Source organism: Schistocerca cancellata, chromosome 5 (assembly GCF_023864275.1).
Source record: "Schistocerca cancellata isolate TAMUIC-IGC-003103 chromosome 5, iqSchCanc2.1, whole genome shotgun sequence".
In the NCBI taxonomy this organism is placed as follows: Eukaryota; Metazoa; Arthropoda; class Insecta; order Orthoptera; family Acrididae; genus Schistocerca; species Schistocerca cancellata.
Genome location: NC_064630.1, coordinates 381,495,616 through 381,639,794, shown reverse-complemented (window position 1 = coordinate 381,639,794; position 144,179 = coordinate 381,495,616). Strand labels below are relative to the sequence as shown.

At 43.9% G+C, this 144,179-nt stretch overlaps 1 protein-coding gene and 1 pseudogene across 1 annotated transcript; both read left to right on the top strand.

Moving 5' to 3' along the window:
• The first annotated feature begins 47,772 nt into the window (after window positions 1-47,772).
• Window positions 47,773-47,890, top strand: LOC126189733 (5S ribosomal RNA; annotated as a pseudogene).
• Window positions 47,891-63,074: 15,184 nt separating this feature from the next.
• LOC126188553 (uncharacterized) lies at window positions 63,075-122,556 on the top strand. The gene is made up of 5 exons (XM_049930153.1): window positions 63,075-63,255; window positions 63,356-63,735; window positions 63,824-63,979; window positions 84,076-84,243; window positions 122,329-122,556. Exons 1-5 carry the CDS (start codon window positions 63,075-63,077, stop codon window positions 122,554-122,556), a joined length of 1,113 nt encoding a protein of 370 aa, XP_049786110.1.
• The last annotated feature ends 21,623 nt before the right edge of the window (window positions 122,557-144,179 follow it).

Here is a 144,179-nt window from a genome sequence, read left to right as displayed (position 1 = left end):
AGGGATCCAACAAACAGTGCAAGAGGCAGATACAACCACAACGACCTCCAAGTGCCCAAGGAACGGGCAGGGCATGCCAGTGGACTAGGGAGCGATGGCGTGCATTGTGGAGTGTGATAGACAAAAACTGAAGTTATCAAACGGTAGTAGACATAGATTTGGTAGTAGGTGCAGTTTTTAATTCTTAGTAGAAATAGTTTTTTCTTTTTTAAATTATTATTATTAGTAGAAATAGTTATAGTGATGGGAGGTAGTATTGTGCAGGATAAAATTAAGTGTTAAGGCGTAATTTCTGTTAGAATCAATACACCCTGTGTCATTACTGATAACAGGCTACAATGGAATCGAATAAATATATAACAAATAAATGATAAATAAATGTCCGCATAGACAGATCTCGCTGCACAAGAACCTTTTTTTCATAGTCAAGGAACGTTACACAAGATTTGGTGCATTGGACATTCGCAACTGAGAGGCATGATAATTAGTTTAGAGAGATCCGCTTGTAATGGTACTCAAATTACGTAACCAATACGGCACCTCACCTCAACCTCTCGATACCAACAATATTCTACTGTGTTTCTGTAAAATAGTTAACATATTTCTGTGACAACATTCAGATTTGATTTCATTAATGTAGAGGTACTTCGATACATCGATATGTATGTATTGAAATGATATTATTGTTATGTGTATTCTTTTTGTCACTATGATCTTTGACGCACGTGTAACTCTGATTTTTGGGCGCGTAAGCGGTTATTAGAGAGTCAAGCTTTGGTCGTCATGTTAAAAAGACGTAAATTGTAGTCAGTTTATGAAATGTGAACTTTAACAGTGAGGAAGATATTTTCAAGTATGTTTCATATTGTGAAGTGATGCTTTGGAACGAGTTACGTGATACTGCAGGAAAAGTAATAAAAAAGAAGTGTAACTTAAATTCGGAGTGCTGAATACTTTTTTTACATCACCATTGTCCTAACTGGCAAAAGTTTAATCTTCAAGAATGGTTTATTAAACACATCTATAAAACTTTTGAATATCGCAGAATAACACCTAGACCTATTTGCATCCGAGCTTGGAATCATTACTACCTAGATTTTCGACGATTGATCCATGAGTTCACAACGAGACCATCGTGGGAAACACGAAAAGATGAGTGCCTAGTTTATCCATTATTTCAAGAAATGACTTTATTAACTGTGCTCTAATGACACCTGCCACATAATATAACTTTGTTGTTGCCCGAAAATGCAATATTTAGCAGCGTGAGCAACACTAAAATCATAATTAATTTTTGACCTTTGTTGTGGTAGGGTTGTTAGACGCTCCAGCTGTACTAATTATTTATGCAAACCACGATCGGTTGGGGGTTTTTAAAATACCACCTTCAAGTGTATGAAATTATTATATTTGGTAATACATAACATGCGGTCGGCCTAGTCAGTGCAAGAGCTCCAATCACTGCATGTTGGCGGAAAATGTCCTTCGCCGGGCAGCCGTACAATAGTGGTTGACGTTCCTACTGTGCGGCTGCCTGGCAGTGACTGGAGCTCTTGTACTGACTGACCCGACCGCATGTTGTGTGATACCAAATAGAATAATTTCATACACCTGAAGATGGGATTTTCAAACCCCGAAACCGATCGTGGTTTGAATAAATATTTAGTGCAACTGAAGCGGATCTCTCTAAATTAAGGTATATACTTTCCTAACAGAATCTTTCGTCGGTTTTTGGTAGAACAACCTTATAAAATTAAAATCACCAGTTTGCTTTTGTTTCACAGCATTACTATTATTGTGTTACCCGGTTTTCAGCTTACAAGGCCATCTTCAGACATTTACTGAGTATTGTCAGCAAAGAGGTTACAATGTTTGCAAACAACATTGGAAGAGAGGTAACACGTCTAGACTGAAGCAGAAACATACAGTAAGTAATAACTTTGACAGTCTGGTGGTAAGCAATGAAAAAGTAAAAAAAATTGAACAGTAAAAAAATAAAAATGGAGTAGACAGGATAAACTTTAACACAAAATAGGAACAGCATGTTTACATAACAGTTTCCATTAATAAACAAAACTAATAAAATAAAATTAGTACTTGACAAGGCTACATCAGAAGGTATAAAACATGGAGAGTGATACACAAACCAATTAAAAGAAGACACAATTATCAATGTAGCTACAGAATACATGAGGAACTTTAAGCAATATCGGTAAGAAATAAGTAAATGTAGGAAAATGGAAGAGTTTCTAACACCTCAGATGTTAAGTCCCATAGTACTTAGAGCCATTTGGACCATTTGAACTAATAGGTCCCAGTTTCATGGGAACAGAATCGTGGCACCATTTTCATGAAACAAGGTTATGATTAACTAAAGTGTGTTGCAACCCGACGACAATATTGAAAACAAAACTAGCTTAACGAATGTGTAAGTAGGCTGTTTATGTTTTCTTATTGGCAACGTTACGTAGCGCTCTGTATGAAAATCATTGGCTGTGCTGTGTGCAGTCTGTGGCTAGTTTGCATTGTTGTCTGCCATTGTAGTGTTGGGCAGCTGGATGTGAACAGCGCGTAGCGTTGCGCAGTGGAGGTGAGCCGCCAGCAGTGGTGGATGTGGGGAGAGAAATGGCGGAGTTTTGAAATTTGTAAAAATGGATGTCATGAACTGCTGTATATATTATGACTTTTGATGACTATTAAGGTAAATACATTGTTTGTTCTCTATTAAAATCTTTCATTTGCTAACTACTAGTAGTTAGTGCCTTCCGTAGTTTGAATCTTTTATTTAGCTGGCAGTAGTGGCGCTCGCTGTATTGCAGTAGTTCGAGCAATGAAGATTTTTGTAAGTGACTTGTGAAAGGTATAGTTTAATGTTAGTCAGGGCCATTCTTTTGTAGAGATTTTTGAAAGTCAGATTGCGTTGCGCTAAAAATATTGTGTGTCAGTTTAAGCACACTCATGTATAAATTTTTCTAAGGGGACGTTTCATATGTCGACCCTTAGCCGAGGATACCTCACTGGAATCTTCTGATTTTTTCTTGTAGTTTGTGTAATTACTGTAGATTTTGTTTATTGCTATTGCGTAATTGTAGAGAGAATCTCCTTTGTAGTTGCAGTCTTTCATTGTTGTACAGTAAAACAGTTGTGGCATGCATGTAGATTTGCACCAAGTATTTCGCAGCTGCGCTTGCAATTAACTAGATATTATTTTCAGTGCTATGTTAATGTGTTCCCCTATTTTTGCTCTTCAAATTGTGTTTTTCTGTGTTGTCGTGTGAAATATTGTGACAATAATGGCGTGTGAAAAACGTAACACTAGGCTCCAAAGTAAACTGAGAAATGACAGTGAAGACGAAAGCAGTGTGTTAACGCCACCATGTAATGAATTAACTAATATTCAAAGTAGTAATTTGGTAACTGTGCATAGGGAAATGGAGCGGGCGTCAAATAATGGTGTAGACAGTGAAACAGGTAGTAAACAGGGAAGCATTATCGATCGATCGGTCGGCAACAGCTCGCCTCAGGAATCGGGAATGACAGAACACAATATTGCAAATACTGTAGACTCAGGTTTTGGGTTCTCACCGTTTTCTCAAATGAGTCAAGACACATTTTCCGCTTGTCAAAATGTGAATGTTGCCGGTGCAAATTCATTGCCGAAAAGCACTGAGGAACATGTTTCAGACACCAGTGCACTGTTATTACAATTAATGCAACAAATGGGACAAAAGCTTCAAAAGTTAGACACAATGGAACAAAATCAGAGATTTACAAGGACTGCAGTGGGTCTGCATCTCTGGTGGCCCACCAATACCGTAACCTCTACCAGGACTACAGTGGGTCTACTCTGTGATGACCTACCTACCAATATTCTTCAAAACGTCGAATGACTCTGCTGTGGGTTTGCGCTGTTGTGGCCCATTACCTGTCAGCATGTCAAGAGTCAGCACTGTTTTTCCGTTGGAAGGACAACACTACTTCTTCAAGACTGCATGGAAATCCACTAATTCCGTGTGCATTGTCTTTCACTGCTCAGACTTTGAGAAAAGAAACGGCAGTTTCACTGTGATGAATGATTAGGGCTGTCTTTATGGACTGTGAGAAAATTTTAGCTTTTGACCAACATTGTATCAGTAAGTGTGTGCATTTGATATCTTTGTTATTGTAACTATGATAAATTTTTTCAAATCTGTATTGGCCACTGCCCAAAACAATTTGTAAAATTTTTTGTGGGGAGCATGGGGGCTATGTAAGTAGGCTGTTTATGTTTTCTTATTGGCAACGTTACGTAGCGCTCTGTGTGAAAATCACTGGCTGTGCTGTGTGCAGTCTGTGGCTAGTTTGCATTGTTGTCTGCCATTGTAGTGTTGGGCAGCTGGATGTGAACAGCGCGTAGCGTTGCGCAGTTGGAGGTGAGCCGCCAGCAGTGGTGGAAGTGGGGAGAGAAATGGCAGAGTTTTGAAATTTGTAAAAATGGATGTCATGAACTGCTGTATATATTATGACTTTTGATGACTATTAAGGTAAATACATTGTTTGTTCTCTATTAAAATCTTTCATTTGCTAACTACTAGTAGTTAGTGCCTTCCGTAGTTTGAATCTGTTATTTAGCTGGCAGTAGTGGCGCTCGCTGTATTGCAGTAGTTCGAGCAATGAAGATTTTTGTAAGTGACTTGTGAAAGGTATAGTTTAATGTTAGTCAGGGCCATTCTTTTGTAGAGATTTTTGAAAGTCAGATTGCGTTGCGCTAAAAATATTGTGCGTCAGTATAAGCACAGTCATGTATAAATTTTTCTAAGGGGACGTTTCAAATGAACTGATGATGCCCTATTCTTAGTTCGTGAGTAAGGTTAACATATTTTCTTCTAATTCATCGTTTGGTGTAAGCTATTCTAGCTGACACCACTTCGGAGGCTTGTGTGTCGCGCAATGTTTTGTTAGTGTACTGGTGACGAGATCGAACAGTGGAATGAAACCCTATACAATTACAGAGTCTACTCTCTCGAACTGCACCACGAAGGTAGCTGGGCTTAACGTCTCTAGAGCACGGACGTATCACCATCAACACTGCCCGCATCTCGTGGTCGTGCGGTAGCGTTCTCGCTTCCCACGCCCGGGTTCCCGGGTTCGATTCCCGGCGGGGTTAGGGATTTTCTCTGCCTCGTGATGGCTGGGTGTTGTGTGCTGTCCTTAGGTTAGTTAGGTTTAAGTAGTTCTAAGTTCTAGGGGACTTATGACCACAGCAGTTGAGTCCCATAGTGCTCAGAGCCATTTGAACCATCAACACTGTAACATTTCATTTGTTGAGGGAGTACGAATGCCTCCGTAATCGTAGCTAGGTTGCTCTTTGCTTGTGGTAATATATAAATTTTCCAGTTGTGGACATTAAACAAGTTTCTACTACACCTTCTGCAGATTGCTCAGCCAGGAAGATTTATGTTCAGGACCAAGATTTTTTCGCTGGATTGTAAGACAGACCCCTGACGGCTAGTGAAACTGTATGGTTTTGAGTATCAGATACTCCTAAAGATAAATCTTATCACTTGATAAGCACACCGAGCAAAAGCTGGTCAGTCCCAGTAAACATGGCGCTAACACACTGTAACGCTTTCAGGTATGCCACAACCAGCTGAAACCACTCACTGACAATTAGACCCTGTCGAGCTAACAAACTAAGGGAAGTTGACTGCTACGTCGAAATGCAACAGGATGTCTGTGTGTTTGTCAAACCACGAACATATGTGTGCAATCCTGTGGACAGTGTTGTTGTTATCTTAGAGAAGAGAATGCCCACAACATATTCATCATGAAGACGTAGAACAAAGGACAGCACTTAGTCACGTTCACGGTTACCAGAATTACATGGCCAAAGTCATGCTACGGAAAGACACTCCTAAAAAAACAAAATCACCTACGACTCTTTTTTTTTAAATTACCACTACCAGTCACGAACTTTGTCAACTATTGTATTACTTATTTATTTAGCGACATGTTTCGAGGGAATACCTCATCTTCAGGCTAAATGGCATTACAAAAACTGGTTCAAATGGCTCTGAGCACTATGGGACTTAACATCTGTGGTCATCAGTCCCCTAGAACTTAGAAATACTTAAACCTAACTAACCTAAGGACATCACAGACATCCATGCCGAGGCAGGATTCGAACCTGCGACCGTATCGGTCACGCGGTTCCAGACTGAAGCGCCTAGAAGCGCACGGCCACACCGGCCGGCCAATGGCATTACAAAAACAACTTTACAATAAGGTCATACTGATGTTACATAGTATTTTCGTAAATGCTGTGGTATGTAACATGAGTATGACTTTATTGTAAAGTTGTTTTTGTAATGCCATTTAGCCTGAAGATGAGGTATTCCCTCGAAACATGTCGCTAAGTAAATAAGTAATACAATAGTCGACAAAGTTTGTGACTGGTAGCGGTAATTTAAAAAAACCTTTACATATTTCTTGAGACAGTCGCGGTCGAAAAATAGTCAGAATGACTTCAAATTCACCTACGGCTTGAACTGCACCCTTGACACACCGCAGGTTGAAAACGTCACTGGGCCATCGCTACAATATACGCCTTGCATCATTTGAGATGAGGCAACATTGCGACTCTCCGGTCAACACTACACCCCTCCAGTCAGCCACTGTCATTTTCTGTGTTGTCTGGCTCACCTGAAAATGTGCAGCTTCATGTACAGCTGTGAGCAATGGCCTTCCCCGAGATACCTGACTCCTAATGTCCACTGCATGCAAAAAATGTTCAAATGTGTGTGAAATCTTACGGGACTTAACTGCTAATGTCATCATTCCTTAAGCTTACACACTACTTAATCTAAATTATCCTAGGGACAAGCACACACACCAATGCCCGAGGGAGGACTCGAACCTCCGCCGGGACCAGCCGCACAGCCCATGACTGCAGCGCCTTAGACCGCTCGCACTGCATGCAGTTCCGTTCACAATGTTCCTTCGGAAACTTGTGGGTGTGGACCTGTTATTACTGGTAGCAGCCATTTCTGTTGCACTTGAAACAGATTGTCATCGACAAGGGATGGCGCTCGTCTTCGGTCAATGTCACTTAGGATCTTTTTACGACCACTTTTCGTACGCCATGTTACATGCCTACAAATGGTACGCCAGTCCTTGTAGACACACTGGACTGCCCACGTCGATACACCGACAAACTGGGCAACTCTACTCACGGTGCGGTTATTGGCATGTCCAAACACGACGTTTTCTTGTCGACCCATCTCACCGCGCTAGTTACAGGCGAGCGACTGGCTCATCCGCACCACTTCTCTGCTGTGACTTACGGCAGCGGTGAAAGGTCCCTTGACTGGCTGGTAATAGGGACACAGTATGGAACGAAAAGTGTCGATATTTTACTCACGAGTATCATCAAAAGAAACCTAATATACTAAACAAGGAATCGATAGGAAAGTATCGATGCCTTGTGGAATCGATTCTCATCTTTTATAAAAACATTAGAGTAGATGCTCTCTGTCGGCTCTAATCTTTCAATCCCTATTTTTAAAATCCTGCTGTAACAGAGACAAATAGTAGATTTTCACAAGTATTAAATAGGACACTAAAAGCGATAAGTCAGGCTATGGTTTTACTGTCTTAATCAATCACAAGTGGCCGTGGTAACAGGTAGATTACTAAACTCCGGTCATGAAGGTCCCAGGTTCAGTTGCGGGTAGGGGCGGAGATTTCCCTCGTTCCAGTCCTTCCAGGACGGCGCCACTTCTGCCTGTCGGTTAGGATAGTAGAAACTACTATCAGATACGTACCGGTGTTCTTTCCCGGGACTGAAAGGCGGCTGCGATGGTAGGCATGCCACGTTCCCCCTGCTAGCTCCACCGAGAAGAAAATCTGCACTCTACCTACGTTCATGCAAGTAGAACTGAGTCGTATGGCTAAAATTTTGGATAAATGATAAAAATGCAATGAATCATTAGCAGAAACATAAGTTATGAGACCTGCTTTAAAGAACTGATACGAGTTTTTTTAAATCGTTATTTTATCCCACTTGCCTGATATGGACAGAGGGTGGGCTATAATTGGTACAGTATCCAGTTCTTCAGCAAAAAGTTTTTGCAGTATAAATAAAAGTATTACGGACAAATTTTAAAATCAAGAAAAGGATGGTTGTATGATACTATTTACACAAAATACAATGCTGGATTTCTTTTCTTTGTTATTTTAAATTAAAAGAAAAAAGACTAACAGATAACAGTGAAAAGGAAAAAAATAGATAATTTAAACGTATTAGATGGGACGGCGACGGTCATTAAAGTGGCTCACTTCACTTTCACCAAACAGCTGAAAGACCTGCACTGAGGAAAAAGGGTTTTGGGGAAAGGAAGAAACGTTGCATATTCTGTAGGGGGGGGGGGACAGTAATGATGTAGGGTGTTGGATATCTGTGCAAATGAAGGTAGGCTTTAGGACGGATAGTGGGAAGATGAAAAGGAAGGAGAGCTTGGCGAACAGAGCCGTTCTATCAACATGAGAAAGAATGCGAATAGATGCAGAGGGAAGAGAGAGGTGGGAGTCAAGGAGTGGAGTGGGATAGGTGGGGAAGAGCTGTAGCTAGTAGGATGGATAAATATCGGGGCGCATTTGACTGTATTAGAGAGGGGATCAGTTGAAGTTGCATTCGGACAGGTATAGAGTGTGTGTAGGTATAGGGACGGAGGGATGTGTTGATAAAGGTGTAGCAGCATACCAGGATTGGTGATCAGAGGGGACACAATGGGATGTTTTTAATCTAGTCTGCGGACAGCGTAAGATATGCAGAAGTGTTCACTTAGGGTGAGGGGTGGCCGTTTGATGTGATGATAGATGACCCACCGGGGGCCAAGTGGGAGGTAAACAGCTGCAGAAAGCAAGGAAGGCGGAGTGCGGATTTAGTAAGAAAGATAGAACTTAGAGGAGTTGCTATCCAATTATTATTTGCGTAGGAGACGATTGGCCGGATCAAGAGTCTGTTGATGTTGGAGTTTGACCAGTTAGCGGTTTTAGTAGTACTAGTGGTTTTAGTCTATTATGGCTTCACCGATAGGAGTAAAAGTATCACTTGGTAATTATCGAGTGAGAAAGACTCGGTTTCGAGGTGAAAGTACTCGAGACTTTTCCCGTGTCACTAGCTGCTACCAGTTCTAAGCCGTGCACAGCACTCGACATCAAGAAGTGTGTTCTCCTAAAAAGGTGATTAATAAACAGCCGGTAAAACTGCAACATCTCCAAGGACTGGATTCAGTGGCAACAGGGTGTAATATGTGCGTAGTAAGGGATTGTAGTGCTAGTGATTAATTTGTCACAGTCATTGGCTATCAGATTACGCCCTGGAGATATGTCTACGTGCTCTCTGTATTGACTCTGCAGGCAATGCAGTGCTGAGTTTGGAGATGAACAGTGTGTGTGTGTGTGTGTGTGTGTGTGTGTGTGTGTGTGTGCGCACGCAGAGTTCACTTTAAGGTTCAGCCAGACCCCGTCGACAAGTACGTACTCCTGTCGAACAACTGCAGTCATTTGAGCGTAGTCTCACTATGAGACTGTGGGAAACTGGATGGATAAATCGACGCATTACTGCACTTGGTGGTGGTGATGACGATGATGTTTGGTTTGTGGGGCGCTCAAAACTGCGCGGTCATCAGTATCCGTGCAAAGTCCCAATTTTTTCACAGCCCCATTTTTTCCACAGTCCACTCTAGATGATGAGGATGATGGTGATGATCAAATGATGAGGACAACACAAACACCCAGTCCTCAGGCAGAAAAAAAACCCCAACCAAGCCGGAAATCGAACCCGGGACCCCATGATCCAGAGGTAGCACCGCTAACCACTAGACCACGAGCTGCTACTGCCCTTGGTACACACAGTGTACACACAGTGTATCTGCGCTGTGTCGCTGCTTTCAGCAGTGGTCTGTGGAACGTTTCCACACCTGTAGACATGTTCTGGACGCCCAAGTAGTTCAGACGCACATCCAAATCGACGCATTGTGAGAGCAGCAGTGGGCTACCGAACATCACTCAAGGAAGAAATCAGGGCACATGTTGACCTGATTTGTCAGGAAGGACCATGAAGAACAGACATGCTTGTGGCCAGGCCATTACTGACATCCACGACACCACCAAGCACGTTTACTCTGATATGGTGAAAGAGTCGACTTGAGAGTGAAATGGCAGTCCGTTGTCTTCTGTGATGAGAGTAGGTTGTGTGTGTATGCGAGTGATGGACGTACACGTGTATGGTGTAGACCTGGTGAGTGGCCTGTTCCAGAATGTATTCACCCACGACAGAAAGGATGCACTCCTGGCTTTGTAGTGTGAGGCCCATGAGTTACATTGGGGTTTCTGCGGGGTAAAGTAACCAGCACCCGCTGCACTGCTCTGGTTGTTATCCCCGTGCTGCTGCCATTTCTTCGAAAGATGATGATGTTTGGTTTGTGGGGCGCTCAACTGTGGGGTCATCAGCGCCCGTACAAAGCCCCAATTATTACACAGTACAATTTTTCTACACATTCCAATCCAGCCATTGCCACGAATGATGATGATGATGAGGTGATCAGGACAGCAGAAACACCCAGTCCCCAGGTGGAGAAAATTCCCAACCCGGCCGGGAATAGAATCCGGGACCCCGTGATCCAGGTGCAGCAACGCTAGCCAGTAGACCACGAGCTTCGGATTTCTTCGAGAGAAAGTGATATGATTTTTCAGCAGGACAATGCACCTTCGCATACGATTGCTGCGACGCAACGCTCTCTTCGTGTACTACAATAACTGTGGTGGCCATCGAGATCGACAGATCTCTCGACAACTGAGATCGTATGGGATGTGGTCAAGTTGAAACTTACTCGTTGTCCAGAGCCTTTAAGAACTATTTCCGAACTGCACTACAAGATGCAAGATGTCTGGGACAATATATCACAGGATGCCATTCGTCTCATTTACGACTGCTTGCACATGAGGATATATGACTGCGTTGCCGCCAGAGGGGGGCACACTCCGTATTGGTGCGACTGTTACGGCAACATTCAGTGCACAGGTGCGCAACCAGCCACCTGCGAGCACATCCAGCCAGCGACTGCTTTCAATCTGGCCTCCGGAAGAAACTCTCAGAGTTTGTCGACTTTAACTGCCTCTCTCATTGTCGTATTTTGTTTTTGTATTCCTTCCAGTATTAACATCAGTAAATAATTCTTATTCGTTTTTGACTTTCTAGAACTTACTATTGAAATAAAAGGTAATTTATAACTAGTTAGCTGAAACCATTTGCTTTTATGATGCCATTTTAAGATGCCGAACACCCCGTATTCAGATGTTTATACTTATTTAACAATAGTAAGCATTGTTTCTTTACTGACGGTGTTGCAGAATTTCACGACGGAAGTTTTTAAGACCGCTGTTGTAAAGCTTCATAAGTAAAGAACAATGTTCATGAAGAGTAAATAAATGCAAACGTCTGAAGACGGGGTGAACATAAAACGAATCTTCTCTCAAAATCGCGTATTTTGAGGCATAATTTGTTTTCGTGGTGTGTCGGGTAGGGGTGCCATAACATCGGTGCGTTACCCCATATACCCACGTTATAGTTTTGATTTCATGCGCTAGGAGCGCTGCAGTCGCGTCACGTGACGAGGCGGTCCGCGAGCTTAAGTAAAGGCCGTCGAAACACGGGACAAGTTGGCTAACGTTCACGTGCACCCCGACGGGATATGCATCGTTACGAGACACAGCGCCATCAGCACACGGGACGATCCGCTTAAAGTGATTTTCTGCTCTCAGCACTCTCCAGCGGCAGTTGTCGGCTTTATTTAGATTGCAAACAATACAGTTTCCTGGCTGATGAAAACTGTCTGCCGGACCGAGAGTCGAACTCGGCGGAGCACTTGCCCGTGATAGCCAAAGGTCCTGAGTTCTAGTCTTGGTCCGGAACACAGTTTTAATCTGCCAGGAAGTTTCATATGAGCGGACTCTCCGCTGCAGAGTGAAAATTTTCCCCCAGGCTGTGGCTAAGCCATGTCTCTGCAATATCCTTTCTTCCAGAAGCGCTAGTTCTGCAAGTTTTGCAGGAGAGATTCTGTGAAGTTTGTAAGGTGGGAGACGACATACAGAGCTGCGAGGACGGGTCGTGAGTCGTCCATGGGTTGCTCAGTCTTTAGAGCGAAAGGCAAAGGTACCGAATTCGAGTCTCGGTCTAGCACACAGTGTTAATCTGCCAGGTAGTTTCATACTAGCACACTCCGCTGTAGAGGGAAAATTTCGTTCTGAATGCAACTTAATCTCTAAAATGGCGGTGTGTAAAATTTCTATGTCAGCTCTAATAAAACGTACATTTCGTCCCTTGCCCATACGCTGGTCGTGTTGTTCTCTCTGTGGTGTACGTAAATAAAAACTTCAACATCAGTCACATGCAATAAGAGAAAAAGGAAAGATGTGTGTCCGGATCGGTAAGAACACCAGCTTATAAAAGTTGGCGAAATCGAACTAACTCACCCCTGATGGAGAACGTACTTACATTTACATAACATTTGTATTACAAAAAATATTTCTGTTCTTTTACTAAGGAAGTTCCACAATCTTTTACAAAACGCGGAGATGAAAGAAAAGATGTAGCAATACCCGAGCCATCTGATGACTTAATATCTGTTCTGTAACGTGGCACCTCTTCCCACTATGGTATACTGTAGCTTCGTTATGTGAGATTCTGTATTTTATGTCATAGTCTTCTATAGGTTTTAATCGCCGAAATGTTATTAATTTACATTTAATTATAACAGATTCTAACAAGAACGACAGGTGCTTCATGATTCTTCAATATACAGTTGTCTTAAAGTGGCTTAGTTTCACAACACGCGAGCTATAACGCGATAATGACTGAATACGAAAATCATTTAACTCCAAAACTGACATTTCTCGTCGTTTCATTACAACAAATCGTACTAATGACGATGCGCTCTCGACACATTCAATGCACTGGTGCTTATAAACAGCATATATTCACGGGACGTAAAATATAACACAAAACCCACCTAATATGGGCTTCTACTGAATATGACAAATACAATGTGGGGGTCTTGCTTCCTGCAGGCCTCAAGCTTTTCGCTCGTGACGTAGGGAGCATTCTTGCTTTCTGTTGGTTCTACTTCACAAGGCACGTTGCCGGAATATCGCAGAACTTACTTTGTGTTTCACGTGACGACATGGCTCCTCATGGAGTGATAACCGGAAGTGACGTCACAATACTCGCAGAGCGCCACGTCAACTCGTCCCATGTGCCGACGGCCTAAGTATGTGTATAAGTCTCACGCGTCACCAAAGGTTGCCCACGCATGCTTTACCATGACTTGTGTTACATTTCAATGTCAATAAACTCCACCAACAGCAGTATACTTTAAGATATTTTATTTTTTTCTGAAAGCAACCATTTTCGGCAACTCATTTTGCCATCTTCAGGCCCCATACGCTTTTATCCAAATAAACGAACTCATCGTATAGCACCATAAAACTCTGGATATCGTGAATTCCAGAAGTTCGTTTGTTTGGATGAAAGCGTATGGAGCCTGAAGGCGGCAAAATAAATAGCCGAAACTAGTTGCTTTCTGAGTAAAATAAAATATCTTAAGGTATACGGCTGTTGGTGAAGTTTAGTGGCACTGAGAAATACTTACCAGCTGATGTCCCCTGGCCATGATGGACCAACAGAGGTTATGTTACATTTGGTCTGACTTCGATATAATGTACTCCTACTCTCTTGTCAATAAAATGTCCTTGTCCATTAACGTGTTAATTTTTTTTACGCAGCGTATTTCGTCAGGTTAGCTCACCTGGAGGCCGCTGCAGATGCTATGCAGTCACCGCGCGCTATCCGCCTGCCCGCTGGGCAGTGAAAGCCCTCGGTCGGCCGTTCCTCGGCTGTAGCGCTGCCCCCACCCCAGCCGTGTCGCCCCGTAAATTGCGGCGCGGTGTCCGCACTTGTCCTCGCTTCAGTATCGATAACGTGCCGCGTTAATTTTTAATGCATCATTTCCTTTCGCCATTCAAATTTCATAAATACATATATGCGATTTGAGTGGTATGTATATAAATTAGTTTTTTTGTGTTATTTTTCGTCTCTCTACTTTTTTTTATTGTTGTTGCAGGAAGGCGTAGCAGGGAGCACCGGCGCCCTGCTGCCGCCGTGTGTGAATTCGTGAAATTTTTATTCTCGATATAAAGCGCGCAATCGATAGGCGTGCATTTAATATTGAAGGTAACAGAAATAATCACACCATTACAGTGCGGCCGGCGGTCGGTCTCTTTCAAATGCCGGTGTGTCCGCCGGTCGCCGGCCCGCGCACCATATCGCCCCCCCCCCTCACCCCCTCTTTCCGTCCGTCCACCACCACACCGCACAACGCCATTCCGCAACAGCGCCGGACCTCGACCCGGCCGCATTTTTATACAAACAGGAATATGCAGTTTTTCACGTGCAAGTCGTGCCAGAGGGCCGGGCTTCGGGCTTTGAATAATGGATGCGCGCGCGCTCGCGTGACGTAAACAAATAACGCGGCGGCGGGAAGGCGCGCCGCCCGCCGGGGTTGTGGCTGTGGCCGAGGGCTCGTTACGTTACGTTGCGGCCGCCGCCGCTGGACCGGAAGCTATCGCTGAGGCGCGAGTGGCGGCTGCAACACCCAGCGGCGGCTGCTGAAGCGATCATCAGCCGTCGCTAGAAACATCGCCCACTGTCCTCACACCATGGTGAGCCCACGGCAGACGTAGATGGAATGCAAAATGAAAACGACTGTACATACCCTAGACCGTAGATGATATACAGGCTGTCCGAAAAGTCTTTCCCTGATTACATAAATTGATAATAACTCAGGCTAGAAGTAAGATACAAATATGAAACTGGTGTTGTGACGTCCGTTGGGATTTCTTTACGACACATACAAAGGTAATTATATATATATATTATCAGCATGATTCCTTCGCTCAGGGATATTGTCTTCTCTTATCACTTTTACTTACGTGCATAAGTAAATATGAAACGGGTTCTTGAAGGGCATCAGTTATTCATGTACCAACTTGATGACTAAAATGCCGTTAACTGAATTGAATGTAATTTTGTTAATTTCTATTTATTGATTGCAAAGCAAGGCTTGAGAGAATTTCGATTGTTGCCGTGGAGCGGCCAAGATAAAACTTACTGAACTCATGGAATCTGTATAATTTAAAAACATGAACTTTAACGTAAATTAATTATCTGTTGCAATTTTAAAAGGTTCGTACAACGAAAAATCTCTCGCATTTACATTTACTGTTAACACTTTGACAAATCAATTAATAGTTCGGCGCGTAATGGCCGTCCAGAGCCTGCATCGGAAGATGAGCTTCTCTCAGCGCAAATTACTGAAAAATGCTTATTAAAAATAATTAGCCACTGCGAGCATTTGAGGTGACAACTATTACAAAGAAATTCATTTTTTAATAATAATAACACGTTTATTTAAGCAAAATGCGAATAACCTACATAAAATATGTGTAGCCACTCAATGGCTGCCTTCCGTATAGCGAAACAAAACAGTGTGTGTACTACAAAATACGTCCTTCCTCCTCGGCCGTACAATCGCGTCTCCTTCGATCCTTTTTTATTTTCATAGACATTAAATAAAGATACTATCGCTGCATATCAGTTGTTTCAAAACATTAACTATATCTTTTACACTAATTATATTCATAAAATACGTAAACTACGATTTACAACCGCTAAAAATGTCAATATTTATGTGACGTACCGTCACACAGATGATATACAGGCTGTCCGAAAAGTCTTTCCCTGATTACATAAATTGATAACTCCGGCTAGAAGTAAGATACAAATATGAAACTGGTGCCTAATTGTTTGCAAACTATCAAAGTTTTTTTCACACATCAGTAAACTTCCACATGAGCACCCTTGGTAGCACGTAGCACATCTAGGCGATATTCAATTTCCGTCCACACATTAGCCAACATCACCGGAGGGATCGATTCAACGACTATGGTTATCCGTTGCCGCACATGTTCGGTAGACCTCGTCCTTGACATAACCCCATAAAAAGAAGTCTAATGGGGTTATGTCAGGAGAGCGCGGAGGCCAAACCGTTGGCCCATCACGACCAATCCATCGCCCAGGAAAGGTCATATCGAGATAGGCACGGACGTCCAAACCCCAATGAGGCGGTGCACCGTCTTGCTGAAACAAGACATAGGGGTGATACTGAAGCAGCTGAGGAACAGCATACAGTTGCAACATGTCCAGATACACTGCAGATGTGACGGTAGCCTCAGCGAAGAAGAATGGCCCGATAATTCGATCGTGCAATAGCGCGCACCAAACATTCATCTTTGGACTGCCTCTGGTGCACTCCATGAATTCGCCAGGGGTTGTGAACATTATGGCGATTGACTACTCCACTGACAAAAAAGGTCGCTTCGACTGAGATAACCATCATCGTCCTCAATACGTGATAGCATTTCGACCGCAATGTCATATCGACGTGTACTGTCATTGGGCAACAAGGCGTGAACGATTTGCACTTTGTATGCACGAAACAATAAACGTTTGTGTAAAATGTCATGGAGAGAGCTTTTTGCCATCTGTAATTCACGTGAGGCCCTAAGCACCGATTTCTTCGGACTTCGCAGAAAAGACTGCCTTACAGTTTCCAGCTTGTCTGCTGAGGTTCTTGATCGACCAGACCTCGGAAGCTCAGCAACCGATCCTGTGTTCTTGAACTTCTCATACCAGGCTTTAATGCTCTTGACATCAGGTGGATTCCTTCCAAATGTTGTCTAGAAATGTCTATGCACTGTGGTTGGTGATCGTGTCTCATGGTACCACAGGACACATTGTACCTTTTCCTGATTGTTTAACATGGCTTCTTGGACACTGCACCTCATCCACTACTTACGTACTGCGAACCTAAAACAGAAAAAAAACTTTGATAGTTGTAAACAATTCGACACAAGTTTCATATTTGTATCTTACTTCTAGCCTGAGTTATCAATTTATGTAATCAGGGAAAGTCTTTTCGGCGACCCTGTATGAAGTGGTGCTGCTATGTCCTTCACTTTTCATATTTAAAATGGAAGTGGATTAGTTCTGATGTTTTGGCGTTAATCCTGTTCTTCACATTACACACGATCGGGAAAAATTAGTACACTGTTTTATAGGTTTCCTGTTCAATCAAAATTTATTGCTGCAGCAGTGCATATGGAGTACATGAAATGATTACATACACAGATCAATAGCACCAGCGTCCGCCCCCGATAGCTGAACGGTCAGCGTGACGGATTGTCAGTCCTCTGGGCCCGGGTTCGATTCCCGGCTGGGTCGGGAAATTTTCTCCGCCCAGGGACTGAGTGTTGTGCTATCCTCATCGTCGCCGAAGTGGCATCAAATTGAAAGACCGGCACCCGGCGAACGGTCTGCCCAACGGGGGGCCCTAGCCATACGATTAAATAAAAAAAAATAGCACCAGCGGTTCTGAGGCACGACGTGTCGACCAATACTGAAACGTCCATATTACTAATTGGTATACTCTCCACAGATGGCAATGCAAGTGCTGACTCTGGCACCCAGTCGATCGTACAAATGGCGAATATTGTCCTACGATAAGTTTTTCCATAACTTCTTGACTTGTTCACATGGTTCTGTAAGGGTTGTTGGTTGACGAGTTGCTCGAGTGACTTCTCGTCCATCATGTCCCACACTTGCTCGATTGGTGCCAAGTTCGCTAATTGCGCTGGTCACGAAAGTCACTACACGTCTTCCAGAGCACGTTGAGTTCCAAGGGCAGTGTGGGGGGGAGCATTATCCTTTTGGAACAACACATCACCTTTCTGTTGCAAGAACGGCAAAGAACGGGTGTTATAACATTTTGCAACTACCGAGCGCTAGTTAGCGTCATCTCCAGAAACGCCAAAGGTGAACTAAAGTAGTTGTTTATTGCACTCCCGACCACAAGGCTTGGGGTGAGGCCAGTGTGTGTCTACGAGACAGCGCTCACCAGGACTAAGTCGTACGCGCAGACGACCATCGCTTGTGTGCAGGCAGAATCTGCTTTCATCGGTGAAGATCACGGCGCGCCATTCATCTTCCAAGCGATCCTCTGATGGCACCAGTCGAGCTGTGCACGTCGATGCTGTGGCTTGGGTAATAGAAATTCTGGTCGTATGTAAAGTACACAAGCGGCAAGACGCAGTCAATACCTTCGCTGCGCAGTGCCGATGGTACTGTTACCGACGACTGTGCCGCTAAAGCGGAGTTATTGAATGCAGTTTTCCGAAATTCCTTCACCAGGGAAGATGAATGGAATATTCCAGAATTTGAAACACGAACAGCTGCTAGCATGAGTTTCTTAGAAGTAGATACCTTAGGGGTTGCGAAGCAACTCAAATCTCTTGATACGGGCAAGTCTTCAGGTCCAGATTGTATACCGATTAGGTTCCTTTCAGATTACGCTGATACAATAGCTCCCTACTTAGCAATCATATACAACCGCTCGCTCACCGATAGATCTGTACCTACAGATTGGAAAATTGCGCAGGTCGCACCAGTGTTTAAGAAGGGTAGTAGGAGTAATCCATCGAACTACAGACCTATATCATTGACGTCGGTTTGCAGTAGGGTTTTGGAGCATATACTGTATTCAAACAATATGAATCACCTCGAAGGGAACGATCTATTGATACGTAATCAGCAAGGTTTCAGAAAACATCGTTCTTGTGCAACGCAGCTAGCTCTTTATTCGCACGAAGTAATGGCCGCTATCGACAGGGGATCTCAGGTTGATTCCGTATTTCTGGATTTCCGGAAAGCTTTTGACACCGTTCCTCACAAGCGACTTTTAATCAAGCTGCGGGCCTATGGGGTATCGTCTCAGTTGTGCGACTGAATTCGTGATTTCTTGTCAGGAAGGTCGCAGTTCGTCGTAATAGACGGCAAATCATCGAGTAAAACTGAAGTGATATCAGGTGTTCCCCAGGGAAGCGTCCTGGGACCTCTGCTGTTCCTGATCTATATAAATGACCTGGGTGACAATCTGAGCAGTTCTCTTAGGTTGTTCGCAGATGATGCTGTAATTTACCGTCTATTAAGGTCATCCGAAGACCAGTATCAGTTGCAAAGCGATTTAGAAAAGATTGCTATATGGTGTGGCAGGTGGCAGTTGACGCTAAATAACGAAAAGTGTGAGGTGATCCACATGAGTTCCAAAAGAAATCCGTTGGAATTCGATTAATCGATAAATAGTACAATTCTCAAGGCTGTCAATTCAACTAAGTACCTGGGTGTTGAAATTACGAACAACTTCAGTTGGAAAGACCACATAGATAATATTGTGGGGAAGGCGAGCCAAAGGTTGCGTTTCATTGGCAGGACACTTAGAAGATGCAACAAGTCCACTAAAGAGACAGCTTACATCACACTCGTTCGTCCTCTGTTAGAATATTGCTGCGTGGTGTGGGATCCTTACCAGGTGGGATTGACGGAGGACATCGAAAGTGTGCAAAAAAGGGCAGCTCGTTTTGTATTATCACGTAATAGGGGAGAGAGTGTGGCAGATATGATACGCGAGTTGGGATGGAAGTCATTAGAGCAAAGACGTTTCTCGTCGCGGCGAGATCTATTTATGAAATTTCAGTCACCAAGTTTCTCCTACATAGGTAGGAATGATCATCAAAATAAAATAAGAGAAATCAGAGTTCGAACAGAAAGGATTAGGTGTTCGTTTTTCCCGCGCGCTGTTCGGGAGTGGAATGGTAGAGAGATAGTATGATTGTGGTTCGACGAACCCTCTGCCAAGCACTTAAATGTGAATTGCAGTGTAGTCATGTAGATGTAGATGCAGAAGACGGGCTAGAGGTGTGCGTGCCAGTAGTCCCACTGCTAATAACCGGTTCGCAGCAGTTCGTGTTGAAACATCTGGGCTCATAAGCTCCCTTATTGTGCTGTGGTAGCTGTACGATCTACCACTGCTGCCCTTACAATACAATGATCCTGGTGGGAATCTGTGCTGCGTGGACATCCAGAACCTCGTCGACGAGTGTGAGAATGTTCACATGATCACTGATACCAGAGTAGTCACATAACTGAAGCATCACGTCTAACTTGTGTGGAAATTCTCCAAAAGAACCACCCCGCCACTCGGAAGGCCACAATTTGAATCCTTTGAAATCGCTCAGTTGGCTGTAGAAAGTACGAGTGAGGCTCCGTGGCATGGTTGCCTGCTTGTTTCACACGTTTGTATCACACTGTGCTTTCCAGCTGTGAGCATTCCCTATTAAAGAGTAGACACAGATGGTGCTATTGTAGCTATGCCACTACGCTAGCCGGCCGCTGTGGCCGAGCGGTTCTAGGCCCTGCAGTCTGGAACCGCGGGACAGTTACGGTCACAGGTTCGAATCCAGCCTCCGGCATGGATGTGTGTGATGTCCTTAGGTTAGTTAGGTTTAAGTAGTTCTAAGTTTTAGGGGACTGATGACCTCAGATGTTAAGTCCCATAGAGCTCAGAGTCATTTGAACCACTGCACTATCTGCTGGCGGACGACTTCGAAACCATTATCGGTGTACGTACTATTCCCCAAGTGTCATCTGCCGTAATCGGATCAAAATCGACGTCGTCTTTCCAGGTGTACTAATTTTTCCCCGCCAGTGTATGTGATAGTAATTGCGTAGGAGTAACATTGGTTTGTATTTTTCTGTGCAGATTTGAAGTGAAAATGGCGCAAGGATAAAGAGAATTCACAGTGAGGAATAGTAGTGCTGTGGTTAAGTATCCTTTTATTGAGGAAAAATGGCCACACAAATGTATGACGATATGTCTGGTACACTGGGTGGAAACTAGCCTTCTTACTCCACTAATTAGAATTTGGCTGCTGCATTTGAAACAGGGTATTTCAGAACTGAAGATGAAGAGCTTCCTGGATGGCCAGCTCAAATAGCAGTTCCGGATCATTCAGTGATCATGGATGATTGGAGGATATCTGCTAAAAAGATAGCAGAGACCTTAGGCATATCCTGAGAATGTATGGGTCATGTCATTTACGAGATTTTGGACACGAGAAAGCTCTCAGCCGAATGAGTTTCCAAATGTCGCAATGCAGACAGCGTGAACTAGTGATTACTTCACAGTTCATTTTGGTCCAATTTCACGGGGATCTTATGTCAGTTTTGGATCATCTCATGACCATGGTTGAAACACGGAAATACATTTACAAACGAGAGACCCAAGAACAGTTCAAAGAATGGAAACACAATAGTTCTCCACGTCAAAAGACGTTCGAAACACAATGATTAGCAGACACTCTGCTCGCGTCGGTCTTTGGGGATGAAGATTAAATCCTATCTATTGACTACTCACAACATGGTACAACTATACGGAAAGTACTATGTTGAATTTCTCAACAAACTGAAGCAACAACTGGTCTAAAAAGTGGGGGAAAAGAAATCTTATTTCTGGAAGACAACGCCCCTCCACGAAAGGCGGCCATCACGAAGGGAAATGGGCAGATCTTCGCTTTGAAATCCTCAAACATTACCCTGTTCGCCTGACTTTGCACTCTCAGACTGTTATCTGTTCCCAAACCTCAAGAATCCTGTCAAGTAAAGACGACTTCTAGACACTGCGGAAGCCAGAAAAAGCTATGGATGAGTGGTTTGCACCACAATCTATTTTGTTTGGATGGGTTAAAGACGCTGGAACAGGGATGCCATAAATGTGTTGACCTCAAGAGGGAATATGATGAGTAAATAATTTTTTTTTCAGATCCAAAACAGCATTTTTCTTTATAAAGCCAGGGACTTAGTACAGCCTCGTACGCGTATTTTCAAAAGTACGATCGTGTGTGTTATCAAGTGAAATTTGTGACTGGACCGAGGATTTTTTTTGGCAGGGAGGACGCAACATGTTGTCTTGGATGGAGAGTCGTCGACAGATGTAGAATTAACTTCGGCTGTGCTCCAAGGAAGCGTGTTGCGACCCCTCCAGTACGTTTTGTGTATTAATGATCTTGCGGACACTGTTAATAGGAACCTCAGACCTTCAGCAGATGATCGAATTATCTGTAGTGAGTTACTGTCTGAAAGAAGCTGTACAATTATTCAGTTATATCTTGAAAAGCTTTCAAAGTGGTGCAAAGGTTGGCAACTTGCTTTAAACGTTCAGAAAAAAACGAAATTTGTAGTATTCTGTGAGTATGATATCAATGAGTCACAGATGGAATAGGTCAGCTCATACAACACATACTTTCTAGGGGTATGAAATGGAACCATCACATAAGCCCAGGTTTATTGTTAAAATACTAGGGAAACGCAATCAATTTACAGAGGAGATTTATAGAGGAGATTACTTACAAAGCACTCTCTCATCCTAGAGTTTAGAAAACTGGTACATGTTAACTTTTAGACATAGCTCTTGAGCATAAAATAACACAAATGACAACAGCTATATACGGATATAAAGGTCTTTTATGTATTTTATCACATCATTCGTCGCCGTCAAGAAAACTTCGAAGGGACCTTCGAAGGTACGTACGGGACATGGTGATACAACATGAGCTACTATGTCGTTCCGCACTACAGTCACATTATAGTGATGAAGATTTGACCCACTCGTAGAGAGTGTCTGCACATATTCCATGGCCCGTTTGGATGCGGTTCAGGGTAGACCAAATTGCCCGAGGCTGGTCGAATCCAGAAAGTTTCTTCTAGTTGCAAGGCAGTTTCAGACACTATGGAATACAGTTTCGTCGCAAGCAGCGTTTCTATTGTCGATGGTATTGAATTCAAAGTTTACGTCAGAGACCTGACTGTGATGAGAGTGGGATATCTTGCTCTTAGCCTTTTTCGCTCCGCATGGAATACATCGTTAAATATTGGAAGATCGGTGTCATCAGCAATCGTCTGGTATTCACGCAGTAACGCACTCTTCGGTCTGATATCAGGAGGTGGAATGTGACTCAAGATAGGTAATAAGTACGTGGGACTAGATCGTATTGTTACATTCATTGGCACTCCGTAGGTCACATGTGTTCTCTGGGTGGTGCCAAGAGTATTCACTTCAAGGCATATATCTGAGCCAAGAAGCAGAGGCAGCTACGTAGAAATCCTAACTTCTGATCTAGACATCGTAAGCTGATATTTCCATAAATGGAGGTTACAACCAAATGCAAATAAAACAGAAGTTTCATGCTTTAATCTGTCTAGTAGACTGGCACACAGAACCCTCTACGCCTATTTTGAGAGAGTCAAACTAACATATATCCAAAACACCTTGCGATCACTTTACATGGGATACTTTCTTTTAAGGAGCACTTGATGCGAATATTTGCTAAGCTGAAAAGCAAAAACAACATTCTCAATAAACTTTGTGGCACTCGTTGGAGATCGCCAGCAGACTCTCTTCGGATAGCTCATATGCTTCAAATGGCTCTGAGCACTATGGGACTTAACATCTGAGGTCATCAGTCCCCTACAACTTAGAACTACTTAAACCTAACTAACCTAAAGACATCAAACACATCCATGCCCGAGGCAGGATTCTTACCTGCGACCGTAGCGGTCGCGCGGTTCCAGACTGAAGCGCCTAGAACCGCTCGGTCACACCGGCCTGCTCTTCGGATAACAGCACTCGGATTGGAATGCTCAGCATCAGATACTGTGCGCATGTATGACTTAATAGTCCACACGTAAAAAAGAGATGCTTCCTGGAATATTTGCTCAAGGGTGTGGGAACCATACCAAACAGGGCTACCAGTGGTACTGAACGTATATAGAGAAGGGCAGAACAAATGGTCACAGGTTTATTTGACATGTGGGAGAGTGTCAGAGCGCTGCTCAAGAAACTGAACTAACATACTCTTGAAGGAAGCAGTAAACTACGCTACTGGCCATTAAAATTACTACACCAAGAAGAAATGCAGATGATAAACCAATATTCATTGGACAATTATATTATACTAGAACTGATTTGTGATTACATTTTCACGCAATTTGGGTGCATCGATCCTGAGAAATCAGTACCCAGAACAACCACTTCTAGCCGTAATAACGGCCTTGATACGCCTGGACATTGAGTCAAACAGAGCTTGGATGGCGTGTACAGGTACAGCCGCCCATGCAGCTTCAACACGATACCACAGTTAATCAAGAGTAGTGACTGGCGTATTGTGACGAACCAGTTGCTCGGCCACCATTGACCAGACGTTTTCAATTGGTGAGAGATCTGGAGAATGTGCTGGTCAGGGCAGCAGTCGAACATTTTCTGTATCCAGAAAGGCCCATACAGGATCTGCAACATGCGGTCGTGCATTATCCTGCTGAAATGTAGGGTTTCGCAGGGATCGAATGAAGGGTAGAGCCACAACACATCTGAAATGTAAAGTCCACTGCTCAAAGTGCCGTCAATGCGAACAAGAGGTGACCGAGACGTGTAACCAATGGCACCCCATACCATCACGCCTGGTGATACGCCAGTATGGCGATGACGAAAGTGCGTTCACCGCGATGTCGCCAAACACGGATGCGACCATCATGATGCTGTAAACAGAACCTGGATTCATCCGAAAAAATGACGTTTTGCCATTCGTGCACCCAGGTTCGTCGTTGACTACAGCATCGCAGGCGCTCCTGTCTGTGATGCAGCGTCAAGGGTAACCGCAGCCATGGTCTCCGAGCTGATAGTCCATGCTGCTGCAAACGTCGTCGAACTGTTCGTGCAGATGGTTGTTGTCTTGCAAACGTCCCCATCTGTTGACTCAGGGATCGAGACGTGGCTGCACTATCCGTTACAGCCATGCGGATAAGATGCGTGTCATCTCGACTGCTAGTGATACGAGGCCGTTGGGATCCAGCACGGCGTTCCGTATTACGCTCCTGAACCCACTGATTCCATATTCTGCTAACAGTCATTGGATCTCGACCAACCCGAGCAGCAATGTCGCGATACGATAAACCGTAATCGCGATAGTCTATAATCCGACCTTTATTAATGTCGGAAGGACTCATTACACGAGGCATCACAACAACGTTTCACCAGGCAACGCCGGTAAACTGCTGTTTGTGTATGAGGAATCGGTTGGAAACTTTCCTCATGTCAGCACGTTGTAGGTGTCGCCACCGGCCCCAACCTTGTGTGAATGCTCTGAAAAGCTAATCATTTGCATATCACAGCATCTTCTTGCTGTCGGTTAAATTTGGCGTCTGTAGCACGTCATCTTCGTGGTGTAGCAATTTTAATGGCCAGTAGTGTATCACGAGAAAGCCTACTTACAATAAATGGCTTTAAATGATTACTCTGTACTAAAACGTCCAATGTATGGCTCCCGTAGGGATCGTGAACACAAGAATACATAAACTTAGCGCGCTCAGAGGCATTTAAACAGTCATTCTGTGTTGTATGCAGGGCTGCCCTCTGCATAGTTCGTGCAGCACATTTGCGCCTATGTTTAGCGAGCCAGGAATAGTTCATGCCTCACGCACGTGGTTGTTAATAAAGAGAAGAGTGATTTGTACTGTACACAGTCGAGTGCTAACAGCTGCCACAGTACACAGTCGAGCGCCAACAGCTGCCATAGCGTCAGGGGGCGCCAGATTCGCCACTACGTGGATTGAGAGTCACAGCACGCAGCGTGCTGATCGGAAGACACTGTTTTACGTCCGCGCGGTCTCGTACATACACGGTAGCGCGCCGTCTCCTTCCGCAGGCAGCTATACAGGGCCGGAGAGGGCCGGACAGGTCCCGGACTCTGACGGATGAAGAGTCGCTTCAAGTCTCCGCAACAGACCTGACCACTGCCGCTCCCGATTCCTGGCGAGTTGTGTCTTCCTGCCGTGCTCGACACTGAATAGAGGCCTAATGACTGGAACATGAGGAGGAGGAGGAGGATATTAGTGTTTAACGTCCCGTCGACAACGAGGTCATTAGAGGCGAAGCGCAAGCTCGGGTGAGGGAAGGATGGGGAAGGAAATCGGCCGAGCCCTTTCAAAGGAACCATCCCGGCATTTGCCTGAAGCGATTTAGGGAAATCACGGAAAACCTAAATCAGGATGGCCGGAGACGGGATTGAACCGTCGTCCTCCCGAATGCGAGTCCAGTGTGCTAACGACTGCGCCACCTCGCTCGGTGACTGGAACATGAGATGTGCCCTCTGCCATGTACTTCACAGTGAGTTGCAGGTAGTAGACGTAGATGCAAATGAACACCGCACACGACGTCATTATACCAAAACCAAGGTCACGATCAGCAGTTTAGTAGTAACATACATTTGCAAGCGACTGCTCGAAAAGTGTTCAGTTTACACTGAAGAACCAAAGAACCTGGTACACATGCGTAATATCTTGTAGGACCCCCTCGAGCACGCTCAGCTCGAACACTACGACTGGAGGAGGATTTGCTGGCTACGTTCGAGGAGGACCCAGCCACAATCACTCGACCGAGCGAAGTGGCGCAGTGGTTAGCACACTGGACTCGCATTCGGGAGGACGACGGTTCAATCCGGCATCCGGCCATCCTGATTTCCCTAAATCGTGATTTCCCTAAATCGCTCCAGGCAAATGCCGGGATGGTTTCTTTGAAAGGGTACGGCCGACTTCCTTCCCCATCCTTCCCTAAACCGATGAGACCGATGACCTCGCTGTTTGGTCTCTTCCGCCAAACAATCCCACAATCACTCGGCAGGTGGCGCAGCCGCTGCACACGGGTAAAAGTGCCGTGTGACGTGTAATCCATGAACAGCAGCTCCATCCGTGCCATCTGCAGAAAGTCCAGGACTACCCACGACGGGCACAGTTCGTGCAATGGTATTTACAACAATGCATACTCCAGCCACAATTCCCGAGCTTGGTGCCATTCACCGGTGAATGAACGTTTACAAGAGACGGCATATTAAACTTGCACAACATGCGTGTTTGGGCGAACGAAAATCAGCATCTGCAGCTGATTCAGAATCACCAACATAGGGTCAGTATTAAAATCTGGGCCGGGGTAATTGGTGACCATATCAGGCCATGTCTAGAGTCAAACAGACTGACAGCACCAATCTATCTCACATTTATTAGCTGTTGGATGGACGTGTGGCCGCAACATGACGGAGTACCAGCACACTTCGATCTCAATGAGCGAAATCACCTCAACGTTGTACATCCCAATCGATGGATTGGTAGGGGTGGATCATATCCATGGCCAGGGCAATCGCCAGATCTGAAAACTCGCGACTACCTTCCGTGGGGCGGCATGAAGAGTATGGTGTATGGCACACCTGTAACGTCAACTGAAGACCTTATTGCTCGAGCTTTTGTATGTCTATCCATTTAGCAGGACGCCTGTGGGCCAACGGCCGTTTACTATAGTGATAAAAAATAAAAACACCTACAGCCGTCCTTAAGATTTTATTTTATATTGTCGCTACCAGTTTCGATGCTTCATTGCGTCATCTTCAGGCTGTTTTGATGCGGTACAGGTTGACACGATTGCTTATTGCTCGAGTATACGGAGCGACTGAAATACATCAAAGAGAACCAAATGTATTGACTCATATGCGTGAGGCTCAACACCACCAATGAAGGTTCTGCATTGATGAAGGAGGTGCCCAGTTCGAAACCCGTTTTTAATGTACACATCGCGATGTACTACTCATTTTGGGTTTATTGACGTAATTTGGAACGTACACAAATCTCAGACTTCGACGCACTGCAGCAATCAAGCGGTGCGTTTCCGGATATGGAGCCTTTGAAAACCAACCAGCGCGCCTCCATGCAGAACATACTGGTGTTTCTTTGGGACACTTTGTATATAATTAATGACCTAGAGGCTGGCGTTGGAAGTTCCGGGAGGCTCTCCATGGATTATAGTGTTGTATATTAAAAAAAATCAGAGGTTAGAAAATTGTTGCGATATACAAGAAGACCTGCAGAGGATAGACTCTTGGCAGTTGACATTTAAAGTGAAACCTTCTGTGCGTCTAGAGAACATCTCTGTTCAAGTATTAGAAACTTTTCTAGAGCTTCCGTAGCGTGCGGATACCATCCTGGTATTAACCTAGTCGGACGTGGGGAAACGATCTAAAAAAACACATTCAGGTTGCCTGGCTCGCTAGCCCTTGTCGATAGTACGCGAGGCAGATTCGACAAGGGAAATATTCGCCTTCTCGTATCCTGGAGGCGGCGTTTCAGCTATCTCGGGACTCTAATGAATGCTACGTCAGTGATTATCAAGGTATTAACAAGTAAATAAAATGGTTTCCAAGCAATGCACTGAGGTGACAAAAGCCACAGGATACCTCCCAACATCGTGTTAGACCTTCTTTTGCCCGGCGTAGTGCAGTTCGACATGGTATGGGCTCAACAAGTCGTTGGAAGACCCTGCACAAATGTTGAGCCATACTGCCACTACAGCCGTATACAAATGCGAAAATGTTCGATGGGATTAGAATCATTCGAAGAGCGTGGCCAAATCATTCGCTCGAATTGTCCAGAATTGTCTGCGCTTACGACGTAGATGTGCTGAGCGCTGTCTCGTAGCGCGCATTCGTCCAAGACGCACCGGCCTCACCCCATGTCTAACTCTGGAACCCTGTTGGTTTTTATGGAAGGGATGATAACCTGCGCTCAGCATCTCTTGAATGTTGTTAGACCCGCTCTTTTGCCATTCTTGCAAAAGGAAGGTGATGTGTTGATCCAACAAGATAATGCTCGCCCACGCACTACCCGTGGATCTCAACGTGCTCTGGGAGAGGTGCAGCAACTTCCCTGGCCAGCACGATCCCCAGACTTGTCTCCAGTGGAGCAGGTGTGGCATTGTGGGACGAGAAGTGACTCGTGTGATTCGTCAACGGACAACCCTTACACAACCACGTGAACGAGACGAGCAGGTGTACATAACGTATCCTAGGACAATATCCGCCGTCTGTATGATCGACTGAATGCCAGATTCAGCGCCTGCTTCGTCGCCTGTGGAGGCTACACCATCTATTGATATGGGTGTTTCAGCAATGGGCCAATACCCGGTACCTCAGAACAGCTTCTGCTATTGATCTGTAAATGTAATCATTTCATGTATTCAAAAATGGTTCAAATGGCTCCGAGCACTATGGGACTTAACAGCTAAGGTCATCAGTCCCCTAGAACTTAGAACTACTTAAACCTAACTAACCTCACACAAATCCATGCCAGAGGCAGGATTCGAACCTGCGATCGTAGCGGTCGCGCGGTTCCAGACTGAAACGCCATGGACCGCTGGGCCACACCGGCCGGCTCATGTATTCCATATCCACTATTGCAACAACAACTCTTGAGTGACTTGGAAACCTCTTAAACGGTGCACTATTTTTTTTTGCCTACAATATATTTACCACGTTGACATTTAAGGTTTCTCATACCTAATGAATGGTCAGGGTTCCAGCAACCCAAAACTGACTGTCTTGGTGTCTTCTTCTTGTTTATTCTGCAATTTTTTTGCAATAAACGCGCTTCGTTTTGTAAAAACAATGTTGTAAATTTATTTAAATGATAATACTTGCAGCCATCATATGTAACAGTCAAAAGTTCATTTTGCTGGCCGATTGGCGCGCTGCTACCGCAGAGGGTAACGGAGACGAGAATGGGCATCGCGGCTGTATGTAGGGGCTCTCATCACATTCCTGCTCATCACATTGTAACATATATAATCGCGACATTCCTGCTCATGGTTGTTATGCATCGCAACAGCAATACGCTAAGCTGGCAGTAAGATTAACTCTTCAGTACGCCCGCTGATGAAAGCGAATAGTATCGATTATGTAGATTTGGAACACGGTTTTTACAAAACACAGTGCTTGTAGCACAATAAATTGCAGCAATGACAAAAAGGACATACCATATCTGTCAGTCTTTAGATTTCCTGTGAGTAGAGTACCTTACACGATTGCTTAGTTATGATCCTCTTGTTACTTACAGGCATTTAGTAAAGATTGCTTTTTCTTTTCAGCTGCACCAAATGGCAAGCCAGTTAAATTACTGTGCCTTACGAACACGGTCACAGGTGTCGCTGAAGAGAGAATTAACAAAGAACCGTGATAATAAAATGTCAGAAGCAAAAAATCTTAACACTCAGAAGGACCAATTCCACAAATGTTGCTGAATCAGAACCGTAAAACTTCAACATCATAAAAAAGAGAATCTTCGACACAGACATCTTTCGAAGATGAAGTAATGGGGTGAAATCAAATTATTCACATGTTGGAAAATGCGAGTGACGTGTAAATGTACAAAATATTACGGGATGAGGAAACTACCTATCATAGTACTAGTAGGCAGCCACAGAAATATGATAGAAACCAAGAGAAGAAAGTCAACCTGTACTGGATGGAGGTACTTAAAAGAAAAACGCTCTTGTTTTACTGTTAAGCCAGATAAGAATGCCAATGAAAGGAAAATGTGTGACAAAATGAGAAAACGAAAGTGAGTTCGAAAAAATTTCTTCGCGAATACATAGTAGCTTATATCATTTCATTCACAAGTTTTAATTCTGTCTATATTTTCTAGTATTAATGTCTCTTAATATTTTACTAATTCTTCGAACGCTAGAATATAATAACTATTTCGTAAATTACGTAAAAAAGGATTAAAATCAAACATTATTCTTATGGTGCTGTTACGACTGAGATGTCCAACTTCATCGCCACTTGGGGAGCTAGTGTCGTTTCAACTGTCAGTCGCCAACCGCTTTCATAGCAGAAAATTGCCTTCTTCTTTAACACCCAGTTAAATGTTAAACAAGAAGAATTTGTGTTTGCACAAGGCAGAATCGCATTACGACAATAACATATTAGGAAGCAAACACGGACAAAAACTGAGCTTCAACCAAAGGATGAGTATCTATTGGGCGTGTATTAGTGTGTCGTTTTAGACAGTGGGCGTATTCTAGCACTGTACTGTGAGTTCGAATTCTGTTTTTCAAGCTACGAGTAGTAGAGGGGGTTGTTGGTCACGGGCGAGGAACTGGAGCAGCTTGAGGGGGGTGGAGAGGGGAGGGGATGAGGCAGCTGGCTGACTAACAAGGCTGCGGCGTGAATGGGAGAGGGTGGGAGGGGGGGGGGAGCCGGAGGCCCACCCTGCCTCGGCCACCGAGCACCCCCGGGGCCGCGCCGACCCGCCCCATAAATAAGTAAGCACATGACCAAAGTCGATTTACTGGCGCCAGTAAAAAAAAACCGATGGTATAAATGAGGCGGCCTCGCTGCCCTCTGCTGCGCCCTCGGCTGGGGCGGAGACTTGTGAAGGTCGTCAGCTCGCGGCCACGCTGTTGCCCCCACCTGTCCGGCCGCGCTCGGAGTCCTGTACCGTGGCAGTCTGACGGAAGCTAACCGACCGCCGCACTACGGAGGTACCCACAAGCCGCCGCGCAGGGAACGGCGGAGGGTACTTCGCACAGTTTTTAGTTGATCCATTTTCAATTGATAATATACAGAGAGTCATAATACACTGATGGAAAAAATCACAACACCAAAAAATAATTAAATAATGAAATTTCGGGAATATATTTGTCTAGGTAACATATTTAAGTGATTAAAATGTAAGCGCGAGATATGCCATTGAAAATGTGAAATGTTGGTACATTAATAACCGGTGTAGCCGCCAGAATGTTCAATGCAAACATGTAGATGCGCTTGCAGTGTGTCATATTGGTGGGCCGCGCGAGCCCGCATCTCGTGGTCGTGCGGTAGCGTTCTCGCTTCCCACGCCCGGGTTCCCGAGTTCGATTCCCGGCGGGGTCAGGGATTTTCTCTGCCTCGTGATGGCTGGGTGTTGTGTGCTGTCCTTAGGTTAGTTAGGTTTAAGTAGTTCTGAGTTCTAGGGGACTTATGACCACAGCAGTTGAGTCCCATAGTGCTCAGAGCCATTTGAACCATTTTTTTTGGGCCGCGCGAGATTAGCCGAGCGTTCTAAGGCGCTGCAGTCATGGACTGTGCGGCTGGTCCCGGCGGAGGTTCGAGTCCTCCCTCCGGCATGGGTGTGTGTGTTTGTCCTTGGGATAATTTAGGTTAAGTAGTGTGTAAGCTTAGGGACTGATGACCTTAGCAGTTGAGTCCCATAAGATTTCACACACAATTGAACATTTTGGTACTAGTGGTCATTTCGTAGGATGGAGTTCTATGCCAGCTGCACTGGATCGGTCAATGCAGGGAGGTTAATGCTGTTTGTGGATGACGCTGGAGTCGTCCTCCGATGATGTCCAATATGTGCTCGACTGGAGACAGCTCTGGTGGTCGAGCGGGCCAAAGCAACATGTCGACGCTCTATAGAGCATGCTAGGTTACAACAGAAGGATGTGGGCCAGCGTTATCCTGTTGGAGAACATCCCTGGAATGCTGCACAGCAGGTCGAATCGCCAAATTGACGTATAAATTTGCAGTGAGAGTGCGTGGAACAACCACGAGAGTGCTTCAGCTGTCATACGAAATCGCATCCCACATCATAACGGCAGGTGTACATCCACTGTGTCCAGTACAGAGACAGGTTGGTTTCAGGCCGTCAACTATCCTCCTTTTAAAAAACACACAGCCATCACTGACACGGAGGCAGAACCAGCTTTCATCAGAAAACACAATAGAGCTCCACCCTGTCCTCCAATGAGCTCTCGTTTGACACCTTGGAGTCGAATGGCGGTGCTTTGGGGTCAGTGGAATGCACGCTACAGGGCATCTAGCTCGGAGGTGTCCTTAATGTAGCCGATTTGTAACAGTTCGTCGAATCACTTTTTGGCAACTGCTGCTCAAACTGCTGCGCCAGAGATATAATCCGAAAACGATGGTCTTCCCTCTCGGTAATGCCATGTGGCCGTCTGGAGCCCTATCTTCTTGCTACCATACACTCTAGTGACTAATGCCATATAAAGTGGCTACATTCCACCAAGTCTTTCTTCAATATCGCGGAAAGAACTTCCTGCTTCTCGTAGTCCGATTACACGACCTCGTTCAAATTCAGTAGGGTGTTGATAACGGCGTCTTTGTCGCCTCAAAGGCATTCTCGACTAACGTCACCCCACCACGTCCAATTGAAAGGTAACTAACGCTCACGACCGTTACAGCGCGTACTTAAAGCAAACCCGACTTCCATCCTATTATGCGACTGGCGCGAAACTTGAATAGACGTCATCTTTCTCATACAGGAACACGCTTAACCACTGTGTTTGAGTTCCACGCCGCGCTGGATTAGCTGAGCGCTTTAAGGCGCTACAGTCATGGACTGTGAGGCTGGTCCCGGCGGAGGTTCGATTCCTCCCTCGGGCATGGGTCTGTGTGTTTGTCCTTAGGATAATTTAGGTTAAGTAATGTGTAAGCTTAGGGACTGATGACCTTAGCAGTTAAGTCCCATAAGATTTCACACTCATTTGAACTTTTTTTTTTAGTTCCACAACTATTTTTGGTGTTGAGATTTTTTTCTGTCAGTGTATATAGAAGTGATAATACACAGTGATACATAATGTATACTGATAACATATAGAGGGCCTGTACAAAGGAGATGAACTCCAAGGGAATACTATAGAAACGGAATAGGACGTGGATGAAGATGTGATGGGAGATACGATACTGCGAGAATAATTTGACAAAGCACTGGAAGACATAAGTCGAAACAAGGCCCCGGAAGTAGACGACATTCCGTCAGAACTACTGATAGCCTTGGGAAAGCTAGTCATGACAAAACTCTTCCATCGGATGTGCACGATATATGAAACGGCGAAATACTCCCAGACTTTAAGAATAGTGTAATAATTCCAGTTTCAAAGAAAGCAGTTGCTGCCAGGTGTGAATATTACCGAATTATCAGTTTAATAAGTCATGGTTGCAAAATACTAACACGAATTCTTTAGAGAAGAATGAAAAAGCTGACAAATACAGAAATCGGGGGGGGGGGGGGGGGGGGGGAGTTTTGTTTGGATTCCGGAGAAACGTACGAACACGTGAGACAATACTGACCCTACGACTTGTCTTAGAAGATAGGTTTAGAAAAGACAAAGCTAAGTTTATAGTAATTGTAAAATTAGAGAAACCTATTGATAGTGTTGAGTAGTGCACTTTCTTTGAAATTATGAAGGTATCAGTCGTAAAATACAGGGAGCGAAATGCTGTTTACAGCTTGTTCAGAAACCAGTCAGCAGTTATAAGAATCGAGGGGCATGGAAGGGAAGCAATGAGGTCGCGAAAAGAGTGAGACAGGATTGTATTCTATGCTCGATGTTATTCAATCTGTACATTGAGCAAGCACTACAGAAAACAAAGAAAAATTTGGAGTTGGAATCAAAGTTAACGGAAAAGATACATAAACTTTGAGGTTTGTCGATGACAAATTAATTCTTTCTGAAACAGCAAAGGACTTAGAAACGCAATTGAACGGAATGGAAAGTGTCTTGAAAGGAGACTGTAAAATGAACATCAATAAAAGCAAAATAAGGATAGTGGAATGTAGTCAAATTAAATAATGTGATGGTGGGGGAATCAGATTAAAAAACGAGACAGTTACAGTAATAGATGAGTTTTGCTGTTTGGGCAACAAAATAACTGATGACGGCCGAAGTAGAGAGGATATAGAACGAAGACCGGCAATGGCAAGGAAAGCGTGTCTGAAGGTAAGAAATTTGTTAACATCGAATATTTATTTAAGTGTTAGTAAGTATTTTCGGAAAGTATTTGTATGAAATTGAGCGATGTATGGAAGTGAAACATGGGCGATAAACAGTGTAGACAAGAATATAATAGAAGCTTTTGAAATACGGTGCTACAAAAGAATGCTAAAGGTTAGATGGGTACATCTCGCAAGTAACGAGGAAGTCCTGAATAGAGTTGGGGAGAGAATAAATTGGTGCACAACCTAACGAAAACAAGAGCTCGGTTGATAGGACACATTCTAAGTCATCAAGGAATCACGAAATTAGTATTGGACGAAAGTGTGGAGGGTAAAAATCGTAGAGGGAGACCAAGAGATGTATACAGTAAGCAGATTCGGAAGGATTTAAGTTCTAGTAGTTATTCGGAGAGGAAGAAGCTTGCAAGGATAGAGTAGCATAAAGAGCTGCATCAAACCAATCTTCGGAATGAAGAACACAACAAACAACAAGGGTATGTCACTACGATAGATGCACGTCCGCAAAGCTTGTGGCAAGAAAACTGTCTTGTATATTCTCCATTATTTTTGGCGATCTGTGAATGAAGCAGGAAATACTGCAAAAAGCTTAAGGCATTATCTATATTTCTGGGCAGTAGTACTTAAGGTGTGTTGTTAAGGAGGAGGCGAACTCGATGTGAGGAAACTGAAACATGAACACGTGTTTGGTTCCCATTAATCCTCCACAACAAATAAACGCTTTCAACAATTTATTGACATTCTGAATCGTGTTATTTAAGAATCGACTGCTTACCAAACAACGCTACTGGTTATAATAATAATAATTAATAACAATAATAAATAAATAACTCCTGAACAAGGTGGTAGATACTTTCGACAAACAACGGGGAGAATATCAGGGTGGTTTTCGAAAGGGAAGATCCTGAGCAGAACAAATTTTTAACCTGAAGTCAACAATTTGCCATAGAATGTTAACCATCAAACCAATAATACTGTCATTTATTGATTTCAAGAAAAATTGATTGTATAGACAGAGAAACAATAGATAAGGTCATTAGAGAATTAGGTGTTAAATCAAAATTAGCAAATATTATTCGTGAAACACTAACAGGTACAAAATCTATAGTCAAATTTATGGGAGAAGTATCTCAGCCATTTGAAATGAAAACTGGCGTTAGACAAGGTGATGGCTTATCACCTTTATTGTTTAATTGTGTTCTAGAAAAAAATTCTAAGGATCTGGAATTCGGAGCTAAAACTATCACAAAATTGAACCAATAACTCTGGGAAGGGAAACAAACGGAATTAAGGTAAACTGCTTAGCTTTTGCGGATGATTTTGCAATACTTTCAGAAAACCAGACAGAAGAAGTTATTCAAATGAACCTTCTGGAAAAAATAGGAAACAGAACTGGTCTCAAAATTTCATCTGAAAAACAAAATTCATGACAAATATAAAAAATGTGCCAAAATTCATAGGCTCACAAATAGTTAAAACAGAGCAAGTAAATAAATTTAAATATATTGGAGAAACTATACAACAGAATGGACTACAAAAACGTGCAACAGACGTAAGAATTAACAAAATGGAAATAGCATATGGTTTAACCAAAAATATTTACAGCAAGAAATGCATATCTAGAAAAACAAAACTAAAACACCACACCACAGTGGTACGACCAGAATGTTTATATGGATCTGAATGCTTAACAATGAACTATAAGATGGACAAACTAGAGATACTGGAAAGAAGGATTATTACAAAATAATGCGTGCAATAAGAACTGCAGATGGTTGGAAAATAATAAGTAATGAGGAGATCTACAAAAATATAGAGAAAATATCTGAAGTAATGACCAAACGAAGATTAACCTTTTTCGGACACTTCTGCTGAATGGATAGAAATAGACTAACAAAACAAATACTCTTATATTTTTGGAAGAAGAAATCGACAATAGAATGGATTACAAAAGTAAGGAAAGATCTAGAAAGAAACAACATCAAAGAATCGGAAATAACAGAAAGAAGCCGTTTTAAAAAAAATCCAGTTTGGAAGGCTTTCAAAGTAGAAGCAATAAAAAATCGGGAACAACATGGACAGAAGAAAGGAAGAGACTTTATGGGGGGAAAATGAGGGAATACTGGAAAAATAGGAAACAACAACAAATGAAGAAGAGGAACTGCAGTTATTAACGTGGTCCTAATTGGTCAATACGATTGTAAAAAAATAATAATAATGATACCAATAATAAAAAACAATAATAATAATAATTCCGTGTGGCTAAAGGGCGTTGTGCAAGTCTTCGCCGACTTGCGTGTCGCTGACCTACCCAAGATATCAATGGGGAATGGGACCTACAGTTTAACGTGGAATGCGAACCACGTGTCGTTCCTGGCAATCTTCACATCAATGAGAGGCGAAGGCTGCGTTAAAGATAGACTCATACAGATTCCGTGGTTCAACCGCGATTCCATCTTGCGATCTTTCGGTTTCGTAGACCATACTGCAACACCAGGCCCGACACGATTAAAACTGTAGCACCATGTAGGCAACGTACGATAAATCTCTAACTGGCATGTAATTTACTATAACTGATCAGCATTTCAGTGAAATCACGCAAAATAAACAGGAGTAACGGGCTACAAGGAAAGATTACGCAGCAGATTTCTAATTGAGAAATGGCGTTTGAATGTTGTTTGTTTTTGAGGAAAATGTGTTACGCCAAGTGTAAGAGAAACCTTCCATCAGAAAGTGTGAGAATTCGACAACGGTACGATCGTGGCCTATTAAGGCGGTTTACCTTTCCGCGATGGCATATGTGGCCAAAATGGCGATTACTGAGATGGCCGGCTGGAGTGGCCGAGCAGTTCTAGGCGCTACAGTCTGGAACCGCGCGACCGCTACGGTCGCAGGTTCGAATCCTGCCTCGGGCATGGATGTGTGTGATGTCCTTAGGTTATTTAGGTTTAAGTAGTTCTAAGTTCTACGGGACTGATGACCTCAGATGTTAAGCCCCATAGTGCTCAGAGCCATTTGAACCATTTTTTTTATTGAGATGTCGCAGAATAGAAAACTAACTAAAACTGATCAATAGGTGAAAGGCATCCGTACCATACAAGATATCTGTGAAATTCTACAGTGATTTTACAAAAGAATTGCTCCTAGCACAGGTCACTGGAACAATTAAGGGTACCAAGCAATTGAAAAAAAAACCACAGATCGTTCCTGTTATAAAGCGGGATCGTGGGACCGATGCACACAGTTGAGTTACAGAATATTTTCTGTGCTCACGGATTATGACTTTTCTGGGGAAGGGAAACTTTCTATGTAAATACCAACATGGATTATGTAAACAGAAATCTTGTAGAACGCAGCTCACTCTTTTCTTCCATTAAGTCCACAGCGCTGTAGACGAAGGCGCCCAAGTCGATACTGTTTTCCTGACTTCCGGAAGGCATTCGACACTGTCTGACACTGTCGCTTAGAGAGCGAAATACGAGCTTAGCGAGTATCGTACATAATATTTGACTGTACTCATGACTGTCTAAGACATAACACTCGATACCTTGTTCTTAACATGACCCAATCGACATGTGTGAAGTTACTTTCTGGAGTACTACAAGGGAGTTTACATAGGTCATTACACGCGCAAATTCAAGCACTTGCACCCCCAAAAAATGAGGTAATGCACTGACGTCTGTGGGTCCGTGAGTTACCATTTGTTTAAAAGCTCATTACCAGTTAAATGTGACTTTTATGGAAGTGATAAATTTAAGCTAGGTGAGCAGAAGCTACGTTTGCTCGGTTTAAGGGAACAAAAAGAAAAACACACCTGGCGATACCGCCACTGGCAGGCTGCTTGAATTTGCGCGCGCGACTGCCTGATTGGCTAACTTCAGTGCTACACAATTCAGAAACGCGATAACGTAGCGAATTTTTTCTTACGAGTAATCCACGGTCTATCCTGCAAACACATTTAAATCTCTTCAGACTGTTTCTGACCACCCTGTATACATACACTAGCGACCTGCCCCGGCTTCACACGCATAGCACTGAGTATCTACGGTTGGACGACCTGCCTGGCGTAGCAGTAAGTTTGTTCAAGGGACACCGCATAGAGCAGGGCCGGCCATACGCTGCACAGTGTGCAGACGTGCGGAAGTGCTGCACATGTGCGCACGTGTGCGACAGCGAGCGACAGCGACATCTGTTATTAGACATGCGTCCTAAATGAACGGCGGCGGCTCCACTTCACTTCCCTGTTTATGTGGTACAAGCAAGAGCGTAACATACCCAGTCTCGTTTACCCCTTGTAACCGTAACCTTAACAGAGAAGTACTGAGAAATGGCAGGTACTGTGAAAAAGCAAAGGACGGGAGATCTAAGTTCTCAGTCGTTTAAGAATGACTGGGAACTGCAATTCTTTTTTGTAGCCGTTGGTGAAAACTCAGTGTTTGCTGTGCCGCCAAATAATAGGCGGCCAGCGTAAGTGTTCAATTGAAAGACGAGTGTAGTGTACTCCACAGTGAAGAACGGCAAGCAAAATTAAATGTCCTTAAGAAAATGGATGAGACACATCAACTCGATTATCATTTCTCATGACGAGTGATAAACGTGTTTGGATTTATTCCTTTTATAATTAAAAATTATTGTTTACTAACTGTGCATTATTGCCTCATTATGCTCCATGTTACATTATTATCAGGAAAGTTGGTCATTAAACCGATTGTTCCAATGTATACTTACATTTAGGGTTTTTTTTATGTGTGAAGGGCTAAGCTCAGCTGAAGTCGATAAAACATAACATTCATCTAATTGTCGGTTATTATGCAGATTTCAGACGTAACTGATGAAAGATATAGCAATAATGGTATTGAAATAACAGGTGATCATCGAGAGGTCTGCGGTTATGATTCTGTTCAGAGGTCAGTGAGACAGAAATTATGTGGGTGTAACTGAGGGCACCGAGAATTAGCTATAGGAAACATTGCATTAGTTTAATGTTATTCGAAATCATGAATAAGGTTCGTTGGAAGTCGCTAAGTGCTCTCTTTCTTGAATACTAGATCAAAAACATTACGCGTATTTACGTGCCGTCAGTCAAGCTGCCGTAATAAAAACCCATGGTGGTTAACTGTATTACTTGTCTTACTGGGTTAAACTGTTACCATAAAAGTAGACGTCTCAATGAGTAGACTGTGACAGTATTTTAAATCTTTAATACGCGAAATACCTTCCCATGGTTGGCCGGCCGCGGTGGTCTAGCGGTTCTGGCGCTGCAGTTCGGAACCGCGGGACTGCTACGGTCGCAGGTTCGAATCCTGCCTCGGGCATGGGTGTGTGTGATGTCCTTAGGTTAGTTAGGTTTAAGTAGTTCTAAGTTCTAGGGGACTTATGACCTAAGATGTTGAGTCCCATAGTGCTCAGAGCCTTCCCATGGTTGGCTTGAAAGCTGTGGAAAGAGCACTAGAATGCGCCGGTACAGAGTATCCCAGCAAGTGGATAAAGCGACATCTGTGCGTGGAAACATGCACTACATGAACGCTGACGGCTGCGGCGAGCACACTATGACCCGGAAGTTGCGCGCGTGCCGACCCTGGCATAGAGCTATGATTAGAAGTCAGAGAACACGCCACTTGCAGGCGTACTGCAGCGCCCAAAGGAGCGAACTGATTGCCCCACCGCAATCCACTAACAATGCGAGCCTTGCACCAAGGGCGTTACGGCCCCCCATTTATCAACGAGGCGACTGCGCGGCGAATATCAACTTCCGTACAGTAGTTGCTGAGGGTGGTACTCACATGTAGACAGAAAAAAACGCCGGGGGATTGTAATTCATTAAAGTTCAGACGATTTGCACCAAATATTTATAAATTATATACACGAACCTTCCTCGTGAATCAATGTATCTGTTAGCGAAAATCTTTCCAAAATCTTCACAGTAGTTCCTGCGATTAGCCTTCGTATATAGGTAGAAAAAGACGGCGGGGAAGTTTCATTTATAACATGCACACAAGGAGAATGTACAGATTCTTTCGTGTGGCTCAATTTCTTGTGTGAGTGTTTCATTTGAAGGTCACTTCGGCGAATTGCGTCTCCATAGCTTGGTATCCAACCGGGAAAAGCAATCTTCAGTTTAACGCAGAATCCGAAACACGTTTCGTTTGTGGCGAATCCCCATATTATATGAATACGTGGTGTCTGTTCTTTCGGACAGACACTACGCGGAATCCACTGCTCCGATACATGTTATGTAATTAAAGAGGTAGGGGGTGAGAGGAAAGGAAAGGGAAGGGAAGGAACTAATGATATCAGATGCATTGCCGCTTTTTGTGGAATCAGCAATGACGAATTAAAATGTGTGCCGCACCGGGACTCGAACCCGAGATCTGCTGCTTACTAGGCAGTTGTGCTAACCACTGCACCACCTGCATAAGGCGTTTACCTCAAAAGCGCGGACTATCTTGGGACGCCTCCCGGCCAACGTGCATTGCTACCTAAAGCTAACTCACTTTGTCCGAAAGAACAGACACCACGCATTCATACAACCAATTCGCCTCAATGGGCAATGAATCCACCGCCTTCAGTGCGGATACACATTTACGTCCGACCTGCTGCGGGAATCTCAAAGTAGGGAGCATGAAGGACATGGACAGATACTACGGGTAGGTGGCGCTAGATGGGAGTGTAGGATCAGCCTGGTACGAGCATATGGGATTGGTTCCCAAGTATGTGAGTGGCTCGAAGGCTTCTAATAGAACCCAGTACGTTCTCCTCGATGCTGAGTGTTCATCGGAGGTGAGGCTATTATCTGGAGTGCCCCAGGGAAGTGTGGTAGGTCCGCTGTTGTTTTCTATCTACATAAATGATCTTTTGGATAGGGTGGATAGCAATGTGCGGTTGTTTCCTCACGATGATGTGGTGTACGGAAAGGTGTCGTCGTTGAGTGACTGTAGGAGGATACAAGATGACTTGGACAGGATTTGTGATTGGTGTAAAGAATGGCAGCTAACTCTGAATATAGATAAATGTTAATTAATGCAAATGAATAGGAAAAAGAATCCCGTAATGTTTGAATACTCCATTATTAGTGTAGCGCTTGACACAGTCACGTCGATTAAATATTTGGGCGCAACATTGCAGAGCGATATGAAGTGGGACAAGCATGTAATGGCAGTTGTGGGGAAGGCCGATAGTCGTCTTCGGTTCATTGGTAGAATTTTGGGAAGATATGGTTCATTTGTAAAGGAGATCGCTTATAAAACACTAATACCTACTCTTGAGTACTGCTCGAGCGTTTGGGATCCCTATCAGGTCGGATTGAGGGAGGACATAGAAGCAATTCAGAGGTGGGCTGCTAGATTTGTTACTGGTAGGTTTGATCATCAAGCGGGTGTTACGGAAATGCTTCAGGAACTCGGGTGGGAGTCTCTGGAGGAAAGGAGGCGTTCTTTTCGTGAATCACTACTAAGGAAATTTAGAGAACCAGTATTTGAGATTGACTGCAGTACAATTTTACTGCCGCCAACTTATATTTCGCGGAAAGACCACAAAGATAAGATAAGAGAGATTAGGGCTCGTACAGAGGCATACAGGCAGTCATTTTTCCCTCGATCTTTTTGGGAGTGGAACAGGGAGAGAAGATGATAGTTGTGGTACGAGGTACCCTCTGCCACGCACCGTATGGTGGATTGCGGAGTATGTATGTAGCTGTAGATGTAGTCCGCGCGTTTGCGATAATCAGTGTGTGCAGGTGATGCATAGTAAACAGGAGATCCCAGGTTCGAGTCCCGGTCTAGCACACATATTTCACTCGTCGTCGCTGATACCACAAAAAGGCCCGATGCAGCTGATATCAATAGTCCCTTCCCTTTCCTTTCTCCCGCCCTCCAGCCTCCATTTACATAATACGAATCTCCATATCATCGAGAGATTACTCATTTGTTAAAAAAAAAGAAAGATAAAAATGTTTGCGGTTCAGCTGTGATTCCAGCGTACAACCTTTCCAATAGCTGACACCCACTTTACCACTAAGCCATCAAGCCCAACTTCAGACTTTTTTCTTGAAAATGACATCTACAGTTTAACATGGAACCTAAGACGCCTTCCGCTTCTGGCGAATGCCCACATCATTGAAAGGTGAATGCTAGGTCAAAATACAGTGAAAAATTCGTGTTTCGACCGTGATTCGGTCCCGCGACCACCTAGTTTTCAGGCATACGCTTTAGCTGTAGACCACCAGGCACAGGCACAGCTAGGATTCTGGTCAAGCCTCGCTGTTGTTTGTACAGCTAGATTACTATGTCATCTCGTTTTCACAGCGGCGGTGGACTTGAACTCATCATAGTTCAGCCAGTTTCCACGAAATGTCGATAGAAACTGCACAGAACATAATTAGACGATAATATATTCCACAGCAGTGGTTCTCAACCTTTCTTATACCATTAGCCCTGATTGCAGTTAGACATTATCTGGTACCCCCGCCCTCCCCCTTTCCCCAAATTATCACCAACTTTAGCACCCAACTAGACTGTAGAATGAAAGACTTTTTGGAACACTTTTATTTTTTAAAAAAATGGCTCTGAGCACTATGGGACTTAACTTCTAAGGTCATCAGTCCCCTAGAACTTAGAGAACCAGAACTCGGTATTTTGTCAATGGATTTTGGCTTCGTACCCACGAGTGCGAGAATATCTACACAATCTTTTAACATCTGTTCTTGCATAATACTTGCATAACCCTCTCAAAAAATGGCTCTGAGCACTATGCGACTTAACTTCTGAGATCATCAGTCGCCAAGAACTTAGAACTAATTAAACCTAACTAACCTAAGGACATCACACACATCCATGCCCGAGGCAGGATTCGAACCCGCGACCGTAGCGGTCGCGCGGTTCCAGACTGTAGCGCCTAGAACCGCTCGGCCACACCGGCCGGCTTATTGTTAAAATGATGAAAGATGAACGATATTTAATTTTGTGTGTGTGTGTGTGTGTGTGTGTGTGTGTGTGTGTTAGAACGAATGACGAAGGAATTCGTGGTGCAGCACAAGTGCTACCACGACTCCTTACATAAGAAAGCTAACTATCCGCAGCGAGGATAGGCACTTGTTACAGAACATATTTCCCATGTACTACTCCTCTCCATTGCGGCATTTGCTTGACCTGCGCGTTGTAACCCCATTTAAAATCAAACAAGTTAAAATTGTGCACTATACTTACTGTTCGTAAATCAATTGATTGCTGTACTCCTTACTTCTAAACTGGCAGAAAGCGAAACGCTTCAGGCTGTTAATGCTTTGTGTTTGACCACAGCAACTGGTAATAATAATAATAAAACTGTGAGAACTGTCCATCGGTCTGGGTCAGGTGATTAAGAGAAGAAGAGGGGAGAGGGGGAGAGGGGGAGAGGGGGAGAGGGGAGAGGGGAGAGGGGAGAGGGGAGAGGGGAGAGGGAAGAGGGGAGAGGGGAGAGAGAGAGAGAGAGAGAGAGAGAGAGAGCGGCACGTTTCGTGATGTGATCCCCTTAGACGGAGCGAGATCGTTACAGAGACGCTCAGGAAACTCCAATGGCAGTCACTGCAAGAGAGGCGTTGTTTGTCACTGAGAAGGTTACCTGTCGGAATTCAGAGAGCTTACGTCCGAAGAAGGATATAGCAACACATTACTTCCTTCCACATATATCTCGCGAAACGACCACGACGAAAACAAATTATAAAAACTGGAGTTTGTCGACAGTCGCTTTTCCCAAGCACCATTTGCGAATCGAATCAGAAAGGGGCAAAATTATAGAGGTACCAGAGGTGCCCTCCACCACCCACCGTAAGGTGGCTTGCGGGGTATAGGTGTAGTAGATAGTGCTGCTCGAAGTGGCAGGGATCCCACGACTGTTGTGTGAACATAGCCTCGATGGGTTCGATGTGTTCAAGAGGACGATACTCAGCGCCTTGCAGAATATCTACTGCTCCACATGACTAGCGCCCGAGAGGATCGTGCAGGACCGCATAGCCACGTGACGCATCTTATGTCAGCAAATGGGATTGTTTGCAGCAAGACAGCTGTACATACGGGCACCCTGACGGCGACATCTGGAGCATCTCGGGCTGTCAGTATGGTGACGGTTATTGCGGGCCGGCCGCGGTGGCCGTGCGGTTCTGGCGCTGTAGTCCGGAACCGCGGGACTGCTACGGTCGCATGTTCGAATCCTGCCTCGGGCATGGGTGTGTGTGAGGTCCTTAGGTTAGTTAGGTTTAAGTAGTTCTAAGTTCTAGGGGACTTATGACCTAAGATGTTGAGTCCCATAGTGCTCAGAGCCATTTGAACCATTTTTGGTTATTGCGGCTTCCCGTGACGCGGCAGTAGAGGGAGTGACGTCGGTACGCGAGACACGAGTGCTTTTGAATAAAACTGAAACACGTCCACTATCAACAACAGGCAACACGGGGGGGGGGGGGGGGGGGACAATGGGCCCGTTCAAATAAACGTTTCGTAGTTACATTCATCGATAACAGATTTGGATGCGAGTGCTCAGTGTGTGATAGACTGAGGTTTAAATTTTAGAATAACTTCCAGTCTAACAAACAAATGGACATAATTTAATAAAATCAATGAATTGTAAAGTTATTTTAATTCATAGCACCCCGACAGACACTGTCACACCCAAAACCTGTGCAGTCGTGTAGACGACGTAGCCTACGAAGGTAACTTGTACGACGGGTTGAAACAATGTTCCTGAGGTAGCTCTCTACCATTTGCGGAGTGTTCAGGATAAAGGTTCCTGAAATAACATTGCAAAGTATTTTGTCATTTACATAAAACAAATATAACACGCGAAAAGCAGCAACCCGCTACCGCTCTGAAGAAAGCTGCTTCCATTTCTGAAATTAATATTTTTGTAAACGTTTAAACCACACTTTTTCATTCTGCGCGCTTTAAACGCTCTGCTATGTACCACAGCGACTCATTCCGAAAACTGTTATCTGTTATATCCCACATTTTCATATCGCAGCTTCATGATGAACACATTATCATTTCAGTAGTCGTCATACGTTTGATGATGATTAAAAATTAACAATAAGTTCTAAGATTGTGCTGCATTAAATGTTCATTGAACGCTTTACGTTTGGTAAAACACTAGATGTGAAACGGACATCTAGAATTTAAATTTAAATCTGTATCTTCCCCCAAACATTAGTTAAAAGGGTATAACTGATGATGAACCTCATTCCTCGTAAGATTTGTCATGTTGAATTTACCGATTGCTTGTCTCGAATCTCTTTCGTATTTGCTTTATAAAATTACAGACAGGTACACTGAAAGTTAGATTTGGATCTACTTTCACTTTTTAGAAGTAAAATTGTCTTAGTGTTGTTGGCTTTTTCATGTATCTGCCAAACGTACCATTGTCTTTAGTGCGATATTTTATCGACAGAAATAGTACATCTTAGATTAACTGGAGATAAAATTCACCTTGTGCGGGACAGTTTCTTTATTTTTCGTTTATCGAAACTTGTTTCAGCAATTTATGTGTTGTATTATCAGTTACTTCGTGCTAGGAGTTTTGTATGTACAATACAATATACAGGCTGTTATGGTTGCTGATGCCAGTCTTGACTTTCATTGTTTTTCGGCGCGTTAAAATAGTTTCTTCATTATCGTTGTTTTTAACCGATAAGCACACATAGTGTTTGTCATGAAACAATTCCTACCACCAGTGTACTAGTTGTTGTAGCATGTTGTTTTGTAATAAATAAAACGCTTGTGTAGCGATTAAAAATGGTGGTAGTGAAGAAAATGAGTGTTTTAATAAGTCCAGTAATAACGCGATTACAGTATATGAAAAATAACGGGTAGTGTAATGAATGGCACAAGTAAAAACACCAGCACAAAGTAACTGACCGCGATTGTGAAACAGATAATGAACGAAAACCCACGGAAAACAGTTCAGGAACATTGTTAGGTAAGTCAAAAATACACAAACTGTCTTTTGCATGAGACATATATTTTTTCCGATTTACCTATGGAATTACGGCAAGTAAGAAAAGCTACAACATTCTTATCCTAGCTATGTTCGTGTTAAATGTTCAACAGTTTTCTTAAGATTGTTGTTGTAAGAATTCTGTTGGTCCACCGTGAGACTTTATTGCAATTGACTCCTATATAAGGCACCCTGAACAGCGGCTGCAGGCGGTGTGGAAGGAGAAGTTAGACGAGTAAACGGCAATAATTATTGTATGCAAATCAGCTAAGCACACCGAAAAAAAGTTAGTCTCCTTCAGGAGACATCACGGTTCGGTAGGAGAGCGTCCAAAAGTTTGTTCAGGTAGGTCTACGTCGTACATAGCTGAAGCTACTCACTGATGATACCAGTCCGTACTATTACCAAACTGCGCCGGGGTTGTTGATTGGTACGTTTCATCCTCTGTTCAAATTAGTTCCAGGCATTTTCTATGGGATTAGATCGAGTGATTTAACTTGCTAGGCCATGAGTGACAGGTTGTCCGAGACTACATCAAAGCAGGAACTAAGACGTACAGCCCTTTAAACACGGTTGTCATCATCTTTCTTAGTTAGTGACATGTTAGATAGATACATCTCTTTGCTGAAGTGATGTGGAACGAATAAGTTTACAGGATACGTATACATGATTAGTTTCAGTGGATGCTCACTTGCTGGTCATTTACAGCTATTAAATAACACACTGTCCCAATTTAACATTTATTAACGCATTATTTTTCAGGAGAAGATCCAAAATTTCCCGCTGTGGAACTACCTTTCTGATATTTTCCCCTCTCAATCCGTAAAATATTCTCTCCTGCCAACAGTGTTTGAATTATTCAGCAAAATTTTTTCGTTCTGTTTCTTAAGTGATTCAAATCACTTGTTTGTCCAGCCATCAATTTCATAAAACTTAAGTTTTTCTAAGGTTGCAACACGATCTACACAATCAAACGCATTGGAAAGATTGTAAAAAAAAAACCAACTACTGGTATTTTCTATTTAAGGCATGTTATATTTGGTGAGTGAATGTATATACAACATTGTCAGTCAATCAATCCTCCTGGAATCCAAACTGTGAAGTGCTAAGTAAATTATGTTATCTTAAATGTGAGATGCTAAAGAGAGGGAGCCAACGGCCTTGCCGCAGTGGTAACACCGGTTCCCGTCAGATCACCGAAGTTAAGCGCTGTCGGGCTGGGCTAGCAATTGGATGGGTGACCAGCCGGTCTGCCGAGCGCTGTTGGCAAGCGGCGTGCGCTCAGCCCTTGTGAGGCAAACTGAGGAGCTGCTTGATCGAGAAGTAGCGGCTGCGGTCTCGGAAACTGACATACGGCCGGGAGAGCGGTGTGCTGACCCAGTGCCCCTCCATATCCGCATCCAGTGAAGCCTGTGTGTGGCCTGATGGCACAGCGGCCGGTCGATACCGTTGAGCCTTCCCAAGCCTTTTCCGACGAAGTTATAAAAGAGGGAAACTTGGCCACCGACTTGTTGAAATAAACATCTTGGTTCTTGTTCATGGTAGCCTGAATGAATAGGCTCACGTCATGGTACGAAAAACTCTTCCAGAACAGCATAGGCCTGCCTCTACTCAGAACTACGCCCTCTATACACTGTAGATTAAACGCCTCACTGGGCCGTTCGTACACTCGACGCCTTGAAAACATACATTTCTCCAGTCGGCTACTGTCCAGTTTTTGGATTGTTTGGTCCGTTTAAGACGTAGAGCTTTATGTGCCACTCTGAGATAAGGCCTTTTGTGGTGTACCACAGTCCACTGTCCATTGCAGCCAGTTCTGTTCGCAATAGTCGCTCGGAAATTGGCGAAGATTCACCTGCATTCACTGGTAGTAGCCATTCCTGTTGGGTTAGAAACAAACTGTCATCAACACAACTTGACAGTCATCTCCAGTTCCCTTTAGTTATGATCTCTTTACGATCACTGTTCTTACGTTCTCTTTCGTCCTAGCGGGTGACACACCACTCCTTGTAGGCAAGATGGACTGCCAGCGTTGATACACCTGCAATGGGGCGAATTCATTCACGGTATGGTTACTGGCACGTCCAAGCGCGATTGTTCATTTCTGCTAGTTTGTGATGTCTCAAAAAAAAAAAAAAAAAAAAAAAGGCTCTGAGCACTATGGGACTTAACATTTCAGGTCATCAGTCCCCTGCAACTTAGAACTACTTAAACCTAACTAACCTAAGGACATCGCGTAGAACCGCTCGGCCACCCCGGCCGGCCGCAATAGGAGGACCACATCCTAACCACGAAAAACTACCCTATACCGCAACTCCATTTCCTCTATACTAAACCGTTGGCACTACACTTGATGGCAGGTAACAGTTTCTAGGCATTCGCCAAACCGAAACTCTTACATCGGAATGCCACAGAGAATAGCGTGATTCATCACTCCTAATCGCTCTTTTGCAGTCATCCATTATCGAGTGGCGTAGCCTCCTACACCACCTCAAGCGTCACTTGCCATGGCATACAGAAACGTGGGGTTTATGAGGAGCTGCTCGACCATCGTACCCCATACGAGAAGTCATTATATTACCTGGACTGCTGGTAGCACTTTGGGATTCAGGATTGATTCCTTTCGCTTATTTCATGCGACTTTTCACAACCATCCTCCGCAATGTTCGGCGATCCCTGTTCGTTAGTACATGAGGTCTACCTGGTCTCAGTTTAGTTGTGGTTGTTTTTCGCGTTTCCAATCCACAGTGACATCACCAACACCCGATTTGGGTAGAAAGCTTTGAATGTCCCTGATATATTTGTTACTCAGGTGACATGTAATGACTAACCCACGTTCTGAGTTACTGAGGTTTCCTGAAAGAAACGTTCTGCTGTTACTGCTTCTGGACTGACAACACGATCTTTTTCTTTTTTTTTTTAAAAAAAAAAAGGTGGAGCCCCTCTCCGCCTACACCGGCATGATGGCCAAGACAAAAGGTCTACTGCCATCTCTGCATAAGGGTTAGTGTTCACTAAAAGTGAAGTGTCGCCGGCCAGAGTGGTCGAGCGCTTCTAGACGCTACAGTCTGGAACCGCGCGACCGCTACGGTCGCAGGTTCGAATCCTGCCTCGGGTATGGATGTGTGTGATGTGCTTAGGTTAGTTAGGTTTAAGTAGTTCTAAGTTCTATGGGACTGATGACGTCAGAAGTTAAGTCCCATAGCGCTCAGAGCAATTTGAACCATTTTTTGAGTGAGGTGTCGCAGGATGTGGGTACTGCGATGTTTGCGTTCGTCTGGCTAAGGTTAGCCATTTATACGCGCTCATCTGGAGATAGTTTAGGTCGAAAGTCGAACGAAGGGTAGCAGTTTTAAGGGCAGAGGAAAAAAAAGTGCCAAGGCAAGCGCCAAGGGAGAAAAACCTCTGCGATAGTTGGGTCGGGTACTAAGAGCAGTAGCGGATGTCTTGCTGACTGCGATAGGTCACGCAAGGGTAGGTTATGTTAGAAGCGGGTATCAACACGATACTCCCCACCTCATTTTATACTGGCGAGACCGCCTCATGTGACATGTAGTGGTCGATTGCGCTTTACGTAGGAATGTCTAGATACTTCTGATCAAGTAATGTTTGTAACAGACGTTCTGAATTTTGCTCACTTGTGACACGACGCCTGCCCGCACAAGTGAAGGTGAGCCTGAAGTCGCAACACGCTTGCGTGACATCTGGAGCTGAGGAATGAGGTCGGACGGCGCGGCCGGTCGGTTAAACATTGAGGCGGCGGTGATTCAGGCGGCCCCGAGACGGCCCTAAGTCAGGGCGGAGCGAGGCGAGCACATGTGTGTCGGCGAGGCAGTCTATTAGAAGCTGATTTAGCGGCGCAGATGGGCGGGCGCGCAGCTGGCGGTGCGGGCACGGCCGCTGAAAAGAGCATCAGCTCCTGCCAGCCCCGGTACAGCGATAGGGATAGGGACAGGGACAGGGATAGGGCCGAGGCGACCCCCCCAGAGACGGCGCCAGGCTTGTAATCGCATTGCCGGCCCGCGCGCGCTCCCCTATCAAAACACGGGCTGCGCGGCGCACATAATAGATATTACACGGCCGCCCCCTGCGCTGCGTGCCGGTAATGCTGCCGGCGCCCACCGCTCCCCGCCACTCCACTCCGCCATCAGATATGATCACCGGCGCTCCGGCGCTGCTCCCGTAACCTCGCTGCCCAAAAGTCACTCGCAAATGAGGAACCACAACCGCAACAATCTTAGCATTGCTCAACTGGGCCGCCTCATCAACTCATTGTACAATGGGCGTTCAATAAGTAATGCAACACACTATTTTTCTCAGCCAATGTCGGTTGAGAAAATGCGGAATTTTTTGTGGGACATCGTGGATCATTTCCGCCTCAGCCCCTACAGTTTCGTGAAGTTCCGACAGGTTGCGACGCTATATGTGTAGGTTAGAGTCATAACACACATGCTCCAAAACAATGAAAATTGAGATGCCGACATATTCTCATATAGATTTATACATAGAACATAATTCACGAAACAGCTATTCGCATGTGGCACAAGGTCCTTGCGAAAACCGTTGTTAACCTTCATGGTTAGTTTCAAAAGTCTCATGATCCGCCGGATCTTGTGGGTTTTGTCCCGTACCTCCTCTTGACGAATCAGCGATTAGCTCACTCGGCGCCATTTTCTTGTGTAGTAGTAAATATTGATGCCAGTGGAGTGTGTTTTCTGTTTTGTTCAGTTATTTTGGGGAATATAATAATACACTGTAGGAGAGAAAGTGGCTTGCGGTCGGAATCAAAAAGTGTTGCATGTCGAGTTGCAACACGATAGTTTCCGCGAAACCAACATCATCCAAACAGCTCAGTACCAAAACTCACAAGATCCAAAATGGGGATTGTCAAAACTTACATGTTCCATAGCTCATTAACAAAACTCACATGATCCATAATATAACCTTAAATAATTGTAATTTCTCAATAAGCAAACATAATCTGAAATATACATAATGATTTAAAGCCATTATTCTTGCACGTATTGATGTCAATATATGGGAAATCAGCACGACGCATGTAAAACACGTTTTTAGTCATTTGTGAAAATTTATGTTTTTGGAGCATGTGAGTTATGCTTCTAACCTACTCATATGTATCCTTCAAAATGGCGTCTGCAACGGATGTGCGACCCAAGCAGACAGCAGGCACTGAGTTTCTTTCGGTGGAAAATCAGAGCATCACAGATATTAGTAGGCGCTTACAGAATGTTTACGGAGATCTGGCAGTGAACAAAAGCACGGTGAGTAATTGGGCGGGGAGTCTGTCATAATCGCAACACGGTTCTGCAAACCTGTCCGATCTGTCGCGTGCCGACCGGCCGCACACAGATGTGACTCCTGCACAGCGTTCGTCGCCACAAAAATGCAAACGCACTTCTCCTTCTTCATGACAACGCAAGGGTCACATAAGTATGCGCACCCAAAAGGAACTCACAAAACTTCACTGGACTGTTCTTCTTCATCCAACCTACAGTCCGCATCCACACCTTCCGACTTCCGTCTTTTGACCCAATGAAAGCTACACTCCGCTGGAAGCAGTACATGGACGATGGGGATTTATTGATGCAGCAAAAAGTTGGCTCCTATGTCCAGTAGAGTGGTTCCATGAGGGCATACACACTCTCCCAGTAAGGCTGCGTAACGCTATTGTGATGAACGAAGATTAAGTAGAAAAATTCGATTTTGTAGCCGAAAGAGTGAGGAATAATTTTGTGTTTGAACCCTGAATAAAACCAACCTGCTTCCAGAAAAAAAGTGTTGCATTGCTTACTGAAATCCCCTCATACTGATTCTTGATTTCGTGACCCCATGAACCAACCGTTTCCATTTTGGACGGTCAGCAGCTTCTAAAAGAAGCTGCTGAAGAGGCAGAATGGAGATCATCTTGATTTGATCCATCCACCTGCTAGCTGCTTCCTCCCTCGGTCTCGTGCCCTCCAATTTTAAACGTAAGACAAAGTTCCGTGTTCCGGACCTAGAGAAGGCAATCGGGCCCTTGAGACCACTGAGTCGTAATCTTCCAACGGCATCATCAGATGTGGTATGGAGGAGCATGTAGTGAGCACGCCGCTCTCCCGATCTTTGTCGGGTTTCTCGACCTTTCAACTGCTACTAATCGCTCGAGTAGATCCTCGCTTGGACTCACGACGCTGAGTCCATACTGTACCAGTAGTCCTACCAAGGAAAAATCTTTGGCGTTACTGGGAACCGAACCGTGTTCTCCACATGGTAGCCAGATATGCTGACCATCGAGCTATGGATGCGGACAGTCCTTACTTCGTCTAATACACATCTACGTGACTACTCTGCAATCGACAATGAAGTGCCTGGCAGAGGGCTCATCAAATCACCTTCAGACTATTACATCTACATCTACATCCATACTCCGCAAGCAACCTGACGGTGTGTGGCGGAGGGTACCTTGAGTACCTCTATCGGTTCTCCCATCTATTCCAGTCTCGTATTGTTCGTGGAAAGAAGGATTGTCGCTATGCCTCTGTGTGGGCTCTAATCTCTGATTTTATCCTTATGGTCTCTTCGCGAGATATACGTAAGAGGGAGCAATATACTGCTTGACTCTTCGGTGAAGGTATATTCTCGAAATTTCAACAAAAGCCCGTACCCAGCTACTGAGCGTCTCTCCTGTAGAGACTTCCACTGGAGTTTATGTATCATCTCCGTAACGCTTTCGTGATTACTAAATGATCCTGTAACGAAGCGCGCTGCTCTCCGTTGGATCTTCTCTATCTCTTCTATCAACCCTATTTGGTACGGATCCCACACTGCTGAGCAATATTCAACCAGTGGGCGAACAAGCGTACTGTAACCTACTGCCTTTATTTCTGGATTGCATTTCCTTAGGATTCTTCCAATGAATCTCAGTCTGGCATCTGCTTTACCGACGATCAACTTTATATGATCATTCCATTTTAAATCACTCCTAATGCGTACTCCCAGACAATTTATGGCATTAACTGCTTCCAGTTGCTGACCTGCTATATTGTAGCTAAATGATAAGGGATCTTTCTTTCTATGTATTCGCAGCACATTACACTTGTCTACATTGAGATTCAATTGCCATTCCCTGCACCATGCGTCAATTCGCTGCAGATCCTCCTGCATTTCAGTACAATTTTCCATTGTTACAACCTCTCGATATACCACAGCATCATTCACAAAAAGCGTCAGTGAACTTCCGATGTCAACCACAAGGTCATTTATGTATATTGTGAATAGCAACGGTCCTACGACACTCCCCTGCGGCACACCTGAAATGACTCTTACATGCTGCGTTCTGTTATCTAGGAACTCTTCAATCCAGTCACACAATTGGTCTGATAGTCCATATGTTCTTACTTTGTTCATTAAACGACTGTGGGGAACTGTATCGAACGCCTTGCGGAAGTCAAGAAACACGGCATCTACCTGTGAAACCGTATCTATGGCCCTCCGAGTCTCGTGGACGGGCGGTCACTCATCCAAGTGCTAGCCATGGCCGGCCTAGGTGGCATAGAGGTTCTAGGCGCTACAGTCTGGAACCGCGCGACCGCTATGGTCGCAGGTTCGAATCCTGCCTCGGGCATGGATGTGTGTGATGTCCTTAGGTTAGTTAGGTTTAAGTAGTTCTAAGTTATAGGGGACTGATGACCTCAGAAGTTAAGTCTCATAGTGCTCAGAGCCATTTGAACCATTTTGCTAGCCATGTCCAACAGCGCTTAACTTCGGTGATCTGACGGGAATCGGTGTTACCACTGCGACAACGCCTTTGGGGTTCTAAATTAATTTATTCATAATTGAAAGCCGCGCGGGATTAGCCGAGCGGTCTTAGGTGCTGCAGTCATGGACCGTACGGCTGGACCCGTCGGGGGTTCGAGTCCTCCCTCGGGCATGGGTGTGTGTATTTGTCCTTAGGATAATTTATGTTAAGTAGTGTGTAAGCTTAGGGACTGATGACCTTAGCAATTAAGTCCCATAAGATTTCACACCCATTTGAACACACCCCATGATTGAAATACCTAGGTATTAGCTGAACTTATAGACTTTAGATTTGTGTGACTTATTGTGTATCCGAAATTTGACGGATTCCTTTTAGTGCTTGCGTGGATGATCCCATATTTACCCTTATTTAGAGTCAACTACCACTTTCCGCAACATACAGATAGCTTGTCTAAATTATTTTTCAATTGGTTTTGATGTTCTGATGACTTTACTAGACGTTAAATGACAGCATCGTACGCAAATAAGCTAAAACGGTTGCTTAGATTGTCTCCTAAATCGTTTATATGTATTAGGAACAACAGAGGATCTACAACACTTCCCTTCCATGATTATTTTTCTATATTTGCTTCATCTCTTCTCACAATACGGCCAAAGAACGGGAGAATTTTTTGGTTGACTCAAGAAGAAAGGCGCCTAGACAAACCACATTGCTGTGTAATGGACTCATCAGTTCTTCTTTCGGTCTCTTTTATACGCCGTGTCCTGCGCTAGCATCAAAAGCTCAAATACACCCATACGCTGCTTGTCTCTGGCCATAAGGATCCATGTTTCGTAGCCGTAAAAGACGATGGAAAATACGAGTGTTTCAGTAAGACGGATTTTTGTACTGTTTGTTAACGCTCGTCTCTGTCAGATGTTGGTGAGCTTATTCACAGCAGCTCGTCCTTCCGTGATCCGCCTTCTTACACCACCTTCACAGCTTCCCGTGTCACACACGGTTGATCCAAAATAGGCGAACGAACGCACGCTTTTAGTTCCTTTAATCGACCTGTGAGTTGGGGCTGTACTCCCCGATCGGTCATTGTAGGTTAGGACTTGTATTTATTTACACGTCAAATTTCATAGGACCAAATTGGGGAGCAAATCTCCGAGGTCATGGAACGTGTCAGTACATGAAATTACAACATAAAAGTAATAACAGATAATAATATGTTTATGAACCCGACAACAGTCAAGCCGTAAGTTTAAGTAAAAAAAAAAAAAAAAAAAAAAAAAAAAAGAGCCCAGTCTTTGGAAGTGGTAACATCCGTCAAGTATCTGAGTGTGACTATTCGAAATTATTTCAAATGGAACGATTAGATTACACAAGTAACTGGTAAGGCGAACTCTAGATTGCGGTTTATTGTGCGTCTGTATGGGACCCTTACCAGTTGGGTCTGATTCAAGAGATTAAGAAGGTCCAAAGAAGAGCGACAAGATTCGTGACTGATACATTTAGCCATCGCGAGAGCGTTACAAATCTCATAGAAAGTCTGAAGTGGGACACACCTGTAGATGGACGACGCGCTAAACGGAAGGGCCTGCTCATTAAATTCCGAAATCCGATCTTCACCGAAGATGTAGAGCATATATTATTCCCACCAACTTTCATATCGCGCAGTGATAACCATTCAAAGATAAGGGAAATAAGAGCTCGTACTGAGTCGTTCAGTCATTTTTCCCTCTCGCGACCCGCGAGTGGAACAGAGGGAAGGGGGCGGGGAATATGACTTTGGCGCGAATAGTGCCCTCCGCCACACACCGCTTGGTGGCTAGCGGAGTATATATGTAGATATAACTAAAGGCAATCAGCAATAGAGCAAGAATGAGCTTAATTTTTCAAGGGACTCCTCGACAAAATAGAGGGAGCGACCCGAGAGGAAACTCCTCAGTTTCGATTTGAAAGCGCGTGGATTACTGGTAAGTTTTTTGGATTCTAGTGGTAGCTTATTGAAAATGGATGCAGCAGTATACTACACACCTTTCTGCACAAGAGTTAAGGAAGTCAGGTCCAGATGCAGATTTGATTTCTGCCGAGTATTAAGTGAGTGAAAGCTGCTTATTCATGGGAATAAGGTTACATTTTAACAAGAAATGACAATGATAAATATATATGTTGAGAAGACAATGTTAAAATACCCAGGCTCATGAACAGAGGTCGACAAGAGGATCGTGAACTTACACCACTTATTGCCCGAACCGCTCGTTTCTGAGACAAAAATATCCTTTTAGAATGGGAAGAGTTATCCCAAAATATAATACCATACGACATAAGCGATTGAAAAAAAAAAGTAGACTAATCTTCCTGTCGAACGATCACTCACTTCAGATACCGTTCGAGTAGTAAAAATGACAGCATTACGTCTTCGAACAAGATCCTGAACGTGGGCTTTCCACGACAGTTTACTATGTATCTGAACACCTAGAAAACTGAACTGTTCAGTTTCACTAATCATATGCCCATTCTGTGAAATTAAATGACGTGGTATAGACTCGACTGAAGTCTAAAGTAGTGCTGGAGGGAACTGACACGATGAATCCTGCAGGGCTGTCCATAAATCCGTAAGAGTACGAGGAGGTGGAGATCACTTCTGAACAGCACTTGCAAAGTATCCCAGATATACTCAATAATGTTCCCATCTGGGGAGTTTGGTGGCCAGCGGAAGTTTTTAAACTCAGAAGAGTGTTGCTGGAGCCACTCTGTAGCAATTCTGGACATGTGGGGAGTCGCATTCTCTTGCTGGAATTGACCAAGTCCGTCGGAATGCACAATGGACATGAATCAGATTGGTGATCAGATTGGATACTTACGTACATGTCACCTGTCAGAATCGTATGTAGATGTATGGAGAATCCCATGTCACTCCAACTGCTCACGCCCCACACCATTGAAGAACCTCAACGAGCTTGAACAGTCCCCTGCTGTCATGCGGAGTCTATGGATTCATGCGGTTATCTCCATACCCGTCCACGTTCATCCGCTCGATACAATTTGAAACGAGACTCGTTAGACCAGGCAACATGTTTCCAGTCACCAACAGTCCAATGTCGGTGTTCATGGCTGAAGCGAGGAGTGAAGCTTTGTGTAGTGTAGTCATCAAGGGTACACGAGTGGGCCTTCGGCTCAGAAAGCCCATATAGATTGTTTCGTTGAATGGTTGGCACGTTGACGCTTCTTGATGGCCCACCATTGAAATCTGCAGTAATTTGCGGAGGGGATTCACGTCTGTCGCGTTGAAATATTCTCTTCAGTCGTCGCTATCCCGTTCTTGCAAGATGTTTTTAAGGCCACAGCGATTTCGGAGATTTGATTTTTTACTAGATTCCTGATATTCACAGTACACTCGTGAAATAGTCGGGAAAATCCCAACTTCATCGCTACCTCGGAGATGCTGTGTCCCATCGCTCCTGCGCCGACTATAGCACCACGTTCAAACACACTTAAATCTTGATAACCTGCGATTGTAGCAGCATTAACCGATCTAACAACTGCGCCAGACACTTGTCTTATGTAGATGTTGTCGACCGCAGCGCCGTACTCTGCCTGGTTACATATGTCTATTTCAATTCGCTTACCTTTACCAGTTTCTTCGCCGGTGCAGTGTAGTACCTTAGGATGTTTTTGCCTCTTGGCGAGAAGAAAACTTGACTACAGGCTGACGATTTTTGAAAACTACAAATGTAAAAATAGTTCAAAATAATCCTACAATACAAACCGAGATAAAATCTAATACTTTAGCATTTGCAAAATTGTTTGATCTAACATTCCCATCTGTTATCACATAGTCATCAGTGGCAATAGAAGAGGCATTCAGGCGATATCACCACACTCTTTCCGTCACTTCCACCTGCCAAATGAACCAATACACTCCTCACTATAAAATGGTGCAGTAGTAATTTTTTTTATCAAAGTAATAGTTTCATTGCGAGTATTTAAGTTGACAAATTTATGGCGTTTAAAAAATATTCACAAAGTTTTCGATAATGTCTACTGTATTAATTTTTTTATATAGAGATACCTCAAAATTATTTATTCATAGAATAGATTTAAAAGTTCAAATGGTTCAAATGGCTCTGAGAACTATGGGACTTAACATCTTAGGTCATCAGCCCCCTAGAACTTAGAACTACTTAAACCTAACTAACCTAAGGACATCACACACATTCATGCCCGAGGCAGGATACGAAGCTGCGACCGTAGCAGTCCCGCGGTTCCGGACTGAAGCGCCAAGAACCGCACGGCCACCGCGGCCGGCATTTAAAAGTTCATAACTTATCTTTCTCAAGCTTAGTAAACATAAACACCAAAAGTGAAACAAATATGTCCACGCTAGACAGAACTCCCAGAGTGGAACTGCTGAAGTGGTTCAATAAACTGTGCCGGCTTCTGTGACCGAGCAGTTCTAGGCGCTTCAGTCCGGAGCGCTGCTGCTGCAGTCGCAGGTTAGAATCCTTCCTTGGGTATGGATGCGTGTGATGTCCTTAGGTTAGTTAGGTTTAAGTAGTTCTAAGTTCTAGGGGGCTGATGACTTCAGATGTTAAGTCCCACAGTGCTTACAGCCATTTGAACCAATAAACTGCCACAGCGAGACATCACTTTCTATACTTGTAATCTGAAGCATTACGAAAATGTTGCAACACAATCATCATTGGACAAGATTTAGTATGTAAGACACACACAACTCAGTGGCACTGTTAATTAATTTAAAGATGTCCGCTCAGCTGCACCGATGATTATTCAAACCACGAGCGGTTTCAGGATGATAAAATCCCATCTTCATGTATATAAAGCTGTAACATACAAAGGTGAGGAGGTAACAAAATATCATGTGACCTGTCAGTAACAACCAGAAGAGAAAACTGCTGAATCAAGGCACTCACATATTATTTGGTAACGCATAAAGTGCAGTTGGGCCAGTTAGTGCAAGGCCTCGAAATCACTGCATCTTGGGGGAACTAGAAAAAGGAGAGGGCCTAATAGTAAAACAGACCTAATAATGTGACGCCTGGGAGGGTAGGATGAAGGAAATAGAAAACGAGAACAAGTACTGTATTCACACTGTCCGCCGTCGGGCAGCTGCACGATATGAACAACAACGACGTGTGAGTGGAGGCCAACGCCGATCTGGAGGTGCGGTGCGCACAGGCGCCATGGGTGTACAACCAAGTAAACAGACGTCGTTATGAGCGAAGATGCAGAAAATCAGGTCTGATTGGTCCGAGCGCTTATAATATTTCACTTAAAAGTAACATAGAACATAAACGAGCTGTGGTATTGCCATTACGCCAAATAACTCTGAAACATGAAACTTCCTGGCAGATTAAAGTTGTGTGCCGGACCGAAACTCGAACTCGGGATCTTTGCCTTTCGCGGGCAAGTGCTCTACCAACTGAGCTACCCAAGCACGACTCACGCCCCCGTCCTCACAGCTTTACTTCTGCCAGTACCTCGTCTCCTACCTTCCAAACTTTACAGAAGCTCTGCTGCGAGCCCTTCAGAAGTAGCACTCCTGAAAGAAAGGATATTGAGGAGACATGGCTTAGCCACAGCCTGGGGGATGTTTCCAGAATGAGATTTTCACTCTGCAGCGGAGTGTGCGCAGATATGAAACTTCCTGGCAGATTAAAACTGTGTGCTGGACCGAGACTCAAACTCGGGACCTTTGCCTTTCGCGGGCAAGTGCTCTACCAACTGAGCTACCCAAGCACGACTCACGCCCCGTCGTGTTTGGATAGCTCAGTTGGTAGAGCACTTGCCCGCGAAAGGCAAAGGTCCCGAGTTTGAGTCTCGGTCCAGCACACAGTTTTAATCTGCCAGGAAGTTTCATATCTACGCACATTCCGCTGCAGAGTGAAAATCTCATTCTGGAACTCTGAAACATGTAACAACAACAACAACAGCAGCAGCAGCAGCAACAACAAGGCAGTAGTACATGCGCAAAATGAATTAATGAGGCATTAGAAACAGTAAAATAGAGACAAAAATTAATGGTAACATAGCCAATGCTAAATAAATAATCACGTGTATGATACATTATGGACTCAAATGACGTAAAATAAAATATATAAAAACCACCACAAATCTAAAATGTGAACGTAATAACATAAGTAGCGAATAGCAAAAGAAAATTATCAGGTGCCCTACAGCATACAAAACATATGGAAAGATGGTTAAGAGGTGGACAACCAAACGAATGGGAGAAAATAAGCCTGAACCTCACAGGCTCGTAAAAATACTGCCGTATTGGACAGGGCCATGGTACATAGTCCAGATGAGGTGGGTAAGACAGTGAAAGCCCTGATAAAATTAATAATCACTATCAGCAAACCTGTGACAACTACGAGAAAATGCTTCTCGCTATACAGATACAACTGTACTGGAAGCTTCACAAATTTGTTAAGTTCATCCACAGAGGGTTAAGAGGGATCCAGCGGCATTGTCTCAATCCTCAGTAATCTCCCTCGCAAGGTAAGCGCACATCAGCAGTTGTTTATTTCGCTGCATATCCTGCAGCTTGGTAGTGGACAAGAAGATGGAGCCCGCCGATGCAGTTCGGCGGTACATCTTCAGTGATGTCATTCAGCAATCGGCAGGGCGGCGTATACAGCTGCTCGCAGACGGCAGAGAGCAGGCTGGTGCTGGGGAACACGTCATGTGGCGAAGCCGGGCGAGGCGGTGCGGGATGAGATGAGATGACGCGGAGGGGGCGCCGGATATCAAGATTAATGTCTCCTGTCGGAGTATTCCTCCGTTAACAACAAGTGTTCCGGAAGGGGCGACTCTCTATGAACGTTGTCGAACTCTTTCTCCGGCACACACAAAGATTGCGCCAGCTGTGGTTTTCCCTAGGGCTGTACGCTAGGACCGTTAATAATCAAAGGCGAAAAAGGAACTGTTCATTCCTGTACGACTCAACAGTATACAATAAAAACATTAACGCCATTCGACTGCAACAAGCGCCTTAAACTGAAGGGTATAAGAAAATGTGCCGAAAAAAGCGTACTCAAGGTGTTTCAGGATTGCTGTTACAGAGTTCTAGCGACTGTAGAGGGGACTCATTAGATAAAGTTTGGTAAGGAACCCATGTCCGCAAATGCACTGTTTGAACGTGAAATATGAGGGGGAGTGAAATGAGAAACGAATACACGCCGCAATAGGACCAATAGGGTTTTCATTTTGCTAACGCCACGTAGCGCTCTGTATGAAAATCACTGACTGTGCTATGCGCAGTCTGTGGGTGGTTTGCATTGTTGGAATATTTGCTATTGTAGTGTTGAGCAGCTGGATGTGAACAGCGCGTAGCAGGGTTGTGATATGTACGAGAATTCTCCTACGCATAAGAGAATTTCGTCATTTGTATGATGTACGAGGCAAAAGTGAATATCGTACACGAACATACGAGAATTTTGCCTACAACTTTTTTTTTTAAGCGTTTAATCCGATCGATAACTGGAGTCGTTACAGACGACTTACTCTACCCTATCCTATCCTAACTTAGTCTACAGACTTCACAAAAACATACATGCCCACGGGGGAACTCGAACCTTCGTAGTTGAGGGCTAGTGGCTCGTGACACCACACCAAGTCGTGTGGCTATGGAGGCGGGTCCAAATTTTTTACCAAATATACATTATACACATTTGTTTGGAAAATAATCAATTCATCTGTTATATTTTTAAAATGATTAGAAACTGTTACGAATCCGTGCAGTCTCTGTCAATCAATAAATTTCAGGCAGGAGAGAGAGCGCCAAACAACCGACATGACAAAACGATTAAAGTCGAGAATGAGGCTTAGTTCAAAGCCTGGCCCTGGAAAATAAATTAAATAAGCTAACAATAACGAATCACTTTGCTTTGCATGACATATTTCACCCAGTACGAATTGTTAAGTTTCAGAAATAGAGCGGCCAACGAATCTCAAAGCACTAAATGGAACTTTAATCGAATATTATTGGAAAGCAATTAACAGTAGACCTAATTACCCTACAATACTGTGGAATTGTGAAGTACAAACGAAAGACATTTCATCAGACGGTATTGTTTCGTCTTCAACAAACGATACTCTTAACAATGCGTATTTCGCGTATAGTCATTACGAGTACGTTTAGCTGAATTCATTTACTGTGTAGTTTCTTTTTGTAAGTGTTTCGGGTTACTGTGTGTTACTGTGAGTGGAGAAATGGGAAGTGACAGTGAATATGAAAACACAAGCACGAAACTTTCGTGCACGCCGGAGAAAAAACGTCTAAAAAGAGGTGAAATCTCGAAGACAGAACGGCCTGTCCATCGACAACAAAAATTTCGTGATGAGTGGCTACATATGCCAGGTTTACGTAACTGGCTGGTGCACGATAGTGATCCGCTCAGGGCGCGATGCAGATATTGCAATACCAGCATGGTTTCAGAAACCCAGAACATTAAAAACCATTCCAGAAGTAAGAAGCACCTAAACATGGTGCAGTCTGCTACCGTGCGACAGCCTTCAGTTGCTCAATTTGTCACAAACGCACAACCATTTAAGAGGAAGGTTGCTTAAGTTGGAATCAAATTATCAGCATTCTTAGCAGAACATAATGTGGCACTTTTAGCTGCTGACCATTTATCTGGTTTGTTAAAAGATATTTTTCCAGACTCGTATATTGTAAGGGCAATGACTCTTAAACGGCACAAAGCACGTGCCATTGTTTCTAATGTTATTGGTACGTCACACAAAGAAGTGTTGGCTAAAAAACTACAACACAACAAATTTAGCATAATGACGGACGAGTCCACCGATATCGGAACTGTGAAAAAATCCTGCGTGGCGATCCGCTTTTATGACAAAGATTCAGGTGAGTAATAATAAGAGCTAGTTTTGAAATAATAACCAAATTAATTCTAAAATAAATTTTCCTGTTAAGTTACCACATTGCATCACTTCTCCTTTTACAGGTTGTATTGAAAGTAAGTTTTGGGAGCTATATAAAGTTTATGAAGATGGAGACTTAAATGTTGAGAAAGCTTCTACTGCAGAAAATCTCTACAATGGTGTAGTAAAAAGGTTTCAACAGCATAACATTCCATTTGCCAATATTATTGGCATTGGAGCAGATGGTTGCAATACTATGATGGGAGTTCGTAATTCTGTAGCAAGCAGATTCCGAGATAGCTGCCCGGGAATTTTTGTAATGAAGTGTGTTTGTCATTCGGTGCATATATGCGCAAGCGAGGCGTGCAAGAACCTTCCAAGAACTTGTGAGGACCTCGCGGGGAATATTTATGGTTTTTTCAAACTCAGTGCGAAGAGGCAGGCAGAGTTCAAGGAATTTCAGGTATTGTAACATTTTATATCTCATAGACTCTATTTTACGTCCGATCGTGTGGAAATAGGCTAAACATTACGAGTATGTTTTATTCCAGGTATTTTTAAACTTGGAACCACACAAATTACTACATCCTTCACAGACACGTTGGCTGTCAATGATCGCGGTTGTTAGGACAGTGCTGGAAAACTGGGATGCTCTAATGCTGTTTTTTAACCAAAAATGGCTTTCTAAGCGAGTTCTAAGTGCTGAACAAGTTTTTAACTGTTTACATGACTCATTTGCAAAAATGTATTATATGTTCTAAGAGTGGTTTCTACCAAAATTTACTACTTTCAACGAGTATTTCCAGTCTAGAGCAGTAGTAATTGTTGACCTTCATGACAAGATTAGAGCTCTCTATACAGAAATACTTCTGTATTTCATGAAACGCACTTATGTCATGGGAAAAAGCTCAGTGATGTTGACCCAAAAAATGCACCTCATCATCTGGAAGATTCACAACTGTGTTTGGGTGTGAAAATTCTGAAGAACGTTGGCACACCAGAGATAAGGAATCACCCACATCTTATCAAGGATTTTTATGATCGATGCAGGAACTTTCTTGTGGTGAGTGCACCTCGTTTGCCTGAAATCATAAATAATTTGTGTTTTATTGTTTTCTATACATTTGTGTGTTTATGTGTGGCATACCTAATGAGAGCTAATAATTCTCAAATATTACAGACAGCTTCGTGCCAGATCAAATTACGGTATGATATGGAAGATAAAGTGCTGTCCAAACAAGCGGCACTCAAACCTACAAATGCCCTGTCACAAAGTTTCCGAAATACAACACCTTCACTCATGCCTTTAATGGAACTGTTGCCACGTATAATTCCTCCCTCAGACCTCGATTTAGCACAAACTACAGATGACCAGTGGAGGCGTCTCCCTCTGGTTTTGGCTTGTCTCCCAGACTCACTACAAAAGGAACAATCACCGGACAAAATGTGGAATATATTAAATAACGAATCTGAAGAATTTAAGGAATTGAGCGTTTTCGCTCTCTCAATTTTGAGTTTACCTCATTCAAATGCAGACTGCGAAAGAGCTTTTTATAAGGTATGTAAAGCAATGAAGCTAATAACTAGTTAATAATATGATTTCATACTTGTCAGGTTATTGAAGTTTCATGTTCAACTTCAGATAAACTTCATGAAAACCAAAATTAGGAACAGACTCCAAACCAGTACACTGAATGGAGCACTTCTTGCCTCTGAATGCATTAAAGAACGACCAGGAAACAACGGAACATTTGTAACTTTTGAGCCAACACACCAAATGTCCGAGAAAATGACGTCGGACACTCTTTATAAAACGAAACAGGAAGAAGATGTAGACATCGAATTTGTTTCATAATTACAAATTCTTGTTCATACATTTATTAATTTGTAAATAAGGTTTTGTAAAGCTATATACATATACTACGAATCAAAAATTTTCGAAACGTACGAGTATTTTTACTAAAATACGAGAATTTCATGAGGTTGGTACGAGAATCGCGCTGTCTGGATATCTCAACCCTGGCGCGTAGCGTTGTGCAGTTGGAGGTGAGCCGCCAGCAGGGGTGGATGTGGGGTGAGAGGTGGCAGAGTTTTGAGAGCGGACGTTCTGGACGTGTGTCTGTAAGAAAAAGGAAATTTGTAAGACTGGGTGTCATGAACTGATATCTACCGGGTGATCAAAAAGTCAGTATAAATTTGAAAACTGAATAAATCACGGAATAATGTAGATAGAGAGGTACAAATTGACACACATGCTTGGAATGACATGGGTTTTATTAGAACCAAAAAAATACAAACATTCAAAAAATGTCCGACAGATGGCGCTTCATCTGATCAGAATAGCAATAATTAGCATCACAAAGTAAGACAAAGCAAAGATGATGTTCTTTACAGGAAATGCTCAATGCGTCCACCATCATTCCTCAACAATAGCTGTAGTCGAGGAATAATGTTGTGAACAGCACTGTAAAGCATGTCCGGAGTTATGGTGAGGCATTGGCGTCGGATGTTGTCTTTCAGCATCCCTAGAGATGTCGGTCGATCACGATACACTTGCGACTTCAGGTGACCTCAAAGCCAATAATCGCACGGACTGAGGTCTGGGGACCTGGGAGGCCAAGCATGACGAAAGTGGAGGCTGAGCACACGATCATCACCAAACGACGCGCGCAAGAGGTCTTTCACGCGTCTAGCAGTACTTTGTTTTTCTTTTTGGTTATAATAAAACCCCATGCCATTCCAAGCATGTGTGTCAATTTTTTACCTCTAGATTATTCCGTGGTTTATTAAGTTTTCAAATTTATACTGACTTTTTGATCACTCGGTATATATATATATATATATATAATAACTTTTGAACACTATTAAGGTAGATAAATTGTTTGTTCTCCATCAAACTCTTTCATTTGCTAACTATACCTATCAGTAGTTAGTGCCTTTAGTAGTTAGAATCTTTTATTTAGCTAGCAGTACTGCCGGCCGCAGTGGCCGTGCGGTTAAAGGCGCTGCACTCTGGAACCGCAAGACCGCTACGGTCGCAGGTTCGAATCCTGCCTCGGGCATGGCTGTTTGTGATGTCCTTAGGTTGGTTAGGTTTAACTAGTTCTAAGTTCTAGGGGACTAATGACCTCAGCAGTTGAGTCCCATAGTGCTCAGAGCCATTTGAACCATTTTGAGCTAGCAGTACTGGCGCACGCTGTATTGCAGTAGTTCGAGTAACGAAGATTTTTGTGAGGTAAGTGATTCATGAAAGGTATAGGTTATTGTTAGTCAGGGCCATTCTTTTGTAGGGATTATTGAAAGTCAGACTGCGTTGCGCTTAAAGAAAAAAAAAATATTGTGTGTCAGTTTACTGTTGATCAGAATAAGTGAAGAGAAAAATGTCTGAGTATGTTCAGTTTTGCTCAGCTGTTTGAAAATCAAATAACGTAAGAGGTTTACCAGCACTGTCATTCTTAATTTTTCTAAGGGGATGTTTCAAATGGTTCTATTCAAAAGTAATCAACGCACGCATAAAGACATTTACCCCAATGGGAGAGGAGACGATCGATTCCCGTTTCGTACAACGCGGTCGGCCGCTGACGGATCTAAAATCGCACCCACTCTTGCACTCCCTCGTCTGACTGAACTCTAGCTCCACGCAGGTCTTTCTTCAGGTCGCCAAAGATGTGAAAATCACACGGTGAAAGATCTGGGCTGCACGGAGGATTTTCCAATATTTCCCAGGCAAATGACTGAAGCATAGCCCTCGTCCGAATACCAGTTGGTGCAACAGGATGTTTCCGGAATACCGAGAGCGTACAGCAAAGCCAACAGTGGAAACAACGCAATCTGCCCCGCCAAAGTAATCCAAAGGTATTCACACAAGTTCCTGTAAGATCCTGACGACCTTCGACAGCAGGGACCCTCTGCTTGTCGAGTTCCTCGAGCGTGGAGCCACAGTCAACGTACAGCACTATGAAGACACTTGGTAGAAACTGCGACGCGCCATACGGTCGAAACGCCCAGGAATGATGTCGGACTGACACACACTGTTGCACGATAACGCTCGATCGCACAGAAACAGTAGGACTCAGGTTACGCTTCAGCGATTTTCTAGGGAAACACTGTATCATCCTCCGTACCGCCTACTTAATTTCACGGTGTTATTTTCACGTATTTGGTGACCTGAGGAAAGACACGCGAGGAGGTCGGTTTCAATCGGAGAAGGAAATGCAAGAATGGGTGCGATTGTGGATCCGTCAGCGGCCGATCGTTTTCCACGAAACAGGAATTGATCGTCTCGTGTCCCAGTCGGATAAATGTCTCAACGTGTGCGGTGATTACTTTTGAATGGAATCATTCCATGGTCCTACTGTGGCGGGTGTTCGGTTTCTTTTCACTGCCCCTTGTGAGTTTAAAGGTCGGATCACCTACAAATCTCCCGATTCGCCGAACGCACACAGCGAAGACATTGGGCCCTGACTTGTGTGTCCACAGCAGCCCACGGCACGGACAGTGTTTTGAGTACTCGTCGCAGGGCTCTCTTTACGTGACGAAGGACGTCTTCTTCAAAGGCGAGAGTGCGGCGCGTCAGTGAAGCACCACAGTCAACCCTCCTGGTAGCGAACCAGTTTATCGCAACCGTTGATGCAATCGCACGAAAATGGTATGTCATGTTGACTGACGACGGCGCCCTCTTCTGTTTGTGTGCGTTGCATGAAGCGGCAGATTTGTAAATGATACGGTCTTCAAAATTATTTTATATCCAGATGATACATTTTTAAACATGGATTGCTTATCAAAACTTTATCTACTATGTTCCCTCTACAATGCCTAGAGATCTGTGATAAGAATTATGAAATACCCTGAATAACAGTAAGGCATAATAAGCACATTCAAGATGATGATGATGATGACGATGATGATTGGTTTGTGGGGCGCTCAACTGCGCGGTTATCAGGGCCCGTACAAATCCCCAATCTTTACTCAGTCCAATATCGCCACTTTCATGATTGATGATGAAATGATGACAACACAAACATCCAGTCCCCGGGCAGAGGAAATCCCTGACCCGGCCGAGTATCGAACCCGGGACCCCGTGACCCAGAGGCAACAACACTAGCCACTAGACCACGAGCTGCGGAAGGAGGCAGTCTTACTACATTCTGAGAGACTACTGAAACGTGGTTTTATTTTCGCCTTGTTTCATTATTTAGCCTAAGTTGTTATATGCGAAGAGTTCCAAAGATGTGCGTGTGTGTCATTTTATGTTACGCCTTGCTCGACTTGTTTGGTCTGACACGCGGCAGGGCGAAAGTAACGTCTTGTTCTTTGGAGCTGCGGCCAATCGGGGTTTGGCCGGTGAATATTTCAAAGGGCTGGTTTTTGCTTCAAATCCTTACGGTGAAATTTCGGAACTTTGTGGATGCAGATCTAGACGAAGCGGTATGCTGCTTTAATTGGTGAGATCACAAAATCAAAATGTTCTTTCGCTTAGGGATCTGTTTGATGTTATAATTTTTGTGTTAGCTTCATTCTACTTCCGAGATCTCTTTTACACAAGGTAAAGTGATTCGTTTCATTGACGGCTCGTGTGAACCAGAACTCGGTATTTTGTCAATGGATTTTGGCTTCGTACCCACGAGTGCGAGAATATCTACACAATCTTTTAACATCTGTTCTTGCATAATACTTGCATAACCCCTCTCAAAAAATGGCTCTGAGCACTATGCGACTTAACTTCTGAGATCATCAGTCGCCAAGAACTTAGAACTAATTAAGCCTACCTAACCTAAAGACATCACACACATCCACGCCCGAGGCTGGATTCGAACCTGCGACCGCAGCGGTCGCTCGGCTCCAGACTGTAGCGCCTAGAGCCGCACGGCCACTCCGGCCGGCTAACCCCTCTCAGCTGGAAGCATTGCACTTACCTGTTTTGGCAGCTTTCTGTCGAGCATTATCTTCGGGTGATTATTAAAATGCCCTGGATAATTGTCTTTGTTTCTGCAACTGAAGCCCACGTGTTCGAGTAAAGTATACACTCATTTACTTGCTCCTTATGCTAATATTTCATAGCCAAATACTTTGTTACCTGTAAATATGTCTGTTTCCAGTGGACTTGGGCATTCTCTTGACTAATTTACAGGTCCGTTTCATATATCACATTTGTCTGTAAAATGTTATCTGCTAGATACAGGGATAATAAAATAGACCACATCCAGGTGTGAATGTTCTCCAAGATTTATTCCAGTTTTCCCCACTTACTACCTTTACAACACTTTCATATGTCTATAATAGGTGATGTTGTAGATACGATACTATTTAATTTTATCTTCCTCTTCAGTTATCTTGCCTGTTCGAGTTCTCAGCATTCCAGATTACAGTCCTGCCAAAAGATTCTAAGACAGAGCTCATGATCTGTGGTTCACAGCATGCATTTTATTTACAGATGAGGTGGGATTTACATAGACTGGGATAATAAATTAACACAGTAAGCATTCATAGTCAGATGGAAATCCTAGAGCAATCACGGAAGCAAGCCATAAGGTTCTCTTCAGTATGGATGTGATGGTAGAAACTGTAACTGGCAGACTCTTAGAGCCATACTTATTACCGGACAAATAACTTTCATGCTATCACCATTTATCTGCACCAAATTACCCGCTCTATTGTAAAACGATATTCTTTCAGAAAGACAACTCAAATAATTTAAACACGTCGAGGCACTGTCTCATTTTCTAAGCCTCATACTACAGTTCACAGGGTGAGTTTGCTAAATTGAGTCACAAACTTCAGGAAGCGATCCCTAAAAGGATAAGGAACAAAAAAGATTGTACCGACATTTGGACAGAAATGCATCATGTCTATGCTACAGGATATTTCTTAACGCATCAAGCCTGTACGGTACAATGCAGTGCACAACATACTATGATGAAAAGAGGTGTTTGAAGTGGGATCCCATAGGTCTCTAAGCATGCGCAAACATGATGCAGTGGTGAAACTTCCTGGCAGCTTAAAACTGTGTGCCGGACCGAGACTCGAACTCTGGACCTTTGCCTTTCGCGGGCAAGTGCTCTACCAACTGAGCTGAGGTACTGGCAGAAGTAAAGCTGTGAGGACGGGGCGTGAGTCGTGCTTGGGTAGTTCAATTGGTAGAGCACTTGCCCGCGAAAGGCAAAGGTCCCGAGTTCGAGTCTCGGTCCGGCATACAGTTTTAATCTGCCAGGAAGTTTCATATCAGCGCACACTCCGCTGCAGAGTGAAAATCTCATTCTGATGCAGTGGTGCCTGACGCTCACATTCCAATGTGTCATCCTACAACCGAATGGCATCACGGGTAATATGAATGTGTTGTTCCAATGTATGTAGGGCTCCTCATACAGGACTTCATCAGGTCCCTCACAAGCAGAACTCTGAAGGATTGAGATCTGGCGACAGGGCAGTCCTCGCGACTGGACCACCTCACCCGATCCATCGAGAATGGTAAATGTTGTCTCGAGATGTCTCAGGTGCGAGAAAACCGTCACCGTGGAGGCCTCATTTTCTAAGCCTCCTTTCAGTGGTACACGTAGTGGCAGGTGTCGTGCAGAATGCTTGTGGGCCATCTGCTTGGTGCTGATACCAGGGTCATAATCTGCAGTGTTCACCACCTGTTTCTCCATGACCTATGTATGTACTGGGAGCACCTACTTCTCGTGGTTATCTATTCCAGTAAATGAGCCTATAACAAACGGCGAAACACTGTCGTAAACAGTCTTTTGTGCAGTTGCTGTCGGCTGGGATATATTTCGTCGTGCAGTAGACCATCCATTGCCATTTGCCTGTCCATATGTACAGATCACGTCAGCCTGTTTCAGGCTGGTATACTGGGCCATCGTGTCTCGGCGCTGCGTCATACTGCACACCTCCACACCAGAGTGAGTCGGCATCAGTGAGCGACAACAAATACTGTTCTCTTGAGGACTCGGCTAAAACGTTACTACAGGCAGAACATTCCAACTTGCTTGGTGTGTTCTTATGAGTGCTTTGAATCATTGAAATCTACGCTGTCGAAGACCTTTTATCTCCACACTGACGTGGGTGTACCTCTGATGTAACATATTTCCGGTCTTATGTCCATATGACTATTTTCGCTCTTCATTCTCTCAGGGATCGCTTCATAGAGTTTGTACCAATTTAACATAATCACCTTCTATAAATAAAAGAGTTTAATGAGCGACGGATTGGTCGAGGAGGTCCTGTAGCACATTTTCCTCATTCGTCTGTCATGCTTTGGGATATTTACAGCTATTGTTGTATTTCACACCAGTCGACAACATGCACATGTTTACAGGAGAGTGTGTCCCACAGATGTGACGAAATGCAAGGGCAGCCAGGTGTGTGTGCGCACGAGTTCGTTATCCTCTGGGAAGGAGAGTTGGAAGATGCTTGAAAATACAAAACACACCATATACCTCACAGCACATTCCCTGCAAGCAACAGACAACATACCACTTACAACACACATACTATACACCACAAATTACATACACCACCCACAAAAAAAATATAAAATACAAGTAAAACACACTGCAGAATGCCACAAATAACACCATACAATACACAACATAACACACACTGCACAAATTACACACCATACCACACCTGACACACCATATACCAGACACACATCAGTTTGAAATTCTGCTCAAATGTGGCTACAGCTTTCATCTGTAATGGAGCGTAAGGATCGCGTCCTGCGACATTCAATTCAAGGTCGGCGGCGCTTCAAACTGCAAGATGTCGACAAATGCGAAAGAAAGGCCAGAGCACAGACGCTCACGTAAGGTGTAAGATGGGTTGTTGGCGTCATTTTGGCAGAAAACTTCTTCATAACTCTGCTCAACGTCACCATGGACATTTCACTAGATGGGAAGGTCGTCACCTCCCTCCCCGTACCCACATTGATGCCTCTGCGGTCGATGTCAAGACCGCAACACCTAGCGCTGAAATTACGCGGTTTTCTTATGAGTGGCCGTTGAAAACATTTCAGACACGCCACCGCTCAGAATCGACACAAAAGGGCCCCAGGAGATGGCATACAGGGTGTAAATGAATCTACCTTTTCTCTTGGAGTGTTCATTTACACACATTTTGCGGTAGAAAACGACAGTTTGCAGCGCGATGTGCATCATAATGATGTTCTTGATAAACTTTGACACTGCTTACACCTCCGACTATTCAACCTCTTGCTATGGACATCGTGGGGTTGCAACCCCTTCTTAATGTAGCGCAATCACAATTTTTGCTCTGTTATGAGGAAAGGGTGTTTATGATTTTTCAGCCCTTTTGTTTTGTGCCCCCCTTTGATATGATCACATTGAGACATGTATGAATAAAACGGCAAAGGGTCCCTCTAAGGCCTCCTCCTCCCTCCCCTCTCCCCCAGGCTGCCAACACCGTCAGCGCCATTCATACATCTTTGTTGAGCACTTTAAAAAATATACCTGTACAAAGACAACTCTTTATCGATTCCATGGCACCGGCACTCAAGCAACCCCTTCGATACCCCTCAGATTCCGCATGCCTGCAGGCAGGCGCCAGAGCAGCAGCATAGCTCGACCCAGCTGAATGGTGTCGAAAGGGTTGCCAGTACGTAGGTGCCCAGGAATTGGTCAAGAGTTTTCCCTGTTCAGGAAGATTTTTAAAAGAAAGGTTCAACAAAGGTGCACGGGTGGCACGGAGGGTGTTGATGAAATAGGGGTGTGAGTGGTTTCCTTTGACACATTATTCAAATACATGTCAACGTCGCACCACGACCCCCCCGCCCCCCACCCCTCCTGCCCCGCGACCATATCACAGAAAGATGCGAAGTAGGAGTGCTGGAAAAACATAAACATCCGTTGCTGTTTTGGATAATGTTCAGATCAGATTTCGTCGAATGACATAACGTCCCTAGTGGTTCCACTCTGTATACCTGAGCAAAAATTGTAGCTGTACTACAAAGGGATCAGATCACGTCCGGTGCAACTACAGCTACACGATGTTCTTAGAGAAGTTTTTCCAAAGAAAATTCCGCACTGGCTATATCAACGTATTTATTACATCTGCGACCGGTTTAGCACCACTTATCGATGCATCCTCAGGCAATGTACGCTATTTATAACATGGTGATGTTGATCATTGCCCTGTAGCCACTCCTCGCCATTTACGTCCAATATACCGTCATCTGGTGAAAGCGGTAGATAAAATTTAAAAACCTTTTTAAAAATCTTTTTAAATTTTTTTTAAATGATGGGAGCGGCAATGACCGTCCAAGCTGCACCGATAAATGATGCGAAACCGGTCGCAGATTTAATAAAAGTTAATGATACAGCCAGTGCGGAATTTTCTTCGTAAAAACTTCTCTAAGAACATCGTGTGGCTGTAGCTGCACCGGACGTGATCTGATCCCTTTGTAGTACAGCTACAATTTTTGCTCAGGTATACAGAGTGGAAGTTTGGCTGTGGTTGTCCGCCCTACAAAACAACATGTCTTAGAGAAGTATTGAATCGTGGGTCGTCAGCACTGTCAAACGTTGTCGAGATCGTCATTCTATTGCATATCGTAATGCAAACTGTAGTTTTCGATCGCGGAATGGGCGTAAATATACACCCCTAGGGAAGGGATGATTTCATTGCCGCCTTTTATGCTGCCTCCTGAGCCCTTTTGTGACGATTCGGAGCGGCGGCGTGTCTGCAGCGTTTTCCTCGGCCCTCGGCCCGCGTGGTTTCGTTGTTGGGCGTCTGTGTTCTGACGTCCATCGCAGAGGCATCAAGAGAAAGGGAGAGATGTTGGTAAGGGGGGGGGGGGGGGAAGACGACCTTCCCATCATGTGACACATCCATGATGGCGCGTAGGGCAGTATTATGTCGAAATCTTTAACCCACTTTACACCTCACGTGAATTTCTGAGCTCTACCCTTTTTTCCACTTGTGTCGACACCTTGCTATTCGAAGCGTCCGGGCACGAGGATGACGTCGCAGGGCGCCAGGCTTTCGCACCATTACAGAGGAAAGTTGTATTTCAAACCTGCGTCGCAATGGGGGAAAATGACGAGATTTTAAAGAAGTGACCCTTTTATTCTTTTTTGCAATGCACTTTCAAAGGCCCCCAAAGGCGACAACTGGATTGGAAAACGAGCGTTGATAACATTCACTAATCCGCCTGTAAATGGTTTATAATGTTCCCTTGAAACACAAAACAGGATAACAGTCTAAATCTTCTGTAAAACCTCGAAAAGTTCACGTCGTTATCGAACACTGCCTCCAGCTAGCTGATGTCTCCACATACTGGTACGAGACGTCTTTCCACCTGGCAAATGTTCGTTCATTAAGTCGCTCCCTTCCTTATAAAAACCGGAAAACAACTATATCAATCACCGAGGCTCACTCACACTCTTCATACGCGCACCACTTTTATGAGAGTCATTTCAAAAGTTCTAAAATAAGAAACAGTAACAGAATTTGAACGCGTAATGGTAGTTGGAGCTACACGCATGAGACAATCGATTTGGGAAATCGTTAGGGATTCCTATATTCCAAGATACACGGAGTCAAAAGTGTGCCGAGAACACCACATTTCAGAAATTACATCTCATCACGGACAACATTGTCGCCGATGGCCTTCACTTAACCACCAAAATCAGCGGCGTTTGCGTGGAGTTGTCAGTGTTAACACGCAAGCAACATTGCATAAAGTAACAACAGATGTCAATAAGGGACGCACGTCGAACGTATCCGTTAGGACAGTGTGGTGAAATTTGGCGTTAATGGGCTATGGCAACAGATGACCGACGCGAGTGCCTTTGCTACGAATAACAGTACGATTTCGCCTGTTGTGCCACTCTGAGCTCGTGATCATATCGGTTGGATCCTAGACAATTGGAAAACTGTGGCCCTGTCAGACAAGTCCTGATTTTATTTGGTAAAAGTTGATGGTAGGTTTTGAGTGCGCAGGACCCACCAAGCCATGGACCCAAGATCTCAACAAGACCCTCTGGTAGCTGGTGGCGGCTACATAATGGTGTGAGCTGTGTTTACATGGTATGGACTCGGTCCTCTGGTCCAAATGAAGCGATCATTGACTGGAAATGGTTACGTTTGACTACTTGGAGACCATTTGCAGCTAGTCATGGACTTCATGTTCCCAAAAGACGACAGAAGTTTTATGGATGACAATTCAAGCGCTCATCTGACCATCCAGATCACTCAACATGAATCCCATGGAGCATTTATGGGACATAATCGAGAGGCCAGTCCGTGCACATAATCCTACACTGACAACACTTTCGCAACTATGGACAGCTATAGAGGCAGCAGGGCTCAATATTTCTGCACGGGACTTCCAACGACTCTGAGTTAATGCGACGTCGAATTGCTGAACTACTCTGGGCAAAATGAGGTACGGCACAATATTAGCAGGAATACCATAACTTGTCACCTAAGCGTATAATTTCTGTTCTTGCTTATGACAGCCTCCGAAGATTTTGGCAGCCTCTGTATTCTGGATAGCGCACCTTCACTGTTGAGCGTCTGGTAACTTGGGTCACCGCCCTGCAAGCTTCATCAGTTGCACCTAAACGTTTTCCACGGAGTCGTTCCTTCAATTTGGGAAACGAATCAAAGTCTGGTGGGCCCATATCAGGACTGTATAGTGAATGGGAAAGTATTTCTCATCTACGTTTGTCGAGCTTTCTTCTCACTGGTAGGGCAATATGCGGCCTTAGACTATCGTGCAAAATGAGGACACTTGCTGCAAGCCCGTCATGCCTTCCATGACAAATTTCCGGGCGCAAAACATTTTCCAGGAGCAACTTATAGTACGTGCGTGTTACAGACGTTCCCTGTGGCACTATATTTGTAGCTGTTACTCAATTTATGTCATATATACGCAAAAATTATCATCAGTTTCACCTCTGATTGCTGGTAGCGGAATCTTTTCGGGGGTGGAGAGTCGTATTGCTCCCATTGCGACGAATGGGACTTCAGTTCTGGCTCAAAAGATCACATCCAAATTTCATCAAGTACAACAAAATTTTTCAGAAACTGCTCTCCTTCGGTTCGATAACGTCGAAGCAATTCTTTTGCGATTATTTTTCGACTTGCTGGCTGCTTTTCACTCGGATCACGCTGAACCTATCAGGTAGCAAGTTTTTTAATTTTTATTTATTCAGTTATGAGTCTGTAAACTGTAGTGACAGACATTCTGATCTGCTACGCAATTTCCTCACATGTTTTTCGTCTATTTTCTCTGAAAATATTTCTAAGAATAGCGTGAGAGGTGTAGTCTATATCAGTTGATGGCCTTCCACTTCTTGGATTCTCCTCAGTAATTACCCGACCTTGATGGAAACGAGCAGATCCACTACACTACACTACACTACACTATTCCGACACACCTCTCTCAAAGTCTTGTAAATTTCCCTTAGGTTCTTTCCACGTAGGGACACGATCGTTATGTAGAAACGCGGGTCACTGCACGTAGTGCGACCTGAGTCGGTTCCAACTTGCAGTTAAAAACTGAGTTACGCGAGACACAGCCATGCGAACCAGCAACACACATATACGACTGCCACGCCTAACGTCTCTCACACAACCGTCATGAACTGCAACTTGATCACTCCACCACATGGAGGACTTTCGAAGTGACATTTTCGAAGGCTGCTATAAACGAATATTAAATAAATTAATATTATATAATAATAGCAAAATAATAATAGTAATAACAATAATAATAACAATAATACACTACTGGCCATTAAAATTGCTACACCAACAAGAAATGCAGATGATAAACGGGTATTCATTGGACAAATATATTGTATTAGAACTGACTTGTGATTACAGTTTCACGCAATTTGGGTGCATAGATCCTGAGAAATCAGTACCCAGAACAACCTCCTCTGGCCGTAATAACGGCCTTGATCCGCCTGGGCATTGAGTCAAACAGCTTGGATGGCGTGTACAGGTACAGCTGCCCATGCAGCTTCAACACGATACCACAGTTCATCAAGAGTAGTGACTGGCGTATTGTGACGAGTCAGTTGCTCGGCCACCATTGGCCAGACGTTTTCAGTTCGTGAGAGATCTGGAGAAAGTGCTGATCAGGGCAGCAGTCGAACATTTTCTGTATCCAGAAAGGCCCGTACAGGACCTGCAACATGCGGTCGTGCATTATCCTGCTGAAATGTAGGGTTTCGCAGGGATCGAATGAAGGGTAGAGCCAGGGTCGTAACACATCTGAAATGTAACGTCCACTGTTCAAAGTGCCGTCAGTGGCAACAAGAGGTGACTGAGACGTGTAACCAATGGCACCCCATACCATCACGCCGGGTGATACGCCAGTATGGCGATGACGAGTACACGCTTCCAATGTGCGTTCACCGCGATGTCGCCAAACACGGATGCGACTATCATGATGCTGTAAACAGAACCTGGATTCTTCCGAAAAAATGACGTTTGGCATTCGTGCACCCAGGTTCGTCGTTGAGTACACCATCGCAGGCGCTCATGTCTGTGATGCAGCGTCAAGGGTAACAGCAGCCATGGCCTCCGAACTGACAGTTCATGCTGCTGCAAACGTCGTCGCACTGTTCGTGCAGATGGTGGATGTCATGCAAACGTCCCCATCTGTTGACTCAGGAATCGAGACGTGGCTGCACGATCCGTTACAGCCACTGCTAGTGATACGAGGCCGTTGGGGTCCAGCAGGGCGTTCCGTATTACCCTCCTGAACCCACCGATTCCATATTCTACTAACAGTCATTGGATCTCGACCTACGCGAGCAGGAATGTCGCGCTACGATAAACCGCAATCGTGATAGGCTACAATCCGACCCTTATCAAAGTCGGAAACGTGATAGTACGCATTTCTCCTCCTTACACGAGGCATCACAACAATGTTTCACCAGGCAACGCTGGTCAACTGCTTTTTGTGTATCAGAAATCCGTTGGAAACTTTCCTCATTTCAGCACGTTTTAGGTGGCACCACCGGGGCCAATCTTGTGTGAATGCTCTGAAAAGCTATCACAGCATCTTCTTCCTGTCGGTTAAATTTCGCGTCTGTAGCACGTCATCTTCGTGGTGTAGTAATTTTAATGGCCAGTAGTGTAATAAAAATGGTTCAAATGGCTCTGAGCACTAAGGGACTTAACAAAAAAAATGGCTCTGAGCACCATGGAACTCAACTGCTGTGGTCATAAGTCCCCTAGAACTTAGAACTACTTAAACCTAACTAACCTAAGGACATCACACACATCCGTGCCCGAGGCAGGATTCGAACCTGCGACAGTAGCGGTCGCGCGGTTCCAGACTGAAGCGCCTTTAACCGCGTGGCCACCCTGGCCGGCAGTAGTGTAATAATAATCGTAATAATCAAAATACATTTAATATTAAAATCTCAGTTCCGTCCCAAAGGGCCGACTACTCTCATCCTAAACTAGCAAATGTTGTCAGCTGATGCCGATTTCACGGCCAACCTTCTCAGATACCGGGTAAGCGACTTTCAATTAAAGTGTCTCCCCTGTACGGGAGTATACACAACGGACGTACGAGTACAGGTTGTAGATGCATGATTGACGACGCACGGAAGTTTGTATGTGGCCGTGAGTCGTGCTCGAATAGCCTAATAGTAAGCCTACCGCTCGCGATAAGCGGGAGATCCGGGTTCGAGGCCCGGTATAGCAAAAATTTTCATTCTAGTCATTCCTTTACAGAGCTGATGATAGTCCATATTCTCAACTGCGAATACATTTCTTGTATTTCACGACGGCTATAGACGCCGCAGTGCCATTTCCTCCGGACGTTCACGAATAACCGAATTGCATCGTAATTCGGAATAACTCAGTCACTGCAATATCGTATTTACCCGCCGATACCGGGCAAGCGACTTTCGAGTAAAATGTCTTCCCTGTATGGGAATATACACAAGGGATGTACGACGGCAGGTTGTAGATATTGTAATTATGGTCGAAGTTATCCGCCTCGATAGCTGAGTGGTCGCCGGCGCGGTAGCTCAGCGTGTTCGGACAGAGGGCTGCTTGCTCTCTGTAATAAAAAACTGAGTAAAGGAATCAACGATCAACTTGAACGGATGTCTTGTGACGTCCGCTCAGACTAAACACAACTAACTATATCGAACAAAATGAAAAAAAAAGTGGTCAGCGTGACGGATTGCCGTCCTACAGGCGTGGGTTTGATTCCCGGCTGGGTCGGGAATTTTCTCCGCTCAGGGACTGGATGTTGTGTTGTCTTCATCATCATTTCATCCCTACCTGGCGCGCAGGTCGCCCAATGTGTATAAAATGACTTATTTTAATAGTATGAATATGTATATATGTGATTGGAGAGAGAGAGATTGATTTTGATTGAGACTTTAAGTCGGACTGGTACCTGCATTTTGGTTGCTGCCTCCTTAAATGATCAGCTTCTGCGCCAGTTGGTGACGTATTATAATTTGGAGGAAGTTATTGTTAAAACTTTGAACATAGCTGCTAAGGTTCAGTGACCGTGTCAGAATTATATTAGAACAAATAAGCCCTCGGTCACAAATATTAAGTCAAAATTGACCAGGTTTCGACGCTACTATGAGCGTCGTCTTCAGAATTAGACTAACTGTTCTAAAACATATTGGGTATATATGAGTCTTGTTGCAACCCTTGTTCATAGTACGAGCAGCCCTTAGCGGCTCGCCATCGCACAACTATTAATGACGTCGCCTTTCCGGCTTAGATATTTTTTAATATGTGTCTTGTAAGTACTGCATCTTTTCCAGTCAGTACAAACTTTAATTTTATTAATTTATATAGCTAATATGTTTTAGAACAGTTAGTCTAATTCTGAAGACGACGCTCATAGTAGCGTCGAAACCTGGTCAATTTTGACTTAGTATTTGTGACCGAGGGCTTATTTGTTCTAATATAGAAGTTATTGTTCTTTAAGATTTGAAGTACGACTCTGTTGGTTACTTGGCCTTATTGTCGATTCGTAGCTTATCATACCTAAGGGGCCACTGTTGTAAATAAATAAGATCAAATAGCAATCTGCTTTTCGTCAGAAAAGGAGATTGCTTGGCACACAAACTTCCTTCAAACTACACGTCCTGCTACATCAAAGTTGGTAAGTGGAGTTCAGCTACTATTGTACTATTGTACAAGAACGTATTTCAGTTACTGTAATTAAGAAATTATGAGAGGTTATTATGTATTGGATGAAAACTATAGAGAATATATTTCTTTTCCTGTATTTTAGTGAACTTTGTACACTTATAATTCTGTCGATTGATAGAACGCGACGACAATAAAATTCACCTCCTTTTCCAAAAACAAGATATTTCCATTCTTCACTTCCAGAAAATTTGTATACATAAATGTTTGGCAACTCTTGCAGATACGTTACTCGGTTTTATCACTAAAATATCAATTTTCATTAAATGTAACTATACCTCCTGAGCGACGGCCTAGCAACGCGTCCTCCCTACACAAGATACAGGTTAACAGTCCCCCTTTTTTTTTTTTTAATAAATCGTCTTTTTTTAAGCCCATACTCAAAGATTCACTACTACTATCGTTGCGGGGATTGCGCGCTAAAGAGTTTCTAGCTGTCCAGCTGCGCTTCACTTCACTTCAAGTACTTTTTGAATCACATTTACATTTACGGTATTTACATACATTACTGAGCTTCTCAGAATGAAATCAGGCACAAATCAGTTGAGAAATAGGCAGTGAGGCTCACGTAACATTACATGTGGTGCCGACTGTAGTAAGACCTGCACCAAGTCGGCCGGACCTATCCCGTAAGAGGTCTCCCTGCCAATGACGCCAAACGCTCATTTCCATTTTTTATCTTGAAAGTTTATTAGAAGTTGAGGTGGACCAATCAGAAGCGACCAGGAGGAGACAGGCGCGAAACGGTGGTCAAGCATCTGCAGGAGTCGCAATCGGGACTGAAAGGTGTAAAAGCGTTTGTTGTAAGGATAGGACACTGAGTGACACTGAAATGTTTCGTGTGATGTTACAGGAGGATATGAAAGCTAAATGTTAAAGCTTATTACGTGAAATGAGACTTTTATTCACGGTGTTCGGGAAATATTGCAAGTTTCAAAATTAACTTTTACTGTCTCTGTGCGTCTGCAGGCTGTTCACAGCAAAATTTGAATAAATTTAGAGAGGAATTTGTGGAACCCTAAGTCAATGTCCGTTCGTTTATTTCGGCCGAGTCATAATTAATTTTGTTCCACTCTTCGTCCTCGCACCATTCAGTATAGGAGCAACGAACTCGTGACCTGCTGAGAAGAAGAATCCAGTGGGGACATCAGTATCTACAAGTGGCAGCCATAAGCCATCTATAAAAGACGCTAGGTGATCTAAAACACCTCCAGATAATCAGTGAAGAAAAATGGCGCAAATGCAGGACAGTTTTAAGGGACTTCAGTTTCATAGTGTGGCTGGTGTAGTGTCTGGAAGCGGAAATCTGCATACCAAGTTTCGGCAGTATCTAAGAGCATATGCCATGAAGTCCACCGTTTAGGTGATAAAAAGATTTAATAATCTATAGTGCACATCACTTTTCACTGCTTATTTACACTTCGCTGTTTTTGCACCGTATTTGTGTTATAAAGTCTTCCTTGCTCAGCAAAGTTGTATAAAAATAATATCTGGTGCTCACTCACGATCATCTTGTAAACATCTGTTAAGGAACTAGACATTTTGACTACTGCTTCCAAATACATTTATCTCTCATGAAGTTTGTTGTGAACAATTCACTGCAGTCCCAAAGGAACAATGACGTACGGGTACCAATAACTGAAGTTCCAGATTCAAAACGCTATAAAAAGAGAACTACTGGTCAGAATGAGGTCAAATTTGAACAGCATATTATTGACGCTGGGAAAATGTCATGAAAAAGAAGAAGAAGAAGAAGAAGAAGAAGAAAGAAAAAGAAAATTTGACCAATAGATGGCGTTGTAAGCATCAGAATATAAACTTTGTGTTCTGCCTTACGGCAGGTCTGGTCATGGGGGAAGCCTCGTCAGAGGTCCACCGCATGAGCGTCTAGGGAAGTGATTCCAGGGGTGGTTTCCCGTTGTCTTCCACCGGTGTTGATAAAATGATAATGAGGGCAACACAAAACCCATTCCCTGAGCGGAGGAAATCTTCGACCCAGCCGGGAATCGAACCCGGTTCCCTTGGCGTGGGGCGGACAGTCGTCAGAATATGTGTACCAACAAACACTGTGGCACGCGGCTGTTCCTCAGATTGCGTCCGAGTCCCCTAACATGACTTTCATCAAGAGAGATCGCGTGCTGCTGGTAAAACTCTTTTACAAGAACTTGACACAGCGCCAGTAGCCCTGCAAACCTTCTGGACACTCAAGGATATTAAACAAAGGCTTTGGTACGATGACTGCTAAGGGTGCGGAGAAGATGATTTTTGAAGTGCAATGTGGCAGTGAGAGGAAAGCACTTGATCTGACGTCTGTCAAAGTTGTGGCGGCAGCATTGCAAGAGGGGTCGAGAGGTGGTGTGCAAACATGCAGTGCACGGAGCATTGCCTGAACCTTGGATATGCCTACGAGTAGGGTGCATAAAATCCTACGAAACATCCTTTATTGCTGTCCATACATAGTTCCTCATGCTCAGGATTTGCTTGGTGCTGACCTTTTAGTAATACGAGCGTTTGCTTTAGAATTGCTTGCTCGGATGTAAGTGAACAATGAATGGCTACGGAACATTCTATATACAGACCAAGCTTGTTTCCATCTCCAAGGACATCTCAATACACAGAATTGCAGAATACGGGCAGCGGAGAATCCGCTCGCATATCAACCGGTTCCGCTTTGTTCTACAAAGGAAACTGTGTGGTGCGGTTTGACGGTATCGGTTATTGTGGGAGGAGATGAGCTCTGCGAGTCTTGTTACCTGTACCCTCACTGATAAATGCTATGAGACTCTTTTGCACATTGTCGTCACTTCAACCCTTCAACGGCGCGGCTAACTGAGTAAAAATTGTGTTGGTGCAAGATTGCAATCCTCCGCCCATTGCCCAGCCAGTGAAGCAGTTGCTGCAGAGGCATTTTGAAAATGCAATAACTATCAGCCGTCAGTTCCCTACAGCCTGGCCGTGCAGATCACCTGATCGTAATCCGTGCTACTTCTGAAATTCACGCATTGCGCAACGGCCGGCCGCTGTGGCCAAGCGGTTCTACGCACTTCAGTCCGGAACCGCACTGTTGCTACTGTCGCTGGTTCGAATCCTGCCTCGGGCATGGATGGTGTGATGTCCTTAGGTTAGTTAGGTTTAACTAGTTCTAAGTTCTAGGGGACTGATGACCTCAGATGTTAAGTCCCATAGTGCTCAGAGTCATTTGAACCATTTGAAAGACCCTTGAAATTTAGTGACTGGTTGCGTTGTACTTTTATTTGTATTTTAAATGAACACTTATTATACAGCTCACTAAACGTGTGTGTTCGTAAAACACAAACAGTACTGTATTCACGTGAAGTATTTGGGAAACCACGTGCTACCGGTTTTCCACATACCAGCATTTAAATATTTGATGGGTTGCCAGTCGAGTGCACGACACGACAAGTGCTATGGAAAATTATCTTCAGTGGGGCTCTGTATCTCTCGTGCGAGGGTACGCGGTGAAGTCATTGGTTTCCAATTACAGTCCACGGACATGTGAGTCTCCCCTTGATGACAGGGGGCACTCGGAGAAAATCTTGTAAAGAGAGTACTTCGCCTTGATTTTTTTCTTGAGAAGTCTTAAATGGGCAGTTTTTTTGTTTCTGACAAACAGCGAAATCCAATTCAGCGCTCCCCGGACGGACAATGGCTCCCCGGAAAGAGCGTCCGGCGTAAATGTGTGGGGTGGCCGGCCATGATACAGGTGGCGCTGTCAGCGGGCGCGCCATACGGCCGCCTGTCGCTGTCCGTGTCCGGGGGCGGCGAGGGCGGAGCGGGAGCCGCGCGTCCCCGGGGGCAGGGGTGGCGCCCATCCCGGGGGACACCCCGAGCTCCGAGAGCGCCTGCGATGAAAAGCAAATGTTTGGGCCGCGCAACAATTTGCGACTGATTATCTCGGCAAGAGGAAGCGCCGGGGGCGTCGTAGGCGGCGGCAGCGTGCTGCTGCAGTGCACGAGGAGGAGAAGGAGGCGTGCTCGCGTGATTAACACACGACGGGACACGGCACGGCAAGGGCCGCCGTGAGACCAATGAATTTGGTCTCTGGCTGCGACTGTTTTCCCCTCAACAGCCTACCCTACAGGGGGTGCACGAAGATATCGAAACACTGAAAACACGTTAACATGCTCAATATGGTGTACGTAACACCTTGGCATTCAAAACAGCTCCCAGTCGTTTCGGAATGGATAAATATAGGTCCTTAATAAAACTTTCTCGCGCTTCCAGCCGCGTCAGGTGATTAAAATTCCACGAGCTTTCGACCGAGCTCTCCTCAGTCATTGTCAAGTGGCAAGAATGACTGCTGTGTTTTTTTTTCCTTTGTTGAGTTTTGATTCCCCCTAAAGGGGGCGGGCTGGCAGCAGCTTATTACGCCGCTCTTCAGTCTACAGAATTTGTTTCAAAAAGATGAAGATAATAAAAAAATAATAACAGTTGGCGATAAAATCGGTGACTTAATGGTAAAATGGCAGAAAATACTGGAGCTTAAAACATAAAACACAGGGTGGATGAGGCTAATAAAATACGCAGGAAGCAGAAAAATAATAGACAGACAATTAAAAAGCACGGCGACAGTCTGGCTTCTGTTCGCAAGAGATATAAAAAGCACACCCAGCGACAGCATGATTTCTGTTCGCAACACTGTGGAAAGACGCACAACACTGAACACTCACTTAAACACTGCACTAAAAAATTGGCACAAATATGACATACCACACCCGAGAGCAGGTGGGGGGGAAACTGGTCAGATGACGGGAAAAAGGGAGGGGGAAGGAGAGGAAAAGTGAAGGGGGAGGGGGGAAAGGAGCCAATGGAAGATGAGGATACATGAGAGGGGGAGGTGCTGAGCAGACGTGCCAGGGAGTGGGGTGACTGTTGTGTCGCCGTGGCCGCGTCGTTATATAGCCGCACTGCTGGCTGTGACGTCACTGGTGCTCTCTTCCTCGCCATATATGGTAATGTTTTCATCCCGCGTCCGTCTTGCCCGTTTTAACCTCGCGATGGCCGCATCCCAGGCTGAGCTGCAAACCGCCGTCCTTGTTGATGGTGTGATGCTATCCCAAAATCCCTTCGTCCTCATAACGACAGATGTTTCGTCGAATTCGGTGTCCATTTTCTAAGGCGTGTTCTGCCACCACTGATTTTTCTGGATAGCGTAGAAGTAAGCACCTCTCGTGTTCCGTCCGGCGTTGCTCCACAGTGCGTATTGTTTGGCGGACGTAGTAACAGCCACACTGACATGGTATCTTGTAGATTCCAGGCGTCCTAAGCCCTAGACTGTCCTTCACGGGCCTCACGAGCTAACGAATTTTTGCTGGGGGCCTGAACACCGGTGAAATGTTATACCTCTTCAGGGCCGGATAATCTTTCCCGACTCTGTACCACAGAAAGGCAAAAACACAAGTTTCTTGCTTTCTTCTTCGGTGGTGTTCTTGTCTCTGTTGGTGTGTTTCTTGCGTGTCACACCAGATATAGCCTGACACACCTGTCCGTGGCTGTGACCGTTTTCCCGGAAGACTTTCCGGAGGAAAATTTGAAGACATCGCCTTGGACACGGCTCCAGCTAAGCGAAGTTGCTTTTATCGTTACGTTATCACTGACACACACAGATCGGTATCTGCACGGTCTCATGTCGCTGCGAAACCATGCATTCATACAAAAAATATAGGTCCTCTATCGTTATCAACGGAATCTTATACCATTCTTCCAGCAAAGCAGTGGGAAGTTCAAGTAAAGTTGATGGATATGGACAGGGATCACGCACTCTTCTCCCCAAAGTAAACGAGAGAGCCTCAATTATATTGAGATGTGGCGACTGTGATGGCAAAGGGAGATGCGACCGTTGATCCTCGTGCTCACACAACCAGTCCTGGGCGACGAGAGCTTTGTTTGTTTTGTTTTGTTTTAGGGCACAAAAACAACTAGGGTCTACGCGCCCATGTCAAAACCGTAGAACACGAAGACAAAGAGAGGAGTTAAAAACGACTACACATCAATCCCAATCGACGGAAGAGAAGACACCTAAGAACAGGGGCGTGGAGATAGGTCTCTAAAATACGCCATAGAGAAATGGAGGTTCAGAACTAAAAATTAAAATGCCTTCGCCATACTGCAACGACGAATGAAAAGTTAAACGCGGTCGACAGCCCGCGCGTCGTTCGCTAAAACGGCCGATAACGCAAATGAGAACGTAAGCGGTTAAAAAAGGGCATTGCGTCAGGAAATGACGGAACGTCAAAAGTTGAGCACAATGTGCACCAAGAGGTGGGGAAGCACCACTTAACAAATGGCGCTGGCTAAAAAGACAATGCCCAATACGTAACCTAGTTAAAATGGTCTCCTCGAGCCGATAGAGTCTAGAGGAGACTGTCCAACCCGCTGGGAGAGGCTTAATAACCCGGAGCTTGTTCTCATGAAGGGAAGACAAATGATGGTGCCAAAGTGACACCACCTGGTAATAGACGGCAACAAAGAGACCATCGGAGGGAATGTAAAAACTAGCGGGTTGAAGCACGAGGACTGCAGCGTTGGTAGCAGCGTCAGCGGCCTCGCTTCCTGTCAGACCGACATGACCCAGGAACCCACGTGAACATCACTGTGGCCCCTCAAGAGTGAGGAAGTCACAGCTTTCCTGGACCCGTTGTACTAAGGGATGGAAGGTGTACAACACAAAGAGCCTTTGAAGGGCACTAAGAGAGTCTGAGCAGATGTGGCAACTGAAAAGCCTGTGTCGCCGAATGTACTGTGTGGTCTGATACGAGCGAAGAGCGCCGTTGTAAATGCTGAGCAGTGTTCCGGAAGCCGATACCGAAAAACGCCGGCGCCAATGACGAAGGGACACCCGACACCGCAGTCAGTCCGAGAGCCATCAGTGTACACAAAGGTACTATAGCGAAGTTCCATGCGAAGGTCGGTAAAAGGAAGGCACGAGAACTTTGTGAACTGGGGCCCTGTCGTCTTGGAACAAAATATCACCATTTGGGAACAAACATTGTACTGTGGGGAATCTTACACCATTATTCTGCAAAATAGTGGCAATTTCAGGAAACTGTGTTGGAGACAGCTAGCGATCACGCACCCATTTCTCCAAAGTGGACCATAAAGGCTCAATAATACTGGGATCTGGTGACTGTGGTGTCCGGGACAGATGCGACAATTCATCATCATGAACAGGAAGTTGGTCCTGGACGATGCAAATTGTGTGAACAGAGGCACTATGTTCTTGGAACACAGGATCACCATTTTGGAACAAACACTGTACCATAGGATTGGACCTGATCAGCCAAAATGGTAATATTACACTTGGTAGCAATGCGACCTGGCAGAAAAACCTTGTGGCCTTGGAATATCACGATACATTGCCAGAATCGTCACCGAATCCCCACCATGTTTCACTCTTAAGACCTAAACTCAACCAGAAGTTGAAAACAGTATGAAACAAGACTCGTCCAAGGAAATGGCATTGTTACATTGCTCCATAGTCCATGTTTTATGGCTTTGGCATCACATTTTCTTGCTACGGGCATTTGAATCACTGATGAGTGTTATTTGAATCTCAGCTCGCCTTGCAGTTCCCAGCTTAAGAGCTCCCTTGGTGTTGTTTTGGTGTTGACAGGATTCCAGAATACGACACTCAGTTTTGCAGTGACTTTTTCAGCTGTCGTCCTCTTATTTTTCCTTAACGACCCTCTTCAACGGCCATCTGTCACGATCACTCAACACACACTTTCGTCCGAGTTGTGACATGGCTGATGATGATTTTCCAGTATTCCTTTATGCGGTATAAATCTTCAGTTCGGTGCATCTTGAAACACCAAACACTTCGGCTACCTTGGTTATGAAAACACCTTCATACGAGCACGATATAATGCACTCACAACTAGAAAGAACATTGTTCTGATACCGACTGACACTTGAAGCATGTTGAGGACATTACACGGGTGCCGTTCATGGCCAAACACAACAGTGTAACCTACAGGATTGGCTAGCATCTGCGTTTATGTTCAAGCGTGCGTTTGTCCCGATGTTTCTCTCTTTTTGTCCACCCCCTGTAGTTACTATACAGGGTGGCGGAAATAATCCTGTTTGTAAGATCAGAACGAGATGGGAAACGTCGAATCGAGGAAAAGCTTCCAAATAACCTTAGGTCTGAAGTGTACCATACGACCATAATACGAACTTGCGGCAACCGAACGTGTTTGATGGCCGTGTCCCCGTCATCCAGGCGAAGAGCTGTTCGGAAGGTGCACCGTGCCCTGAACGCAGGCCGGTAGGAGCAATGGGGGACATCTACTTAGGCTTCCAATGGGACTTGTGGCAGTAATTGAAGGTACCGTGACAGCCGTGTGCTATGTGAACTTTATTGCGTACAATCTACATCGCTTCATGTGATGCAATGGTCAGCACACGGGAGGACGACGGTTCAGATCCATGTCCGGTTTTCCCGATTTCCCTACAGCGGTTAAGGTCCCTTCTGCGGTATCGTCCGCTATCCGATCCCCGCACTTTCAAATACACGCGCTGCCAGTTACGCTGTCGCGTTTCTACACCTGCCAAAGCTGCACGAGGGCGCTGCTACGAACGATTACGCCGTTGCCAATAAGATGTAAGCATCCCCTCTCCGGAGCCCCAGTATCGTGTGTACGTAAGTTCAAACATTCATACACTGAGCCTGTTTTGCGTGTTTTCCAGTCGAATAACATTTACAGACTTTCATAGTGTCCAGAGCTCGACGTCTTATGAAGAGACATCGTATTGAAGAGTGACAGCTTCATAAGTCTTCTGTATCTGTATATTTTCTACATTCGAATCTACTGTTAGGAAAGAACGCTGCAACTTCAGCAGCAAAGTTACTTGACATTAGACGTAGAATAAATTAATATCTGAATTCTTTGTTCACGGACAGCATCTGTTCCTCGCTCCTGTATCCACCGAAGAACCACACAGCGTGTAAAGGTAGTCATAACACCTTCGGAAAGTGTACAACCGATCTCTCTCCCTGATCCGATCTTGTGCTCCGTCTATAATGAGTTCGTTGTTGACGGTACTTTTAACTGCAATCTTTGTTCCTTCCGCTTCATGCGTGATGGCAGTCCCGACGGCGATGGGATCTTCCAGCAGGACATCTCTCCGTGTGACAACGACTGAACTGTGATTTTGTGCTTTTAGAAGCATGACAGTCGACTTACGTTTATGTCTTGGTCTCCAAATTCGCCTGATCTGAACCAGACGGAACACATCTGGGACGCTATTGGGCGCCAGCTCTGTGTCCACAAACCACAGGCCCAAAATTTCGATGAATTGCGTGACATGTGCGTACGCGTCAGGTGCTACATACATCCGAAAAGCTACGGACTTATAATCGATGCCATGCAGAATCGCTGCTGTATCGCGATCCAGAGATGGACCAACACGCCGTTTAAGCAGGGGTCACAATGTTTAGGTTCATCAGTGTTGTTAATAATCCATACATATTATAAAAATAGAGGTACGCACGTATGTATGTATGTGTGCTGCTCATCTACTAAACCATTGGACCGATTTCAACCAAACGTGGTACACATATCAGTCACTGTCTGCAAAGAATCGCTGTGGGGTAAGAACCACCTAGCTATCAACGGAGTGGGGGTGTGCGTGAAAAAGCAGAGTAGACCACGACGCGCAAGTACCCATGCTTTTGTCATCCAGTACTTGAGAATGAGAGCACATATGACTTGCAACAGTATTTACTCATAATTTCAAAACTGTGTGAAAGTTTTTGTCGCTGACAATCCTACAAAATAATGAAAAGAAATAATTATTGCTTATTACATTTATGTTGTTCATGCAGTAAAAGTGCCGCATGAAGAACATTTAAATTTGTTACTTCTTTACTACTAACCGTACTCGCGACACATTTTTCAGGCAATATCTACATATACCGCTTAATTTACCAATGAAATTATATCACTGTACGACAACATAGGTCGGGAGAGATGACGTCACATACTGAGATTCGTGAAACACTGCAGCATCATGTATGGCGTTTTATTTTATTACCTCTTTATTACTAACTCCATCTGCAATACATTTCGCGGACAGTATCTACATATGCCGCTGAAAGTGGCTAGGAAAACATGTCACTGTATGACACAAAGTTCAGGAGATAAAACGTCATAAACACTGAGATGCATAAAAAACTGCGCCATCATGCAAGACGTTTAAATTCAATACTTCGTCGCTACTAACTCTATTCACAGTAGATTTTGCATACAGTAGGAAAAAATATCGCTGGATGTACCTGCAAAATTATATCACTGTACAGCACATAGTTCAGAAATTATGACATCATAAACATTGAGCCGCTTGAAAATGAAACTACAGGGCGAAATTAGCTAGAGATACACGTGAAGTATATGTACAAATACGTCTAAAATATGTTAAATATATGTGAAATATATTTGACATATGCATATGCACGCAAAGCCGTGGGTAAAACGTTCATCCTAAATCATGGAGCGATTTCAACCAAATTTGGTGGAGATATTAGTTACGATCTGGAAACATATGTTTTGGAGACACAAACACCAGCCGCCTATTGGGGGAGCGTGATAACGTTGAGAGAGAAGGGGAAAGGAGGAGATGGATACACAGCGAGGGGAAAGGAGGAGATAGGCATGGATAGGGGGAGGAGGGGATGGACAGAGAGAGGGGTTAGAGAAAAATTTAAATGGAAAGAAAGGAGACGGACAGAGACAGGGGAAGGAAGGGATGGGAAAAGATAGGGGGGAGGAGAAGATGAATAGAGAGATGGGAGCAGGAAATAGACAAAGAAAGGGGAGAGAAAGAGATGGATAAAGAGAGGGGAGAGGAGGAGATGGATGGACAAAGAAGAGAGGAAGCGATGTACTGGGACAGGGGGAAAGGAGATAGATGGAGAGAGGGGGAAAGGAGGTGGTCAGAGAGAGGGAGGAGGGGGAGATGGACAAAGACAGAGGGAGGTCAAGATATAGTTAGAGGAGGGAGGTGGGGATGTAGTTAGAGGAGGGAGGTGGAGATGGAATTAGAGGAGGGAGGTGGAGATGGAGTTAGAGAGGGGAGGATGAGATAGACGGAGGGGGAGGAGTAGGTGGACACACAAGGTAGCAACAGAGAGACAGAGAGATGGGAGAGGAGGAGAAGGACACAGAAAGGGGAAGAAGGAGATGGACAAAGAGGGAGTGAAGGAGGAGGTGATGTGAGAGAGGGGAAGGGGGGAAATGGACTAGCGTAATAGAAGATTGGAGTAAATACATACTTGGGCAATGCCAGGTACTCAGCTGGCATCAAATAAACTGAGTGTTAATGTAAAATCTGACTTGTGCACATCGTCGGTGTAGTAATCTGAATTAGTCTTCGAACAGATTTTCTGCTTGATAAAATGTGACTGTAATGGCCTAAGTATTATCATATGTGCCTCAATGTATTTCACATTGAGATGTTGTCTTACAAGTTTATCAATATGTCTGAAATGAGAATACGTTTAACGATAAGGTTTTTTTTTTTCCTACTTATTCGACATCCATGAAGACCATTTCACTAAAGATCTACGGAAGGAACTGTTGAGTGGTACTTAAGATAAGTAAATAAATTAGTGAAATCAGAGTGAAGTAGAAATTAGAAAATAAATGAAAAACTTAGTTTAGTTTAGAAGAATTACACACTGGCAAACAGCGGGCAGAGCAGCAGAGCAGAAGAGACAATGACCGTGAAGTCAGCAAGTTCAGAAGCCATCGCCCTCCCCACATAAGCGGACGCTGTCAATTCAGCCGTCAGGGCATCGCCCGACCGGCTCACGTGTTTCTCAGTTGTCACATGTGAGCAAAGGCCCTCGCCTACATTCAAAGAGCCAATGACTGACGTTAAGAAGATTCTTCGAGAAGCTTTTCAACGTGACAGAAGAGGCAATGACCGTGAAGTCGTTCACCTCCAGTAAACTGAAGTGAATAAATACGCGAGACGCAGTGGGCCCGACAGACGAAAGAAGAAGTGAAGAAGAGTAGCAGTAGTTTTCAGTCAGTTTCGGTGCTGAAGACCATCATGCAAGAAGAGACTACATCATGCACAGACGCACCAAGTCCACTGCTGTATTGGAATAGCAAGCAGCAGCCTCGGCGCCAGAAGACAGAAGTTAAAAGGTATTTGAAGACGGATTTTTACATACCCGGGTGACTCATGAGGATGGGAAGGAGACAGCCTCACATCAACAGTCACCTGTGAGCTGGGATGAAGATCTGACAGCCGAAGACTGGCAAGCGGGAGTCCGTTGTTCGAGTCCGGGACACTGGCCTTCCCCCACCGCGCCGCTCCACTGGCCGACGCACAACACATGCGGTCGCTTAGAGAAGAGAAACACTGGGACGCCACATTCAAGGTATCACCGTCCGATGCACGACTTCGCTCTCAATAATTAAACGGCCCCCCCTCCGCCCCCCCCCCCCCATGAACCATGGACCTTGCCGTTGGTGGGGAGGCTTGCGTGCGCGCCTCAGCGATACAGATAGCCGTACCGTAGGTACAACCACAATGGAGGGGTACTGTTGATAGGCCAGACAAACGTGTGGTTCCTGAAGAGGGGCAGCAGCCTTTTCAGTAGTTGCAGGGGCAACAGTCGGGATGATTGACTGATCTGGCCTTGTAACACTGACCAAAACGGCCTTGCTGTGCTGGTACTGTGAACGGCTGAAAGCAAGGGGAAACTACGGCCGTAATTTTTCCCGAGGGCATGCAGCTTTACTGTACGGTTAAATGATGATGGCGTCCTCTTGAGTAAAACATTCCGGAGGTAAAATAGTCCCCCATTCGGATCTCCGGGCGGGAACTACTCAAGAGGATGTCGTTATCAGGAGAAATAAAACTGGCGTTCTACGGATCGGAGCGTGGAATGTCAGATCCCTTAATCGGGCAGGTAGGTTACTATTTTAAAAAGGGAAATGGATAGGTTAAAGTTAGATATAGTGGGAATTAGTGAAGTTCGGTGGCAGACCTCTGGTCAGGTGACTACAGGGCTATAAACACAAAATCAAATAATGAATAGGAAAATAGGAATGCGGGTAAGCTACTACAAACAGCATAGTGAACGCATTATTGTGGCCAAGATAGATACGAAGCCCACGCCTACCACAATAGTACAAATGTCTAATGTCTCTGAGCACTATGGGACTTAACATCTGTGGTCATCAGTCCCCTAGAACTTAGAACTACTTAAACCTAACTAACCTAAGGACATCACACACATCCATGCCTGAGGCAGGATTCGAACCTGCGACCGTAGCAGTCTCGCCATTCCGGACTGAGAGCCTAGAACCGCTAGACCCACGCGGCCGTCCCAATAGTACAAGTTTATATGCCTACTAGCTCTGCAGATGACGAAGAAATTGAAGAAATGTATGATGAAATAAAAGAAATTATTCAGATAGTGAAGGGAGACGAAAATTTAATAGTCATGGGTGACTGGAATTCGTCAGTAGGAAAAGGGAGAGAAGGAAACGTAGTAGGTGAATATGGATTAGGGGTAAGAAACGAAAGGGGAAGCCGCCTGGTAGAATTTTGCACAGAGCACAACTTAATAACAGCTAACACTTGGTTCAAGACTCATAAAAGTAAGTTGTATACGTGGAAGAATCAAGGAGATACTAGAAGGTATCAGATAGATTATATAATGGTAAGACAGAGATTTAGGAACCAGGTTTTAAATTGTAAGACATTTCCAGGGGCAGATGTGGACTCTGATCACAATCTATTGGTTATGAACTGTAGATTAAAACTGAAGAAACTGCAAATAGGTGGGAATTTAAGGAGATGGGACCTGGATAAACTGACTAAACCAGAGGTTGTACAGAATTTCAGGGAGAGCATAAGGGAACAATTGACAGGAATGGGGGAAAGAAATACAGTAGAAGAAGAATGGGTAGCTTTGAGGGACGAAGTAATGAAGGCAGCACAGGATCAAGTAGGTAAAAAGACGAGGGCTAATAGAAATCCTTGAGTAACAGAAGAGATATTGAATTTAACTGATGAAAGGAGAAAATATAAAAATGCAGTAAATGAAGCAGGCAAAAAGGAATACAAACGTCTCAAAAATGAGATCGACAGGAAGTGCAAAATGGCTAAGCAGGGATGGCTAGAGGACAGATGTAAGGATGTAGAGGCTTATCTCACTAGGGGTAAGATAGATACTGCCTACAGGAAAACTAAAGAGACCTTTGGAGAAAAGAGAACCACTTGTATGGATATCAAGAGCTCAGATGGAAACCCAGTTCTAACCAAAGAAGGGAAAGTAGAAAGGTGGAAGGAGTATATAAAGGGTCTATACAAGGGCGATGTACTTGAGGACAATATTATGGACATGGAAGAGGAGGTAGATGAAGATGAAACGGGGGATATGATACTGCGTGAAGAGTTTGACAGAGCACTGAAAGACCTGAGTCGAAACAAAGTTCCGAGAGTAGACAACATTCCATTAGAACTACTGACAGCCTTGGGAGAGCCAGTCCTGACAAAACTCTACCATCTGGTGAGCAAGATGTATGAGACAGGCGAAATACCCTCAGATTTCAAAAAGAATATAATAATTCCAATCCCAAAGAAAGCAGGTGTTGACAGATATGAAAATTACCGAACTATCAGTTTAATAAGTCACGGCTGCAAAATACTAACGCGAATTCTTTACAGACGAATGGAAAAACTAGTAGAAGCCGACCTCGGGGAAGATGTTTGGATTCCGTAGAAATGTTGGAACACGTGAGGCAATACTGACCCTACGACTTATCTTAGAAGCTAGATTAAGGAAAGGCAAACCTACATTTCTAGCATTTGTAGACTTAGAGAAAGCTTTTGACAATGTTGACTGGAATGCTCTCTTTCAAATTCTGAAGGTGGCAGGGGTAAAATACAGGGAGCGAAAAGTTATTTACAATTTGTACAGAAACCAGATGGCAGTTATAAGAGCCGAGGGACATCAAAGGGAAGCAGTGGTTGGGAAGGGAGTAAGACAGAGTTGTAGCCTCTCCCCGATGTTATTCAATCTCTATATTGAGCAAGCAGTGAAGGAAACAAAAGAAAAATTCGAAGTAGGTATTAAAATCCATGGAGAAGAAATTTAAACTTTGAGGTTCGCCGATGACATTGTAATTCTGTCAGAGGCAGCAAAGGACTTGGAAGAGCAGTTGAACGGAATGGATAGTGTCTTGAAAGGAGGATATAAGATGAACATCAACAAAAGCAAAACGAGAGTAATGGAATGTAGTCGAGTTAAGTCGGGTGATGCTGAGGGAATTAGATTAGGAAATGAAACACTTAAAGTAGTAAAGGAATTTTGCTATTTGGGGAGCAAAATAACTGATGATGGTCGAAGTAGAGAGGATATAAAATGTAGACTGGCAATGGCAAGGAAAGCATTTCTGAAGAAGAGAAATTTGTTAACATCGAGTATAGGTTTAAGTATCAGGAAGTTGTTTCTGAAAGTATTTGTATGGAGTGCAGCCATGTATGGAAGTGAAACATGGACGATAAATAGTTTGGACAAGAAGAGAATAGAAGCTTTCGAAATGTGGTGCTACAGAAGAATGCTGAAGATTAGATGGGTAGATCACATAACTAATGAGGAAGTATTGAATAGGATTGGGGAGAAGAGAAGTTTGTGACACAACTTGACTAGAAGAAGGGATCGGCTGATAGGACATGTTCTGAGGCATCAAGGGATCACCAATTTAGTACTGGAGATCAGCGGGGAGGGTAAAAATCGTAGAGGGAGACCAAGAGATGAATACACTAAGCAGATTCAGAAGGATGTAGGTTGCAGTAGGTACTGGGAGATGAAGAAGCTTGCACAGTATAGAGTAGCGCGGAGAGCTGCATCAAACCAGTCTCAGGACTGAAGACCGCAACAACAACAACAATTAAACGGGCCACACCACGATGCGCGTCTCCAGTCAACTGAGCGAGACGGCGACACGAGATACACTCCGCCAGTTGAAATCAGACGCCGCCGCTGCTGCAGCAGAAGGCTTTGCAAACGACACAGCTGCCACTCTCTGAGCCAGAACATCGAGTAAGGAAACAGTTGTACAAATCTTCAATAAAAGTTATCTTATGTAAAAATGCTGTTTCATTCTACCTCATACCCGAGCTAAGGAAGAACCCACCCTGCCCACATGTTGTTAAGAGAAAAATTAATTAATTTAGTATGATGCTTTTGAATCAAATGCCATTTGCAGTAATGCTCATCCTGACAATTGACTAGCATCAAAAGAGAATACCCAGTTATATTTAGTGTCAGAACTGTTACATTTGGTGTCAGAGAAAAAACCCTTGGCTCAATATGAAGTGTGAATGACAGTCACTAAAGGTCCACAGTTAGTATCGTTTAATGTGTGAATGGATAGGGGTTCGCATAGCAGTCGTAATATTTTCTTTATTTAGAAGTGTATTCTCCCCCTATAATTTTAAGAGTTTTTCGAAAATATTTAAACATCTTTTGAATTCAGTGTAGTAAGGTTGTGTAACTAATAGTTTCTAAAATGATGACACGAAATCGTACAAAGTCAGAGTCAGCACCACAAGCGGTTTCTACTGAGGAAGCTATTCAGAGCTTAGTTAATCAGATAGCACAGCTTGAAAGTGATAATAATGCATTATTGAGTGAGGTTAGGCAAACCAGTTCAATCCCTCTCACCCTAGATTCCTCAGCAGCAGCCTTGGTAACTCCTTTTTCAGGTAAACCTGGCGAGGACATAACAAACAGTCTTTTTTGATGATTTAGTAGCAGCTGCAAAGTTAGGATCATGGTCAGATGAACAGCTGTTACAAATGACAAAGTTAAGACTGCTAGGAGAGGCTAAAGCACACGTATTATACCATGAAGAATTACGGAATGCTCCAACATTTGCGGAATCGAAGAAAGGATTACTTAAACGTTTTCAAAAACAGAACAGCTGTAGATTTTATAGGGAAAAATTAAACACTATCACTCAGAGGCAGAACGAGTCATTAGAAAGCTTTGTAGACGGGATTAATATTAACACCTATCAGTTGACAACTAGTGATGAAGCAAATAAAGTTATTTTACAAGAGGCAGAAGATAGAGCTCTGGATACATTTTTACGTGGGTTACCTCCTGAAACGTCCCGTCGTGTCAGGGCAGAGTTTCCTAAAAATTTATCGGAAGCTGTATCAGTGGCAACGGCTTTCGAAGAAATAGACATTGCCACCAGATACAAGGAGAAGCGAAATGTATTTTCAGCAGGAGTACAATGTTTTAGGTGCGATCGGCAGGGACATATAGCAAAAAACTGCAGACTATCTCAATGCACTAACTGTCAAAGAATAGGTCACACATTCAAGGAATGCAGGTCTAAGAAAGTTTTTGGAAATAGAAATCAGTTAAACTCAAAAGGCAATGTCGGAGCCGCCGCCAGGCGTTCCCTATAAAATTTCATGCCATTAAGGCGAATGTGAAGGCGGAATGCTGGTTATCTGCTACCATACAGGATAAAGAGGCAAGGATACTGGTGGATACAGGCGCAAACGTATCAATAGTGAGTAATGAATGCATTGGAGAAAAGAAATATGACCCTCCAACGTATAGATTGAGTGGGGTAGGAGGAGGTACAGTTAAGTCATTAGGGTGTACATCATTGATTTTCTATATTCACGGTGTACAATTTCAAGACCGAGCGAGGTGGCGGAGTGGTTAGCACACTGGACTCGCATTCGGGAGGACGACGGTTCAATCCCGTCTCCGGCCATCCTGATTTAGGTTTTCCGTGATTTCCCTAAATCGTTTCAGGCAAATGCCGGGATGGTTCCTTTCAAAGGGCACGGCCTATTTCCTTCCCAATCCTTCCCTAACCCGAGCTTGCGCTCCGTCTCTAATGACCTCGTTGTCAACGGGACGTTAAACACTAACCACCACCACCACAACAACAATTTCAAGGAGATGTAGAAGTGGTAACAAAGGTAACAGACGGGTACGACGCGATCCTAGGGCTGGATTTCCTGAATAAACATCACGCTAAACTCGACCTCAGACATCAAACTGTAGGACTTAGCGGAATAGTGTTTCAGCTAGGTGACACCGCTGGAAAGGGCCTGCTGCCGCAAGATTTCCCTAACCGGAAGGTGAAATCAACTACTCTGCGTGCAACGTCCTTGAAGGTTGATTCGCGGGATAAGATACCATTTGGCTCAGGAAAACTTTTCTGGATGACCGTTGACCCTGATGAACCTACAGACACAGTGTGTCTAATAGAGCCACTAGAGGAAAATGAGGAATTAGATGTATCACATTGTTTTGTACGTAGAAGTGTTGTACGGGTTCAAGACGTTGAGGGAGAAACAAAAGTACCGGTACATATTGACAATTTCGGAGTGGAGGACAAAGAGTTGCATAAGGGAATATTAGTAGCTACAGTCAGTACTTTTGAAGAAGAAGATTTCATTTGGCAGATATTGCTGATGGTCAGAAACCAGACGCCTATAAAACCGCATTACGCCATAAGATTGAGCATTTAAAAGGAAATGATAGAGACACGATAGAAGCAGTTTTAATTGAGTTCCAAGATTTATTTAATGCAGAAGGCCCACTGCCAGCAACAGATATCACACAGCATAGGATCCCAACAGGAAATAGCCCCCCAGTTTATAGGAAGCCTTATAGAGTTCCGCATCACTTACAGCCAGTACTGGATGAGATTTTAGAACAGCATCTAAATGATGGAATTATAGAATATTCTGATTCGCCTTATAATTCAAATATTGTAATTATTCCAAAAAAGTCTCCCGACGGTACGAAACGATATAGATTTTGTTGTGACTACAGACACCTTAACAAACAAACTGTCTCAGATGTTTATCCTCTTCCAAACATTACAGATATCATTGACAGTTTGGGTAACAGTAAATACTTTTCAACAATCGATTTACGTAGCGGATATCATCAATTGGAAGTTGCACCTGAAGATAGGCATAAAACAGCATTTTATACCCCTGGAGGTTTGAAAAATGCACCAGCAGCTTTTCAAAGACTACTCGATGAAGTATTGCGAGGACTTAAAACTCAGCAATGTTGTGTATATCTAGACAATATTATTGTATTCTCCAAAGAAATTAATGAACATGCTGTGCATCTGCGTAATGTTTTCCAGAGACTTAGAAAAGCTAAATTAACATTAAATATGGAAAAATGTAGTTTTGCATTGACAGAGGTTACATACCTAGGGCATGTCATTAGTGAAAAAGGAATTAAAACAGATCCTCGATTAATTTCGGCAGTTAAGGACTTCCCAACACCACAACGCGTTAAGGAAGTACAAAGTTTCATTGGTCTTGCATCGTATTACCGAAAATATGTTCAAAATTTTGCTGAAATTGCCCGACCCTTAACCCAATTACTGAAAAAGGGTGCAAAATTTCATTGGTCTGAAGATTGTGAATCAGCATTTCAAACCCTTAAAGATAAGTTAACACACAGTCCAGTATTAGCCTACCCAGATTATAATAAAGAATTTATTTTATTCTGTGACGCAAGTGGTCATTCAGTAGGAGTTGTTTTGAGTCAGAATATTAATGGCGCAGAACACCCCACAGCCTACGCTTCGAGACAACTAACAACAGCAGAAAGAAATTATTCCACAACGGAGAAAGAATTGTTAAGTGTTATTTATGGCATAAAATACTTTAAATGCTACTTGTATGGTAGAAAATTCAAGGTTATTACAGACCACGCAGCTTTAAAATGGTTGCTTGGATTAAAGGATCCATCTAGTCGTCTCACACGTTGGGCCCTATGTCTTTCCGAAATTGATTTCGAAGCTATCCATAAACCAGGCAAAAAACACACGAATGCAGATTGTGTAAGTCGGAAAATAGCACTTTTGGAAGCAACAGGCCGAGATACTGAGGACTGGAGAAAGGCACAAGATGAGGATACAGAATGCAAAAAATACGCAACTCAAAAACAATTTTGTTTTGAAGATGGTGTATTATGCAGTAAAACAAAACTTGGACCGCGAATTGTTGTTCCCCAACACCTTAGACAAGAAATAATGCCAGAGGCCCACGATCATATCCTTGCAGGACACGGTGGACAGCGGACAACCGAAAGACGTGTAGCAGAGCGATTTTGGTGGCAAACCAGAAAGCAGGATGTTGCACAGTACGTTCGTAATTGCATTGCGTGCGCACAACGAGTTGAACTTCCTCGTTTAAAAGTACCCTTACAGAGGCTTCCCGAGGCTTCATGTCCATTTCAAATCTGTGGAGTCGATCTCTACGGGCCATTTCATGAAACACCTGCTCGTAATAAGTATGTTCTTACAATTATAGATCACTTTTCACGCTATCTAGCTATGGTGAGTCTCCCAGATCAGCAAGCAAATACAGTTGCCCAAGCTTTAGTTAACAACTGGATACTTAAATTTGGCGTACCTGAAGCTATTATCACAGATCAGGGATCTAATTTTATGTCTGAATTAATGAAACAGCTATGCCACTTACTAAAAACATGTAAATTACGCACAACTCCGTTACACCCTCAGTGCAACGGGCGCACAGAAAGAGTTCATCGGACAATTGGCAAGATGATTAGTTATTATATTAACGAACAACATTCTAATTGGGATACGTATTTACCAATAATCGTGTCGGTATACAACGCCAAAACGCATGAAGCATCTGGCATGTCACCTTATGAAGTGGTCTATGGGAGAAAAATGCCGTCCCCTTTTGATGTAATCAGGCAGAAAAACGGAAAAGTCGGAGAAACAGTAAAATATTTCTGTCGAATGATCAAGGATGTATGGAAAAAGGTTCAAAAATCTAATACAAAGACTTTGGAACGACAGGAAAGATTAGGTAATGCCCAAGCTAAATATTTAAATTACAAAACCGGTCAGTGGATGATGCTGTCAACCCCATACATTGCGAAAGGAAAAACGAAGAAATTTGTAACAAACTACAGAGGTCCTTATCAAATTATTGAGATCACGTCACCAGTCAACGTTAAACTGCAACTGCCCACCCGAACTACTATTGTCCATGCAAGTCGTTTAAAACCTTTTAAGGGCGCTCCAGATGTAATTCCTTCAACAATAGTGTCTGCTTTTCCGAAGGGGGGAGGCGTGCCCGAAAAGGAAAAAGAGTGGCCACGTCAGCACAACATACAGACATGGCACCATACAGTCTTCGACCAAGGGTGCGAATGTCCTAGTTGAATCTTAGTAGACTGTGGATAGTATACAAATGTAAATAATTATAAGTGATAATGGTTTATTTTTTAAGAAAAAAAATTTGAACGTAGAAACATGTAGATCTTGTAGTTAACTATATATTCCTTCTTTTCTTTGTTTTTGTTTTTACTAGGTTGATAGGTCCATGACCATGTTGTTTGTTTTTTCCAAAAAGGCCATGCAAGCATTTCCTATACAAAACCTATCCCACCTCAATGACTCCCTTGACAGTTCCCTTCTGAAGTCATTAGATATGTCCATAAACTCTCAGCAAGACAAAATCGATGCCAATGTTATGCTGCAACATGTCTTAAAATTAAAAATTGAACACAAAACTAAAATTATAATGCTAGGAACGGGTATATCTGGAACCTTTGTGTTGGTGTTTCTGCTTTGTACAGTTTTCTTTTATTTAAGACGAAAAAATAAGCCAAACAATAATATACCATTTCATTAAATCCCTGTTAACAGATACAACACCATTACTTGGTGTACTTCAGTGGTTACTTTAGAGCATTAGTGAATTAATTTTGCCGGCCAGAGTGGCCGAGCGGTTCTAGGCACTACAGTCTGGAACCACGTGACCACTACCGTCGCAGGTTCGAATCCTGCCTCGGGCATGGATGTGTGTGATGTCCTTAGGTTAGTTAGGTTTAAGTAGTTCTAAGTTCTAGGGGACTGATGACCTAAGAAGTTAAGTCCCATAGTGCTCAGAGCCATTTTTTTGAATTAATTTTGTTTATTGTGCTTCAGTCTTTATTAAACAGTCTCATGTTAAAATAAACAATACTGTAGAATAGATATTCTTGCATTAATATAGGGTAGATTAAACAGGTTTGTTATGCAATTTTCTAAGTGAAAAATCTATTTTTGTTTATTCATTGTCATCAAGATTTGTTACACTTATTACAACGATTTATGTGTGAACTATGTGATTCATAAGCGTATAGTGCTTTAGTAAAGTGATAAAGTGTTTTCAACATATTTAATGTGAAGCGTGTGTAATCGACTAAGTCAAGAGTTTTCGTTGCTTGTGTTAGTGCTTTTGCCGTGTAAAGAGTGGAGGAATGTTGAGTGGTAAATTCGAGGGCGAATTTCTCCGAAGGGTGGAGGAATGTTGAGTGGTACTTAAGATAAGTAAATAAATTAGTGAAATCAAAGTGAAGTAGAAATTAGAAAATAAATGAAAAACTTAGTTTAGTTTAAAAGAATTACACCAGCACAACACACTGGCAAAAAGCGGGTAGAGCAACAGAGCAGAAGAGACAATGACCGTGAAGTCAGAAAGTTCAGAAGCCATCGCCCTCCCCACATAAGCGGACGCTGTCGATTCAGCCGTCAGGGCATCGCCCGACCGGCTCACGTGTTTATCAGTTGCCACATGTGAGCAAAGGCCCTCGCCTACATTCCAAGAGCCAATGACCAACGTTAAGAAGATTCTTCGAGAAGCTTTCCAACGTGACAGTAGAGGCAATGACCGGCTCACGTGTTTCTTAGTCGTCACATGTGATCAAAGGCCCTCGCCTACATTCCAAGAGCCAATGACCGACGTTAAGAAGATTCTTCGAGAAGCTTTTCAACGTGACAGAAGAAGCAATGACCGTGAAGTCGTTCACCTCCAGTAAACTGAAGTGAATAAATACGCGAGACGCAGTGGGCCCGACAGACGAAAGAAGAAGTGAAGAAGAGTAGCAGTAGTTTTCAGTCAGTTTCGGTGCTGAAGACCGTCATGCAAGAAGAGACTACATCATGCACAGACGCACCAAGTCCGCCGCTGTATTGGAATAGCAAGCAGCAGCCTCGGCGCCAGAAGACAGAAGTTAAAAGGTACTTGAAGACGGATGTTTACATACCCGGGTGACTCGTGAGGACGGGAAGGAGACGGCCTCACATCAGCAGTTACCTGTGAGCTGGGATGAAGATCTGACAGCCGAAGACTGGCAAGCGGGAGTCCGTTGTTCGAGTCCGGGACAGTGGGCTTCCCCCGCCGCGCCGCTCCACTGGCCGACGCACAACACATGCGGTCGCTTAGAGAAGAGAAATACTGGGACGCCACATTCAAGGTATCACCGTCCGATGCACGACTTCGCTCTCAATAATTAAATGGGCCACAGCACGATGCGCGTCTCCAGTCAACTGGGCGAGACGGCGACACGAGATACACTCCGCCAGGTGTAATCAGACGCCGCCGCTGCCGCAGCAGAAGGCTTCGGAAACGACACAGCTGCCGCTCTCCGAGTCAGAACATCGAGTAAGGAAACAGTTGTACAAATCTTCAATAAAAATTATCTTATGTAAAAATGCTGTTTCATTCTACCTCATACCCGAGCCAAGGAAGAACCCACCCTGCCCACATGTTGTTAAGAGAAAAATTAATTAATTTAGTATGATGCTTTTGAATCAAATGCCATTTGCAGTAATGCTCATCCTGACAATTGACTAGCATCAAAAGAGAAAACCCAGTTATATTTAGTGTCAGAACTGTTACAGAACATTGGTATATCTTTGCTTCGTAAGTATGTATTATGTATGCTCATTTCATTACACCTTCGACATCCCTGAGAATCTCCTCACTGTGGAATAAAAAGTATTTCTTATCTATTGGTATCTACAGCTTCAAGTGACCTGGATGTCAAAATCATAGAAAATTGTCCTGATTACAATGCCCACTTATAAACTGTGAAATACTGACCCACGAAAGTTTCATTTTAACCCTGTCTGACTTTACTTTAGGAACTAGTTAACACAAGGATCAATTTGCGAAACGGTTAATCAAAGAGCTTAACTGACTACTTAAATTCCTCTCACATATCTATTTTCCTGTCAGTCACTTCATTACTTAACTAACTAAATGTATATAGACTCCATCTCCATCTTAAAGACGAAATATGTGTTGTGAGCACACTTGGATCACAATTGTGTCTTAAATACCTTTTTACACAAAGACAGAAAATAGTGAATAACAGTAAAATAGTGAATGGATGGTAGCATATTATTAACTGCTGAGAAGATCTCAATGGAAAATTACGTTCTGCAGACTGAAAGTGTTATACGAAAACGCTTCCAGCAATCTGGTACTGAAGAGATGTGTGTCAACTGTGTAAGCAACTCTCAGTGAATAAATACGTTTGTTGAAGGCAAATGATCATGGTAGTACCCTCACTACCGTATAATTTACGAAGTCCATGAGCACATGACTTACTAAATAGGGTCGTTAAATGAATGCTATCAGTTTAATAGTGGTAAGGAGCATAAATAAATTCAGAGAGATCGTGCTTAAATTACTGATTACTTCTACTCAAAATAAAGTTCATAGTAGATGGAAGAACATAGTTAAGTTTACGTAAATCGCGTAACACTTTATACCGTCGCTTAACTAAGAATTTAACTGTATTCAACAAATTGATGAGAATATTAAGAATCTTTAGATGAATGACGAAGGGATTTATACATACTGATGCGCCAAAGAAAATGGTGTAGGCACGCGTATTGAAATACAGAAATATGTGAAGAGGCAAAATACGGCGCTGCAGTCGGCAACGCCTATATTCTGGCGTAGTCGTTGGATCGGTTACTGCTGTTACAATTGCAAGTTATCAAGATTTAAGTGAGTCTGAACGTGGTGTTATAGTCGGCGCACGAACGGTGGGACACAGCATCGCCGAGATACGATGAAGTGGGGACTTTCCCGTACGACCATTTCACGAGTGTACCGTGCATATCAGGAATCCGGCAAAACATCAAATCTCCGACATCGCTGCGGCCGGAAAAAGATCACTCAAGAACGGATCCAACGACAACTGAAGAGAATCGTTCAACGTGACAGAAGTGCAACCCTTCCACAAATCGCTGCAGATTTCAATGCTGGGCCATCAACAAGTGTGAGCGTACAAACCAATCAACGAAACAACATCGTTATGGGCTTTCGGAGCCGAAGGCTCACTCGTGTACCCTTGAAGACTGCACGACACAAAGCTTTATGCCTGCCTGGGCCCGTCAACACCGATATTGGACTGTTGATGACTGGAAACATATTGTCTAGTCGCACGAGACCGTTTCAAATTGTATCGAGCGGATGGACGTGTACGGGTGTGGAGATCCATGATACGTCTAGATACGGCGGTGACAGGTGACACGTACGTAAGAATCCTGTCTGATGTCCTGCATCCATTCATGTCTAATGTGACTCCTACGGACTTGGGCAATTCCAGCAGGACAATGCGACACCCTACACGTCCAGAATTGCCACAGGGGCACTTCAGGAACACTCTTCTGAGTTTAAGCACTTCCGCTGGCCACGCAAGTCCACAGACATGAATATTATTGAGCATATCTGGGATACCTTGCAACGAGCTGTTCATAAGAGAGCTCCACCTACTCGTATTCTTAGGGATTTATGGACAGCCCTGCAGGATTCATGGTGTCAATTCACTCCAGCACTACTTCCGACATTAGCCACATCGTGTTGCGGCACTTCTGCGCGCTCGCAGGGCCGTACACGATATTAGGCAGGTGTACCAGTTTCTTTGGCTCTTCAGTGCGTATCGCCTACGATACAGACGCATAATGTAGAGGAAACGAATTCAGAGACACGTGAATCGAGACTGGGTGCCCCACAGTACAAAACATGTTGAATAATATCACTCGTTATGGCTCAATACAGACGTGAATTTTGTGTACTAGTATGACACGTCAAGCTGCGGCATGCAATGCTTTACCTTGTACTTGTAACCTATGCTGCAACAGCAAGCCAGTTCCTCCGGCTACATACGCCACACCAACCACTGGACAAGAACAACATAATATCTCGTCATGTTCTTTTATGTGGGAATGAATGTGCCCCAGGATGGCGATGTAATCCACGGATGAAAGGAGGTCAGCATCGGTCGTAATATGAAAAAGACTTTTTTTAACCCAAACTATTCTTTTGCATACAGGCAACAAACAGAGGACAAAGGCTATCCAGTATGATGTAAACTGAGGTTAGCTGTATGGATCTGTAAACAGCGGCCTCAGTTGGACTACTGCTTGTACATGCCTGAGTTAGACTGCAATGTCTCTCGTTATAATTATGTTCAGTCTACATCACTACTTATAACGATAGGTAATTGTGCAATTGTGATTGTGTACAACTGTTGCATGGCCTTTGATCAGTGTGCTGTTTCTGTGTTTGATTCTTGTATCATCTGTATCTACAGCAATGATGATGGCTGCACTGTCAGTTGAAATCTAGATCTGCAATGCAATAAAAAAAGAAGATGACATTACGACCGATGCTGGCCTTCTTTCTGTACTGGACAGCGCAGTACTCTTTTGTGTCCCACTCTAAGTCCAACACGCTGCCCTGGAACTGGCCGCGCGGATTTCCTATTGGCCGAGACATACATCTCGACAAAGAGCGTCGTTTAGATTCACTATCTTGACTGATCAAAGATTGTCTTCACCTCAGACGTCGGTTAGTGTGCGCAGATTATCTTATTAAAAGTGCTCAAAGATTCCCTCCAACCCCCCCCCCCCCCCTCCTGAACCATGGACCTTACCGTTCGTGGGGATGCTTGCGTGCCTCAGCGATACAGACAGCCGTAACGTAGATGCAACCACAACGGAGGGGTATCTGTTGAGAGGCTAGACAAACGTGTGGGTTCTGAAGAGGGGAAGCAGTCTCTTCAGTAATTTCAGGGGCAACAGTGTGGATGATTGACCGATCTGGCCCTGTAACATCAACCAAAACGGCCTTCTTGTGATAGTATTGCGAACGGCTGAGAGTAAGGAGAAACTACAGCCGTAATTTTTCCCCGAGGGCATGCAGCTTTACTGTATGGTTAAATGACGATGGCGTCCTATTGGGTGAAACAATCCGGAGGTAAAATAGTCCCCCATTCGGATCTCCGGGCGGGGACTAGTCAGGAGAACGTTGTTATCAGCAGGATCAAAACTGGAGTTCTACTGGTCGTAGAGTGGAACGTCAGATCCCTTAATCGGGCAGGTAGGTTAGAAAATTTAAAAGGGGAAATGCATAGGTTAAAATTAGATATAGTGGGAATTAGTGAAGTTCGGTGGCAGGAGGAACAAGACTTCTGGCCAGGTGAACAGAGGGTAATAAATACGAAATCAAATGACGGTAATGGAAGAGTGGGTTTAATAATGAATAAAAAAAATAGGAACACGGATAAGCTACTATGAACAGCATAGCGAACGCATTATTACAACCAAGATAGACATGAAGCCCACGCCTACCACAGTAGTACAAGTTTAAACGCCAACTAGGTCCGCAGATGATGAAGAGAATGACGAAATGTATGATACGATAAAAGAAATTATTCAGATAGTTAAGGGACTGGAATTCGATAGTAGGAAAAGGAAGAGAAGGAAATGTAATAGGTGAATGTGGATTGGGGGTAATGAATGAAAGAGGAAGCCGCCTGGTAGAACTTTGCACAGAGCGTAACTTAAACAAAGCTAACACTTGGTTTAAGAATCATGAAAGAAGGTTATATACGTGGAAGAGGTCTGGAGACACTGGAAGGTTTCGGATAGATTATATAATGGTAAGACAGAGATTTAGGAACCAGGTTTTAAATTGTAAGACACTTACAGGGGCAGATGTGGACTCTTATCACAATTTATTTGTTATGAAATGTAGACTAAAAATGAATAAACTGCAGAAAGGTAGGAATTTAATTAGATGGTACCTGAATAAACTGAAAGCTCCAGAGGTTTTAGAGAGTTGATGTTAATTGTTGAAAGGAAAAAATATAAAATGCAATAAATGAATCAGCCGAAAAGGAATACATAGGTTAAAAAAATGAGATTGACAGGAAGTGTCAAACGGCTAAGCAGGGATAGCCAGATAACAAATGTAAGGTTGTAGAAGCAGGAATCACTAGGGGTAAGATAGATACTGACTACAAGAAAATTAAAGAGATATCTGGAGAAAAGAGAACCATCTGTATGAATATCAAGAGCTCAGATGGAAAACCAGTCCTGAGCAAAGAAGGGAAAGCAGAAAGGTGGAGTATATAGAGGGTCTATACAAGGGCTACAAACTTGACGTCAATATTATGGAAATGGACGAGGACGTAGATGAAGATGAAATGGGAGGTATGGTACTGCGTGAAGAGTCTGACAGAGCACTGAAAGATCTAAGTCGAAACAAGGCCCCGGGAGTAGACAACATTCCATTAGAACTACTGATAGCAAGACAAACCTACGTTTCTAGCATTTGTAGACTTAGAGAAAGCTTTTGACAATGTGGCCTGGAATACTCTCTTCAAGTTCTGAAGGTGGCAGGGTAAAATACAGGGAGCGAAAGGCTACTTACAATTTGTGCAAAAACCAGATGGCAGTTATAAGATTCGAAGAGCACGAAAGAGAAACAGTGGTTGAGAAGGGCATAGACAGGGTTGTAGCCTATCTCTGATGTTATTCAATCTGTATATTGAGCAAGCAGTAAAAGAAAGAGAAGAAAAATTTGTAGTAGGAATTAAAATACATGGAGAAGAAATCAAAATTTTTAGGTTTGCCGATGTCATTGTAATTCCGTCAGGAAAAGCAAGTGGCCTGGAAGAGCAGCTGAACGGAATGGACAGTGTCTTGGAAGGAGTATATGAGATGAACATTAGCAAAAGAAAAACGAGGATAACGGAATGTGGTCGAATTAAGTCAGATGATGCTGAGGGAATTCGATTAGGATATAAAATGCAGATTGGCTATGGCAAAGAAAGATTTTCTGAAGAAGAGAAATTTGTTAACATGGAGTATCGATTTAAGTGTCAGAACGTCCTTTCTGAAAGTATTTGCATGGAGTGTAGCCATTTATGTAAGTGAAACATGGACGATAACTAGTTTTGTCAAGAAGATAATAGAAACTTTCGAAATGTGGTGCTACAGAAGAATGCTGAAGATTAAATGGGTAGATCAAGTAACTAATGAGGTGGTAGTAAAGAGAATTGGGGAGAAGAGGCATTTGTGGCACAACTTGACAAGAAGTGATCGGTTGGTAGGACACGTTCTGAGGCATCAAGGGATCATGAATTTAGCGTCGAGGGTAAAAATTGTAGAGGGAGACCAAGAGATGAATACACTAAGCAGATTCAGAAGGATGTAGATTGCAGTAGTTATTCGGAGATGGAAGCTTCTCAGGATAGAAAAGCATGGAGAGCTGCATCAATCCAGGCTCTGGACTGAAGTCCGCAACAACAGCAACAACAACAACTGAATGATAAAAAGCAAATATATGTGTAAGTCAAAGACAATGGACAAGTGAATTGTACAGACTTCTGTGTTATATGGATAAACTGGTGAATGTGATAAACAGGCAAAAAATGGGGTGATGAGGGAAGATCGGGGGAGGGGATAGAGAGGACAACGGAGCCTATGGAATGTGTGTGTGGACTAACAGTTACAGTAAGCATACTATCAAGTGGTGGGAGAAATGTTAACTGGCTGCTGTTAGTTTAGTATGGGTGAGTAATGAAACTGTGTTTGGAAATGAAGGAACAGATAAGGAATCTTTGATTGGTGTTGTTTAGTAGCCAGAATTTCGTGTAGGGTTTTCTGCCTTGAGTTCCTCTACGGAGAACATCACATTTAAATGAATGATAATCATTCATAGCATGCTCAAATAAAGTAGGATCTTTCTTTTTCAGTCTCCAACTCCTTTCATGATCAGTTATTTTGTAGTCTTAGCCCTACCTGACTGACAAACAAACGAGGTTAGTTCAAAAAATTCCGGAACATTCGTAATTTCGCCCCAGTGGTGTGTTGGAGTGAGATGCTGTTGGTATTCCTGCACAGGCCGTTGTTTAATGTGTAACTGCCTTAAGTTTCACTGTTTTATGCTTGTTACTTATTGTTCAGTGCTGTACTGTGTCGCACAGTTTAGGAATTTCAAGAAGGTGGAGTTAGAGGGGCAACTCGCCTGCAGTAAATTTTGCGTGAAACTCAAGAAAACCTATACTGAGACACACCAAATGATGCAGGAAGGCTACGGTGATGAGTGCTTAAGCCGTTCTCGGTGTTACGAATGGTTCACACAGTTTGAAAATGGTCGATCCGGCCGTGTGACCGAGCGGTTCTAGGTGCTTCAGTCCTGAACAACGCTGCTGCTGAATCCGATGTTTGAATCCTGCCTCCGGCATGGATGTGTGTGATGTCCTTAGGTTAGTTACGTTTAATTAGTTCTAAGTCTATGGGACTGATGACCTCAGATGTTAAGTCCCGTAGTGCGTAGAGCCATTTGAACCATTTTTGAAAAAATGGTCGGACGAAAGTTAAAGATGACAATCGTTCAGGATGCCCTTAGACGTCTACTGACGACGCTCACGTCAGGAACGTCAACGAAATTCGTGCCACAGGGACAGGCTGTTAATTGATGGTACTACCGTGACGCATGGCTACGACTGCGAGAAAATGTGAGAAGGAAACGGCCTGAAACGAGGCGAGAGTGAGTCTTGCACCACGATAACACACCCTCATATTCATCCCTGTTAGTATGTGAATGTTGCACAAAAAATCAATGTGCTGTCTCATGCTCCGTACTCTCCTGATCTGGCCCCTGCGGACGTTTTTTTAATTCCAGTGTTGAAAACCCCGTTGAAAGGACGAAGATTTTCAACGATAGATGAGATAAAAGAAAATTTAGAGACGGCACTTCGCGCGATCCAGCAAGTGGCGTACCAGGACTCTTTCCGGAAGTGGAAACGACGTTGAGAGCGGTGTATAAATTGTGGAGGAGAGTATTTCGAGGGAAGCCATGCACAACAAGTAGAATGTAAGCGTAGAAAAATTTTGTGGACAAAATTCCGGAATTTTTTGAACAGATTTCGTATAATTTGCTACACAGAGTGAAAGAATGACGAACGCCAAAACTACAATAGCAGAATAAAAAACAGCTACAGCATAAGCCGGAAATGACGTCTTTTACAGAAAGAGCAATTCTGGAAAGGAGACTTCCTTCCACATTCCAGAGAATTCTCTTCGCGGGGTCACTGGAAAACAACTCATGGAATGTCTACGTCTACATCCATACTCCGCAACCCACCTGACGGTGTGTGGCGGAGGGTATCTTGAGTACCTCTATCGGTTCTCCCTTCCATTCCAGTCTCGTATTGTTCGTGGAAAGAAAGATTGTCGGTATGCCTCTGTGTGGGCTCTAATCTCTCTGATTTTATCCTCATGGTCCATTCGCGAAATATACGTAGGAGGGAGCAATATACTGCTTGACTCCTCGGTGAAGGTATGTTCTCGAAACTTCAACAAAAGCCCGTACCGAGCTACTGAGCGTCTCTCCTGCAGAGTCTTCCACTGGAGTTAATCTATCATCTCCGTAACGCTTTCGCGATTACTAAATGATCCTTTAACGAAGTGCGCTGCACTCCATTGGAACTTCTCTATCTCTTCTATCAACCCTATCTGGTACGAATCCCACACTGCTGAGCAGTCTTCAAGCAGTAGACGAAGAACTGTACTGTAACCTACTTCCTTTGTTTGCGGACTGCATTTCCTAAGGATTCTTCCAATGAATCTCAGTTTGGCATATGCTTTACCGACGATTAATTATATATGGTCATTCCATTTTAAATCATTCCTAATGCCTACTCCCAGATAATTTATAGAATTAACTGATTCCAGTTGCTGACCTGCTATATTGTAGCTAAATGATAAGGGTTCTTTCTTTCCATGTATTCTCAGCACATTACACTTGTCTACATTGAGATTCGGTTGCCATTCCCTGCACCATGCGTCAATTCGTTGCAGATACTCCTGCATTTCAGTACAATTTTCCATTGTTACAACCCCTCGATATACTACAGCATCATGCGCAAAAAGCCTCAGTGAACTTCTGATGTTATCCGCAAGGTCATTTATATGTACGTAAAAATGCTGGAAGTCAGTGATCTTCGTGGAACATGTAACCTTATTGGTCGAAGGGGTGGTCGCTGATCTTCAGCGGTATTAATGGCGGTAACCAAAAAGTAATTGCTAGGCAATGTAAAATAAAGGGGTCATATCTGTAGGTGGAATGGCTCGTGTGTTCTACTGCTTCCAGCGCACGTGTCCGTTGTGGAGTTTTGTAAATTCCGGGAGGCGGGCATATCGGCCAGAAAAGTAGGCCCGTGGCTGGCGGCTAATGTAAATGAAGTTGGCGGCAGTTTAATTACGTCCGGCCCGCCCCACGCCGTTTCACTCCCCCTGTCCGGACTTGGCCTCTCTGCGCTCGCCGTGTGTGGCTGTTAACGCAGCGTTGCGAACCTTCCCACGCGGCACGCGGATTACACCGTCCGGAAGAAACGAGGAATTTGCGGCTGCAGTGCCAAACCCGCTCCGCACTTCGTATTCAGACGAACGGGCACTCTGAGAGGACGCTCTTGGGACACTCACTGATATCGCCGAGGTCTGCAGGAAATGAAACCTAACGAGCAGATGTGCAACTGTGAAATGAACATTTCTCTTCTACAGCAGTTATGAGGGCCAGGGACAGGTAGCTTACTGTTTCTGAATCGAACAAGAACTCTTCAGGTATAACAGCGTTGTTGTTGTTGTGGTCTTCAGTCCAGAGACTGGTTTGATGCACCTCTCCATGCTACTCTATCCTGTGCAAGCTTCTTCATCTCCCAGTACCTACTGCAACTAACATTCTTCTGAATCTGTTTAGTATATTCATCTCTCGGTCTCCCTCTACGATTATCACCCTCCACTCTGCCCTCCAATACTAAATTGGTGATCCCTTGATGCCTCAGAACATGTCCTACCGACCGAACCCTTCTTCTAGTCAAGTTGCGCCACAAATTTCTCTTCAACCCAATTCTATTGAATACCTCTTCATTAGTTATGTGATCAACCCATCTAATCTTCAGAATTCTTCTGTAGCACCACAAATTTGAAAACTTCTATTCTCTTCTTGTCTAAACTATTTATTGTCCACGTTTCACTTCCATTCATGGCTACCCTCCATACAAATACTTTCAGAAATGACTTCCTGACACTTGAATCTTATACTCGATGTTAACAAATTTCTCTTCCTCACAAACACTTTCCTTGCCATTGCCAGTCTACATTTTATATCCTCTCTACTTCGACCATCATCAGTTATTTTGCTCCCCAAATAGCAAAACTCATTTACTACTTTAAGTGTCTCATTTCCTAATCTAATTCCCTCAGCATCACCGGATTTAATTCGACTACATTTCATTATCCTTGTTTTGCTTTTGGTGAGATTCATCTTATATCCTCCTTTGAAGACACTGTCCATTCCGTTCAGCTGCTCTTCCACGTCCTTTGTTGTCTCTGACAGAATTACAATGTCATCGGCGAACCTCAAAGTTTTGATTTCTTCTCCATTGATTTTAATTCCTACTCCGAATTTTTCTTTTGTTTCCTTTACTGCTTGCTCAATATACAGATTCAATAACATCGAGGATAGGCTATAACCCTGTCTCATTCCCTTCCCAACCATTGCTCCCATTTCATTTTCTCAGATAAGCCGTAGGGTCAGTGTTGCCTCACGTGTTCCAACATTTCTACGGAATCCAAACTGATCTTCCCCGAGGTCGGCTTCTACTAGTTTTTTCATTCGTCTGTAAAGATTTCGTGTTAGTATTTTGCAACCGTGGCTTATTAAACTGATAGTTCGGTAATTTTCACATCTGTCAATACCTGCTTTCTTTGGGATTGGAATTATTATAGTCTGAGGGTATTTCGCCTGTCTCATACATGTTGCTCACCAGATGGTAGAGTTTTGTCAGGACTGGCTCTCCCAAGGCTGTCAGTAGTTATAATGGAATGTTTTCTATTCCCGGGGCCTTATTTCGACTTAGGTCTTTCAGTGCTCTGTCAAACTCTTCACGTAGTATCGTATCTCCTATTTCATCATCATCTACCTCCTCTTCCATTTCCATAATATTGTCTTCAAGAACATCGCCCCTGTATAGACCCTCCATATAATCCTTCCACCTCTCTGCCTTCCCTTCTTCGCTTAGAACTGGGTTTCCATCTGAGCTCTTGATATTCATACAAGTGGTTCTCTTTTCTGCAAAGGTCTCTCTAATTTTCCTGTAGGCAGTATCTGTCTTACCCCTAGTGAGATAAGCCTCTACATCCTTACATTTGTTCTCTAGCCATCCCTGCTTAGCCATTTTGCACTTCCTGTCGATCTCATTTTTGAGACGTTTGTATTCCTTTTTGCCTGCTTTATTTACTGCATTTTTATATTTTCTCCTTTCATCAATTAAATTGAATATCTCTTCTGTTACCCAAGGATTTCTATTAGCCCTCGTCTTTTTACCTACTTGATCCTGTGCTGCCTTCACTACTTTATCCCTCAAAGCTACCCATTCTTCTTCTACTGTATTTCTTTCCCCCATTCTTGTCTATCGTTCCCTAATGCTCTCCATGAAACGCTCTAAAGTCTCTGGATCTTTGAGTTTATCCAGGTCCCATCTCCTTAAATTCCTACCGTTTTGCAGTTTCTTCAGCTTTAATCTAGTGTTCATAACCAACAGATTGTTGTCAGAGTCCACATCTTCACCTGGAAATGTCTTACAATTTAAAACCTGGTTCCTAAATCTCTGTCTTACCATTATATAATCTATCTGAAACCTTTCAGTATCTCCAGGCTTCTTCCATGTATACAATATTCTTTCATGATTCTGTAATAGTGTTACAGAACCCAAACACACTGTCTGACAAAAATATTGAAGCACCCAGAAGAGGAAGTGGAAACAAAATGAAACTTTTCTGATTGACAGGGTAATTGATGTTATTACAGTAGTTATAATACCATGTCAAATGTACGAAGAATTTGGCAGTATGAGCCCACTTATCAGCGTAACGTTGCACCCACTCTAGCCTGGGTGCACGCACTGAGCCCGTTGGGAATGGTGTGAAAAGGGCGTTGTATCCTCTCCTGAGGCATGTTGGCCCACATCTGTCGTAACTGGTCCCTGACATCCTGAATACCGGCGCTGCAGGAGAGTTAACGCCCGAGATGCCTCCACACATATTCCATCGTAGACAGATCTGGCGATCTTGCTGGCCACAGGCGTAGTATGTCATTACCACGCAGACAGTTCGTAGACATATGCCATGTGTGCATGAGAGTAATCCTGTTGAAAATGGCAACACGCTACTGTCGCATGAGAGGTACCACATAAGAACAGAGGATATCCGTGACGTACCGTTGTGAGATCAGTGCCCCCAGTCACTTACAACTTTACGTAATGTTATACCCAATGGCTCCCCATCATGACCAGGAGTAACACCGCTGTGCCTCTCCAAAACATTGAAGGTATGGGACCTATTCCCAGGTCGCCACCATATCGCCAACGATGGTCATCTGGGGCAGAGCAGAACCGCAATTCATCGCTGAACGCTATGCAAAGTCATTCAGCGGTAGTCCATTGTTTCCGGTCACTGCACTACTCCAAACGCAACCGTTTGTGCTGTGGTGTTACTGGTAGCCTTCGTATGGGCCGGTAATTCCCTAATTTGGCTGCTCCTGGTCCTCGACCAGTGGTGCAAGGTGACAAAGACAGTTGCAGGAAGTCCATAACTTGCTCTTACACGACAGGAAAAGATGTAAAAGAGCTATGATGAGCTCCCTGCTCCTCTCTTGTAGTGACCATACGTGGTCGACCTGACCCTTCACGACGAGTACGTCTTCCCTCACCTCCTCATCCAGTGTAACATCGTGCTACTATCACATCCGAAAGCTGCACAATATGGACATTGCACGATTCAATCAGTTGGGCAAGTGGAGACTCCAAAGAGGTCCAACTTTTTCAGGTGCTGATAATGCTATCTCAAACGTGTACACAGGATGTCCATGCCTTTTACAGTGATCATTCAATATCTGACACTATTCAGGCCTCTTACAAATCCTATCAGTCCCGGTAACAACACAAACGGTGAATCACGCCAATAAAGTCTCGTGGGTGTTTTACCTGTCACAGAGAACTGCTGCTTTAATCGCTTACATACCCGCTGATCGTGTATATGTGTTTGAAGTGAAAATTTGATTGCGAGGGGCTGACCCATCCCTATAAGTGTTCAAGGATGATACAAGAGACAGAAATAAATATATTTCGTAAAGCAACCAAGCGTCGGAAACGCACATTTCTGGAGTAGTGTGTATACAGCAGGTTGTGTGTGATTGACTATAAAACAGTGGTAAATGTTTTTCATAGCTTTATTGTTCTGATCACTTCGACATTACAAAAAATATTCAAAAGGAGCACCATTAGCCTCAGCGCGGAACCGGTATCGTAATAAAAGGGAGTCCTGTGTTCGCTGGAAGGTGTGTGGTGTGTTCTGTACTCATGTGGCTGCAGCAAGAATTCTTGCAACCAAGTCTGCCTCCGAGTCAACAGGGGTAGAATACACCTCGGCTTTCATGCAGCCAGAGAAAGAAGTCAGATGGGGTGAGGTCCCGGGCCGCGCGGGATTAGCCGAGCGGTCTCAGGCGCTGCAGTCATGGACTGTGTGGCTGGTGCCGGCGGAGGTTCGAGTTCTCCCTCGGGCATGGGTGTGTGTGTTTGTCCTTAGGATAGTTTAGGTTAAGTAGTGTGTAAGCTTAGGGACTGCTGAATTTAGCGGTTAAGTCCCATAAGATTTCACACACATTTGAACATTTTTTTGAGGTACGGGGATCTTGCAAGCCAATGTAAAGGTTCTCCCCAACCGTTCCACCGATTGTCAATAGTACTGGTTATTACTGCTCGGACTGGTTCTGCAATGTGCGCTTGGATCCCATCGTGCTGAAACCACATCCTGCTTCTGCCTTCTGCCATACCGTAACCAAAGTGCATGACTCGCTGTTCTCCCCATGTGTAGCACTCCATGTTGACGCTGCAACTGACATGTAGGCACTAGTGCTACCCAGCTCAGGGATCAGCACGCCTGGTTGCCATGTGGAAGAAGCAGATCCGATTCCCGCTACTACCAGCGAATTTTCCTTAGTGGGAGAACTGGAATGGAGTGCACTCAGCCTCGTAATGCCAGCGGAGAAGCTACTTGAGCGAGAAGTAGCGACTCCAACGCCAAGAAAACCGACAACGCAACGGACGGGGGTGTTGTGTGCTGATGCCACGGCCCTCTGTACAGCATCCAATGCCACCGTTTGGCAGAGGATGACACGGCGGTCATTCGATCCTGACTGGTCAGTCGGGGCCAGAACGCGGAGCTCTGCTTTCTTGCCACGTACCGAAAACCTCGCAGATATCTATAGCTGTTCATGAAATTCAAAAGTGTATTACGCCTTACGTCTCTCATCCTATATAGGGTGTAAAGTGTATCACCCAAAAGGCGTCAGCGCATTTTCTCTGGTGTTTGAGCAGGTACCTGCAATTTCGTTTTTACACTTTGTAGCGGGTGTTAGCACAGACAAATAGCGATCATCACGTCTTTCATGCGACGCGCAATGTCGACGGAAAGCATCGGTGTGTTTTCCGTTCCAAACAAAGTGATTTTTAAAGCGTAATTTTTCTTGCTCATTCGGTAGAGCGGTCACATATTAGTCTAATGTTATATTTGTTTTATCGGTATGTATTAACAGGGTCAATAAAGGTCGAAGAATAACCGGTACTCCACTAGATGCAGCACTTTCATGGCCAACGCTGACTGCCATCGCCATACTCGCAGCGCTACTGAGTCGCCACTGGATTGCTGTTAATTCTTCTTGTGTTACTGTTCTTTTAATACATATCGATAAAAAATATCGCACTAGACTAATCTGGAATGGTCTATCCAATGGACACGAAAAAAAGGTTCAAATGGCTCTGAGCACTACGGGACTTAACATCTGAGGTCATAAGTCCCCTAGAACTCAGAACTACTTAAACCAGGCAGGAGTCGAACATGCGACGTAGCGGTCGCGCGGTTCCAGACTGAAGCGCCTAGAACCGCTCGGTAACTCCGGCCGTCTTTGGTGTCCAGCGGAAAAGCTTAAACTCAGAAGAATGTTCCTTAAGCCACTCTATAGCAATTCTGGACGTGTGGGGCGTCGCATAGTCCAACTGCAATTGCTCAAGTCCTCCGGAATGCACAACGGACATGAATGGATTCAGGTGATGAAACAGGATGCTTATGTATGTGTCACCTGTCAGAGTCGTATCTAGACGTGTCAGGGGTCCAACTGCACACGTCCCACACCATTACAGAGCCTGCCCCTGCTTGAACTGTCCCCTGCTGACATGCAGGGTCCATGGATTCACGAGGTTGTGTCCATATCAGTACACGTCCAACCGCTCGCTACAATATGAGACTCGTCCGACCAGGCAATATTTTTCCAGTCATCAACAGTGCAATGTCGGTTTTGACGGACCCCGGCGAGGCGTAAAGCTTTGTGTCGTGCATTCATCAAGGGTACATGAGTAAGCCTTCTGCTGCGTAAGCCCATATCGATGATGTTTCGTTGAGTGATTCGCACGCGTTAGTGCTGTTCTCACAGGATCTTTTCCGCCCGCAGCGATGTCGGAGATCTGATGTTTTACCGATTCTAAATATTCATGGTACATTCTTGAAATGGTCGTAAGGCCATTTCACCGCACGTGGGAGATGCTGTGCCCCGGCGCTCTTGCGCCGACTATAACACCAGTTATTAAATCTTGATAACCTACCATTGTAGCAGCAGTAACTGATCTAACCACTGCGCCAGACTCTTGTTGTCTTGCATAGGCGTTGCCGACAGCAGCACTGTATTCTGCCTATTTACATATGTATATTTGAATACGCACGCCTATACCAGTTTCTTTGGCGCTCCACTGTAGAACGGCCGGCGGCAGTGACCCGAACTAATCGCGCTAGGAGCCACTCTGCAACGTGATGATACACAGCCGCCGCCTGGTCGCGATTCCGTCTTCACTGCTTATGCTTAGTACAGAGCGACTTTTCCTTGGGGACTCTGAGGTAGCTGGACTTCGTTTCTTGTTCCACTGCTTGTGCTGAGTCTTATTACGTTTAGAGACATACGTCCTTACCGCTGAGTACGAAGCCGTACACAACAGTAATGATAAGTTATTCGGTTTCTGTGAAAATAAGAGAGCCTGCTGGAAAGTAATGCCTCCAATCTTTTATGTAAAAACTGTCCAAGTTTATGAAATAAAGCAAACGTTAGAACCAACCTACATTTTTATTATTTATTCCTAAATATTCATTTCTCAACATAGTCACGCTGGCGACGAGCACATTTCTCCCAGCGAGACTACCCTTCCTTGATTCAATCACTGTAGTATGTTCGGCTTTGTTGGCGGAGCCACAGACACATCTGTGCTTGCACCGTTCCATCACTATCAAAGTCAAGTTCTAGACGGTGTTCTTTAAGTTCTGGAAACAGACGAAAATCAGATGGGGCCAAGTCGGGATTGTATGGAGAGGATGTTCGATGACGGCGAACCAAAGGCGTCGGACTGGTGCAGATATCGCACGGCTCGTGTGTGGTCTAGCATTGCCGTGCTGTAGGACACGGTACCCCACGTGTGGACCAACTCTTCGAATTCGAAATTCGACCGTTAGCACACACTGTTTCTTACGGCACCGACATAATTGTGTTACACACCTCCGTGTATGTCGGAACCATCTAGCAGCAGAGGGCTGCAAATATGTAGACGTGAAGAATGAAGGTTCAAATGGTTCAAATGGCTCTGAGCACTATGGGACTTACCTTCTGAGGTCATCAGTCCCCTAGAAATTAGAACTAATTAAACCTAACTAACCTAAGGACATTAGACACATCCATGCCCGAGGCAGGATTCGAACCTGCGACCGTAGCGATCGCGCGGCTCCAGACTAGCGCCTAGAACCTCTCCGCCACTCCGGTCGGCGAAAAATGAAGACTAAAAACGTCTGTCTTATTTAAAATCCCCCTAAAAATTTGTCACATAAAAAATTCTGAGGAATTACTTTTCAGCAGACGCTCGTTCTTTTACAGCAGTGAAGAAGCGTGCAATGCGCAGTAGACAAAACGTACAACGCACAGAACAGAGTAATGCAAGAACCCGCAGACGTATAAGTACTGTGATATGGTTGCTGCTGTTGCTGGAACAGCTCTTCCATTGCACCCAGTCAGCCCATACTTGAATTCCATGTCGCCCATCCCTTCATCAGTAAACACCATACATAGTGCTCCTGTAAGCCACTGTTTAAAACACAATTAAGAGTGTCGGACAATAAAACCTTAGACAGGACTGAGCAGTACCGAAGGCATACTCGAGGGCAACGAAATACGGAGGGCATTTCTGTTGTCAAAAATAGGTATCGTGAGCGAATGAAAACAAGGCACGAAGAGCACGCCGTCGACCTTTACTATGTTGTCCACTGTTTCCAGTGCAATACAAACATAAAGCTAATTGGGACAAAAAACCAAACGAAACGCAATAACTTTAGAAAGAACCACCGGACACCGTGTGTTCCTTATGCCAAAAAACTCTGAAGGCATCACTGAATGACCTCTGAAAGTTTGTCGACGAAGATCTGGTACATTCCATATTTTTTTTCTTATACCGTACATAACAAAGTTTTGCTTTAATCTTGTACAATACTAGATGAAAACAAATCTTCGTTATGTATAGTATAAGAAAAAATGGGGATACTTTCAGAGCTCTTTGGTATAAGGGACACACGGTATATATATGGTGTTTGGGGAGGAAATATATATATATATATATATATATATATATATATATATATATATGGTGTTTGGGGAGGAAAGGTATATATATATATTAACAATGGCTTTTGCACATACACTTCAAAATGTCTTCATGTATAGACAAAAATCGATCGTTCTTATTAGCAACTGGAGCGGCTTTTCATGGTTCAAATGGCTCTGGGCACTAGAGGACTTAACTTCTGAGGTTAGAGCTTATAACTGCTTAAATCTAACTAACCTAAGGACATCCACACACATCCATGCCCAAGGCAGGATTCGAACATGCGACCGTAGCGGTCGCTCGGTTCCAGATTGTAACGCCTAGAACAGCTCGTCCACCCCGGCCGGCCGCAGCTTTTCTTGAATTAAAAACGTTTCCTTGATACATTTTTAAGTTTGCTTCTGAACAAAATGTTATTTCAGGTGGTCAAGATAAATGACACACCCTGTGTACGAGACCCAAAGAATCATAAATCAGTAAGACAGATCTAAGATTTAAACCCCGCTCTCTCGATTAGAAGTCCGATAGCTAAACCGCTGCCACACCTCTCTCGGCCTAGAGCAGAAGCTGCTGTTTCACACGTAGGTTCGGCGGCAGCCTCTAGACGTAATAAGTGCTTGCCGTGTTCTCAGAGAAGTGGTTCAGAAGCGGCGCACAACGCACCCCACGGCGGTTAGCAGCGGTGACTGTTGAGGGCGCGCCGGGACCGGCGCCATGAATAAATGATGGCGCCATCTGGAGGCGGCACGATCGTCCGCTGTCACCGGCCGCCACCTAAGATAAAGCTTTTAATCTGGCCAGCGCGCGACCCCGCCAGGATTACATAAATCCTCCATTTTGTCTTTTCGCTGGCGCCAGCGGCGGCGGCGCCAGTGTCCTCTCGTGTGTCCGGACGTCCGCCGGTCCAGCGTCTCGCCAGTCGCTGCGCCTGAATAATTGATCGGCCGAATGCTGGCGTTAGAATAACAATGGCGACAGGCGGCGCGCTCTTCGGCAATCAGGCGCGCGCACAGATTGGGCGGGGGCGCGCATGCGCAGTGCGCGCCGCTCTGGCACCGGCTGGGCGCTGCTTTTTATATCCCGGCCGCCTCCGCCTCCGCCTCCGCTACAGGGAAAAGATTCCAGCAGCACGCGACGCTCCGCCTGCGGCTTTCTCAGTCTTCCCCGCTCAGAAGCGACAGCGAACCTTTATCATTTATGAACTAATTTCTATTGCTACAGACACTTCTCAGTAATATTTATGTGATGAGAATTATTTGCTGGGTATTTCAGTGAGGTTGTGTACTTCATTTAACCCTGTACAGAAATATTCATTTACTTCAGTGTACACCTTAAGTGAATCGTAATACAATGCCGGAAAAGAAGTAGTGCAGATGGAAAGACGACGTCGATTTTGATCCGATGACAGCATATGCCACCTGGAAGATAATAGGCCTAGATGTAGTGATAATGGTTTCAATGCCGTCCGCCAACGAGATACGGTAGCGGCATAGCTGCCAGATCGACATCTGTGTCTAATCTTTAGCTGGGAATGCCAGAAGAGCCAGAACGCTCAAGTGTGGTGCAAACGTGTTAAATAAGCAGGCAACCATTTCGTTGGAGATACACTCGTGCTTCCTTCAGCCAACTGAACGAGTTCGAAAGGGGTCAAATTATGGCCTTAAGAGTGGCAGGATGGTCCTGGTCGGAGAACTGCCACGCAAGTTGGAGGTGATGCGTCAGTTGTGCGACTATTCTGATATCAGTGGCCGCATGAACATTCTGACACTCTTAGACGAGGTCCTGGGCGTCCAGCCAGGACCATAGCCATAATGGCTATGTTTGTGGACCGTGACTGTGTGGGATAATTATTTATTTCAAGTTTCTGCTACCAGTCACTTTTTATTTTATTTTATGCTTAATCTAACATAATGCAACGCGTTTCGAACATGTTCTGTTCATTTTCAAGCATTAATATATACATACATACATACCTAGAGAAATGTTACTTAAAAATAAACAGTCTTAAACTAGAACACTTTGTCCATTGTTTTTTAATTTTTTAATGTAGCTGCTGGTGTGGCATTTGGGGGGAAGGAGGGGGGCAGTGTATATCTAGCAATCGAAATCAGTGATGTCTTCTGCTGGTTTTCTTCTTTGTTGTTGACTATGTGTATTACAGCCTGTATCGGATGTAGATAGATTTGCTTCAGTTATGTGTTACGAAAATAGTGTGAAAAGTTTTTATATGACAGTTGATCACTTACAATTTCATCCTCTTGCTGCTTCGTTTTCCCAGCATTGTATGCATGAATCGTTTTGTTGGTATTTTAATTTACATTTTTGCTCGTAATTTGTCTGGCACACATGTGCACCACATGCTGTTTAGGTTTTTATGCTGGTAACGCCACGTAGCGCTCTGTATGAAAATCACTGACTGTGCTGTGTGCAGTCTGTGGCTGGTTTGCATTGTTGGAATATTTTCTATTGTAGTGTTGGGCAGTTGGATGTGAACAGCGCGTAGCGTTGCGCAGTTGGAGGTGAGCCACCAGCAGTGGTGGATGTTGGGGGAGAGATGGCAGATTTTTGGGAGCGGACGATCTGGACGTGTCCGTCAGAAAAAGGAAATTTGTAAGACCAGATGTATTATGACTTTTGAACTATTAAGGTAAATACATTGTTTGTTCTCCATCAAAATTTTTCATTTTCAAACTATGCCTATCACTGTTTAGTGCCTTCAGTAGTTAGAATCTTTTATTTAGCTGGCAGTATTGGCTCGCTGTATTGCAGTAGTTCGAGTAACGAAGATTTATGTGAGGTAAGGTTATTGTTAGTCAGGGCCATTCTTTTGTAGGGATTTGTAGAGAAATATTGTGTGTCAGTTTACTGTTGATCAGAATAAGTAAAGAGAGAAGGATCATCGTACTGTAAGGACAGCAGTGGCAGATCGTACAGCTACCACAGCAAAGATAAGTGGGCTTGTGAACCCAAACGTGTCAACACAAACTGTTGGCGAACCGGTTATTAGCAATGGGACTACGGGCACGCACACCTGTAGCCCGTCTTCCTCTCACGCCACAGCATCAACTGGCGCCGTCAGGGGATCACTTTGAAGTTGGAATGGCGCGCCGTGGTCTTCAGTGAGGGAAGCAGCTTCTCCCTGTACGCAAGTGATGGTCGTTTGCATGTACCATGTAGACCTCATGTGCTACACTAGCCCAATCCCAAGCCTTATGGACTGGGGTGCGATAAGCTACACTACTGGCCATTAAAATTGCTAGACCAAGAAGAAATGCAGATGATAAACGGGTATTCATTGGAAAAATATATTATACTAGAAATGGCATGTGATTACATTTTCACGCAATTTGGGTGCATAGTTCCTGAGAAATCAGTACCCAGAACAACCGCCTCTGGCCTTAATAACGGCCTCGATACGCCTGGGCAAAGAGTCAAACAGAGCTTGGATGGCGTGTACAGGTACAGCTGCCCATGCAGCTTCAACACGATACCACAGATCATCAAGAGTTGCGCCGCCTTCATTGACCAGACGTTTTCAATTGGTGAGAGATCTGCAGAATGTGCTGGCCAGGGCAGCAGTCGAACATTTTCTGTATCCAGTAAGGCCCGTACTGGACCTGCAACATGCGGTCGTGCATTATCCTGCTGAAATGTAGGGTTCCGGAGGGATCGAATGAAGGGTAGAGCCACGGATCGTAACACATCTGAAGTGTAACGTCCACTGTTCAAAGTGTCGTCAATGCGAACAAGAGGTGACCGAGACGTGTAACCAATGGCACCCCATACCATCACGCCGGCTGATACGCCAGTATGGCGATGACGAATACACGCTTCCAATGTGCGTTCATCGCGATGTCACCAAACACGGATGCAACTATCATGATGCTGTAAACAGAACCTGGATTCATCCGAAAAAATGACGTTTTGGCTTTCGTGCACCCAGGTTCGTCGTTGAGTACACCATCGCAGGCGCTCCTGTCTGTGATGCAGCGTCAATGGTAACCGCAGCCATGGTCTCCGAGCTGATAGTCCATGCTGCTGCAAACGTCGTCGAACTGTTCGTACAGATGGTTGTCGTCTTGCAAACGTCCCCATCTGTTGACTCAGGGATCGAGACGTAGTTGCACGATCCGTTACAGCCATGCGGATAAGATGCTTGGCATCTCGACTGCTAGTGATACGGTCATTGGTGATTCCATATTCTGCTAAAAGTCACTGGATCTCGACCAACGCGAGAAGCAATATTGCGATACGATAAACCGTAATCGCGATAGGCTACAATCCGACCTTTATCAAAGTCGGAAACGTGCTAGTACGCATTTCTCCTCCTTACACGAGGCATCACAACAACGTTTCACCAGGCAACGCCGGTCAACTTCTGTTTGTGTATGAGAAATCGGTTGGAAACTTTCCTCATGTCAGCACGTTGTAGATGTCGCCACCGGCGCCAACCATGTGTGAATGCTGTGAAAAGCTAATCATTTGCATATCACAGCATCTTCTTCCTGTCGGTTAACTTTCGCGTCTGTAGCACGTCATCTTCGTGGTGTAGCAATGTTAATGGCCAGTAGTGCACAACTTTCGTTCACATTTGGTGTTTCCCAAGAAGTCGCTAACCAGTGCCTCGGTAGGTGCAGAATGTTGTTAGACCCGTTGTTTTGCTGTGAAGAGCATGTGTTGTCCCAACAGGATACTGCTAGCACACACGCTGTCCGTTAAATACAACGTTCTCTGTAAGATGTGCAGCAACTTTTCCGGTCAGCAAGATCTCCACAATTCGTTCCGATCGAATGGGTGTTTCACGATGGGTTGATACCTGGCACCCCAGAACTGCTTGTTCTACTGCTTTGTAAATTAATCATTTCGTGTACTCCATACACACTGTTGTTGAGGGAATTGGAGACCTCTTAAATGGTGTGCTAATTTTTTTACCCAGCAGAGTATATATGAATAATTTTGTTGGTATCTTGAGTTACATTTTTGCTGGAAATTTGTCTGACACAAATGAGCACCACACCATCACATAACACTCTTACAGTCAGGTAAATAAGTTGTCAATTGATAAGTTAGCAGATAACAATGTAAAATTATTCAAAAATTTCTCAACCGCGGAATATTTATTTTATTAATATAAAGAGATTGTCTTAACATTGCTGACTAACCAAGAATCACCATATAATCATACTGTTTAATAATTACGAGGACATAAATATGCTAACGTAAAAAAGACTGTATTTTTATTGTTTACACTATCTCAGCAACTGAAATAAGTTTATCTCAGCAATTAAGAAGCTCTGCAAAGTAACATATGAAGGTGAAAGTGTTAAATGATGGCGTGGTGTTGTTACTGTGTTCGGCACTCCAAACAAGTTTCCAGCAAAAATTTAAGTAAAGTCATTGGTGAAATGATTCAAACAGATTACAACTCACTTCAGGTATACGCTGAAGTAAATTAATATTTCTGTACGGTGTTAAATTTCGGTACACGACTTCACTGATACATCCAGCAAAAGTCCTCATCACACTTCAACTTAATTTACATGTAACTACCTGATGATGGTAACATGGTGCAGAAATATAATGTTCTAATAAATATTAGTAAAAAGGGACTGAAGCAGTAAAAATTCACTGAACTCCATACAGCATGGATAAATTCGAGATGGTGTGTAATAAACTTTCAGAAAATTGAAACAACAACTACAGAGACCAATTACAAAAGTAGGCTAAAAACTGAACTAAGGGGCGCTGTGGAGTAGGCAAGAGGGGGGGGGGGGAGGGGGGTAACTACTATTCGATACATGGTCAGTGCAGAAATATTTCGGAAATTTCATGGCCAATATTTCTGGATGCACTTGCTGCCTTTCAGTATCCATTACATGTATCACCTTTCTTCACTGATACTAAACTGTTATGTCGGTCTGTGTGCCAGGGCAGAATTCGATTTCGGATTGTGAAAATCATTTCTTCTACAGGAAGAGGGCAGCACCTGTTCCCCGTGCCCTCCTGCCTCCATTGCCCCTTGCTACCCCTCCCCCCCTCCCTTTCCGACCCTTCCTGTGCGTACGAACGCGATAAATTTTTATTTACCAACGCCTGATTTCCAGGAGACCTCGTCAAGAGTTGGAGTTTATTTCTTATTCCTCACGGCATCGTCATTACCTGCTAAAGAAATGCGTACTCTAGTTTTTTCTATGTCTTTTTCCGACTTCAACAACACACACCTGCGTCACATGTTCTAATGTCACCCAACCTCTTAGATACTTCCCAGGCAACCTTCATCAGCAAACGTCAAATACGTAAGCAGCATTACAGCTTACAAAGGAATCGTCGATGACAACTAATAAAAATTCTCAACAACCTTCCAGCAGTTAGCTTGCAATATCCGTCTTCCTTGGTAGGCCTACTGTCACTTAGTCGAAACGACCAGTCATCTTCAAATAGTAAATATGAAGTAGCAATTACATATGTATGTGTTTGGGTGTCATGTTGACGAGTTGCGCAACGGATTGATCTGACAAGTACCCTCTGGCTCCTGCAAAAAGTAGTTTCCACCCCAAACTACTACAGAAGTCAGACAGACGCTCCTAACGTACCAAAAATGCCTGAAAAACTTTCGGCAATAAATATCTTCTGGAGCCGTGCGCTGTACAGAAAAGACACAAAACTATTCTATTTTCTTACGTAACTAGTGGGATACTTGGGTATTGGAGTATTGCCAGTTAGTGTGAGAAAAACATTAAACGAACGGAAAATATTATTTATTGCAAAATCTGAGAAAATCAAATGAAACTTTTATTTATAAACTGATACACAAATTTCTAGGTTCTTTTGGGAATAGGAGGTTACCTCTTATGAATAGGAATCCTGTTAATGAAATTTATATACAAAGTGTGGGAAAGCTCTTTTATACCTTTTCTTTAAGAATGTTATTTACTCGGGCGAATGGCTGAGAGCTGCACATGCTCTACTTGAATAATTATCCGATTGAATTTTTCTAAGTACGGCCGAGGCTGTCGCGTGAGAAATGTATTGGAGTGATGTGAATGAAGTATGTTATTTCTAATGAAGGAAAGATGGGGCTCGCCTACACTGTAGTGCACAATACCGTGAGCTGCGACGAATGCCGCCTGCATCGTTCGCTGCTGAAAAATAACAAAACTATCTCTCTCTATCTGGATTGACCTTCACCAATGAATCTCTCACTACACCTTGATGAAGTCAAGGACTCCTATCTGCCCTAGTATAACTATTGGCATGGTACACTGGTCAGGTAACCAATCCACCACGATGCCACTCAATGTTTGCTTGCAGGCGCTAACTAATACTCTGTGTTCACACCACACATTACGTGTCACGGCCAACACAGTGAGCGAACATTTAATCGCTAGCGACTCAATATAGAGTATCACTCCGACTGGCTAGTGACAGAGGTGCTCTCTCAGTGCAGTACTGAGTAGAGACTTTGTTCCTCGCTCCCTACGCACACGCACGAGCGCACTCGCTCCCGCTACGTGTTCCTGCTTCAAGAGCATCACCAGAAAGGCCCCTCTCCACGCAAAAAGTGAAAGGGTATATCGTCCGCTGTCTTTCCCTCACACCGCTGGCTCATTGCGTCCGAAATAGTCCGCCAATCACCGTTGCTCTTACAAATGGACGAATGGAGCTCCGTTTAAGTCGACCAATCCGGAAATATATAGCACCTGCGTTAGGCGTTTACTGTCCACCTGTGAGAACTCTGAAACTGCGCACTAGGTCCGTCAAAAAATGAGTATGCTGGTGCTCTCCCAAACAATACAGCGGGTTTTGTTTTAAGGTGAACACGCAGGCCATTATCCCTTTTCTCTGGCAAACTGTTTTGGTACCTGGGTGACCGGCCGGCCAGCGCAGCTGCATGATATCTCACCCTCCTACGGACTTTCCAGTGAGTTGGTTGCCTCCGCCGAACAAAAACTCCTGTGGCCGTGGTTTCTTGAATGTTTGTGTACGCCAGCCTCGACTTTTTGATCTCGGTGTGCACTTGCGATTTATTTATTAGATTTGCGCGTCAGTTAAATGGAAATATGTAAAATTGACTCTACCCTGTCGAGTTTGGGCTCGAATGAAGCGTCTTGATATGCAGAATACGATGGTGAGGTCTGAATATGTAAGAAATGAAGGTCAGGAGACCACGCCACCTTACACATGTCACAGATGGTTACCCTGATGAGAGCTACCTGAGGTAGAAACCGAAACATCACATATGATGCCCCCACACAACCAGGAATTTTTTATTGAATCAAGGATATTGTTTGATACTCTAGACATTTTGGTAAAATGACTCCAGGAGTTAGTGATTATTTTAATAACGAGATAGTCAGCAAATAAACTACTAATATTGTAAGTGTGAAAGTAACTCTGTCCGTTAGGCTTTCTCAACTAAACCGGTGAATCAGTTTTGATGAGATCTGGTATGGAGACTGCTTGATTGCTGGGGAAGAACATAGGCTTCTATAGAAAGTGTTTAATACAAGAAATTTATTGATTTGAAGAATATAATGGAAATATATGGAACAATAGTTACTCTTTTAAAAAAGCTATTTACTTTTTGTCCTTTGAACTTTGTCATATTTACAAATATGCTATTATTGTTGTATATTTTCTATGTAAGATGATGCAACGTAATGTATACACTTGTACAATGTGTTTAATCGCATTTAAGCCAATGAGACTCAGTTTTATTATAGATTCTGTGACGCTTGAAGGGTCACGACTACGTCCTTTAAATGCTGTAGGACAAAAAGAGAGACGTCATGCCTTTACAAGCAGAACGTAGGAGGTTTCTAGTGGGTCTGTATCTGATTATGATATGCAAGCACAGCCGTGTGTAACAGGCAGTAACGTGAGGGCATCTGACATTATTGCATGTACAAATGTTATGAAAACTGCGCTGCACCGAACTACAAATTATTTACTTTTTTTCTTCGTCAGTTTAACGCTATTTAATAATGTTAGAAAGTTCATATTTTAGTTTAGTACAGTCGCCATCACTCGACTTTTGGTTAGCTTTGCTGACCCTTGATCACGCGCCGGTCCCTGATTGGTGTCAAATAAAAAGACTTACACAAAACGGCTGAACATCCAGAATATCCTGGGCAATAAAGCTATACGCCCATTTCATTTCATTTTACTGATATGCAAGCGCAGCTGCGGCTTTTGGCGGTATGTGCTTAGTGATTAACAAATCGAAGAATACCGTCTGATCTAATGGATGTTTATCCTTAACTGGTACCATTAATCGAAGAATAATGTCTGATCTAACGGATGTTTAACCTTAAGCGGTACCACTATGACGTTGTCTGAAGAAATGTATCGCTCTTGAGCTTAAAGCAGGGGGTGGACAGAAATATGGAAACGCCACAAACACAACACACTGCCATGCCTGATGCGGTGTAGGAAAACTTCGGGCATTCAAAACAGGTTTCAGTCACATCGGAAGTGCTGTACGGCTTTTTAGTGAATCTCACACCACTATTACTGCAAAATAGTGGCAAGTTCATGTAACGATGATGGAGGTGGTAGCAAACACGAGACTCTTCTCTCCAAAGTAGACTATCAAGGCTCAATAATAATGAGATCTGGTGACTATTGCGGCAAGGCCGAATTCAACAATTCGTCCTCATGCTTACACAATCGATCTTGGACGATGGAAGCTACGTGAACAGGGTTCCTGTTGCCTTGGAACAGATCAACAGAACTGGAGAAGAAACATTGTACCGTGAGACGGATCTGGTCGGTCAAGATGGTCACAGAATTCTTGGCATTGCTGAGATCTTGCAGAGTAACCATGGGGCCATGGAATACTACACTCCTGGAAATGGAAAAAAGAACACATTGACACCGGTGTGTCAGACCCACCATACTTGCTCCGGACACTGCGAGAGGGCTGTACAAGCAATGATCACACGCACGGCACAGCGGACACACCAGGAACCGCGGTGTTGGCCGTCGAATGGCGCTAGCTGCGCAGCATTTGTGCACCGCCGCCGTCAGTGTCAGCCAGTTTGCCGTGGCATACGGAGCTCCATCGCAGTCTTTAACACTGGTAGCATGCCGCGACAGCGTGGACGTGAACCGTATGTGCAGTTGACGGACTTTGAGCGAGGGCGTATAGTGGGCATGCGGGAGGCCGGGTGGACGTACCGCCGAATTGCTCAACACGTGGGGCGTGAGGTCTCCACAGTACATCGATGTTGTCGCCAGTGGTCGGCGGAAGGTGCACGTGCCCGTCGACCTGGGACCGGACCGCAGCGACGCACGGATGCACGCCAAGACCGTAGGATCCTACGCAGTGCCGTAGGGGACCGCACCGCCACTTCCCAGCAAATTAGGGACACTGTTGCTCCTGGGGTATCGGCGAGGACCATTCGCAACCGTCTCCATGAAGCTGGGCTACGGTCCCGCACACCGTTAGGCCGTCTTCCGCTCACGCCCCAACATCGTGCAGCCCGCCTCCAGTGGTGTCGCGACAGGCGTGAATGGAGGGACGAATGGAGACGTGTCGTCTTCAGCGATGAGAGTCGCTTCTGCCTTGGTGCCAATGATGGTCGTATGCGTGTTTGGCGCCGTGCAGGTGAGCGCCACAATCAGGACTGCATACGACCGAGGCACACAGGGCCAACACCCGGCATCATGGTGTGGGGAGCGATCTCCTACACTGGCCGTACACCACTGGTGATCGTCGAGGGGACACTGAATAGTCATCGAACCGTCATCGAACCCATCGTTCTACCATTCCTAGACCGGCAAGGGAACTTGCTGTTCCAACAGGACAATGCACGTCCGCATGTATCCCGTGCCACCCAACGTGCTCTAGAAGGTGTAAGTCAACTACCCTGGCCAGCAAGATCTCCGGATCTGTCCCCCATTGAGCATGTTTGGGACTGGGTGAAGCGTCGTGACACGCGGTCTGCACGTCCAGCGCGAACGCTGGTCCAACTGAGGCGCCAGGTGGAAATGGCATGGCAAGCCGTTCCACAGGACTACATCCAGCATCTCTACGATCGTCTCCATGGGAGAATAGCAGCCTGCATTGCTGCGAAAGGTGGATATACACTGTACTAGTGCCGACATTGTGCATGCTCTGTTGCCTGTGTCTATGTGCCTGTGGTTCTGTCAGTGTGATCATGTGATGTATCTGACCCCAGGAATGTGTCAATAAAGTTTCCCCTTCCTGGGACAATGAATTCACGGTGTTCTTATTTCAATTTCCAGGAGTGTATCATATGGCTGCCCAAATCATCACCAAACCCACGCCATGTTTCATTCTTGGGATGTAAACTCAATCGGAAGTTAGAAACAGTATGAAACAAGACTCATCCGACCACGTGACATTGTTTCATTGCACCGCAGTCTAGGTTTTATGCTTTCGGCACCACGTTTTCCTGATGCTAGCATTTCATCACTGATGGGTGGATTCGGAATTGCAGCTCGTTCTGTAATTCCCCGTTTATGGAACTCCGTGTTGTTTATTGCTGACAGGGTTCGCTAGGGCGACATTCAGATCTGCAGTGAGTTTTGCAGCTGTCGTCCTCTCTATATTTCGCCACGATCCTCTTCAGTGACCGTCTACCAGGATCACAGAACACACACTCTTTAGTACGCGTTGTGACGTGGCGGACGATGTTTCCCGCTTTCTCTGTACGCGAGCTAAATCTTCGATAACGACTTTAAATAGAGGAAAGTCTCAAGTCATCTACATAAGCACTAAAAGGAATCCGCTAAATTTCGGTTACACTGTAAACCACGCAAGTCTAAAGGCTGTGAATGCAATTAAATACTTAGGGATTACAATTACGAATAACTTTATTAGCTTTAATTGGAACCATCATATAGGTAACGTTGTGGGTAAAGCAAACCAAAGACTGATTTTTTGGCAGAATAGTTAGAAAATGCACCAGGACTGTTAAAGACTGCTTACACTACGCTTGTGCGTCCTCTTCTGGAGGATTGCTGTGCTGTGTGGAATCCGCGTCAGATAGGATCGACAGAGGACATCGAAAAAGTTCAAAGAAGGGCAGCTCGTTTTGTACTAACTTGAAACAGAGGACAGAATATCACAGATGTGGTACCGAATTGTTTTGACAGACATTAAGACAAAGTTGTTTTCCGTTGCGGTAGGATCCTCTCATGAAATTTCAATCGCCAACTTCCTCCTCAGAGTGTGAAAATATTTTGTTGGCAGCCACCTGTATAGAGAGAAATGATCATCACAATAAATAAAAGAAATTGTTGCTTATAAAGAAAGATTAAACTGTTCGTTTTTCCCACGCGCTGTTCGAGAGTGAAATAGTAAAGAAACAGCTTGAAGGTGATTCGTTTAACCCTCTGTGAGGCACTTTATTGTGAACTGCGGAGTAATCCCTTAGACGAAGATGTAGATCCGATATGTCTTAAAATACGAAACACTTCGGTTTCCATGGTTATGGAAACAACCACCAGACGAGTACCAATAGTTTTCCCAGATTAGAATTCACTTAGTTGTAACATAACGCACTCACGCCTACACAGAACACTGCTCTGTCCACGTCTAACGCTTGCAACGTATTGAGGATATTGCAAAGGTGCCGTTCGTGGCCATATATAACAGCGCAACCTACAGGTTTGTCTATCATCTGCATTTATGTTCATGTATGCATTTCTTTCAATGTTTCCGTGTTTTTGTCGAACCCCTGTACGTTACCGTACTCTAGTATCTCGGTTCAATGAAGACAGAACAAAACACTTGCGTTGCTGATCTTAGAATAATGCACAAGTGAATGTGACCCGTACCAAAGAGGATCAACAAGGGATCTTGAAAGTATATAAAGAAGGACAGCACAAATGGCTACAGATATGTTTGCATCACGGGACAGCGTCACAGAAATATTGGAAACATTGAACTGCTGGAGGCTTTAAGATAGCCCTCAACTATGAAGCGAAAACCTGCTTAGGAAGTGTCAAGAACCATTACTAACTCATCTAGGAGTATTCAAATGGAACTGTTAAGTAGGACAATACGAACGTTAGAATGTGGGATCATCAGACAAAATACTAGTCACTCCCTTAAAAGCGCACACTGGTCTGTTTGAAGCGCTGTAGATAATTCGTAACTTGTCCTGGCGGACATGTGACGCTACACCGCTGTCGCAAGTCGCGGCAGTAAAGTGGCGTTTACGTCGCAGTCGGTTGTATGGCATCAGCGCAGGAAGGAGCTACCGTGTTTGGACATGCCTAAGACCACACTGTAAATGAAGCTGCTCTAGTTGCTGGTGGATCAACGCAGACGGCGCAATGTGTCTACATGTTAGGGTACAACACTGGGCAGCCATATAGCACAGAGTATGGAAAAAATAAAAATAAAAACTGACATGGACAGGAGACGAGCGTCACATGTTGTCAGTGACAGTTGGTTTCACTCTCGACATGAGTTGCTGTTGTTTGTGAATGCAAGCCCATCCCAAGCACTTTCAGCACGAACATTGCAAAGGGAGTTGTATGCAACGAACACTAGGAGTCGGATGGCTCGCAAAAGGTCATTGCTCACAGCGGCGCATAAACGTACATGCCTTCAGTAGGCCAAACAATACAGAAACTGGGCAGTAGCTGACTAGATGCATACAATCTGGTGAGAGATGTCGCAATTTTGCCACTTTTCAAAAGATATTAGATTGGGGTTAAATTCGTAGCGTGTTTACGTATGTTTAATAAGCACAACAAATACACAATACAGAGACTTTAGTTATCAATAATGCATTCTTCTTCACTACTTAACAACAGTTTGCCTACGCTTGGGTAACTCTTAGATTCCGCGACTGTAGAAACCACGTGGTTTTGAGGCGAAGAACTCGTCGAGCCATGTTCGGAGTGCATTTTCATCCGGAAAGGAAGTTCCTTGAAGGTTGTTCGACAGAGAGAGGAAAAAGTGAGCTGTCAGTCTAGGAAAATGCCTGTGGGCGATATCGTGGAGAAGCATCATTCCACGCAGTTCTTGGACTGCGTCTTCTAGAGGTCTCAATTGTTAAAAATAAACGCCAGCAGCAATGGTTACATCTCGGGGAAGCAATTCGTAGTACACCACAGCATCGCTATCCCACCAGATGCATAACATTGTCTCTTGTGGATGCGTGCAGGTGTTTGTGCGTGGAATTGCTGCTTTGTTTGGGATCAACCATTCCTGTTTTTTCTTATGTTGGTATAAAGACACCATATCTCGTTACCAGCAACGGTACAGGATAGGAATGGTTAGTGTTGTTTACGTGCCAATTGATGACGAGCAAGCAGGGATGCACAGGGCCACCCACAGAATTTTGCGATTTTGGCTTAGAACATGTGGTACCCATACACACGATTTTTGAATGATCATCCTTCATCACAGTACTGACGTCGATCATCGTGGATTAATAACTTTGAACGATCTTCATCAAACCCTGAAGGTCTTACTCAGCGTGGGAAGTCACGAATTTCATAACGATTGTTTTTTGCCGTGCTCTGTACAGTGGATTAACCTCATTTTATGGCTGCCTCCTCTGCTGTCACCCCTCTACTGAATTAAAACAGAAGAATATGTCTGAGATGTTACGATTTCCTCACTTTGCACTCCACTTCCTAGCACTCACAGCTTGACTCACCCTCTCCAAATAACAAAATGACAGTAAATGATAATTAATGGAAACCCACAGCTGCCGACAGGTGTTGTTGGTATACCTCGATGGGGACAGCTGAAAATGTGTGCCCCGACAGGGAACATTACATATGTAGATTGTGGTCAGTTGGGAATGTGGGTCTCACGGGAGGCGTGCAAGGGATAAGTCCCTGCAGTCGCGCTATTCATCTATGTCCTCGATGGTTGAGTTGGATAGAGCGTCTGCCATGTAAGCAGGAGATCCCGGGTTCGAGTCCCGGTCGGAGGACACATTTTCAGCTGTCCCCATCGAGGTATATCAACACCACCTGTCGGCAGCTGAGTGTTTCAATTAATTATCATTTATTGTAGAGAAGCTGCACGGTCATCAATGGTATGTGTTCTTTCGAGAACAGTTACTATCTTCATAAAATGACAATATAAAATGACAATATAAAATGACAAACAGCAGCAGTGAACTACAAATAAAAAATGACAATCGATAAATAAACCCATAGCAACCTGAATACCAAAATGCAAAACAAAAACGACACGAGCTTATACACCAACCTAATTCAAAACGTAGACTGCAATGCTGGTCCAGTAAGGCGTTTAACTCACAGTATGTGGAAGGCGCTGTTATGATGTAGGTGTTTGTGTGATTGTTTGGGTGTTTATTTCGTATCATAGTTTGGCCTTGAACATTCAAGTTACAGTGAACATTGATCAAGATGTTTATTTCAACATTCTCGGTAACCCAGTTTTTCCCTTTCTGCTACGTCTTCATAGTGAATACACTGTGCGCACTTCCGTCTCCGAAGAGTACAACGCACAGATGGGGCTGCAAGGATACGTTCCTGGTTTGACCAAAACCTAGGTACCCTATCGGTCATCGAACGGCACGCTAAATCCCTCGATCTTAATATCCCAGAAAACGTATGGGATTATTTGATAACCACGCTAAACTGCAGTATCGGTCTCTCTATTTTCTACCGTACCTCGTATATTGGTGCTATGCTTGATGCCGAGTTCGTTGACACACGGAAATACTTCTATGCACAAGGTGAAACAGAACGCTCCTGACAGACTTCTTGGTGTCGTAGAGGGTATCTTGATGAATAAATGGAATATAGGAACCACACTACAAAGCGTTGAAGTTCTAGGGGCCAGCACCTACCGCTAGACTAACCTGTGACGTTTTCTGAGTTTGAGGATAATAAGGAATAAAATTATGAGCCCGCATTCAGCTGACGCCGCAAATACAACTTGTGGATTTCATTTATAAGAAATGATAAGTTAACGCGGTTGTAGTCAATTTCAGGATCTGGTCCCAGAGTTCACTTGTGCATTGTAAATATTATTTCGTAAACACCGTCCGCAATACAAATTCACAGTAGGAACAGCCATCAGCCATGTTTTCCCACTGTTGTCGACCGACTTCTGGTAAGCATTCACATAAATACGAGATTTGTAGGTATACGCGACCTACTCCGACGGTATTCCGTTATTCAGCAAAATAAAATAAATAATTTTTGCGAAATTTACAACGACTTTGAAATAATTTGTAAGATGTCTAATTTTAAAGGAATCTTTATGCTGACTCCCCCCCTCCCCTTCTAACAGCCGTGTACCACAAGTCTCTAGAGGAACGGAAGGTTCCAGATGATTGGAAAAGAGCACAGGTAGTCCCATTCTTCAAGAAGGGTCGTCGAGCAGATGCGCAAAACTATAGACCTATATCTCTGACGATCTGTTGTAGAATTTTAGAACATGTTTTTTGCTCGCGTATCATGTCGTTTTTGGAAACCCAGAATCTACTCTGTAGGAATCAACATGGATTCCGGAAACAGCGATCGTGTGAGACCCAACTCGCTTTATTTGTTCATGAGACCCAGAAAATATTAGATACAGGCTCCCAGGTAGATGCTATTTTCCTTGACTTCCGGAAGGCGTTCGATACAGTTCCGCACTGTCGCCTGATAAACAAAGTAAGAGCCTACGGAATATCAGATCAGCTGTGTGGCTGGATTGAAGAGTTTTTAGCAAACAGAACGCAGCATGTTGTTATCAATGGAGAGACGTCTACAGACGTTAAAGTAACTTCTGGCGTGACACAGGCAATTGTTATGGGACCATTGCTTTTCACAATATATATAAATGACCTATCAGATAACGTCGGAAGTTCCATGCGGCTTTTCGCGGATGATGCTGTAGTATACAGAGAAGTTGCAGCATTAGAAAATTGTAGCGAAATGCAGGAAGATCTGCAGCGGATAGGAACTTGGTGCAGGGAGTGGCAACTTACCCTTAACGTAGACAAATGTAATGTATTGCGAATACATAGAAAGAAGAATTCTTTATTGTATGATTATATGATAGTAGAACAAACACTGGTAGCAGTTACTTCTGTAAAATACCTGGGAGTATGTGTGCGGAACGATTTGAAGTGGAATGATCATATAAAATTAATTGTTGGTAAGGCGGGTACCAGGTTGAGATTCATTGGGAGAGTCCTTAGAAAATGTAGTCCATCAACAAAGGAGGTGGCTTACAAAACACTCGTTCGACCTATACTTGAGTATTGCTCATCAGTGTGGGATCCGTACCAGATCGGGTTGACGGAGGAGATAGAGAAGATCCAAAGAAGAGCGGCGCATTTCGTCACAGGGTTATTTGGTAAGCGTAATAGCGTTACGGAGATCTTTAGCAAACTCAAGTGACAGACTGCAAGAGAGGCGCTCTGCATCGCAGTGTAGGTTGCTGTCCAGGTTTCGGGAGGGTGCGTTTCTGGATGAGGTATCGAATACATTGCTTCCCCCTACTTATACCTCCCGAGAAGGTCACGAATGTAAAATGAGAGAGATTCGAGCGCGCACGGAAGCTTTCGGACAGTCGTTCTTCCCGCGAACCATACGCGACTGGAACAGGGAAGGGAGGTAATGACAGTGGCACGTAAAGTGCCCTCCGCCACACACCGTTGGGTGGCTTGCGGAGTATAAATGTAGTTGTAGATGTAGATTCCAAAACTGTTCTTAATATTTTCGAAGTTATGGAAAATTTAATATTATGATTAACATTTTATTAATGATTCATTTGGGTTACAATTGTATACGTAAAATTTGATATTTCGTCTTCAGTCATTAGCTGAATGAATGTTACTTTTGAAGACAGTCGTTTTTATTGAATTTCAGTATTGCATAACAAGGTCTTTTGGTAACGGGGGAGAGTGCTGTACCTAGATGATAGTGTACCTGGCAACACATATTTGTTTGTCCTTATTTCAGTCTAGTGATTGATTTTAGAATCACATGAAGCAATGTACAGCAGAGACCGCCATAAGGAGTTTCCGACATTTCTACAGTTTTTGTTGTTAGAAATTAGGTTGTGCTTTGTGCACCATTTGTAAATGTTTCACGTTCCACACCATTAAGTGCTGTATAACATATTCAAACTATTTGGAATATATTCTATAGCTACAGAATTTTATCACCATTGAAATGCTATATATTTTTAGAGTTACTTATATAAAATGTCGCCAGTCAGACTATGCTTCATCGATCCCGTACCATCGTGTACCTTGAAAGAGAAGGAGGTCTTTTACGATGGAACATGTGATACTTGCAAATGAACTGAGTTTCTTTAATATTTTAATTTTACCTGTCTTGAAAACGGAAATGTGTGTTAGTTTGCAACAGTTTCTATTTCAAAATGTCTTTAACTTACAATTCGTTTTTGATAATACTTATGCTTAATTTGATTCCACTTAATGATTCAAAATGTCTTTAACTTACAATTCGTTTTTGATAATACTTATGCTTAATTTGATTCCACTTAATGATTATTGGTGTCCAGTAACGTAATAATGTAACACGTAGATTTGTAAATACAACATTGACAAGATTTTCTCGATTGCAAAGCTTTTAAATTTGAGTAGAATATTTGTTCCCAGGTACATGGAACATGTTTTCAGTTGTGGAAGAACCTTACTTTTCCGGAGTAACATTTGTAATATCAGAAAAAAGGGTGCAGCATTTAAAAAATGAGTGCTATCATCTCAAAATGGAATAAGGAAATGTGTTATACTTCTGTTACAGTGCAAAAGACTGAAAAATGTACCAGAGCGCAACACTTTCGCCTGCGTGACAAAATTTCGGAATTAGCAAATGAGTAGATCTCCATGGAACGTTTTATCCTAGTAATGATCTTTAGCTGTTACAGGTCCTCAGTTCATCGTAGTAAAATATGGGGCGATGTATTTACCTGGTTCAATATTCGAAACATGGATTTCTTACAGGAAGCCTAAAATACAATTTCAGAGGGATGGTATAGCAGCCTACGTATGGAATTAGCAAGTAATCACCAATGTTATGTTGGTGTTACAGACGTGTCTTATGTATCAAAAGAATAAAATTTACGGAATTTCAATTATTGTTACAGACATTGTTGCTAGATATCGGGATCGAATTTGCTTCAATAATCAGCAATCGATTATGAAATTGTCTCTCAAACTCTTCAGAATTAAAGGTGAGTTTGTGTGCTCTTTAGCGTTGTTGTGATTGGCGTGGATGCGTGCGGCGCCTCCTAACACCTAAACGCAATCAAGACACACTACGAGAAGTTCGACTCGCTGTCCGTCAGCTGACAAACTCATGGTTGCTGAATCAAGGGCCGGCCCAGCAGTAGGCTTTGACCCTAAACTTGGACACACTGTAGCGTCGTTGGATGATGTTTCATAGCGTGTGTTCATACTCTCCATTTGTTTCTCGAGACACTGTCTGGAATTCCTTGAGCTTGGCGTTTTCTTTTTGTTACATCCTGTAGTTCTATTCAGTACCTTCTTCTCAACCAGGAAACGTCCTCAGTACAAAGCAACATTGGGATTTGCGGTATTTGACACAATCGTTATTACACGCTTCATACAGGGCCTGCTAGATATTACACTGTGCAACATGATTTTGATGTTCCTTACGCACTTTTTGCGCTGATTTCAGATCTCTCATTAGTTTTTTTTTCTATCATGTACAGTTTTTTCACAAATCAAGTAAACTCGTGTTCCATTTAAAGCTAAGTTCTACGAAGAAGAATTTTATTGCAAATAAGGGACATTTTATATTAGTAAAATGGGGTAGGACAATGGAGTAGTTGATCCCACTTGTCACAAGATAATTTTAGCTCATTGCTGACAGGCTATAGTATTGTGAAGTTACATTTAAGCTGTTAAATGTGGTATTGCAGTTTCTTAGAAATGAATTTCCGCAAATGTTTAATAACCCGCACGTATACTGTTATGTTTGTCGTAGCTACAGAAATTTTAAGCAAATGCGCGTCATTTATAGTTTCGTGAAAAAGTCTACTACGCATATTTTGGTATGAAGTGTAGTGATCAAGACAAAATTTGGTCACCGCGCAAGGCGAATGGAACAGGATAGCCGAAGACATGTATTGGAAGGCAACTAAGTGGCCTAGAGGAAAACTCCTCCAATGTGCTTGACAGAATATAATAAATGAAGCAACTGTTCGACCAAGCAGGGGACTTTTACCACCTCTTCACATCAAACTTGGATTAATGAAACGGTTCACTAAAGCACTTCTGAAAGATGGTTATTGCTTCCTGTACTTGATATCAAGAGTTCCGAAAGTATCTTCGAGAAAGAAGAGCTCTTTACGGGGCCGCAGATCAGATATTTAATGAAAAACGATTTGTTTCACAGTACAATGAATCTAGTGGAAAAAAGGACCTCGGATTCTTTCGAAGAAATTGTAGTCAATTTTTTGGTCAATAACAAACATCCGAATTATAAAGCCATGGTTAAAACACAATGTTGCACAATTTCATGAAATTAGGATGTAGCATAAGCATGAAGCTTTATTTTCAACTTTCACATGCTCATTTTTTTTCTTGATAACCTTGACAAAATCAGTGAAGAACAAGGAGAACAGTTCCACCAGGACATCAGGCGAGATGGAAAAGAGACACCGGGGAAGGTGGAATGCAAAAATGATGGCTGCCTAGAATTTTATGCTAAAGGGAGATGGCACTGGTAAAGAGAGACAGTCAAGGAAGTAAAATTTTGCACCGTGTTAGAAAGAACTAGATGCACTGAAATCAGCAAAGGGAAAACAAATTTTCATACATCTGTTGCGTTTTTGTAAAAATTTTTAGCATTTTTAAGTGAGCGCATACGATTGTCTACTCTAATGCAGTGTGTAGTGGCACAGTGTGTAGTTAAAAAAAATGGCTCCAAGCACTGTGGGACTTAACATCGGAGGTCATCAGTCTCCTAGACTTAGAACTACTTAAACCTAACTAACCTAAGGACATCACACACATCCATGTCCGAGGCAGGATTCGAACCTGCGACCGTAGCAGCAGCTCGGTTCCAGATTGAAGCGCCTAGAACCGCTCGGCCACAGCGGCCGCCCAGTGTGTAATGACACAATACAACGTCACTAAATAAATAATTTATTTCTAATTCAGTTTTAAAAAATTCGCTGTTAGAAAATAAACATGATATCAGCTAAAATTTCAGACGTGATTTGTACAAAAATGGGATGTGATACAGAAAAACCAAAATCAGATTTGAAATCAGAATGCTAAATACTTCAATATCACCCGGTGGTCATACAACATTGTTCCAAATATTTTAAAATGCACACAGCGGATTTCTAGACCTGTCCATGGATGATGCTGTTGTACGACGGAGACTGCGTACTTAGTACATTCTTGCGAAATATGGTTCAAATGGTTCAAATGGCTCTGAGCACTATGGGACTCAACTGCTTTGGTCATAAGTCCCCTAGAACTTAGAACTACTTAAACCTAACTAACCTAAGGACAGCACACAACACCCAGCCATCACGAGGCAGAGAAAATCCCTGACCCCGCCGGGAATCGAACCCGGGAACCCGGGCGTGGGAAGCGAGAACGCTACCGCACGACCACGAGATGCGGGCTGCGAAATATGGAAGACTGATAAACGATCAAGACTTTGTGCAAAGACTTTTCTACTTATTTTTTGCTATTATATCAACTACGTGCTAGATATAAGCCAAAGCAAACGGGACAATTGTTAATACAATCACATAATGAGAAAAAGAAAGGAAAAGCTACTCTAGTAACAAAATAAATTACAACAACTGATTACCTAACAAAAGTCTCAAATTACGAGGGGACTTCAAAAAGTAAGTTCACATCATTATAGCAGGCCAAATAACTTTCTCGGAAAGCTGTAGGGCACATCAAAGTACATGACACTATTTTTCAAAATGTCAGCAACTCACTGAATATAACGGTCGGAACGTCCAAAGAATCTTCCAGTTCCTCAGCGATAGAAATCCACTTCTTGGTCACGGATCCATTCGAGAGCCGCTGTGTGAACGTCGTCATCGTTATAAAATTTCAGATCTTTTTTGAGCTTGCTGTGTGGTGGAGGGTTCCAAATCTGCCACCGAAAGCGCTGAAGCAAAGCTTACGTTGTACGCGCCGTGGGAGACGTTGCATTGTCGTGTAGGAGAACACTGCCTCAGCTTAATTTTTCCGCGTCTCATGTTCTTTATGGTCACAAACCTTGCGCCTTTCTGTGTAGATGACAGTGATCATGAAATCTAAGTTGGGCACAGTTTCCAACACTGCAGACGATTTCGGACGATGGAATGCGCTCTGCCTATTCAGATGCACATCCGCTGAGCAATGTCCGCGATACTCACTTTGCGAATGCTGTGAATCAGTTCCACGAACGCCTGGACGTCGTCGTCTGTGGTCGGTGGTATTCCTTTCCGACCAGCAACACCTGCTGAGCGGCCTTGGTCATATTGTTGGTATCATTTCACCACGGCTGGACACGACATAGCGTTAGGTCCATACAGCACTGACGTTTCACTGTGAATGTGTGGAATTTGGAGGTTTTGCCAATAACTGTACCGCTACTTCGCGTTTGGAGTACGTTCCCACTTGCCGCACGATTTCACTCGCACTGTGTGATGCACCTGTTATCCGTACAGCAGCAGAGCTACGTCTGCAGGAAACGTGGAGCATGTACTGTCTTCTGGCAATGCGCCACTCTCGTTGCACAGTGATCTTAGTGTGGGACGACGTGTATAACTTACGTTTCAGGAGTCCCTACGTATATCTCGTTCTAAATAAATTTCTGAATCAGTCTGCAATATGTTGGTTATACCAAGCATGCCGCCC

Bases quoted from the DNA above. Each gene is read 5' to 3' on its own strand.
- LOC126188553 (XM_049930153.1), top strand. From the start codon at position 63,075: ATGACTCTTAAACGGCACAAAGCACGTGCCATTGTTTCTAATGTTATT. The intron at 63,256-63,355 runs GTGAGTAATAAT...CTCCTTTTACAG, and splicing joins CTTTTATGACAAAGATTCAG to GTTGTATTGAAAGTAAGTTT. The intron at 84,244-122,328 runs GCGCGTCCCCGG...CAATGGCGACAG, and splicing joins GCGAGGGCGGAGCGGGAGCC to GCGGCGCGCTCTTCGGCAAT.